Source organism: Carica papaya, chromosome 7, assembly GCF_054855325.1.
Source record: "Carica papaya isolate Zhongbai chromosome 7, ASM5485532v1, whole genome shotgun sequence".
NCBI classification, from domain to species: domain Eukaryota; kingdom Viridiplantae; phylum Streptophyta; class Magnoliopsida; order Brassicales; family Caricaceae; genus Carica; species Carica papaya.
Window position 1 is genome coordinate 19704778 of NC_142315.1, and position 117217 is coordinate 19821994.

A 117217-nucleotide genomic window follows, 5' to 3' on the forward strand; every position below is an offset into this window, starting at 1 on the left:
AATTAAACATTTTGATACTCATATAAAATTCAATTTTATAGTAGTTATAAAGATTAATTTTAATCGCTAAAAATTATAATTGAAGTATTAAAATAGTACTACGATACATTAACTTAAAAGATAATTAATTATGAATAATATTTAATTTAATAGATATGCTCATTCTGCAACCCCATCTTTCTTTTTCTCAGAAAGGTATATTGGGTTCGGATCCGAACTAACCCGAATTATCACGTCCCAGTGACCCTATCCACGCGAAATCGCGCATTCCTCCTACCCTTCAAACTTATAGGCAAGGGAACAAGAGGATCGATCACATCGTATTTATCAATCTTCTGTTTATCCTTATTAAGAAAAATTAAGAACAGAGAAAAAGATGGATAGGGGCAAAGCAGTAATGGGATCAGGTCGTAGATGGGCTGTTGATTTTAACGACCATTCAGTCACTCCCTCGTCTCGCGATATCCCTGACCCTCCTGGCTTTACTCGCGCTTCTCAAGATCAGGTTTTTCTTTTCCTGCAGAATTTATTTTCATAGTATTTTACGTACTTGGATTTACATATATGTGTTCTTATTAATTAGGTCAGGTCTTCGATTTGATTGTCTCTAATTGTTTAATTTTTTTGAGCATCTTGTAGGATGACTCGTCGTTGAGTCGTCAAAAGAAGGATGCAGAAGCTAATTGGAAAGCCCAGGTAATTTCTAAAAGTTTATTAATTTATGGGTTATTTTATTTTTGTTCGTTCTTTAGATCTCTAATATTTTGTTTTTCGTTTATAAGATATCTTTGCTTGTTACTATTATGTCCGTGTATTTGAATTAGATTACCTGCGATGGAGGCGGTCAAGTTTAAAAAACGAAGAATTTGATTAATTTTAAATCTTAATTGGCATAAGAAATTTCAGTTCTATAATCTATATAACAAATAGAGGTGCTTATACCTTGAAGGCTTCAACTTTACGTCTATGTTAAAGGAGAGTTGTTTTTGTTCCTCAAGGCTTCAACCTTACGTTTTCTGTTTGCTAAATATTTGAACAATATAAATCAAAATATCTATTTTGACTGATCTAACGATGTACAGAACACAAGTTAACATGGTTTGTGACAGTACCATGTCAATTTAAATTGTGTGTGTTAATAGGAAAGAATTGTTAATTAGAGCATGGTGATTTCATGAGTGAACAGAAAGCTTGGGAAGTGGCACAAGCTCCATTCAGGAATTTGCTGATGATGGGGTTCATGATGTGGATGGCTGGAAGTACGGTGCATCTTTTCAGCATTGGCATTACATTTTCGGCTCTTTGGCAGCCAATAAGTGCGCTTCAAGGTGTTGGGAAGGGTAAGTATGATTTCTATTCTTAGTCTTGTTATTGAATTGGGGCGTTCTGTATCAAGCTTTTGGTTTGTCCTGCCTAATGATTGACTTACTGTTTATTTTGATTTGTTGATTCCTCTGTGATTCATCACCTGTTTCTGAATGGACTGTGCTTTTGACTTGATATTTTATATGTGCAGCTCTCTTGGCTCCTTTAATTGAGGCTTTGTAAATTCTCTTGACATGCTTATCTGTCATCATTTTTTTTTTTGCAGTGTTTGAGCCATACAAAGATAATAAAGTTGATCTTCTTGCACCTAAGTTGCTCTTCATTGCCCTTAATTTGGGCGGTTTAGCTCTGGGGGTTTGGAAGGTGAGATAGATCTTCATTGAATTTGCAAGTTCTTGTTCTCTGGCCCTACTACTGTTTCTCCCTCCACCATCGTTCCTTGTATCCAGAATTTTGTTATTTATATTCAGCCGTTTCTATTTTGACAGCTTAACACTTTGGGCCTTCTTCCAACACATGCATCAGACTGGGTGTCGTCCTTATCCCCTGCTCAGGTTTGCTGTTCTTCCTTTTTCTGTCACTCTGAAGATATTGAGACATAAGCATTGGAAGTCACAGAATAGTTTATCTGATATTTAAGATTGAAGTGAATAAATGCTAACTAGTCGGGATGAGGCCCGGCTAATTCAACTCCTATAGTTTGCAGGATTTCCCTTGCAGTTTTTAGAAGGAAAATGATAATTATTTTATTTACTGCATCATGATTGTGTCCAGAAGATAATTGTAATGAATGAAGGATGCAAGATACCGTTATTTGATTTTTTTCCCCCTAAAGAAACAGGGCAGAAATAAAACAAGATCATAGGTTTGGCAGGTAGGCCGTTGTCACACATACGATTCTTAAGAAAATTCCTACTAAGACTTTTTTGATTTGTTAACTCAAAGAAGTTGTTTTTACTTAAGAAAAATTACTAACATATGCCCTGCTATGGTATGCCGAAGGGGCCATGTTGATTCGTGCCTTATTGTGTCATATTGATTCATGCCATTTAGTCTATTTGATATCCTCTTGTGCCATTGCCTTTTTGCTTCTTTTTATTTGATTAGAGTTACGTAATATGCAGTTAGGTTAGTTTATATATAGATAATTTTCTTTTGAACCTCTCATGCTCGTATAGTTCTTTGAATTCAGCATAAAGTTAGTATAAACACTACCAGAAAAGTAAAATGCTACCATGGTGCGTGTTTCTCATGCTGCGCAAAAATGACCCGTGCATGTTTATAATTCGGAAGATTAGGAAATGTGAGAAAATGCTACTGGCATGGTGCACAATAGGGAATCCTAGCCAGCAAGTTAAGACACAAAATGACATGGAAACGATATACAAGAAAACATGTCATGTAGGTTAGCATGGCATTCACTGTGCTGTACTGAGACAGCAAGAGACAAAACATTTTTTCTCTGGTTACTACTAAAAATGACACAAAGCACAGTCCTTAAACAGGCTATCCTAGCACAAAAATGGCTTGTTAGACATCTCTAATGCAAGTCATTCTAAAAGACATGGTTCTCTCAGTGAGATTGATTTCTTTATCAGGATGAAACTGCACAGAAAAGTTAAAATCTTATTATAGGTTTTCGGATCTGTCTTCCATGCTGACAAACTGCTCTGCTTCATTGTCCGTGTCAATGAGCTTCTTAAAACTTGATTGTACTTTGGACATGATTACTGTAAGAAAAGTAGTGATCCTGCATGATTTGAAATAGTTTTACTGTCTGTTTCTAATCTATACTCATGGTTTGTCAAAATTTCAGGAGGTGGAATATTCAGGTGGGGGAATTCCTCTACATTAGTTAGGTTGCTTAATGTTGTCTGAAGGCCTTTGAAGCTGAAGGTAATTATAGAGCTAGATGGAACTTGCTTTTCTTGTCTGATTGGATTGTTATATTATATTGTGGGGTTTTAGGCATGTAACTATGCACCAGTAGATTTTATTTTTTTCTTTTTGATCTCATGAACCCTGTAGCATGTGAGTAAAATCTACATGGGCATTAGTACCTCACGTTACCTACTTTTGAGGTTAACAATGATTTTGTGAATTCCTATATTTCTCTCCTTTGTCAAAAGCATGCCTATGTTTATCCTGGTAACTGCAAATTGTGAGCTGTGAACCTAGAGAGAGCCTGGATGATTGTGCATTTTGGAGTCCTTGGTTATAAGTTAATGGCAAAATTTGAATTTTTGGTGTGGAGTGTCATGGAATCGGGTTTATAAAGAAGGGAAGATTATTGGATTTGGATCATATGGAATGGTGTAGTGACAAAATTACCCCTTATCATTTTCCGCAGTATAGCATGGAGGAGAAGGATTGAAGGTGTGGAGAAAGGCAGTCTTTGGTTTATGTTTGAGGGGAAAAAGAAGAAGGAAGAAAATCCTTAATTGAAGTGGTGTCTGTTTACTGTTTGTGTGAGAAGAGTGAGTAGAAGAAAGAAGAAAAGTTACATTTCATGATTTGAGCACAGGGTAATTGATAAAAAAGAAAGTCTATATCTCTAAACTACACCTATAAAAAGTCAAAAGTTGGTAAAAAAATGTTTTTTTAATAAGAATTTTCAAGTTTTGCATAAATTAAATATGTTACTATTTATATATATATATATATATTTTGCAGGGAGAATTAAAATTTAGTATTTTCTTTTTATAAAAATTACAATATAAGCCCATATAAGAAGAAAATTAATTTCATTCTTTACTTGAAAGTTCATTGGAAATTTTTTTATAGAGATTTTTCTGTTGGTAATCAAATCAAGCCACCAAATCCCATGTAGCAGTCTGATTAAGTGTTTCCAATAAAATAGAAATTACAAATAAACTTGTGACCCAATAAATTAAACTGTTTTAAGTTTGTTTTTTTTTTTTTTTTTTAATAAAAAAAATGTTTGGATCGAAACATGCAAATGCAACTGGATTAGATTGAATTTGAAAGTACAAAATTCACGTGGTTCAATCCAACCATGTTATATATTTCTATTATAAAAAATAATATAAACTAACTCTACTTAGTTATTGAAACATACAAACAAAAAAATAATAAATGGTCAGATGGAGTTGTATTAATTTAAATTTTATGGTTTAAAATTTTTTAAAATTATTACAATAATTGGGGATTCAGAATTAATCTCAGATTTTAGTATTTAAATTACGGGTGATTTCTTCTAAATCCAATTAAATTTCTTTTTCCATACAATAAAAGCGAGATTCAACGGTGGGATCGTTCCTCATCTCTCGTCTCTGATCTCTCCCGCACTCTCCTTGCATCTTCCCCACCAACCAAACCAAACGATCCATGGAGTTCACTGCCCAGCAACTCGGCCAATATAATGGCTCTGACCCATCAAAGCCGATATACGTTGCACTTAAGGGCCGCGTCTTCGATGTCACCACCGGTTCATCCTTCTACGGCCCGGGCGGTGCGTACACCATGTTTGCCGGCAAAGACGCCAGCCGAGCTCTGGCCAAGATGAGCAAGAACGAAGAGGACATTATTTCCTCCCTTGATGGCCTCTCCGAGAAGGAGATTGGGGTTCTTAATGACTGGGAGAAGAAGTTCGAAGCTAAGTACCCTGTTGTTGGCCGCGTCGTCTCTTAAATCTCTTTGCTCTTATACGCTTATCTATGCGCGTTTATGCTTTTTTATAGGTTACGATGTCGTTTCCGGTCTTGATTTCTAATGGGTATGATGGAAAATGGGACCTTTCCCGTTGCTGCCTTTGTGTTGGGGTCGTTGACGATTATGTGTGATGTACAAATTACCAGTAATAAATGTGGTTGTGCACTTCTTTGATTGGAGAATACTTTTGTTGTCCCTTTTACTCGTTCTTGGTCGCTAATTTTCTGGGCAATTGATTAGGAAGCTAATAGATGTTTCAGGGTTGTCGGGTTACTCGGGCATTTGGGATTGTGTTTATTTATAGGGTATAATCGATGCATAATATGTTTATATGATGAAAATTTTGGTTTTTTATGCCTCCAAGTTACTGTTTCCTCCCGGCGGAAACATCCCACGGGAAAAAGTTGATAAAATTAGACAGAGATGAAGTACTGTCTTACTTAGGGGACTCCAGTGGTGCAGGATGTCATCCTACTGTAGAAGGTGCATCTTCAGTTTCCTATAGTGTCTCAAAGCATGCTTTTTGCAGAATTCTGTATCTTGTGACAAGCTGATTCATTTTTCTAGCGTGCATCTTTTAACTTTTCTGGCACCTCTCTTTATCTATCTTATCATTATCAGGCAGTCATGAAAAGTATATGTGTCTCTATGAGGAAAAAACGTTGCTAGAAATGTTCTTGGGGATAATGAATGGTTACGTCTGGCAACAGAATGTAGAATTGTTTGTGGATTTGATTATTGTTAGTATTAATGGTACTATTGGACAAATTGTCTCCTAGCATGTTGCCGCTTGAGATCTATCTTATGTTTGCAAGAAGATATAAATGTCTTAGTCTGTATTTTTATCATTAGAATTGACCTTCACTCACTCAATTTGGTCGTTCAGTTATGCTTGTAAAGCCATATACTTATGTGTAACTTGTCTGCTCATTGGCTTTTTAATTGACTAGGCCTTTGCTGCTTGCTTTGAAATACTCCCATGGGTAGGAAGTAACTATTGAATGGATAGAAGCTTCTGGTCATCACTTGTTTCTGTCCTTTGAGTTTATAGAGCTAACTCCTTGTAAGTTTGATCATTGTGGTTGTGGGGAAGTACAGTGTGGTCAGTTTGGGAAAAAATAATAGTAAATATGTATATCTTTCTATAACATCACGAAATGAGTTAAGAACATAATGACACATGGCTGGAAAGGATATTGTTCAAGTTTTATCTAGTGATGTAATTGTTTTGTCTAGTCATGTGATAAACTCCGAAGAGCAGAGAATTTAGGATGATTTTAATTTTCAGTTCATGTAGATGAGAATTCAGTTGCTTCCAAACAAGTGGAAACTGTTTCCTTAGGAGCAGTTATTAGTAGTTGTATTCTCTTGTATAAAGATCAACCACTACTGATTAAGACTCGGCAAGAACCCTAGTACTTGGTCAGGTTTATTTTCATGGAGACCCATATCATAAAAATCAACTTCTTGAAGGTTAGGTTTACGGGGAGCAGTGTAGCACCAAGTGTTGTTGAGTTTAGACTAGAGGGGACTTCTGTGTTTGACTCTTTATCTTTTGAGAAATTAACATGGTAAGTTGGGTCCTAGGGATGCTTGGCCTATATTATCATGGTAGAGGATTTTGAATGAATCCTTTTGTTCGTTGCAGTATTGACCAACACACTTGTCATGATTTGAGCTAATATTAGTCAACAATATTTATGATTGTAAGCACATTGTAATTATATGTAAACATACTTCCTAAGATGTATGAAGGTGTGGAGAGTGGAGAATCATTTCAAGGATATCTTGCAGATGTTGGTTCATGTGGTATTTTATATGAGCTTATTGATTCGATTCGCAAGGTTTCTAAGGATTGTTTAGGAGGCATCATTGATGAAGTTTGAAGACAATCCTTTATAAACAATATTTTGCTTTAATAGTTAATACTTTTATGTTATATTTGAAAGTTACAAATTTGAATTTCATTCAGAAAATAGATGTCGTTATTTTATGTGTATAATGAGTTGACAATAATCGACAAAATTTATTTTATTAGTGTATTAGTGAAGTTGTAATAATCAAACTGGGTTTAATCTTAGCGATTTTATTATATTTTTCGATAAAAGAAACATCATGAGATTACTAGATTCTCTTAGTTTGGGTAAATACAATAAATTAAAATTCGATTTAATCTTTAATTATCAAGAAAGAACAAGATAATCATTTTGAAAGTGTACTTGCTTAAATTGTTTTTTCTTACATGACTTGGGTGATACCATGTTGTTCATATCCATATAATTAAGATTATCTATTTCGATATAAATTTCATATACAAAATTTTTTATAGACACAAGAATTTGTATAATTTCGGTTACAATTAAATGAGTTATAAATTTTGAAATATTTAAAATTCTTTATATTTTAGCTATCTTTAAATTACCAAAATTTCGTCTTCTAATGACTTCTTTTATTTAAATTAAATTTTGGTGTGTTATCATTTCTAAATATAACTTTTCTTGAGAATCGAATTTCTTGTAAGTAATTTCGCACTTCTAAGTTCAAATCTAAAAAATTTGAACTTCAAAAGTGATTGATAATTTTAAGTTACTCATAAATATTATGTATTCATGATTGAAGGAGTTGTAAAATAAATTAGATATAAGTAACATGAGTAGTTTGATTATATACATACAAATTGGAGATTAATTAGCAATTAATGCGACAACTTTTCTATTTGAATTTATAAGTATATATTGAATAATTTAAATAAATAAATAAATTTCAAAGGAGGATTTATATATTTGGTGAATATTCTTGATTTTACATCTCAACTGAGTGATTTTTCTATTCTAATGTCTTGTGATGTTTAAAATAATTTTAAATTTTATTAAAATACTTCAGATAACAAGCTAATGAATTTTGTAAATTTCATCTTCATTAGGTTAAAAAAAAATTAAAATAATTCAGTAGTGAGATTCAAATTAAAAAGAAAAAACCATCGTAAAAAAATGATTCCTTCAAGAAACGTCGGGAAATCATTTACACATTTCTCTGGAGATTGCTGGCATCTTCCTTTCACTTCAACGGTTCGGATCCATTTATCAGTTTCGATGAACAGTAATGGTTGATGCAATGATCCAATGGCGGTCGGTTGGTTGGGGCTGTCAAAATGGAGAGCCCACTATTCAGGCCATTTAGAAAAAGAAACCCAGGAAGAACCCTAGAAATAATGAGCTCAGCAATGCACCCATTTGTCCCAATCAATAGAATGATATGGTTTTTTTTGCTTTATTATAATCTACAACTAATCACGGGCGCCTTCTTCTTCCCTTCGTTTGGAAGCGATTACCGTAAAGTTTTCCATCTGCTTTTTCTCCTTGTTCTTGTCGGATCAGTGAAAAACAACACACCAAATTCGTCTCTTTTTATGCTCTGGAACCTCTACATCCAACTCTTATCCTTCCTTAAATCTATCGTTTTCCATGTTTTATTGAGGAACAAAAAATGATTACGGCTTTATTGGTCGTACCGTAATCATTTTCTGCTTTTATAACCATTTTATTCCAACAATCTTCTTGTTTTTTAATCGAAGATCATTCAATCCTTTTAAAAGTATGTGTGCAAGAGACTCTGTGGACACTAGCCCAAAACCCTGCCAGCACCTTGCAGATTACAAGTTAATCCATGGACTCAATGGCTACAACTCCCTCCAAAATTGCCTGAAAACTATCCCAACTGGAAAACCAAGTATAAAGAAACAGGAGACAGTGATACCCAGCTGCGGTTTCTGTAATGGGTATAAAGGTAGACTCTATATCTGTTTGATTTGCTCTTCAATCTCATGTTCAAGCCATACCCTTTCTCATAGCCAGTCAAGCAGCGGCCATAATATAGCTGTCGACCTGGAAAGAGCGGAGCTTTTTTGCTGTTCTTGCTCTGATCAGGTCTACGACCCTGATTTTGATAAGGTTGTTGTCTCTAAACAAATCATGGACTTGCCTGGAGAAGCAAAAAATGTTGCTAATGATGCCGTAGGGAGATCAAACAAGAGAAGGAGATTGGATCCTGAGAAAGAATTGGATTTGAAGAAATCCAAGCAGTTGGTTTCTTTGGGAGACCGTAGAGCAAAGTCGTGTTATCCATTGGGATTAAGGGGCTTGAACAATCTGGGCAGTACTTGTTTCATGAATTCTGTGTTGCAAGCTTTGCTTCACACTCCTCTTCTAAGAAATTACTTCATTAGGGGTTTGCATAACCGTAATCAATGTAAAAGTAGATTTGGGAATCGACTTTGTCTGCTATGTGATCTGGATGTGATCTTCACAGCTATGTTTTCTGGTGATCGGACTCCGTATAGTCCAGCTCAGTTTCTTTACAGGTCTGCCAATGCTCAGTGGCGTGCATGTGAATCATCTGATTTGGTCTATTTAGTTTAACGGTTCCTTATCTTACTTGAAAAATCAGCCATTGATTGTTTGGTTTGTTAATATGAATGTATATCTAGGTTGTAATTTCTGAAGTTCTTGTTAATGCTAGCTGCTAACATGGGCTGCGCTGCTGGGTAAGTTGAGCGATTTAGGGCTTTTTAGTTCAAAATCAAGCATACATTATGTGCATGTTTAGCAGACAGTCTCATCTGAAGGGTGCTAGCAAATTGTTAGTTGCTTTGTTTGGTGAGTTAATAAATTAGACATACTGTCATTTCAGTGCATGGTTGGAGTTGGTTGTTTTATAGATGCATCTTAAGGAATTTTCTTTTGTGGATCTCATTTTGAATAATTAATTTATGAATCTTAGGCCAAAATTTTCTGTAATTTCCTCAATTTCTTTTGGTACTGTTGCGGTAATGAGTTTTTTCTGCATTTCAAGCTGGTGGCAGCATTCAGCAAATCTAGCCTGTTATGAGCAGCAGGATGCTCATGAGTTCTTCATTTCATTGTTGGATGGCATTCATGAGAAAGAGGGAAAATCAAGGGGTCCTCACAAAGGTAAGTACGCGTGAATGTAGGAAGCTTTTCTGGTTTATTCTCATGTCATATGAGTGAGCATAGCAAATTAGCAATATGGTGGGAAGAAATTGGGAACTAAGTACTGGCTTTTGCTGGTATGCCTACGAGGCAATAATGACTTCAAATATATTGAAGATTGTGGACTGTAGCCATTAGTCACAATTGGTAACGTCACATGTATGATTTTGGAAGTTTTGAATAATTTAGCTTTATATACCCAATAAGCCGTGCTGTTCTTAATTACTGTGTCTTCTTGGGGAGTGGGGTGGGGGGCTGAGGCTCTATTAGAAATTTGAATCTTATCGTGGATACAGATTATGTTTTTTTGTCTTTTTGTGTACGTGTAATCCATCTTACTTCTTGAAGAGAAAATGTTACTCATATTCTTCTGTTATACAGATTATGGGGATTGCCAGTGTATTGCTCATAGGGCATTCTCTGGTCTGTTAAGATCGGATGTCACCTGTATGACCTGTGGATTTACTTCCACAACTTATGATCCATGTATGGACATTTCACTCAACTTGGACTTGAGCACAATCTATCCATTGGATGTGGCTAACAGGTCTGTCAAACCTAACGAGAAGACAGGAATATCAACTCTTTGGAGCTGTTTAAACTTGTTTACCAGATCAGAGAAACTGGGTTCTGATCAGAAACTACACTGTCAGAACTGTCAAGAGAAACGAGAATCATTGAAGCAAATGTCTATCAAAAGGCTTCCATTGGTGTTATGTTTACATATCAAACGATTTGAACACTCTCTATCAAGAAATATGTCAAAAAAAGTTGACCATTGCTTGCAGTTTCCCTACTTATTAGACATGACCCCGTATTTATCATCATCAGTTCTTAGAAGCAAGTTTGGGAATAGAATTTTTGACTTTGGGGGCGATGACTATGATGCTTCTGCTGAGTTTGAGATATTTGCTGTAGTTACTCATTCAGGGATGCTAGAATCTGGTCATTACGTGACTTACCTTCGGATAAATAACCAGTGGTACAAATCTGATGATGCTTGGATCACAGAGGTTGATGAGGAGGTAGTGAGAGCATCACAGTGTTATATGCTTTTCTATGTGCAAAAGAAGCTTTTCTATTAAATGAACAAGAACTTGAATTGCCTTCCACTGGGCTGGCGAAGGGATTTGTTTCCTTCCAATTGATGGTTGTTGCTAACGTCAAAGTTGTGTGTGGGAGAAGATGGAGATCACAAAGTGGCTTCTACTTACTGATCTATCATTTAAAATGCTGAGAGATAATGGGATTCATCCGCTATCTTGATTACTATAATTTTTTCTGGATCAAGTTCCATGAATAAATCATCCTCCATTGAAAAAATGAAGCTTGGGGAGATGGAACAGATCCATGAAGACTGTTGATTATAACAGAGAAGGCTGGACATCTCCAAATTTTTTTGCAGTGAGAGACTGCAAGAGGTGCTGGCCAAAATGATCAGATTCAGATTAAAGATTAATCATATTGGGATTAGAACACTCTTATACAAGTTTTGACTGGATGTTCAATCATGTTCAACCGCAGAGGAGACCGATGATTCAAACAGCTAAATTGATTTTTTTTTTTTTTTTGGAAATTTGAAGTCAATCGATCGGGCTCTGAAGATTATAAAGCTGTCAAAAGTTTATTGGTTTACTTTGGTGGTGGAGGCTTGAGAAGGAAATGCTGTAAGTTGTGGTGGACCATTATCATTTTAAGGATTAATGAAAATATAATTAGACCAGGTTTCACTTTATATATTTTAAATCTTGTAGACTTGGGGTATATTTATAAAGGAAGTTAAAAAAGTAAAGAAACCAGACAGATTTTGTAACTCATTGTTTGGTTTTTATGGTATCCTAAATGTTAAGCCAAGACAAAAGAGTGGAATATTTCCCATTTGCATCTTATTTAATTTTAAGCAAGTAGGTTTTTTTGGTCAAGTTTTTCTTTTTATTTTTATTTATTTATTTTTTCTTGAAGATATATAAAAAACCATATTTTTTTTTTTGATTTTTTTTTTCAAATTTAAGGTTGATTAATACTATTCTACCAAATGAAAAATTACTTACCAGTTAAAACTGATGTGGTAACATAAATTTAACTTCACATTAAATAAAGTATCAAATTTCATTATCTATACTAGTTAATGTCTTTACCTTTGATATTAAATTAGCTAAAAATTTGGCAGTCCAAAAGCACTTGTAAACGAAATTTAATTTAAAGCAATGAATAATAAAAGAAATAAATTTGATTTTATTTAATTAAATGACTCCAAACTCCAAATTATGTATAAATATAATAATAACCATGGACTTTAAAAAACGTGTCAATTACGTCAAGTTTAATATTACTCGGACTAATCGACTCCACACAAATATTTGCCACACGAATTTATATTCAAAAATGCAAATTTTCTCGTAAAAAATAAAAATTCATATGCTGTTAAATTACTTGTACGTTTCCGTGACAGACAGTGACGCTATTTTTACTCTGCGTGTATGCATATAGATATATATATATATATATATGTGTGTGTGTGTATGTATTGGACATCCATCCACAAACGTTGGACTTGACGCCATTTTCGCGCACGGCCTTCTCTCTTACATCACAGGAACAAGAAGTGGTGAGAAGATCTTCACGATGTTTACCTGTTTCGAGGTATTAAATACCAATCATATTTTGCCACGTGTTGACGAAGGGGTATCAAATTAGCATATTAATTGGTACGAGTTTGAGCTATATATATATACAGTCTTAGCTTGTAGATTCTAATTGAGAAATATGTTGTAAATTTATTTAATTTTAATGAGACTAAATTATGAATTTTAATAACATAGAAATTTTGTTAACTCGGTAGTTTTAAACAGAATTAATAATAAAATAACAAAGATTAACAACAACTTGCTTCTCTTAGTCAACTTCAATGACTTATCAACCTGATCAGGTAGAAAAAAAAAAAAAGAGCCCCTTAAAGATGAAATCTGTATGTGCGGTCAAGATGTCAATCCAAACATGGGCATTGCTTTAATGGCGCTGGGGCTTCCCTTAGAGGATTAAATCTAATGGAAATGAAGGAAGGTAGCCGGTCCATGGGAACTTAGCAATCTAGTTGTCAACTCTTTTTGTATTTAGTTTGATCCTTCTATAGAAGGGAGGAGCTACCTCCCTTTTCTCCCTTTTTCTACCTTGAATCCAGGAGATATTTCTGCGCCATAAATATAGGTCTCGTTGGAAGATCTCCCACTGAAAAGTTTGCAAGGAAGTCCAACCAATATCCATATATAACCCTCAGCCTCAGAATATTTGAAGCTTTTTGGTATACAAGTTTTGATTTCAATCATTTTCAAGATACCCATTAAGGAAATTCTTGGTTTCTTGATGGGATTCTTCTCTTTATCGTCAAACCCGTATTAGAAATCTCCATTTTTTCTTTTTTATTTTTCTACTCTGGTGTCCTCAATCCATTTACATGACAACCCATTGAAAAAAGAACCAAGAAATATTGACCACATTCTTGGGTACTTGAGCTGCAGTTCCTCATTGTTCAAGAACGAAAAAATTCCACAAGATTTGATCTGTAAACTGGAAGGTTGCAATTGATTTCTTATAGAAAGGTATATAATGGTTGAAAATGGAAATCTTGAAGCCTCTGGTACTGAGGTTTTGGAGGAGGGAAATGAGCATAGAAGAAGAGGGTTCTTTGATTTCGTCTGTGCCCCGGTTTGCTGGTTCAAGATGCTCGCCAAGGAAACGCATTGGAGTTTTGTGTTTGGTGTGGTTGTGATTTATGGAATAAGCCAGGGATTGGGCGGAGCTTTATGTCGTGTTGGCACATCTTACTACATGAAGGATGTACAAAAGTTGCAACCCTCTGAATCACAAATCTACGGAGGAATCACTTCCATTCCATGGATTGTCAAGCCTCTTTGGGGTCTTCTTACTGATGTTCTCCCCATTTGGGGGTACAGAAGACGGCCTTATTTCATCTTAGCTGGTAAATGTTATGCCCTACAAGCTTTTGTTTGTCTCTATTTTGTTACCAGATTCTGTTTTTAATGTTCATACATTATCATCTCATTGCATCCAAAGAATTTTCGCATGATTTTTTGCCAGATTGTGGCCGTGGCTAAGTACAATTCTTTTGATCTGTCTTCATCTTCTATAAACATTTCATAAATTGGGTGCTCAAATTTTGATTGCTCAAAGTTACATCCTGAAAAGAAAGGCTTTTGCTAGGAAAAGGATGTTTTGGAATGATGTACGCCCACCACTTTTGTAATGTTATTACCATCTAATTACAGAAGACAATTGTATTTGGTTAAAATCTTGTTGAAACCTATGGGTGCTAGCTAGATGAACAAGATTACTGCATATGTTGCAAGAGAACTTAAACTAGGACTGAATCTTGTTTGTAATCTAATTGAGAGATTATGAAAGAGAAAATTTGATAATCCATTAACGTGAATTGGTCCATTATTATGATTTTTTGAGCCATTAAAACATGGCCTTACGTATCTATAATAATTTGATACCACTTTGTTTGCAATTAAAGGATGATGAAACGAGTTCTTGTCCTTCTGGTAATGTTAATTTCAGGTTTACTTGGTCTTTAATGAAAATCCAGGGTTACTTGGTGTTGTTTCCATGCTGGTTATATCATTGCATAGTAAGCTGCTTCTTGCATTAGCTGTGATGTCATTGACTGCCAGTAGTGCTGGGGTAGCAATTGCGGATGTGACAATAGACGCTTGCGTGGCGCAGAATAGTATAAACGCACCTTCTCTTGCACCTGACATGCAAAGCTTGTGTGCTTTCTGCTCCTCAATTGGAGCTTTAGTGGGATTCTTTCTCAGTGGAATCTTTCTGCACTGGATTGGCCCTATGGTTAGTTGCCCCTGAATTTCCTTCTCCAAATTCTGCTGCTTTTTCTTGTCTTGCCTAGAATAGAGTTTTTACTCATCAAGATTTTTTTTCTCTTCTTCCCTGATAGGGGGTGTTTGGCTTGCTGACAATCCCAGCTGGACTTATACTTTCTGTTGGCATTCTGCTTCATGAGTCTGACTACATGCCTGATTTTGCTTACAAGCAGGTACCTTTGGGCTTCTGTTTGCTCTTGATTACTTTTGTCTTTGTATTCAAACATGGTTTTTCTGTCTCAGGTGAGCCAGAAATTTATTGATGCCACCAGAGCCATGTGGACAACATTGAAATGCTGTGATGTGTGGAGACCATGTTTATACATGTATATGTCCCTTGCATTGAGTTTTAACATTCATGAAGGATTGTTTTATTGGTATACAGATGCAAAAGGTGGCCCTTCTTTCTCCCAGGTACTTTGATTCTGCTCTCATTTTTCCTAACTCTGAAGGTAGCTAAGCCCCAAGGAAAATATTAGCCAAAAGCCTATAGAATTCAAATTTATTAGCCTACAATAGTAATACATTTCTAGTGAATCAGCAAAGTTCCTGTTTTTGCTCTTGTCTACTTTGAATATTTGACCAGTAGAGTAGAAATTAGATTTTGTGTTAAACTGCTAAAAGTTCTCATCATGCTGGGGATGATTTTAGAGTTCTCAAAGCATCATCTACTCATTGTGCTTGATTGTACACTTTATATGTATCACCTGAGATTTCTGATTTTCTTGTTGGTATTGCAAATGCAGGAGACTGTTGGTTTTATATTCTCAATTGGTTCATTTGGCTCCCTTTTAGGGGCAATTCTATACCAAAATGCTCTGAAAGATCACCCTTTTCGTGACTTGCTTTTGTGGACCCAGTTGCTTCATGGTTTGTCAGGAATGTTAGATCTGATTCTTGTGCTGAGATTAAACCTGAAATTCGGCATACCAGATTATTTTTTCATCGTGATTGATCAAAGTATGTCCCAGATGATAGGGAGGCTGAAATGGATGCCTCTTCTTGTTTTGAGTACAAAGCTTTGTCCCTCAGGTATTGAAGGCACTTTCTTTGCTTTGCTCATGTCAATTGATAACACTGGAGTGCTTTCATCCTCGTGGGGAGGAGGTTTCCTACTTCATGTACTGAATGTAACTAGGACAAAATTTGATAACCTCTGGCTTGCCATATTGATCCGAAACATACTGAGAGTCTCTCCACTCTGTCTTCTGTTTTTGATACCCAAAGGAGATCCCAATTCCTTCGTTCTTCCTCCTGAAATTTTGAATGCAAAAGAGGATACCGCTACTGCAGGAACTGAGAATTTGGAATTAGTCTCCCTTGTTAACAATGTCGATGGTAGATAGCCCAAACAAGCATAATTAACATCAGATCAAATTTATTTGAGATTTCCTAGAGAAAATATGTCTGGAGCAGGGAAACCTTACCACGTTGAGATTGCATTGACTTTTTCTCATTAGCTTTAAGATTGTTCCTATTAAGGAAAATTCTATACAAAAAATTTCTCAAACCCAGATCACTTTTTGTTAGTTCCCATCTTCGTCCTGCAAATTCTCGGACAATGAGGTTCATTGGAGAATGCGGGAGCAGAAGAGAAATTTTTCTAGTATTGTGCACAAGTTACAGTCATCCATTAGCCATACTAGTGACTGAGGCTTCTGGTACAAGTGATATCCATGCTGTATTCTGCTGTGATATGTGTTTTCTGAGACCATACCCTCTATGGTATTACCTAAAGAAGCATATTTGTGTATTATACCATCTGTAATGTATCCAGTTGAGTGAGTAGTAAAACTACTATTCCCAGATCAGGAAATGTTGTGCACTACTCGCATTCTGCCTTTTTTTTTTGAGGTGCTTACTCGGGTATGTTTCAAACAAATGGATTACTGTTATTACTTTTACTTTTTTAATATAAAATTTGTTTGTAAATTTCAGTTTATACATACGCAGTTCACACATTCAAATAATAAATTTTTATAGAAAAAAAGAAGTATTTATCTAAAGAATAGTTAGATAATTTTTGTAAAGTTCCAATTTTGTCGTTGAATCTTTTTTTTCTAAAATTTGTGTAATTTGAATACACAACCGAACTAAATATAAAATTAAAACTTTATTAAAATAAAAAATACATAAGGTAACAACTATAAGCCAATAAATTAACTTAGGGAAAAAAATGTTTATACTTGGTTTGAAACTAAAAGAGTTAATTTGTAAATAAATTATAATCTAAATCGGATTGGGATTAAATGGGTCTATAACCCAATTTAAATGGACCCTAGAAATTAAAAATAAAAGCGCAAAAGCAGAAGATGACAAAGAGAAAAGGGAAAGTAAGAGAAGGAACAAGGGCTGCCTCTGTAACCAAACAGGAAGGAGCAATTTTAGCCCTTATTCGGATTAGGGTTAACTCTTCACCTCTCAGATTTCTTTAGGCGCCAAACTCTGCGAATTCAGCTTCTCTCTCCAGATTACTCAAACGGGTAAAATAACCTTTATGACTTTTTCACTGTATTTTATATGACTCGGACGGTCTTCAAAGATACTCTTACCTCCCGCTTCTGTGTCAGTGTAATTTGTTTGTGTTCCTCATTTCTGTGTACCTAGAATTAAATTCTACTATGGCGTAGATGGTGGTGTCGTCGTCTTTGAGTATCTCTTCGAATTTGGGTTCAGTTAATTGTTCACTTTTGATATACATTTCAGGGTAGGCCGTGAGGGTGTTTCTGCTGACAGTTTTACATCTTTAGGAGTCAAAACTAGAGAGTATTTGAGTCAGCTTTTATGGAAGTGCTTGTTTATCTTCTCTAAAAGTATTCTTTTTCCTGTTTTCATTTAGGCTGTCATCAATTTTACTTCAGGTGGGCGTGTGCTTGAAAGACTTTCATCTTCGTTTTACTTTCTGGGGCGTGAATGTTTCCTTTGGTTACGAGCTTCAGTATGATATATTAACATGGAATGGACTACTATAACATTCAGTTTGGATTACATTTAGAGGTCCCTACTTCAATGTTGGAATTTAGGGAGAAACTGAAATTTTTGTATATTAAGAACGAGAATATACTTAGGTATATATAGCTTTTACAAAGAGAAAAATAATAAACTAATTATAGCAGATCAAATTAAATCAAATAAAATCAAATCTCCATATTTGAGTTTTCCTAACTGGTATCTTATTATTTTAGGAGGATTTATTTCTTAACGTTAAGATAAAAGATTGGAAGTGTTTCAACATTCACCCTCAACCTGGTGAATATGCATCTTCCATACCTAGTTCGAAGAGAAGTCCTTGGAACCTTGCCCTACCTAGTTTTTTTATTAGACATATGCATATTGAGCATTAGTTGAGATGATTTGTACAAATTATCACAATATCTAACTTTTCTTTTATGAAGTGTCTATCTACTTCAATATATTTTTTGTTATTATGTTGCACAAAATTGTGAGTAATGTTAATGATAGATTTGTTGTTAGAAAAAAAATTTACTGGCCTTTCCTATTCGATTGTTAAATCTTTCAAGATTATCTGGATTCATAATAATTGAGACACTACTTGTGCCACTGCTTTGAAGTCTTCCTCTTCACCTGATCGAACAATCAGATTCAGCTTTTTACTCATCCAATCACAAAATTGCCTTCAAGGGAAGTACAATAACTCATACTAGGCTATCTATCAATTGGTGAACCTGCATAACCATAAGGACTAGTGAATTGTTTTTTTAATGGATTCCTTTTTCCAGGATTAGCCTTTTAGGTAATGTAATATTCATGTTGGACAAATTCTGATTTGGAGAATTTGGGTATAGGACTCTTTTAAGTCTGGCACCAAATTGATGTAGGACAAATTAAGGTTAATTTGCCTATTAAGAATTTGGATTAAAACCTAGCTGTCATACCTAAGGTTCTTAGGCATCACACATAAGAGTTAATTGAGTCACACAATTAATTATGAGAAATTCTCGAAACTATTGTTGAATACTTGAATAATTAATAAGTGAAATTACAAAACTGTTTAAAGTAGTATCTAAGTAACTTTTCCTAATTAGAATTAAACTAAACTAGTAGAATTAAGATTACTAATCATAATACAAAGAAAATAATATTAATAAGCTAATAAGACTCTTAGATAATAATTTGAAAAATAATTCAACTGTAAATAAATTCCTATTATGGCTATGCGCCATCAAGTATCCTGTAGACTACATGAAATTAAACCTCTCTTAGGCTATGCATAAATTGGCTAACTACGCTCACGGCATATGCAATGTCTTACCTTTTATTAGTAAGAATTTCTCTATTTATAGTTTGAATTTTGCTCAACTTGTGTGGAGACAAATTTACATGCTAACTTTTTTGTCTCCCTTAGGAGATGAGTTCACATGCTAACTTTTTTGTCTCCCTTAGGAGATGAGTTCACATGCTTCTACTATGATTCATGAGCTCTATATAAAGATTTAAGTCATACACTATCAATAACTTGAGTTTTAATTTATGAAAACTAGTAGTTTGGTTCCGAAAATTTATTAAATTGATTGTTTTTGGGCCCAGAGCATTAAAACAACATCAACAGTTGTGGTAACTCAAAATTTGAATGTGTATGCCTAACACTATAAATTCATTTAGTATGCATTGGGAAGTCTATATAAGTCTAGGCGTCTGCCTTTGTTTAATTCAAAAAAATGTACTATTTATTTTGTCACATCATGTGGAACTTATATACATTAGGTTGTTCTTGCAGAGCTTACGGGTGCAAATGCAGGCATGTGGATATGTGCATAGATATTATTTTGTCTGGGGAAAAATTTGTAAAAGGAACATGATTATGCTTTAGAAATTCTACTTAAATTCAGCTAATTTTGTCCTACTAAATTACTGGCTCTAGGAGGTCCATTTTATTGAAAGTGTTAAGAGTTAAGGAAGGAAAAAAATACTGAATAATACTCTTATTATTTATAGAATCGAGAATAGGGATATATATACATGTAGATGAATTCATATAAAGTAATCAATATAAATTACCCTTTAACTTTCTTCCTAATCATACTATTATATTTGGAAATATAATCATACTATTATGTACATATAGTATTTTATAATATTTTAACAGTCCCCTTTAAGGTGCAGCATAGATATTAATCACGCTCAGTTTGTTCTAAATATACTCAATTCGTATTTCATTTAAATGTTTTGTGAATATATTACTAAGTTGTTCTCCTATTTTCACATAACTAGTAGATATAAAGTTTTTTTGAATTTTTTCTTGAATGAAGTGACAATCAACCTTAATATGTTTGGTTCTCTCATAATACATAGAATTTGGGGTAATATGAAGGGCAACTTGATTATTGCACTAGAGTTTTGCAGAAGATGAGGGTCTCAAACCCATTTCATCTAAAAGATGATGTATCCATTAGATTTTGCATGTGGACTGGGTCATAGCTCTATATTCGAACTCTGCGCTTGAGTGAGATACAACTGTTTGCTTCTTACTTTTTTATGATACGAGATTTTTTTTAAAAAAAACACAATAACCCGTAGTAGACCTTCTATCAATTTTAGATTCAGCCCAATTAGTATCTGTAAAACATTTAATGTGAGTATGCTCATGATTTCTAAACATTATGTCGAGTCCCGGACACCTTTTAAATAGTACAAAATTTGTTCCAAAGTCTCCCAATGTTTGACTGTAGGTGCAGACATAAACTGACTAACAATACTGATAGAGTATGCAATATTTTGACGAGTCACAGTGAGATAATTTAATTTCCCAAATAGTCGCTTGTATTTTTCTGGATCATTAAGGGGATCACCATCATCTTTTATAAGATGTACATTTGGTATCATTGGTGTATTGCATGACTTAGCTCCCAGCTTTTCTGTTTCTGCAAATAAATCAAGTACATACTTTTTATGAGATAACAGAATCCCTTTCTTACTTTTTGTTACTCAAACTCACAAGAAATATTTTAATTGTCACAAGTCTTTGGTATTAAATTTCATATGCAAGAATGACTTGAGAGAAGATATTCCTGCATGATCATTTCCTGTAATCACAATATCATCAATATAAATAAGAAAAAATATAATATCAGCTGTTGATTGTTTATAAAAGACTAAATGATCACACTTGCTCTTCTTTAATCCAAACTCACAGACTAACTCACTAAACTTGCCAAATTACGCACAAGAACTCTGTTTTTAAAGCATACAATTTTTTTTTCAAAGAACAGATTTTTCCGTACTCCCATTAAGTAATAAATTCAGGCGGTTGCTTCATATACATTTCTTTTAAGAGATCATCATGAAGAAATACATTTTTAATGTCCAACTAGTGTAAGACCCAATCTTGTGAGACTGCAATAGATATGAATAGACGGACAGAGGTAAATTTGGCCATTGGAGAGAATGTATCAAAATAGTTCACCCCATAAGTCTGAGCATAATTTTTTGCTACCAGTCGAGTTTTAAGTCTCGGCACTGAGTCATCTGGATTTATTTTGACTGCAAATATCCATTTGAACCCTACAACTTTTTTTCCTTTGGGTAAATCCACCAAATCCCAGGTATGATTTTCATTAAAAGTATTTACTTCCTCAAGCATTGCATTATGCCAACCAAAGTGATTCAAAAACTCCTTAACTGTCTGGGGTATAAAAGTTGAATATATAGAAACAATTAAAGAAGTAGACGAAGGAGACAGATGGTCATATGAGATAAAATTAGCAATGGAATACGTTGATGTAGGAATGGTGCACTGACATTTACTTTTACGTACACAAATGGAAAGATCAAGATCCTGTGAGACAGAATCAGATGACAACGGCTCTGGTGCAGGACATGTAACACTAGTCTGTGATCTTCTAGAATAAACATGAACAACTGGTGGTAGTACTTGGGTTAGAGGTACACTAACACTATCATCAACTTGTTTAAGTAGGGCTGGAGGCACATTATCTGGAGAAGCATTATTATTTGTCTGCTTAGTAGAAGCACATGATATAAAACTATAGAGGAACCGCTTGTTGTCTACCCCCCTAACTTGTAGACTTTGACAATGAGGAGAAGAACGGTGTATTTTTTGAAAAGATCACATTAGTTGATACCAAATATTTATTAAGATATGAAGAGTAACACCGGTATCCTTTTTGAAGTCGAGAATATCCCAAACATACACACCTCAAGACCATTGGGTCCAATTTTGTAACAGTAGGTTGTACATTTCGAACATAACTGGTACTACCAAATATCTTAGGTTGTACTTGAAATAAAGACTTGTTTGGAATAAGAAGACAATAAGGAACATTTCTATCAAATACTATATATGTTATACGATTAATCAAGAAACAAGTCGTGAAAACAGTATCGACCCAAAATTGCTTCGGAACTTGCGTTTGAAATAAAATGACTCAAGTTATTTCAAGTCAATGTTTGTTCTTCCTCTCAGCGACTCCATTTTGATATGGTGTATCAACACACGTTGATTGGTGAAGGATCTTGTATTGAGTCATATAATTCTGAAATGACTCTGACATATATTTCTTGACATTATCACTTTTTAATACATGCACTGAAACATTGAATTGTGTTTTGACTTCAGTATAAAAAGTACAAAAGTAATAAAATACTTCAAAATGATTTTTCACAAAATATATCCAAATCATTCAAGAAAAATCATCCACAAAAGTAACGAAATATTTAAACTTTGTTTTGGACGGAACAGGACAGGGCCCCAAACATCAGAATGAACTAATTCAAAAGCAGACTCAGCTCGTCTATTGACTCTTGAACTTGACGGATTACGGTGATATTTTGCAAACTGACATGACTCACAATCTAATGAAGATACATCATGAAATTGAATGTATAACTTATTCAACACAAGTAGAGGCGAATGTACTAATTGACAATGTGCTTCAAATGGAGTGATAACACTAGAACAGACAATTGATCGAGGCACCCAAGTATCTAGAATGTAGAGACCATCTGATGTATTTCCTTTACTAATAATCTGATTCGTCATAAGATTTTGAAAGATACAGTGATTAGGAAAAAATGTAATACAACAATTCAAATATTTAGTTACCTTACTCACAAAAATCAAATTGAACACGAATTTGGGTAGATTTAATACAGATGTCAAAATAATAGATGAAGTTGGTTTTGTGGTCTCGAAATCCACAATGTTATAAGTTGAGCCATTAGCAATGGTTATAAGAAAATGTATTTTATGTGGTCGAAAGTTAGAAAGAATATTAGAGTTACCTGTCATGTGATCTGTAACATCAGAATCAATCACCCATCTGTTCGAGAATGAGATAAAATATTTTTTCTCTAATTCAGCAAAACCAGAAAATTTATTTAAAAATTCCTGATACTAAGAGAATTTAGCATATTCGTCAGTTGAAATTATAACAGTTCTTTCATAAGATGAGTTAGCAGTAGCAACAACAATATTAGCTGTTTGTGTCATCCGATTGCAATTCTGCAATTTTTCACAATATCACTTTATATGTTCTTGCTCACGACAGTAATAACAGACAATATTATCACTCATTTTGATTCATAAATAATGAAAAAATGTCACTCAAAATACCAAAATACAACAATTAGAGATACACCAAAAATATTGCAAATATACCAGAAAATCTTAGAAGACAGAGTAGCTCTTCACGTACGGCTGTCAACAACCTTAACAGAAGCTCACTGCCAATCACCAGAGTTTCTGTGCTGCCGCACGCGCTGCTGCCGAAGAGGCACGCACCACCGCCGGAAAACCATCTGCCGTCACCAAAAAACGCCAAACACCCTCCTTTTGGCCGGAAATCACCACAAAACCAGAATACATATCCAAATCCGGAATGTAGCTCCCAACGTCGCAGCAAATCGCGCTGGAGAACTGGAAAAACTTGCTGTCGCGCGATCTGCTCAGCCTCGAGTTTCTCTGCTCTGGCCTTCTGGTTTCGTGCTCAAAACTGGCTGGCTGAGCTTCCCTTCACCTTCTGACTTCGCACGGGACAGGCACAACGCCGGGATTTCAAGCAGCCGCACAAACGGTCGGCAGACCCGATACCATATTAAGAGTTAGAGAATGAAAAAAATATTGAATAATACTCTTATTATTTATTGAATAGAGAATAGGGATATATATACATGTAGATGGATTCATATATGGTAACCAATATAAACCACCCTATTAACTTTCTTCCTAATCATACTAATATATATGGAAATATAATCATACTATGTACATAGAATATTTTATAATATTCTAACAGAAAGTAATAATTATTTAATTGAATTATACATATTATCATTGAAGTTTCAGATAGAATGTTTATTTGTTGTTTCCCCTTGAAATTTGTCTGCTTACTCTGTCCTCATTTTGCTATTTGGTGTTCCGTTGGTATTTATGATGGTACACAGTGAGTATCATGAACTTGCTGTTGAATTTTGCATTTGAGAATTGATATATTTTTATTTTTATTTTACCAGGACTTTTATCCTCTTAAAGACAGTTAGTCGAAGATTTCATATGTACACTCGTAGAAGTATAACCTATTCTTTGTAACACTATTTCGTGGGAGAGGAATGGGTACCCAGATTACTTCAGCTAATGATCGTTCAAGGACATATTGGACTCCAACAATGGAACGCTATTTTATTGATCTTATGTTAGAGCAGATGCATAGAGGAAACAGGATTGGCCATACCTTCAACAAGCAGGCTTGGACCGACATGCTCACAGTATTCAATGCCAAATTTGGTTCTCAATATGACAAAGATGTCTTAAAAAGTCGTTATACAAATTTGTGGAAGCAATTTAATGATGTGAGGAATCTCCTTAGTCAGAGTGGGTTTTCTTGGGATGAAGCTCGACAAATGGTGATAGCTGATGAATATATCTGGAATGCATACATAAAGGTGCCTTACCTGCTCTATTCTTTCACGTTATAACCTGTATTGCTTTTCTGAGTAACATGGTTTGTTCATTAGTATAATAAAAGTTGTGATGCTATATTTGTAAAGGACATGGATTTGTGCAGGCACATCCTGATGCGCGTGCCTACAAGACAAAACAAGTGCTAAATTTTGATGATTTATGTCTAATATATGGACATACTGCTGCAGATGGGAGATATAGTCGATCAAGTCATGATTTAGACTTTGAGGACGAAACCCAAGGAGTAAATATGGGTGTGTACAGTTTTCTTTAACCTTAGGCTAAGTCTTTACTGCAGCTGAAAGCTTTTTTTTTGTTTTATTTTTATTTTTATCAGTGCTGTTCTCTATTTCGTAGTGTTTAGAATGTAAAGAAACAAAAAGATGTGGCTTTCTTCTCCATGTAGGATTTTGTCAAGAGGGGGACTCACATTTTGCATGCTGGAACCTCCAAACCCAACCCCACCCCCAACCCCAAAACGAAAAAAAAGAAAAGAAAAAAAAAGCAGCTGCAAATTTCTCTGTGAAGTCTTTTTTCTTCTCTCTTAAAATAATTTGACCACCATTGGGTACTGGCAATCAGGTTGTGACTTTATAAGTTGACTATTTTTATGCAGCTGTAAATTTCTTTTTGGAGTTTTTCATCTCTCTTAAAATAATTTGCCACCATTGGATACCTGATAATCAGATTGTGACTTTATAAGTTGACTATTTTTATTATGTTTGACTTTCAAATGATGGTTTCATAGGTGAGTAAGTTTGGATTTATCACTCTGTTTGAGGTAAATAATTCACTAATTGGCTAATCAAGTTTTAGGTGATGGAGCTGTTACTCCTGCTTTCTCAAGTAACGAGCGTCCGAGGACTGACTGGACCACTGCTATGGACCAATATTTCATTGAGCTTATGCTGCACCAAATAGGAAGAGGCAATAAGACTGGTAATACTTTCAACAAACAGGCTTGGACAGATATGCTTTCTCTGTTCAATGCAAAATTTGGTCCTCAACATGGGAAAAGGGTTTTAAGACATCGACACAAGAAATTGTGGAAATACTATAGTGATATGATGGTTATTCTGAAACAAGATGGCTTTTCTTGGGATGAAAAGCAACAAATGATTGCAGCAGATGATGGTGTTTGGGATGCTTATATCAAGGTTCATGAAGTTCAGTTTCATATTTAATTGTCTTACCTTCTTAGTATTATTGAGGTAAATATATTTCTTGCAGGCACATCCAAACTCACGGACATATAGAATGAAAACCTTGCCAAGCTACAACGACTTGGTCCTAATATATGCGGGTGATGAAGGAGCTTCAGGTTGTTTATCTCAAGACAAAGAACCCCAAGATGAGATTTCAGGGGTAAAAGCTGGTGAGTTACAAGCTTTATCATTGAATTAGTTTATTCTACTTCCTGGTGGATCATAGTGTACGATAATTTGATTAAAGTTGGTTTCACATTTTTTATTTAAGATTTGGGGGAAAGATTAGAGAAATGGAATCTGAGCAGCATTTTGGTTCCTTATCTAAAATATTCAAGAGATCTCGTACATGACAAATTATGAACCAATCATTGTAGCCAAATCTATAATGAAATTCTTCATATTATTGGTTCCCAAACTTATCATATACCATGTTGTCCTTATTATAACCTATAATCAATAAAGGCACAGTACTGCTTGATAGATGACTTGTTGCTTCTACAAGTAGATCTTTGTGAATGTAGGTGAAAGAAGGATAAGCCAAATTCCTTCTGGTGGTGATCGTACGCGGACATATTGGACTCCACCAATGGATCGTTATCTTGTCGACTTGCTACTAGATCAGGTGCATAGAGGAAATAAACTTGGACAAACCTTCATAGCCCAGGCTTGGGTTGACATGGTCATATTATTTAACACAAAATTTGGATCAAATCATGACAAAGATGTTCTAAAGAATCGCTACAAACATTTGAGGAGGCAGTACAATGATATAAAGTTTCTTCTTGAGCAAAGTGGGTTTTCATGGAATGAAGCAAGAGATATGGTAACAGCTGAAGATAGTGTTTGGGATGCTTATATCAAGGTAATTGCCTGCCTTTTGTCTTGTTTAATTCACTGTCTTTGTTCTGTTGCTTATCCAAACTTTATGTAGGAACGTCCTGATGCTCGCTCATATAGAGTTAAAACTGTTCCAAGCTATCACAAATTGGGTATCATATTTGGAGAAGATATATATGATGGAAGATACACGCACCTGGCCCTAAATCTGGAAGTCAATGATGAAACACCTGTGCTAATGACAGGTAGGGATCTTTTATTACCGATGATAATATTTATAAGAATATTATATGCAGGCCATATCAATAGATGAATTTGGTCCAATATCTGCAGGTTTTATTTTCTATTTTTAGATGTGTCTATTGAAATACACAATCACTAGGCAATGATCCGAAGTGGGAAATTGCTTGAAAAGGGGTGGCAAACATTAGTTGATACGTGTCTTTAGTTTTTCTTTTTCTGAAGCAAATAATGCCTAACTGATGTGCAAAGGATTTATATAATGCTATGTTGGATGTTGAATTATATGAAGCATTTTTTCTTCTTGCATCTCCTGCATTCATGCTTTTCTACCGGTCTGCAGGTACGGAGAAAAATGACCACCTAAACTCTAGCATAAATCCTCCAAGAATTGAATGGACATTACCAATGGACCGTTATCTTATTGATCTTATGCTACAGCATACACACAGAGGTAGTAAAATAAGTCAGACATTCACTGAGCAAGCATGGGCTGACATGGTTGTATCTTTCAATGAAAAGTTCACAGTGCAGTCTGACATATATATTTTAGAAAATCGGTATATTTGCTTGATGAAAGAGCATGATGACATCAACAATCTTCTCAGTCATGTTGGGTTCTTCTGGGATGAAAGCAAGCAAATGGTTACAGCGGAAGAGGTTGTCTGGGAAGCTTATATTAAGGTATGTATACCACTCATAACTTTTTAGAAAAAGATGTATCATTTTTTTTGTTAAGAGTATTGCAACTTATGCTGCATAGGCTAGGTTTAACACATTCCCTTCGCCATAGTGCTGCATGCTGAAATACCTTCTTATTGGGACAGTTGCTTTCCCCTAGTGATTCCCAGTTGCTACATGGTGTTGGATAGGAGATCTATACATCAGTTTTAGTCCAACCTAACATCTCACTTATCATTCCCCACCTCCTCCATCTAACAAAAGCTAAGAAGGAAAGAGGGAAAATGAACCACTCCTTTTCTTTCTTTTCTCATGAAGTACTCCCTCTTTGGGCAAGGGAGCTTTATCAGCCATAGATAATGAAGGCTAAGTTTATGTTTTTGTATTCATTCTCTCCAAAACTTATAGTTGTTTATACATGATATTTTGTAGGAGCATCCAGATTTTATCTTATACAGAGATAAGTTCTTAGGCAATTACAATGATTTGTCTAAGATATTTGCAAGTGAAGTACCAGATGGGAGAGTCAATTATGAAGCTGTGGGGATGGAGATGGAGAAGAAAGATGAGCTCGAAGCAATGGACATTGATGGAGTATCAGGGGACTTGGCATGCCAAGCTGCACATATTGAATTATGTGAGCAACGTAGGAAAAGACCTGCTTTGACTCCATCAAGTTCTGAACCTTTGAATAAAGCTTCAAAAACTGGTCAAATGCAAAAGTCTCTTTCTGAAATGGCAGGTGCTGTCACAACTTGGGTAAATAAGAAAGAGAACAAGAACTATGTAACAATTGAAAGTGCAGTTGGTGCTCTACAAGCTATACCAGACATTGACGATGAACTTCTGTTGGATGCTTGTGATCTATTGGAAGATGAAAGAAAAGCAAAGACATTTTTGGCATTGGATGTCACCCTAAGGAAGAAATGGTTACTTAGAAAGCTTCGTCTATAGTATTTGCAGCAGTTTATGCAGTTTTCGAGTTTTAGAAGATTGACCACAAGAAGCACGAATGAGAATAGATGTTCTCGGCAGTTTTGCAGGAGATTTTTAAAGACGATGTTTAACAGTAACATCTCCAGATTAATTTTGATCAATATAACTTGTATTTTCTCAAATTGGATAAATATTGCCATGATGGATTTGCTAAGGCACATAGATGATACTAATGAGTGTCATTTATATGGTGGTCTTTTTTTTTTCCTTTTTTTTTTCTTTTTTAACTTTTGGTAAATGGATTCTTGCATTGCATTATCCATCACTATTTTGTTTAAATTAAGGCATGTAGATTTACATTTTATCTAATATTCTTGGGAGTTATTTTTTAAATATACTTACCTTCTATTTAGATTGTATTAAATAATAAAATTTTAATGTATGATATTTTACGGGTATAAGAAAATTATGTTTATTTTAATTTTCAATTGTTACAAACGATATTTAACTGATAAATTTGAGATTAATTTTAAAACTACCGAATCGATGGTATATAAATAACAGTTTATTTTTTTTTCCTTTATAACTTCATATAATATATTTAATTCTATTTTTATTTTCACATTTTATTATTTATTTTATTAAATATAAAAATTTAATTTATAATAATTATTTATTTAAATACAAATATAATTATATTAATAAATAATTTAATTTTTTTTATTATATATTTATTATATACCATTTACCATTATATAAATAAATAAAAATAAATTAATAATTTAACTGAAAATACAACTATACCATCGTATCATCTAAATAAAAATATATCATTAACATATATTAATATACAATAATCTAATATAAAAAAAAATTTATCATCAACATTTTATGTTATTGTTCTCCAATTATTGTTATTATCATACATTAATTAACCATTATTATAATTTATCAAACTAGAATGTTAAGTGAACTAGGTATTTTTATACATTTGAACTTCATTAAATGTATGTTATATTTTCCAGATACAATTTCAATACCATGTGACTTTTTTTTCCACTGCTTAACATGAATTTACATATGAGAATAACTTTGTCAGGACAATAGAATGAAGCCAAGGCCTAAAAAGAGATTAAAAACCTCAGAAAGCATCTTATATACATCAATATAAAGGCTGATGAGGTGGAACTCTGTTAAATTTTCAGGCTTCTAAATCTATGGAATCAATACATCGACAAAGGTTTTAAATAACAAAATTTTAGAATTATATACACACATATAATACACATTAGGTTAAAAATCTCAAAAAACAAGAGCTAACACCTTGAAGTGATTGACAAGCTTGCAATGAGTGTCGTAATTTTATACCCCCACAAGGCCTTCTTAGCCTTGTGGTTCTGCATCGGAGAATTTCTCTAAATGCAAAAAGGATTTCAGAGAATTTATCAAAAAACACCGAAAATAAGTTGAGTGAACTTCGTTGACTACAACTCCTCCATGGGGGAATCTCTTCCATTGATCCTTCTTGAAGACCCTTCTTTCAGCTTTATTCTTGCAGAGCATTTCTCCTCCAGAGTTTTCATGTTTAAAATCACCAACTCTCCCCATTGTTGCTCTTTCTGCTTTTCACTCATCTTTTAAATTAAGAAAATATTTTCCTGGAACGCAGTCACATTTTACCCTCCCACTAAGAAAACAACTAGTTAACATCTCAGTTACATATAAGATCTTGTGGTTGTATACAAGGTTGCAAATAAATTTATGTTTAGAAATAGTAATGGCATCTAATTTTCCTATACAATGCAATTAGTTGCAAAATTTTGGCTCAAATGTTATTTGATGGGAAAATAGGAAAAATAAAATACTCTCATTTAAGTTCCAAAAAGCTGATATGATAACAAAATGCTACAAATGTTTTTTTCTTCTTATACCAGTTGGGACACCGTAACAAACTGGTGATGCCCCGATCAAAAAAGGGAGTGTGCAAGCTTCACGGGCTTGTGCCATGAAGGAGCCTATCTTTTTTCCATGATCACATGTATGATTATTACATGTAAAATTGTCATTATACCTCTCTGTTGCCTTCTTTCTTGAGACCTTCTTGGCCTTGCCTTTTACACTCAAGGCCTCAAATTCACTCACAACTGAATTACACTGGGCACAACTGATAGAAGAACTCAATCTTTCTTTCAACCAAGCATCAAGCATGGCCTTTGCAAATCGATTTATATCCTTGTCTGTTACTTCCCATAAATTTGCTATAGTGACTGGGGAACCTGCTAATAGGTAGGATAGAGAAGTACCTTGTGGAATGTAACAACCATTTAAAAACAATGAACCACTGCTGCATCCCATCAGGAGAGTAGCAGCACACTTTTCTAATTTCTGGATCTCGTGTTTGGAAATGTACTGTGCACCTGCAACCAGACACCAATCCAAATTAAAGATGGGGCAACGAGAAGTTCAAAAGCCAACAAAGATAAAATTTTTGTTTAGTGTACTCTGTCAAGCATACCACTTCCATGGCCAAAATATATAAATAGATCATGGCTTTTCAAGGCTGCAGCCAACTCTTGAGCTGTGGGTGCAGATCCAGCCTTCCCCTGCAAATTTATTCAGATAACATAGAAAATAAATGGTAATTAATTCTTCTACAAATGCAGTAATAATCATGATAAAATAACATAAAGATGATATTTATATATGTAAGAGAAAGACTAATGTTAATATCTTCAAAATCTTAAAGCATAAATGAGGGATCACCTCTAAGTTTTGATCTCTGAACCAAGTCTCAAACTCAAGTTGGGTACTACTTAAATCACCGCTAGGATTTAACAGATAAAAAGCATCCAAGGGATCTATTAAAGGGAATGAAGCAACAATCTGCGACAATTCTTCTTCATGGTGATGGCTTCTATTGAGAATAGCAGATATGCTACCCACAGATGGCATGCGATAGACTTCTTGGTTCCTTAATATTGGTATATTCTCCCAAGGAAGCATCTGCATATAATTACAAATCTGGTCAATTGATTAAGAGATATAAACTGCAAGAGGCAAACCATCTTCTATCTCTGAGGTTATGATTGGGAGTTAGAGGGAAAAGAAAAAGGAGTATTGGAATTTCTTCTTTTTCTGGATGACTAGAAAATAAAAAGAGAACTAAATAATTAACAGTTCTTTGGTTCTTGGACAGAAAAAAGTCTACTTTTTACGAAGTATCCAATCTAAGGAAGATAGTTATATCTTTTTATTAAGTTAATGTAATTTTCTTTCCATTTATTCTCAATTTGGAGGAATACAATATAAATAGAGTGACAGAAAATGGAGGGTTAATTTTTCTTCCCTCCCCTCCACTCCTGTCAAACCTCCATGCAAACACAACCTAAAAGATTCTAATAAAAGCTAAAGATCAGGTTTCAACCAAGTTTTAAAATGTTCAAATCACTGGCATCCAAAAGGAAAACATCATGTTTAAGGAGCAAAATTTTCCCAAATTTCTGAATCAATATATCATGGACCATATGTTGAAAGGTCAAAATCATACACAATCAGCTTCAAGTTTTCATTCAGATCAAAAAGTTAATAAGACACATCTGAGCAAATTCCAGCAGATTAATTATAGGTTGCGTCTACCAAACTGGAAACTTGGATTGATTGGTCTGAAATCAATTTCACTTACGACTCCGAATAACTCCATTTATATTTACCACTACAGTCAAAGCAAAAGGCACAACTTTAAGTAATTGACCTTCAACTTTGATGAACTAACGTAATGCTTTACCATATAAGACAGAGATATGTCTGGAATGAAGCTATTATATAACAGAGAACTGTTACACAGTTTGGTTTTTTGAATCAAGATTACTTTCAAATTGTGATTACTGAAAATTCTATCCTAATTCATATTCTGAGGTCATGAATCATGACAACAATCATATCAGTAATCACTAATTTTAGTTTCAAAAAAATGTATCCTAACTCATCAAGTTAGATTCTAATTGACTGATCAATTTTTAATTTTTTAAAATTGAATGTTATTTGAAAACTTTTAGTTATGGAATGTTATTCATTAATTAAAGCATTTTTAATTTTTAAAATTAATTTGAACGATTGAGAAATGTTATTATTTCGTGAAAAATTAAAATATTATGAAACTAAAGTCAAGTATCACATATATGATCACCCTCATGGTAATTTTGCGTTCTTTTTTCTTTTTTTTTTTTGGGGAGGGGGTTACACTCTTTCTTCAACCTTTAATCCTGTCAAACCCAACATTGTAATAAGGTTTTACTGGACAATTATTAATTGTGAAACAAATATTATAATGAAATTATAATTTCATTGTAACATCATTCTATTCCTGGTGAATAACTATTATACTTTAGCATTCCATTTAGTGAATCAAATGCTGTAAATAAATTCAATCACTAAACAAAGAAATTCCAAGATCTATGTTTTGATCTAAAATGAAAATCACTCCAAGAATGAAAATCATCACTAGAAAAACCTGTTGAATACGCAGCATAAAAAAATCTAAATTTACTAAGATAAAAAAAATTCTTGAAATATAACTTACAAGAATGAAGAAAAACACACCTGAACCTCACTATCCAACACAAGAATTATGGGCTCCCTGTTTCTGTTCTCTTCCCCTTGGAGTTCATTTACTGCTCCATGTATCAATCTTAAGGCCAAGCAAGGCTGATTTTCAGCTCCATTAGATGCGTTGGTGGGTGTCCTACAACTCTCTTCATCAGAATATCTGATTGCACCAATGTAGCAACCAGTCTTTGGACAAAGCTGTGTGATGGATGATTCTCCTTTCAAGCCATCTATGCCACCTCCAATAATAACTTTCAGAAGAGACTCATTTACATCAACATTACATTTGGATTTCAGATCATGCACTAACTTCTTATGTACAGAGTCAAGATGCTTGCAGTTTGACCATTCTCCCAGAAGCACATATCTCCAGCGACCCAACCATGAATCTTCTAGGTTCCTAATTCATGAAAGCATCACATTATGTTATTACAAGACTATGTCAATTCCCCAAACTGAGAATCCTAGAGAGATCTGGTAGACACTTGCACCCCAATGCATGGTATAGTTACCAAAAACTTAGGTAGGTTTTGGTTCTTAGTAAAGTTATGTGAGTGTGGTACATCAGTCACCCATTGCCACCGGTAACATTAGGAAGGAGTAAATAATCGCCTTGAAGAATCACATGCATATGAAGTTTCTACATACAGAAATCAAATAGGACAAAGTCTTTAAACCAGCAAAGTTAACAATCATAGTTTCAAACAACATAGTTCTAAAATAACCAACACAAGCTAGACGCCCTAAACAAGATAGTTCTAAAGTCTCCAGAATTGTGGTCTTTAAAATTGTTTAAGCTAAAGTTTTTTCTTTTGTGCATACTAAAAGAAATCTTAAACAAACAATTCTGGGAATACAGTGCATGACAGAATCAAAAAGGAATGTACGATACCTATCACAAATGGGCAAGGGCTGTATGAATCGTTGTAACTATGTGCTAGATGCAAATTATAAAATTTACTCGATTTAGAGCAAACCATTAAAACAATAGAGAATATAAAATGAAGACATCTCTAGCATGAATAATGAGATAGTTTTATTCTCTTTGTTATCTTACAAGTGTAAATTTACTAATATATTTTTAATAAAAAAACAACAATATTTTTACCTCAAGCGTGTCATCAATGAATAAGAGAGAGAAATACTCATCTAAGCAGTTTACATGGTATCAGTTTTGTTTTTGTTGATTTCTTCTACTTGTTTCTTTTTCTATGATTTTCTCCTTCATCACAAGTAAAAACCAGTCTCTAATTTTGTCATCCAATTCATTACGAAGTCTTAATTCTCACTTTTCCTCGGCTATGATTCAGCTAAACATAATTCTTTAGGTGTTTCTAACATTAAAAACAACATTGTTGCAACTTCTAAAGAAAGTGTACAATACATAAGGGTAAATTACACTTTATATAATTAATTGTCAATTATTTCCTTTTCTATTCTAAAAAATCTATGTACATAAAGTTATGATGTTCAACAAAAAATACACATTCCATCACAAACCGCAATCGATCTTTATTGCCAAAATAAAATACAAAACCCTAAGGGGCCAGCCTTCGTTACCGGCCACTACAGACTGGCGTCTAGTACTGAAGAAGACAGTCTTCATAGTTGGAATCAGACTCTACACACAGCCAGACCTGCACAGCACGCAACCGGCTGCGGCCCCTCCTGCAGCACACACCTCTGTACAGGGACCAGAACCTGCACACCACCTTCTGCTTAGCCGTGTGATGCCCTCCTGCTCAGCTGCTCTAGATGCGGTTGCATTGCCCAAAGGAGCACAGCCACGTGCAACTACCTCAACCAATTGCAAGTTGGTCCCTCTGGCACCCCAGCCACAGAGACCAACCACCCCACTGCTCTACGCATAGTCATCAGCCATGCAGCCTCCTGATAAAATCCTTCCTGTAATTTTTAATCCTATCTTAATTAACCTATAATTCTCAAAATATATTCGAGATTACATCCCAATTATTGGAACAAATTCACACATAGAAAATTCCACCTATAACAATAGCAAATTTCAACAAATCCAGGCTGCTTGTTGCTTCACTGGGAAGGACCACTTGAGTTAGTCACAATTAATTAGGATCACTCTCAAGGGAAAAAGAAAACTCAACCACCTTCTAGCCACCAGACTAAACCAGGAGATCCAACCTTTGAAACTTAGGATGAGGAAGAGTCAATGATCAGTCACAATTAATAAGCAGAACAATTATGTTCTTGTTTATAGCAAAAGCAGTACGACATGCAACTAGAGAAACCTATTTTAAAGCCAAAGATGTAGCCCAAATTTATGACTTGAACGTCAAGACATAATCCACAAAGCATGTTAAAGTATGGTGGCAGGAATTGGATCAACAACCTTACTATGGATTGCAGTAAAGATGAAGCTCGCCTAAAGCACTTTGTGGATAAAGATCGTGCCTATTAGTTTATGACATGACTCAACCAAGATTTTGATGAAGTAAAGGGAGAATGCCAATATGCTTTGCATTGTTTCTCTTCCTAAAGTGAAGTTAGTTGGATCCAAGGGGGAGTTGAAGGCAAAGAAAACAACTAATTGTACTTTAGCAATGGTAATTCTCATCTTGCTGCAAAGAGCAACAAGTGTTGGCAAGGAATCGTTATGATATTAGAGTCTAATTATAAAATCAACAAAACACAAACGATTCCCTCTTCTCATCTCTAAGTCACTTGAGCTAGGATATTCATCAAACACATGTTTTTTTCACAAAAAAAGAAAAGAAAATAAATCTTATTAGATAGAAAAAGAGGAATACAACAATGGAGGACCAGTGTTCCTCCCAAAGAAGGAAAAATAGAATAGGATAAAAACTGTCAACTCATTAATAAAGGATAGATTCTCAATAAACAATAGCTGACCACTATTTACGCAAAATTGGCAACTCTTAATAAAGGATAGCTTCTCAATAAAGGATAGCTGACCAATATCTACACAAAACAGATAATAAATAATGTTTAAAGTGGAAATGCACCTCAACCTAGAGAATTCATCTGCTAGTTGTTAAAAATACTTTTCTCAGTGAGAATCTCAAGGAGGATGTGTTTAAACATATGAAATAATTATGTGATTTTCAGCGTTCTAATCATTCAAGCTGGTTGGTAAAATGCATAAAGATTTTTTTTGGATGAAAAGTGCACAAGTATTGATGTGGCTCAACACTGACTTCCACTGCATGGTTTCATAGGGTTCTTCTATTGGTCCTGTTTGTAGCAAATAAGAGACTTTTGAATTTGTTCTATAGTCTAACAAGCAAAGGACACTATTCTTTTTACCTAATTTCAGTTTCTTTCAACAGTGTTATGAGAGCCTTCAATATCTAATATTTACTGAACTAGAGCTCTACTGGTTTGTTAACCAAGCATGTCAATACATGCATGACAGAATGAAGATCATTTTTAGCATTGAAATGCATCTTGACATATATCAGTGGCACCAAAGCCTATGATCTTTAGCAGTACACTTCTTTGTTTATTCTGTTTAGTTATTTGTTCTGTGCCTATTGGTGTTGCTGTCAAGATACTAGAATATTGACAACTGGATATCTTTTTTTGGGAGTTCCACCTTGATCTCTTGGAATGCAAAGAAGGAACCAACAGTATCCAGGTTGACTGCTACGACACAAGAATGGGTGATGGCTATTGCCATTTCTAGTATTTCCAGATAACCAATTTATTCAACTCCATTTCAAGAGTTCTAGTCCGCTGAGATTGTAGTGTGACAATATCAGTTCAACCAGTATGGCCCCGAATCCAGTTAACCATACTAAATCTAAGCATGTGGAACTTGAATTGAATTCTGACTGACAAAAGGTGTCTTCTAATTAGTTACTTTTTCACTGTTACTCCAGCCAAGAGCAGCTAGCAAATTTCTTCAGAAAATGGCTCCAATTTGCATTGAGTTTGATTTTTTATGGATCCTCCGACTCACAGCTTTATGGGATTATAAAATAGGTTTTCTGTTGGCTCCTCCCACACAATTAAGTATAAATTTATAAGAGTTCTAGTTGTTCATAGTGGATGTACATTTTGACTTTAATGCCATCATCAATGTGTGTGTGTGTGTGTGTGTGTGTGTGTGTGTGAGAGAGAGAGAGAGAGAGAGAGAGAGAGAGTATTCATCTCATAAAAGCTTCATATCAGCAGCGCCAAAGGAAATACTTAAAAACAGATATCACAAAATAGTTCCCTACCTTAGCAATTTAGCAAGACATTGATCAATCTTCTTTCTCCGCATCCACCATAAAGACCTATTCTCTTTTGTATCTGGCAAGGGAAAATTTGAAGATGATAGGAAATTCTCCTCCAGTATCAGCTTATATGCTGGAGCTACATCATCCACCACTGTGGAACCCCATGGACACTGCCATCTTTTACCAACATTCTCTATGTCTTCCCCAGCAACAGAATTCATATCATCAAAATTTTCTGGTTAAGTAGTAACCATTACTTATCATGTTATAATTTATCCATACAAGAAATAAAGCACATCTGCTGTTTTTTAGGAAATGAAGATCCACCAGCATTAAGCAACATACCTTCTAAAACAGAATCCACTGGCAGAAGCAAAACAATAGGTTGGCTCCTAGAACACAACCGTGACAACAGCATCCATGCACGGACAGATGAAGGATGCAGTAATAATTCGTTTAATAAACTAGCAGAAGCACCTCCAATCAAACTAATGCAGACCACAGGGGTAGAAGGAAGGCCTTTAAAAAACTCCGTTGCAAATTTTTCAAGTTCTTGAATAGACTCAGGAGCAAGCCTGCTGCTGAAAGAAAATGAAAAATATTCAATTAACTGTAACTTAGACAGTGGTATAAGTTAATTGGAAAAAGTGGCAGCTGAGACCTGGAAAAATCCGATTTTCCTGAACCTATGCAAGTTGGGCCAGTTACCTGCAAGCCCTGAAAATATAATTATCAAATTAAAAACAGAATCTTTCAGTTACCAAACAAAATTCATGAGGTAGAATAGAACTTATGGGTCAGCTTATTTGACACATTTAACCTATTACGGATAACCCCTCCTTTGAAATGCTTCATCAACTCAACATTAGTGGCCTAGAGGTAAGGGAGAAGGCAAAAACCACTGTCACAAGGAGCATTGTCAAAATTATCTAATATTTAACAATTGCTCTTTTCCAGACATGATTCTATAAGAAAATTTGATATTTTTGGCTTCCCTGTGGGCCAAGGGGCATGGCAAATACTCTTGTCATTTCTGTGTCCCTTGCTTTTTTACTTGTATGCTTTGATCTCCTTTTAATTCTTGTTCAGTTGGATATCTTATCTGCTGTATTTTTTGTAACATTCACTTCTCTTTCTCAATAATATTTTTTTTCTATTAAAAAATGTATATGCTATCCATTTGCTACCACAATAAAAGCACAAATGCATTTCTTGAAATATAGTGAGATATGTCTCACTTCCATCCACAAACCTGAAATGGGAAATAATCATTGCAAATAAACCTAGAAATCATGGTCAAAGAACAAATAAATCTATTTTTTTTTTTCCACCACAGAAAAATAAGTTTGAGTTTGTTTAAACTCAGCCAAGTATCTTCCAACTACTTCCCATAAGACAGAATAATTTAGGACCAAACAGGCATAGGCTATTTTTTTTTTTTAGAAAACCAATTGACAAGAAGCAAAAGCTTTGAAGATAAAGAAAATATTTTGGTCAACATCAAAAATAGATGGTTGCACTATTTTGGTTCTATTGTTTTAAGATACAACCTTAATAACATGTCTGACTTGGGTCTTATTGTTGATATATTAATTGACCTGTAAATCTTACGTACATTGGTGGTGCCCCCTTGGAATCAATACATTAATATATTCTACACTTTTATTTCAAAAAAAAAAAGAAGCAAAAGCTTTGAGAAAACCAAACATCAAGAAGATATTTGTTGTAATGTCTATATCTATACAAAGAAAACAATATTTTTAAAGAAGATTATGACAAGTGATATGTTATGGTAACTACAAATAATATAAATTTATGAATTAATTTCTCAAAAAGTTGTATCACTTGTCAATCAGTACTAACTATTTAAAAAATAATTAATTATGAATTTAAGAAGTGATACAAGATATTATTAATCGGTGAGCTTTTTAAAATAGATAATTCTTATATTAATTATGTACTCTTCTTAATTTTTCTTCTTAAGTAATGTATTATTTTACTTTTAGTCATATTTTATACAAAAATTATCTACAAAATAACAAGCATCATTTTAGAAGCAAACATAACAACAGGTGATATTTTAACATAATACATAACTAGTAAGTATAAAAATATATAATAATTTTCTTCATAAAAACAACTGCATCATCTGCCAATGCGTATTATGCAAAAATATTTAAGTTTTGTAAAATATATTTATATAGAATTGTTTTATCTCTCTCTAATTTTTTTCTATTATTTAAGTTGAAAAATTTCAAAAAAATATGAGTTATTAACAGAAATAAAATATTCTATGCTAGTAAAGTTAATATCTAAAATGAGAATAGAAATATTGAAACCATAAAAATTATAATTAACATATGTAAATTTTCAAAACTTACATATACCAATATACACAAATTTTATATGAAATATATATGTACATCTAAGTTTACAAAGATCTCTTCACTCATTAATATAGAACAGTCATATACTATAATGAACTTTAATCATATATAAAAAATTAAAAAATAATTTAAAAGTAAATTTAGAAAACTAGTAAAATGATATGATTAAAGCTACATAATTCACTAGTAACAAAAACAAAATGCAATCAGAAGCTACACCTCAAATACTTATTCAAAAAATTTCAGGAATCACCCCAAAAAACACAGGTAATGAGATTTAGAGCCTAATGACATGAAATAACATCTTATTGTTGTGATTTTATCAATAATGGCAATGAATGATAGAACCACGATGAACATGTCCTACATGCATATTCTACAGGTCATAAAATATTAGACATAACACATCAAATTTAGCTTTACATGTAAGCAACCAAAGTAGTTAGTAGTAATTTGAAAGATTGGCAAAGAAAAATGCATTAAAGAAATAATCGAAATGCATCTTAATGTACTATAAATTGAGTTATGCCTCAGCCATGGAAACAGATAAAAATGAAAAGAAAAATCAACAAGAGAGAGAGATACCGAAGACTCTAAACAAATTTTACTATTCACTGTAGATATGGTAAAGATGACCACAAAAAGACTGACCTCAGGATTCACGAGGTCTGGGGATTTACATCTCGCACTCATATTTGAAAAGAACTTGTAACTAATGTGAGTCCCAAGGGAAGCTTGATGAAAATAAGAAGCCCATTGACTTTGGGATGGTGCATTATCAGAAGATGGCAAGCAGGAATCTTTGTTTGAAGCCGACAGTAAAAATATAGTAGCAAGCAATCTCGAGACCTGTTGCATTTTAATAAAAAGAAACCATTTTTGTAAGCAAAAATGAAAGTATGATGATGTAAGAGTTATATATGTACAAACTAAACATTAAAAGAAAAGGCTTCTTCTTTTTGAACCTTCAAGATTTGTCTTGAATCCATTTCTGGGTTAATAGTGCCTGGATGTTTAAAGAATAGACCTTCTAAATCTAGTTGATCTTTTAAATTTAATTAAATAGCTTACACTCTCACATGCTTTGGCATGAATAGAGATGCTTGATGCCTTGTTTATGAGAATTAGGGTTTTAGAAGAAATATTATTACAAAGAGATTACTCCAACCCAAAACAAGAAAGTACACGTAGACACAAAATTCTTTAGGACAAAATAGCAACGTAAATCTCTTTGCAAAGCAATAAGAGAAACAATACCCATCCACTGGGAATGAAAGAGTGAGAATTCTTTTGCGAAATAAATTTCAAACAATGTTGCTTGGATATTTTTTTAATACCACCATCTCTTTTAAAATAAAAGAATTCTCGGAAATTTTCAGAAATTACAGTATATATTGCAATTGAGAATCAGAACTTATTTGAAGCTGAGTTCTGGAGGTTCAAAGTTTCATTTATGAGCACCTATCAAATCCATACTTTCCCAATAACAGCAGACAGCAAATTTGCCCAATATTTATGCACATGAAAAGTTGCTTCTAGAAGGAACTTTAAAAGAAAATTTAAGCAAAAGATAAATTCAACATAGCAGTAATTTTAGATCCACTATGAAACCATAAAACGATCCAATTTCATTTTAGCTCTTTGGATTAAGGTCTAACCAATTTAATATATAGACCTAAAATAACCAGTTTATGTGCAATTGATTAATAAAATGTGTCAGGTACCTCATTAATAAACAAGAGTCTGACTCATAAGTGCCTGTAGAATACAAATCCTATTAGATGTAATTATAGTCAAAAACACCATTCGTATAAGGTTAAATTACACATTTTGTAATTAATTGTCTGTTTCTTTTTTCCATCCTAGAAAATTTGTACATATAGGGTTCTACTAATCAGTGATTCGCGCATAAAAAATCATTCTTGATAGGTCTCAATATAAAGTTTGATAAAGTGAGGATTCAGATACTGAGAAAAGAAGAAAGAATCCTTGAATGAGGTAATCTTTATCATTATTACAAAAGAAAGTGGGAGGGGCAAGTGCAGAAATCTGGCTCCAACGAGCTCCATTACACTAACCAGTGCGTCGAAAGCACGCCAACAAAACAAAAAAGTAAAGTCAACACAACCAAGATATGTGAAGAAAATTGAGACAACTTGTGGTTGACCTTCTACAAAAAAACAAGGCATACCAAAGAAAGATGTTGGAAGCTACATAATAATTCTCCCACCAACAAAGAATGGACATGGGAAAAAACCCAAAAGAGACCCCGAGAGTAGGCTCACTTGACCAATCAACAAGCGGAAGAAAAAGCTCTAGAGTACAAAGAGTTTAAAGAAGAATTTGAAAGGCTAAAGTTTCTATTTGAGTTTCTAAAGTACCAATTTATTAGCATGCTCAAGTAAGTTTTCTACTAGGAACCATTGATCATAGGGCAAATTCCTCTTCCTACTTTGTGCATATGCTCCTTTTCTAAGTAGCAAGAAAATAGTCATTGTAGATGGTTCCTTAATCACAATAGCAAGAGTAGGCAAGTCCTAATTTTACCCTTGAGAGTGTGTTTCATGTCCCAAAACTGTGCACTAATATTTTACCAGTGACTAAATTATCTATGATTTAAATTGCAAAGTAATCTTTCTCCTCTTTCCTTGTGACTTTTAGAATCAGAACTCGGGAAAGATGATTGGGCATATGCTAACGTAAGGAACGGATTATACTTCTTAGATGCACCTAGGTTATATCTCTTCACTTTATCTACTATCAGTACCGTCAAGATTTGGCTCCAACATAAAAGACTTAGACACCTTTTTCTTTCTACCCTTAAGGTTATGTTCTCTCTTTATTTAAAGGCCTCACCAATTGATATTTATATTGTAATGTATGTAAACTAGTTAAACATAAGCGTGTAATATTTCCTATAAGTGGTAAAAGAAAGATTATTTATTTTTCATTAATTAACAATGTTCTCTCTTTATTTAAAGACCTCACCAATTGATATTTATATTGTAATGTATGGAAACTAGTTAAACATAAGCGTGTAATATTTCCTATAAGTGGTAAAAGAAAGATTATTTATTTTTCATTAATTTACAATGATATTTGGAAACCACCCCACATTTTTAATATCTGGAGTTTGATGGTTTTATTTTTTCATTGATTACATGACTTTTTTTTCTCAAGTCTAAATGAATTTGAAATGAAACAATTAAGGAAACTAAAAGATTTCCTTGATATCGAAGTAGCTGCTCAAAGTAAGGATCATTTTACAACAAATGTACATTATTGACCTTCTAAAAGATACAAGTAAGCTAACATGTAAATTTACTAGTACACCAATTTATCCCAACCATAAGTTGGGACTAGTGTAGGAAGACACGGTCATCAACAAAGACATGCTCTAGCAGCTAGTTATAAAATTTATCTATTTATCTCACACTTGACCAGATGTTACCTATACATGAAGAAGCAAGAAACAAAATAGTGTGGTGAGATAAAGTGTAAAACAAAAATTTGGAAAGAGTCTGTGAGTTATTATGGTTGAAAATTATCTTAAAAGATCTAAAAGTCAAGTAGGATAGAGCAATTAAACTCTATTTTAACAACAAATTAGCCATCAGCATCCTTTACCTTCATACCAACACTCAACTTGCAGATGTACCCACCAACTTGAACAATATAACATTTCAGAGAATAACTGTCAAATTGAGAATGAACAATGTTTATTTACCAGCCTGAGAAAGAGGGTATAATAGTGAAATATTCATATGTTTTAAGATTTTTTTCTATACTAAAATTGTGTATATATAGAAAAACTTTCAATTATGAAAGTCGACCATAATTCTTTAAAGATTTTAATTTGTGTAGGAATTAGACTTTAGTTTAGACTTCTTCAAGAAGTCTGATTCTCAAAAAGAAGTAAACATCAATCTCTTGTTTTGTAAAAATAATTCCAAACAGGATTGACATTGAATAGTAAGGGTACGATTCGTCTAAGTAGTTTGATAAGAATCAAGAATGTCAGTAACAAAGCAAGAATCTTATTGATAGTTATTTGCATATGGACGCCTTTGATAGAAACCACAGCCACGATCATGCGATTGGCCACAACTCCAGAATTCGTATTAGACTATCAATCAAACAATAAGTAAATCATAGTGTTAGAGAGGAAATAAATCAAATTAAATAGTATAAGGGTAAATCACATTCTTTGAAATTAATTATAATTGATTGTCTATTTCCCATTTTCCCTCCTAAAAAGCCTCGATATATAAAATTATAATATTCAACATAATACATATAAATAAAAATCATTCTTAATATGGTATTAAAGTATTAAGTTTTTCTTGCTATGTTTTTTTATCAACTTTTGCAATGATATGGACCTCTATATTATTGCACTTGACAGTACGATGGTATCCATAACGGTATCTATGACAATGCCTAAAACAAATTGATCACTATCCATCAGAGATCAGCAAGTGCATCTATAGTTAGGGGCTCAACACGTTGTCAAAAAAAGTAGGAAAGAAACTGGGTGCGTTAGGTATGTGTTCAGTCAATCGAGCAGGGATATGGGATGATAGCAAAGAGTAAGCAATATTTTATTGTTGACCAAAAATCTTTCGATGTACTTTGTAAGGGCAGAGAGGAAAATGGCATCCGTACAAGTGAGAATGGGAGGAAATTTCAGGTATCAATTTACCAAGAGGAAAAAGATGTTGGGTGGTTGGTGGACTCGTTAACCGACTTCTACTAAAGGAAAAGGGGGAAGATTTGGGGGAAGCATTTCACTAAAAAAAAAAACACACGTTATGGGTGGCGTTGGGATGGAACAGGTACGGTCATTTCTTGGTATTGACTGAGAAAAAAGCCAAGGAAAGGACGAGGATTTTCATCCTTGAAGGCCATGACGCAAGAGGGTGGAGAAAATTAATGAAAACTGTATCTGAACTAGCAAACCTGGACTGCTAACAAACCTAGACAAAGTGACAGATGAGGAGGGGGCAGGTGTGGCAATGATAGGTGAAGAAGCTAGGGTGAGAGTACAGAAAAAATAGATAATATCGTGTCCTCATTGCGTTGTAAATCTTATAATCACGGTGGAGGTGGTTGGGCGGCTGTTGCTTGCAGAGGCGGTAGGATGCAAATACGAGAAGCAGGTAAGGAAGACAACACCTAAAAACTCTTTGAGTCGGATCCATTTTGAATTTTTAAAATGGAGCCATGCGGGTCAGGTGAGAAGTGAGGGGGTGGTGAATAAATCTGAACTGAATGGAAGTGGGCCACAAAAAAGGAAAAAGTTACGGGCCAAATGGAGGAAAAAAAGTTACATGGATAGATAAGGGTAAGTGGGTGGATCAACCAGGCCCGAATAGAGAAGCGGGTCAAAAAACCTAAACTTTAAATGGGCCTAGAGACCCAAGAAATCGAGCCCTGTTCAGATCAAGCTGAAAGAAAAGAGAAAAAAAATGTTGATGAGGGAGATCGACCGATTGGTGGAGAGAAAAGCTAGGATGAACTGGAGATCGGTGAGAAGGAAGAGAAATTGGTTGAAGATGCATAGGAAGGGTCGTTTATGGGTAACAACAAGGTGAATATGCTATTTAAAAAAGGAGAAGAAAAGGAAATGGCATGCAACAGTGAAGAAGTGGCAGAATGCAAGGAGGAACAGGAGACTGAGAGGAAAGAAAATGACTTAGACAGGGGTGATGTACACGGATTGGCGATGGTGTTGGTTGATGTCAACATGTCCAATGGCCGCTGCTAGGGAGATGGCGATCATTGTTGTTCATGAAAGTGTGGGGATGCAGTGTACTGGTCTAGAGGGAGATGTAAGGAAGAAATGAATGTGACAGAACACTCCATATGGATTATGCAGAATATTCAAAGAATCAACAAGATTCTAAGAGTATCTTTTGAAGGGATTGAGAATAAAGTAACGAGTTTGTTTGAAGAAACTAAAATGAGAAAAAGGGAGAAAAAATCATAGGAAGTGGTGGCATCAGGGGTGAAAGGAAAAAGAAAACAAGAGTGGAGTTGTAGGAAATTAAAAAGACTACGATCATTTATTAATTATGATTATAGGAAGAAAAGCAACATGGGGGAGAAGAAGCACATCAAATACTTAAAATGGTAGAAAAAAGAATTTCTTGAAATGTACGGGGCTTGAACGATAGGACAAAAAAAAAAGAAATGTGATTATAGGGTGCTTGAATAGGTGAAAATATGATATTCTATGTATCCAATAAATAGAATTGGAGACGGTAGAGGCGAAGGAAATTAAAAGCATGTAGAGTTGTAGGGATGTCGAGTGGAAAGCTTTACTGGCGGAAGAGGTGGCAGGGAACATCTTAATTTTATAGAGAGGGGAGAAGCTAAAGTGTAAAGAAGTGATTAGCGGTAAGGTTATCATATCTTAATTATTTGAGTAGATCGAGTGGTGGGAAATAAATTCTTATTCAGTATATTGTAGGGGCACAAATGAGGAGAAACACTATTATGGAAAGAGTTGGTAAGTGTGTAGTAATAGGTTGGTGGGAAAGTGGATTGTGGGAGGAGACTTTAATATGGTTCTTAGGAGATCGGAGAGATCGAGTGCCAACAACACTTGTGGGGGTAATAATAAATTAAACTAGTGCATAGGCTGAATTTGGTGGATTTACCGTTAATGGGAGGAAGGTAAACGTGGATGAATCAAAGAGACAACCCATCATGCTCAAGAATTGATCGCTTTCTTATATCTCATGATTTTTTTGTGTAGCTTGCAAGTATGTGCCAAAAAGTGTTACAAAGACCCATATCCGATTACTTCCTCATTTGTCTAGCTCCTGAAGACATTAGATGGGGTCCTGTTCCTTTTCATATCTGATAACAAATGGCTCAAGGCAAAGGGCTTTAGGGGTATGGTGGAGAGTTGGTGGAAGGATATGAAGGTGGAGGCCAATGCGAACTACAGAGTTGCCAATAATATTATATTTCTAAAGGCGAAATAAAAATGGACAAAGGAGGAGGAAGGAAAAACTGAGTAATGCATCCTTAGAATCCTGAAGGAGATTGAAGACACTGATAAGAAGGAAGAAGAGGGGCTTCTTTCATAGACTAATATGGGTAGAAGAGAGTTACTGAGGAGAGAGGTGGAAATTAATATTCATATAAAGGTAATTTTGTGGAAGTAAAAGGTGAGGGGGAGGTGGTTGAAAGAAGGTGACCGCAACACCAAATATTTCCACTGCATGGCAAGCCATAGAAAAATATGTAATCATGTTGAGGAATAGTTATTGGGAATCACAGCATTAAGGGAAATAATGACATGAGAGAACAAATCCGTGGGTACTTTCGACAATTGCTTGAGGAAAAGGATAGGAAAAGGCCAAGACTTGATAATTTAAAATTTAGGAAAGTAAATGAGGCTAGTGGTGCTGAGGTAGAACAACAATTCACAGAAAAAGAGATATTAGATGGCTTCAAAGAGTGCAATGGTGACAAAGCTTCAGATCCAGATGATTTTAATATATAGTTTTTTCGAGAATTTGGTATATTATTACAGAAGGCTTACTTGCTGTTTTCAAGGAATTATGAGTTGGGCTCTTTCATGAAGTTGCTCAATTCTAACTTCCTAGTCCTCATTGCTAAGGGGGAGGGAGTAAAAGAAATAAAAGATTTTCAACCCATCAACTTAATGGGATGTGTATATAAACTTATTTCTAAGTCCTAGCTAGGCGTTTGTTGAAGGTACTAAGGGAGGTAACTGGGGAGAGTCAAGACATTTTTTTAGGAGAGGGATAGATTCTAGATGTTGTAACGGTAGCTAATAAGATGGTGGATGATGTGTTTAGTAGCAAGAGAGAAGATATTTTGTAAATTAGACATGGAGAAGACCTATGATCATGTGAACTGGGAGTTTGTGGATTACATGCTTAGAAGGTTCAGGTTTCAGGATAAATAAAGTGGATGAAAACATGTATCACCACAACGTCTTTTGATGTGATGGTGAATGGAGGGTCTTCCTCTTTCTTTATGGCAACTAGAGGCCTTCGTTGGGGAGATCCTCTTTCCCTTCTTATCTTTGTCATTGTTAGAGAGAGCTAGGTAAGTTAATTTGATCAAAGGGGTGCCTGTCGGCAGTGGTAATTCAAGGGTTGAGATATCACATTTGTTTTTTACTGATGATAATTTTATTTTCTACCAAGCAGAGGAAAAAATGATGTTTCATCTCTGATGCATTCTTTTGTATTTTTAGGTAGTATCTGGACTAAATATTAATCTAAAAAGATCGGAATTGATAAGAATTAGTGACATGAGTGATGACTTTAAACTTGCAGGGGCACTGGATGTAAAGCTTTTCATCTTCCTATAAAATATCTTGATACTTTTTTAGGTTCTAAATATAAAGAGGTGAAAACTTTGGATCTTGTGGTTGAGATGTTTCAAAGAAGACTTGCAAGGTGGAAGATGAATTACTTATCTAAAAGTGGTAGGTCAACATTGATTCAAAGTATAGTATCAAATATGCCAATTTACTTCTTATCTATATTGACTATTCTTGCTAAGGTCGCGAAGAAGTTAGAGAACATTAAGTTCTGATTTTTGTGGGGGGATGAAGATTTCACTTAGTGATGTGGGAGAAGGTGAAGAAGCCGCAGAGAAAGGGGGGTCTTAGGCTAAGAACTATTATTGAGATGAACATCACGCTTCAAGGTAAAATGACTGTGGAGATATGAGGTAAGATATGAGACTATGAAAAAGGATTGTAGAGACTTGTTGAGGTATAGGGGAAGTGGGTATGGAAGTCAGGGAGGTAACTAGTCCACATGGTAGGGGTTTATGGAAGAAAATTAGTATGGGAAAACACAAATTTATTGAATGTGGTGGAAGGTGGATAAGAGCAACAGAATTCGTTTTTGGCATGATGAATGGATTGGTAAAGGTAGACTTAAAGATCAATTTCCGAGGATCTTTGTTATTGTGTCATTAAAGAATATATGGTGGTGGAGGAGGCTTATTTATTGGACAATAGGAGTAGGAGATAAAATGTGAACGTTACAAGAAATCTCAATGACTGAGAAATTGAAGAATATGAAGCCTTGTTATCCTATTATCTCATATTCATCTTGAGGATTGCAGGGACATTGATGTGAAAATTGAGGAAACAAGGGGATTACCCTGTTAAGATCTTCTATAAGTATTTGACTATGGGCAACGATCATGATACTAACCATTTTCGATTAAACAGATTTGAAAGACAAAGGTGGCTCCTAGAATTGCCTTTTTTACTTGGGAAACGAATAGAGAATGTATTTGACTATTGACAGGTTGAGGAGAAAAGGCAAAATACTAGTTAATCATTGCTTTTTGTATAAGATGAACGCAGAATCTTGTAATCACATCTTACTTTGGTGCCTGATAGTATATACTGTTTGGACTATGGTGTACGATCTCTTTGGGATCAATTGGGTGATAGCAAGATCTGATAAATGAGTTGTGGCGTTGGGCGAGTTTATGTAAAAAACTTTTTTTTTTAATTCCTTCATTGATTTTTTGGATTGTGTGAAAGAAGAGAAATGATAGAGCTTTTCAAAGAATTGAAAGCAGCTTTGTTAATATTAAAAATAGATGATTTCACACTTTTACCTACTTGATTATGGGTCATGACATTAATAAACTGAATGATTTTACCAATGTCATTGACCTTCTAATTGACATATACATATTTTGTATACGGGTGATACTTCCTTGGTATTTTTGTTAATATCAATACTTTAACATCTTTATTTCAAAAAATGGTATCAAAGCACAAGGTTAAAAATTTTTTGACTTTTTTACGAACACTATTCGGCTTTCGTTACCGAAAATAGATAAGGAAAACTCTAGAAGGGCTAGGTCAGCATTCACAATTGCCCATTGTAGATCACCCATCATTGTCGGCTAACAGTAGAAGCCAAACCAATCTTCATCGTTGGCACCAAAACCCCTCATATGCTCTTTTAGTCACGGATGACCCATCTTTTAATCGTGTTCCTCTCTATCATGCAAAAACCTAACAAGACATGCTGCGACCATGACATCATCTACCGTAACCAAACATAGTCATAGCCCACTCGCAACCAGAAACCAAACAAGGACATGACACCATCTGTCCATCTCGTTTGCAGTATTCGTTGTCAGACGCGACACCATTGTCAAATGTGATCTATTGTACAACTTTAATGCCAAACACAATTACTAGAACTCTAGGTTGACTCTCTACGTATTGACTTGTGCATATTAGCTACTAGTCCAATCTTTTATATCTAATTTTGATCTGTTTGTCATGCCTCTATACTCAAAAAGTAAGGAATTACTAAGTTAAGTCAGGGAGTTTCAAGTCCAAGCTAACTCAGAAAGTTGACTCAATGAAGAACTAGTGTTTGTCTCACGCAGTCACGTGTTCTGAGTAAAACATTTTCAATAATTTTTTCCTTTTTGACATTAATTATCATTTAGTGTTTAAAGGATGTCAGAGAATATCTCAAAATAGTGGAGCATATTCCCAAATGAAAAATTCCACTTGCGAATTTCAGTCAATTCAAACTGTCTGCCGATACACAAGAAAAAACTATCTCAGAGAATATCTCAAAATAGTGGAGCATATTCCCAAATGAAAAATTCCACTTGCGAATTTCAGTCAATTCAAACTATCTGCCGATACACAAGAAAAAACTATCTGAGCTAGCATTAATTAATTCAAATCACTCTAAAGGAAAAGAGAAGGTTAACCACCTTTTAATTATTAGAGCAACACTTAGAGACCCTAAATTCTCAAATAAAAATGATTTTATTATCATAAAAAATCTCTAGAACTCATGCCTCCAGAAATAAGTAAAATTGTAATGTTCCTTTCCACAGTAATAGTTGTGCCTCTATTGTAGAATGCAATCGACAAAACATATTCCAAAATCAAAGACATCGCGCAAATTTATGACTTGATAGTGAAGACATAATCAATATGTCAGTAAACGAATAGTCTAATATGTCAAAAAAATTGGTTGCAAGAACTAGGCCAATACCACAGTCCAACCATAGATTACAACAAAGATGCAGTCCGTTTTAAAAAACTTGTAGGAAAATATTGTGCAAATCAATTTTTGGCTAGATTGAACCTGGAGTATAGTCAAGTAAGAATCCAAATGTTGGAAAAAAGTGAAAATGTCATAGCTTAATGAAGTAATTTATATTGTAACATTAGAAGAAAGCAAGAGATGGGTCATGCTAGAACCTCACTCCATTGATAGTTCAACCAGCAAACAAGGAAATGTATTGGACATTAGTTGGAAGGTTGATCTATCTATCCCACATAGTATCCGACATTGTCTATGCAGTAAGTGTTATATATCCATATATGCATAAGCTGAAAAGAGCAAAACTACAAGTAGCCAATTTCAAAATTTAAAAAGATCACCATAAAAAAGAACTATATTATGCAAGAATGATAAATTGCTCCTATAAGTCTATATTAACATAGATTAAGTAGGGTCAATTGTAGAGAAAAAATCTAGTACAAATTATTGTACCTTCCTTAAAGACAATCTAATTACTTAAAAAAGTAAAAAACGAAATCTAATTGTAAGATTAAATGTAGAATTAGAATTTCAAACAATGGTATTAAAGATATGTGAACTATTATGGACAAAAATAATTTTGGAAGATCTTAAAAATTAAATGAAAAAATTATGTGTTATATTATAATATGTTGGTCAAAAATATCATTTGCAATCCAATGCAACATAACCAAACGAAATATATTGAGATTGACAGATATTTTATTTAAGAAAAACTTAAACAGTAGTCTAATATGTACGCCATACATATCCACCAATTCTCAACTAGAATACGTGTAAACTAAAAGCATAAACAATCCAACATTCCAAACTCTCATTAACAAGTTGATAATGAACAACATCTATTCCCTCAACTTGAGGAGAGTCACAAAAAAAGTAAATAAGTGTTAAAAAAAAGTAAATCAGGTAAAAAGATATAATTGTTAAAAAGAAATAAATCAAGTCACAATAGAAGAGTCAATTACGCCTTTTTTCTTAGTTCAAATCTGGGTGTCGACTGATTAACAAAAGACTCAAAATCCTTTATTATGTTTGGTTGATATAAGTCACCAAATTTTTCCCAACAAAATCAAGCATGACATCGTTATGGATATAAAGTCTCAAAGTATGGAACCCAAGAAAGAGGTTGGCCCAACTTAAATTGGATATGATAACTTACTTATGATCTAACGTTATTGCAAATACATTATCTTCATTCTGTTTTGAATTGTAATCTTTAATAAAAAAAATATAACTCCATCAGCAAAAGCCCTTGTCATGATGAATCCTGCCATGTATTGGTGATGAGTATATAATGCAACTTGAGTAGTAAAGCAAGAAAAATGTGAATGAAAAATCCCACTGAATTGAATTGGGTTCATGAATCTAAGAAATACTGAGAATTCTTGATCTCTTTCAATATTTCTTTTAATTCAAAAATTCAAGAATTGAATTGATGTCTTTTCATTGATTTCTTATAAATTGCATTGATTTATTCTAAAGATTTCATTTATATTAAAATTTGGTTATTCACCATATATGAGGATCCCTGCTAAGCATTTATGGCTAAATGGTTAAAGCACTCAACTCATAATTGATGAATTCGCAGATTCAATCCCTACTAGATGCACACTAATGATACTTTCCAATAAGTCTATTAGAATTAGTTCTGTATCAATAGAATCTCATCATCTATACATAATGAATTAGCGTGATATATTCAAATCATAACATATGATATGAATATACATATGAACATGATGTACATTCTACAGTAGTAATATTCTCCATATTAGGGACTCTTTTCATACCAAGAAACATCAACGCTCCAAAGCTTTCTTGCAGATAACCCGAAGGGTGGTTCAATTTCCATTTGACATTGTTGCATCTGTTGTAAATTCAAGTTCCAGGTGGTTCCAACCAGCACGTGTCACTACTCCTTTCCTCCAAAGTGAGTTTTAACAAGTCCCTAACATCTTGGAACTCCCACAAGCTCCTTTGTTATGAGATAGTAAGGCAAAAGCAGAAGTTTTTACTCCCTTAAACATCTACTAATTTCTGACCCACCAAATTTCGGGTAAAATCATCACTGCCCAACTCCTAAATCTAAAACGGGATGCCAATATACAACAAGAGACAAAATGTCTCAAACATCCTTTTTTTTTCTTTTAAGATGTTGGCTTGGATATCTTGTCAATGAACACAAGTGTGCTATTTATAGCATGATATAAGAAATAGAGCACTAGTCCTGCCATTAATATGGAGTAAATATCCTAAATATTTATCTTTGCCTATTTTTCCTAAATTAAGGCAAACCACTAATACATTTGAGATGAACCATCATCAAGCATTTATAATCAAGCCTGTATGCAAGAACCTCTAAAGCTACAATATTCGTAATTGCAATAGACAAAATAAAAGATGAACCATCATCAAGCATTTATAATCAAGCTTGTATGTAGGAACCTCTAGAGCTACAATATTTTTTAAGAAATTAGTAATTGCAACAGACAAAGCAAAAGAAAGGTCTTACCTTTTGGAAAAGCATGGGAACTTCACGGCAAAGAACAAAGGCTAACATCAACCAACCTGCCACTTTTTCTAACTCAATATTAAATACATTACAGCATGTAGTCCTGGTGAAAAAAATAAAATGAAGAGAAAAGGGAGTTAGTTCACATGCCTGCAAATCAAATCCAAAATATTTTAGTTCCTTCTAAATTGTTCAGGATTATAATTCTTTGATTTAAGGAAAAGGAAAAACCAGTGTATAATTTCGCTTGAAAATAGTAGTATGACAAGTAGAGAACAATATACAAGAGCCAACCACTTGTAACATTAAAATACCTTATATTCTTGGAATGGTAACCCTTTAGGGATAACAAACAGATATTATAAAGCAGCGTTGCACGTTCAATGGTGAATACATCTCCAGTGAACTCCTTTTCAATCAAATCAAGCAATACCAAAGAAGAAGAGTAACTGTGATAGAAAGCATTTCTGCTGAACATTGTGGAAATACTTTGCAAGATAAAATCATGTGCCTGATGAGTTTGGCCACAACTTTCCAAGCATTTTCCTGAAAGTCCAGGAAGGAGGAACACCAAAACTATAATCACAAAAAAAGAAACTCAAATATACAATGGAGATAATCATGCAGCCAATGCAAATAAAAACCAGTAAGGAGTAAAATTCAATTTTTCAGTTGTTACTACTTTTCTTTTTCCAATTTACAACTATCCTTTAAAGGAGTCACAAGCTCAGTTTCCTCCTACTTCCATTATTACAGTTGAGACCCAATTACAAAGTAAGGAATAATGTTTAAATTTGGGATCCAATTATAGAGTTAGGAATAGATTTTAAATTAATTCCATAATGGCAAGGGGGGGCAATGATAGATAATTTTTAGAAATTCTAGTTCTTCATGGCATTACAATTTTGAAACGAGTTACCGAGAATTTTATTAGTACATACATATTTTACAAGAACATATCAGATGACAACTTAACTAGCTTAGTGTTTTTTATGCATGCATAAGCTATAACATGCTTTTTCATCCATACCTAGGCCATTGAGCACCCTCAAGGAAAGCCGCCTACGAACAATCTCCCATTTCAAACTAATGTAATTGCTTAGTAGACCAGATTCCATAACTTCTTTTCGAAGGCATAGCCAACACATCATTTTGTCGCAAATGCAAGCATCACTAGTTGGATTCTTTACTTCCAACGGTAACTCCCTTGAGGTAGATTTAACATAACTGCTAGAGATATTACTAGATGTCAATTGCTTTATGTTTTCAGTTTTCATGTTAAAAGAACTGTGTATATTTTGGTCCTTTGAGGATTGACGCGTGGAACGATTTACCAAACGTTGCTCCTTTATCAAAGTTTTTGATGCACCCCTAGTTTTCCTATGTCTTCTACCATCCATCTCTCTTTCTGGATCCTCTGCTGATTCTCTTCTATCTGACAGAATTCTTTCAAAATCGGAAGAGACCTCAGAACAGTTATCAACACTCTTGAAACAAGCTTTTCTAATGCCACCATCGCTCGCCTCTATAGGACAACTAACAGGGTTCTTCCATTCGGACTGATTTAGGTTGTGTAAGGCTGACTTATATAGGCTTTGGGCATATGATAATCTCTCTATTGTAGAACTCCTGTGAGTGCTATCAAAATGACTTCGATGTAGATCACCAAGCTGTTGATCAACAGTGACTTCGAGTATCAATCTACACTTCAGGCAAGAAAAATCTTTGCCGCTCTTTACCAATATTTGTTTGGCATTTAGGAGCTCTTTTTCTGCCAAATCCCAAAGATGTTCCTTACGGTACAGTCTCCCTAACGAATTTAAAAGTAAAGAACAAAGTTATCATCATCTCTTCTCAACCAACTAGAAAAATAACAACTAATGATGAGATAATTATGAAAATAAATAACAATTACGTATATTCAGACCTAAAACAGAAGAAAATGCAACTGTAAATAGTGATAAGCTTTGCAAGGATGAGATGGTTTTTCCCCATAGAAGAAGGGTTTCAGCCTCCTTGCCATTTCCAATCAATTCATTGATAACTCCCACCTGCCAATGATATAAGTAATAAAATATATCTTATAGTTCAATGTATTAATAGAAGGAAATGGATTTTGTAGGTAAAACTTTGATAAGAAGATTCAAGAGAAAAGAAAGATAACTCAACCTGAAGAGTGCTTTCCAGATAACATTGAAGCACATTCCAGGGACTAAGATAACAACCATTCACATCCCTCAAAACAGTCTCAAAGGACCACATTACACAAGCAACTGACTTGGACACTTGGAAATCTGTAAGATTGTACATATGCTTCTCAATATCGTTTCCAAAATCATTGCACTTTTCAACTTGCTGCTCGACAGAATACTTAAATTTCTCTTGAAAGAGCTGAGTACGCAACCGATGGGCATCTTTTGCATATGAAAGAGCCTAGAGAGTAGGAAAAATTCATAAGCAATTAACATTGTAATACAAAAGATGAGGACTTAAGGTTGTAAGTAATTTTTCATGCAAATTAATGGAAAAACAGAAATCTTTAACCAATCCTAATATAAATCAAAACCCCAAGCTAAAGCCTAATACATTGACCCCAAGGAAAAAATGTTTGCATGCTGCATTAAATCAATCCACACCAAAGGCTCAACAACAAGGCAGCCAGCTTATAACGAAAATATATGCACCTTCAACATGTCTCCTCTATGTCTCCCCCATAACTTCTTCAGACAAGTGGCCAATTATTAAACTATCCTTACGTTTACTTTGACTTGTCTACCAGTTTTAGGTGTGAATACCCACTCAAGTGTTGGATTAACCTTCTTCCTGCAGATTATAACCCTAAAAAAGTTCTGCAGCCAACCCTTTCTACAGTCAAATTCTGTCAACTTGGGTACTTTTGCTAAATTAAAGAATAATAAATATGGTCCCAAAATAATGAAGCTGTGTATTCTAACCAGTTGAGAGAAAGCTCAACTTGTCCAAATGGCAAGTAACCACAAGAAGTAAAATAAATAAACATATGGAGATCCTTTCAGTGCCGGTTGGTTTCATAAAAAAACATCTACCAAGTGCTTTCTAAGTTGCAGATTGCATAATAGCTTCAAAGAAGCTAAAATGTGCCACATGTTATATATATTGTCTGAAAGCTGCGTCCAATTTTTCAGGACAACAATAATTTTCTATCCCATAAATATGAAAGCAAAATCTAAGAAGATTTACCTCAGAGAGTCGACCCCATGAGATAAGTTTTTCACACAAATCATAGTAGAGATATCCCACAAGAAAAGCAGATTGATTGGATAGAGGAACCTTCAATGAGATTAGTAAAAAAATATATCATTTAATTTTTTAAATCAGAGAAATAATTATTTCTAATAAAAAACTAGGTTCTTACATTAGAAATGAGTTCAGAAGCTGCTTCTTTCACATCACCAACAGTGATCTCTGATCGAAGAGGATATTCATGATTTGATAAATTTTGGGAAAAGTTAAGAGGTAAAAGCGGTAGATTTTGTTTTAATCCAACTAGCAATGGACGGGATCCCTTTAGTAAATCAATCCAGAAATCAACAGACTTTAAATGTTCACCACAGTGCTCTGATAAGTTCAGAATCAATGCCTCATTTATGGGTGAAACACAAAGAGCATGAGTTAGCCTTCTGCATTCCCATAACATGGTCAGTCCATTCTGCAATTCAACATTCTTCCATTTGAATAATCTAAAGACCACCTTATAAATGTCATTGTGATGTTGAATGTCACCCTGAATAAAAGTAATGCCATTAATATAGAGCAATGGTTAAATTTTGGTGCAATATATTAAAATAGTACAAATAGATTATTTCAGAAAAAACATCAGTACAAATATATACCTTGATAGACAATAGATCAATTACATTGTAGAGTAACATTATTGTATGTTCATGCACAATTTTGCACTCGACATCTGAATAGCAATGCTCCGGCATGCTCAACCACAGATTTAAGGCAGAACTAATATCTTGAAGGACTTGCTGCTCGTAAGAGAAGAGATAATAAAAGGTCTAACAATTATCTGTTACAAAATATTGACAGAATAGCAAAAGAGCTAACAACTTGCTCATTTTTTACACTAGCTTTTAATACATTCTCACCTCTGAGTTGGGTTCAGCTTCCTGTAAACAGAATGCTCGTAGGCAATAGGCAGCAGCTAAATTATGATGAGATTTGGTTCCAATGCTATGAGTTGCACAATTAGCATCATTCTGTTTAATTGACTATTACAAGTTATGAAAGCCACTAAAAAAATGGAAAGAAACTTTGCAAGCAAATATTTATAAGCAGTGAAGGTGAAAAGATGCATGAGTAGAATCTAATTACCAATAGAGAAATTGCTTCAGATAAACACTGAATACAGCCCTTCAAATGTTCAATCCCTGAAGCCTTCAATGCTCTTCCTTTCTTAAGTAAAATTCTTAATTTGTCTAAGCAACAATCCTTTGTTGTATATACATCTTTCAAAAGAATATCACATATTTTTATTTGCATTAATTTACATAATTCTGGATCGAGAGAATAAATATCTTCATATGCAAGAAGCTCCTGCTCAACAAATTTCAATAAAAAATATAAGCAAATAGCTATTAATAATAAGCAAACTAGACAAATAAACTCACACATAAGTGTAATTGAATTTCATTCTAAGTAAAAATAAGAAAATTATTTGAAGTGGACAAACCTGTTCTAAAATTATTCCCATCTTCTTTGACACTTCAGTAGAAGATGACAGCAACGAATATAAACTCAAATCATCAACCCCCAAGTTTGAATCCTTATAAAGTTTGCCTACTATCTGACAATTAACAACAATTAGAAAGCAGAAACAAGGAAAAATAGGAAAGAAAAAACTTATACAAATGTTACCTTGATCCATTGTTTTACAATAGGCATGGGAGCAGGCACCCTAGTGAACAAGTTTCCAGCCATGCACCAATTTTCAAGACAGCCTACAATGACTTTTTTAATCTTATGATCACCACATTGGTGGAGAACATCCAAGAAAAATGCACACCGAGTACATGACTCAGTGACAAAGTTAGTAATAGCTTCTTCTGACAGATCCTCTTGGGACTCCTGTGATGTATGCTCAAACATCTTGCATAGAAGTACAACACAAGTCCATGATGCTCTATAGCATAATTTCAAAGCCAATGAAGCCTGTGAAAAGACTGAAATAACTTAAAAACCACAGTTCCAAATTCAGACATTTGAGAAATGAATAAATAATCCAACTGAAAGAGTTTGTTATCGTGATATGAGAGAACAAGATTACACGAATGAATTAGTTAGCTCTATTTTCCCAATCTGCACCCTGTTAATCATGATATGAAATTGCAAATTGTACCTATGCTTCTTCTTTTACGAATTCAAACCCACATTGCACTAGCTACTAACTGAATTTTAAGAAAATAGTACACTTTTAGTGTAAATCCTTATATTCCATCACATAACAAAGCAAGAATCTACCTTCATCTAATTCAATAAGAATTTGTGTTTTAAAAGAAGATGAATACTGGAATCATTACATTAGAACAACAGTTGGCTTTTTCATACATCTTTACCTTTAAATCCATCAAAAGAGCAACCAAAAAGCAGGTTCTTTTGGTCTTTCCAAGTGCTTAAGCTAACCATGGGACTTAAAAGGTATTCATGATGGCAGGAAAATATGCAAAAAGGACCACGTGCTTTAAATTATTTGAAGTAACGAGATTAGAACAGCAGTTGGCTTTTGCGTATATCTTTATCTTTAAATCCATCAAGACAACCACCAAAAGCAAGATCCTTTGGTCTTTCCAAGTGCTTAAGGTAACCGTAGGACTTAAAGGGTATTCGTGATAGCCGGAAAATGTGCAAAAAGGACCAGGTGCTATAAATTATTTGAAGTAATTAGGTATTTATTTAAATAAGCAATTGCTATGTTCGGTAAAAATGATCATATAAACAACTCTTACCTGAAAAATGCACTTATAGCAGCTTGTTTGGTAAAAAAACATCCCTTCATAAGTTGCAGGCACTGTCAAAATAACAAAAAAGAATACTGCATATTGCAATCTCCTCTTATACTTTTACTATTTGGAATTACTTTTTCCAACAAAAATTTAAAAAAATGTATATATTTTGTAATGCCTCAAACCCAAACACTCTCGGGCCAGCAACTTTTAAGCCCCAAACTAGTTACCCTCAATAACTCAAAGAGAAATTTGTTAGTAGCACGTGAATTGATCATTATTTGAAACTCAACATCACATATCTTTTCATTGTAGGATTGAAACACCATAATTTCCATCATGCAATCCTTAAAGTTCTCATTAAGGTCACGTTACAGTTATAAATCATAATACTATTTGTAACAAATCCAATGTCAAATATGTCCAAGATCACACTAAACCTGAGTCATCAAATTAGTATGTGCCTCAATATTATTTGTAACACCTCAGGCCTAAGAACCATTTGTCAGTTGACTATCACAATCTCTATCACTCAATCTCAATCACATTAGAAATATGTCTGATTGTTGAGTTAATGTAAATTCCTAAATCACACACTACTAATAACTTGAACTTGAGATTTGGAAAGTTAGCAATTGAGATCCAAAAAGTTATTGAGTTTACTTGAGCTCAGGGGCTTACAATCAGCGTCAATTCTAACTCACGCCATCTACTTAGTGGAGAAACTTTATAACACCGTACATCCCGCATCAATGGTGTTGAGGAAAACTGTGATATATATTTGTGATTTAAAGACCCAAAACCACCAATGTTTAGCACTTTTAAACAATAAACTATCTGTTGTGGGCTTGTGATCCTACATATTTTGGCTATGTTTAGAACAAGTGAAATTCATTCAAGAATAGCCTTATTGAAAATATTTTATGACTGATGATGAAGTATATATCTCTATAGTTTAAATGGATATGCTAATTCTTTTACAAATATTTTTTATTTCAATCAGGCAATTTACTTACACATATTTCTTATGCTTGCCAACAAACAAATTAAAAAACACTTATTTTCTTAACTGACAATGAAATAAATATCTAAGAATAGATGAAGAAAAGATTCTAAGAAGGCAGATGGACTAATTAATTTGATAGAAAAATAAGCACATCCAAAACATTGATAATTAGTACAAATCTACTCCTCTTAAAATTACTTTACATACATAATGAACACTGTTTATCAGGTTAACAAACAGATAAATTGGAACATACTAGTTAAAGTTACTTAGCACCAAGTAATCACAAATAACACTGAGAATCTTTATGAAAAGGGAAGAGTCTATTTAAGAAGTCTTCTGCACCCTATAACATTGCAGCCTCAATTGAAACAAAAACATTAATTTAATTCATTCTACAATTAGTTTCTCATTTGGGAAGCACATTTCACTGTTAGAATTTGCTTCTTATACATTAAAAAGGGAGAAAAAACACTAGTTATATTGATAGAAAGTCATGCTCATCCTTTGACAATATCAGCTAAAATTCATAGAGTGTGTCTGACACTCAAAAAGGTATAAAATTCTAAAATCTGGTGAACAAGAGTCTTGAAAGTCCACTTCAGCAAAACTACTGCTTCGGAAGAGAATGCATAAGTCATTGTTAAAAGTTTTTACAAAAACCAGTATCACTACATCTCTTTCATTGCTATGCTCCTATAACTTTTTATAATAAAACAATTGTGCAGTGGCTATTAACCACAATCTAGCAAGGTTGTGGTTATAATAAAACAACTGGGAACACAAAGAAAAATTAATGACCAATAATTTGATATTGACTCCAAGTTATGGGACAATTTAGTTATCCTAATAGGTCAAACAAATAAATAACAAGAAAGACATTGCAGTTAAGAAATCACAACATCCCATGTAAAGGTACCTGTTTCAGCTGCTTATTTCTGTATAGAACTACACCAATATTGTAAAAAGAGGTAAATAAATATTTGAGCTCTTGAGGTTGAAGCTGTGCACTGACAATAATACGCTTAGATAGCTGCACACTCTTCTGAAATAACAAAGAACAAACCCATTACCCAGAATGAAAGCTTAAAACCTATATGAAAACCTAGAAATCAAGAATGCATAATAAGTCCACTTCAAACCATTTTAATATTAAAAAAACAAGAAAGCGACCTTTATGCTAAGCTCTGTTTTGATAGAGAGAACAAATGCAGCCACAACAATAGTACATATTGTCTTGTTATCATCAAATTCAATTAGCCTCCCTTTGGACTTATTCCTGGCAAAAAGAAGAAAAAAATGTGCTTTAGAAACAGCTGCTTGACCCACATAACTAGGAAAGACAGGAATTTAGGTCAATAAGTTAGCAACATTAAGCAATAGTATAATTTCTCAAGTCACCTATAACTTGGCATGATGTTACAATCAGCTAGAGACTTTTTCCACTGATGCATTATGAAAATAAAATTAAAAAAAAATTAGAATAGAAAATTAACTTCAAAATTAAGCCTGGAAAAACAGATGAATTGTAGACTATCATGAGATGTCTATCTACAAGATTAGGAAAAAAAGCTATAATCAAATTTATAAATAATCAGGACTCTGTAGCCTCTAGAAGTAAAAGATAATATAAAAGTTAAGAGATAAAATGCAACATGGAAATAATAATCTTCTTCCCATCATAAGCAACTGATATGTTACAGCTACAGTAATGAATATAACATAAATATAATTGCTACTAACTCACTTGAGAAGAAAAAGATAGATATCACAAAATTGATGAAATGCATCCAGCATAACACTGAAATGAGTAGAAACGGAGGAAAGTTTAGTTCCATCTACTATCTGTTTTTTCTCCGAACTGATCAAATCAGCTAGTGGTTGGCACAAGAACTTCAGTGCATCTAAGTAAGACAACAGATAAGCCTTCAAACTCTTCTGACTACAACTCATAGAGGTCATATTTTTTTGTGCACAGTAATCTTTGCAAACAATATGACAGTGATCTTCCAATAAATGCAGCAAAGCAGCTAAATCCTGCCATTCATCCTTAGCGTCAAGCAAACTTATAATTGCAGACCCATCTTTTGTCCCCCCAGAGGATATGACGTCACTTATTTTTTGCTTAACATCACATCTGGTGAAATACAAGCCACTTGCATAAAGTCTAACAATAATATTGATAGGGGCTGTAACCTGCATATAGTGTCAGACAAATGTTACTTCCAGATCATATGGCAGACACATGTAATAGCAAACAAGTAAACTATATACCTCAAAAAGTTCACCCATTATGTCGTTTAGATGTCTTGCTACAGTACTACGAAAGCTAGTACCTGCTAATTGACATTTATTAGCACAGTAAGAGACTAGTACAACAAACTTAGTTTCTTCTTCATCCACGTCAACCTGCCAAAATTTGATATTTAATCAATGTTTAAATATATATAAGTAAAGCAATTCAGTTTTTTGAAATAAGAAGTAAAGCAAACCATATATCTTCATGAATAGGTTTATACCAATATATGTTGCTTGCTCCTAGAATATGGCACAAACTACTAAGAGAAAAATGTTAGAATATAGAGCATAATTTCCAGTATAATTTGTATTATCCTTTACAGTAGTATCGTGCATAGGTCTTCTCCATATACTGCTCCTAGTCCTTTTGTTCACTTGAAATAAGAATCCCTATAAATTTGCATATGTATTCTTTTGAACATGTAACAAGATTACAACAGTTTATTTAACATAATATTAGCGTGGAAGAATGTGTTTTACACATGTATAGATTAAATTAGGAAAGTCCAAATATAATAGTTAGTCTCCCTAGAATTAAATTAATTCGGTTAGTTCTTTCTTTTTGTGGGTTGATATCCCACAGATTATGGGATGGGAACATCCCGCAAATTATTGGATGAGAATATCCCACAGATTGTAGGATGTGATTCCGTTTCTATAAACTAGAGCTTCTATATATAAATCAATTGTAATTGTAATAACAAATATAATTTTCCCTCTCAAACTACAATATGGTATCAGAGCTTTAGGCTCTTTTTCTAGGAACTGAAACCCTAGCTTTCATAGCAGGGTTCTGCCTTCATAGTAGGGTTCCCTTTTTTTCTTTTTTTTTTGTCTTGTTGTCGAGGAGTTTTCTGAGACTCTACTTCATCACCAAGGTTCCATTGATTCGCCGCCGAAATTTTTTTGACCTGCCACTCTGTACGAAATTGTACGGAATTGCGAATTGCCCCGTGTTTCTGCCTTACCACCACTACTACCAGGAAGCTTTTATAAGAGAGTACCTGGATTGTATCAGGCTTCATCGCTAATATTTTACTTGACTCAAACCAGCCTTAATTGTCTTGGGACTACTTGGTTCGATTAAGAATGTCGGAGGTGGTAGAAATAACAAGTATGATATAGTTGGAGGATGCAGAAATCGTTAGACCTCAAGCCGGGGAATTATAGAACATTCAGGTTACATATAGGCTAAATGGAAAAAACTATCTTAAATGGTCCCAAATTGTCCGGACTGTGCTAAAAGGGAAAGAAAAAATTAGCAACATCTTAGGGACAGAGCCAAAACCGGAAAATCCACGATTTGAAACGTGAGATGAGGAGGATTCGATAATCATGGCATGGCTATGGAACTCCATGACTCCAGAGATTAGCGTCACATGTATGTTCTTAGCCACTTGCAAGAATGTATGGGATGTAATTCAAGAAACGTACTCCAAGGCAAAGGATGTTGCCCAAGTATACGAAGTCAAAGTTAAGACGATCACTACAAAATAAGGAGATAGGACTGTCACTGAATATGTCAATCAAAAGAAGGCCCTTTGGCAAGAACTTGATCATTATAGGGTTAAGATCAAGTATCCCGATGATGCAACAATTTTGAAGCAGTTTATAAAACAAGATAGAGTTTATGATTTTCTTGTTAGACCCAATTCAGAATTTGATTTATTTAGAATTCAGATTCTTAACAAACTGGAAGTTCCAAGTTTCAATGATGTGGTGGCACTCATCCAAGGAGAAAAAAGTAGAAGAGAATTGATGCTTGAACCGAAGGGGATTGATAGTTCGGCTTTAGTTACTAGTAACAGCAATAAGATAGCCACAAATGCAGAAAAAATGCCAACAGTCGAGAATGAAAGGACCAGCCAGCCAAATACTCAAAACTGTGACCACAAAGACACTCTATGGAGTACCTACTGCAAGAAGGCACGTCATACGCGTGAGGGGTGCTGGAAATTGCATGGAAAACCACCAAGCCACGAGTGGGAACAAAAATGAGAACAACCAAGGAACAATGGACGAGCCCATATTGTAGCAGTGCAACCGCACGAAGGGACATCATAAGAGATGGAAAATATCAGCCAAGAAGAAAATGAGAGGGTGAGATCACTTATTGGCAACATTAAAAAACAATCAGGTACTTGCTTAATAGCATATTCAAGTAAACTTTCCTTCTTCATTGGATTAAATATCTCGAATATAGTCTTTACCAACTCTTGGATTATTGATTCAGGAGTTACCGACCATATGACCCATTCCTCAAAAAAATTTTCCTCATATAATCCGTGTCCAAGTAATAGGAAAATAATCACAGTCCACGGATCATTAACTACTATGGCAAGTGTAGGTGATGTCAAGATAAGTCCATTATTGTTGTTAAAAAATGTTCTTCACGTCCCTATGCTAACAAAAATCTTATTTCCATCCAAAAGCTCACTAAAGATTTGCATTGTAAAGTGGTTTTTAATTAGAGTTATTATGTATTTTAGGACAAAGATTTAGGGAGGACGATTGGACATGCTAAATAATGGGATGGGCTCTACTATCTTGAAACATTAAATCATTTACCAAGTCAATCCAACACTACCAAGGGCATAACATCTCATTTTCCTGTCTCACAGTCTTTTTCATCTAATAAAGAATAAGTCTGGCTTCATCATCGCAGACTTGAACATCCATCATTTAGGATTATTAAACTTTTATTTCTTTCTTTATTTAAGGGTTTAGAGATTGAATATTTTCATTGTGAAGTGTGCGAACTTACTAAATACAAACGTATACCTTTTCCAATTAGTAATAAAAGGAGTTCCATTCCTTTTAATATCATTCAGAGTGATATTTAGGATCTTTCAACTCTTTCCAATGTAAATGGAGCAAATAGTTTGTATCGTTCATTAATGATTATACTCGAGTCACTTGAATTTTTTTACTTAAACAAAAATTCGATATTAACATTGTTCTTCTAAATTTTTATTCTATGATAAAGACTCAATTGGGGGTCAATATCAAAAGATTAACTAACTCATGTACAAAAGTATTTACAAATCAATCAATTTATTGATTAGGTCCCCAAAATCCTCCAATGAATTTAGAGTATGACCTAATAACCAAAAATCAATAGTTTGAAACCATCTATTCTTGAAAATGTCAAATCTATTCACATCATCGACCTCTTCAAAAGTCATTTTGTTCTTCTCCTTCCGCACTGTCCACATTATAGTAACCAATATTAAGTTTGTTTGTCTACTCCTCCCTTTGATGCCTCTCCATGCTCAAATCTCATCTCTTACCAATCCTGCCATCACCCAACTAATGCCTAATAACCCATACACCACAACCCACAACTAATATGCCACTGGGCACTGAAGCAAAACATGATTACAACTCTCCTCTGCCTTTTTGCAAAAGTAACAAACATTCACCAAAATCTTTTCCCGTTTCCTCAAATGGTTGATAGTTAAGATGCATTCTTTGCTTACCTCCCACCCTTCGACTATGAAATAGCTACTTGTCTTCCAAATTTGTCTGTCCGAGAATCTCATCCTATTACCACCATGTTTAAACTGCGACTTATAGACGTATTTGACCATGACAGACTCATTCATCGTAAGACTCCATTGGGGACTATCATTGTTACCATCCATCGACGCAAGGAAAAGTGTGTTCAACAACTGTCCATACTCCTCAATCTCCCAATAATTCAAATTTTCTAACACCAGAACTTGCCAAACCCTCTCACCCCCTTTTTTGGTCCATGAATGGATCACATATCTTTGCATCTTCTGTTGAGCTATAACAAAGATCTAAGAATATTGGTCTTTGAGAAGACTTTCTTCTATCCATTGATCCTTCCAAAATTTGGCTCTATTCTTCGAACCAACTTTCTATCTGATGAGCGCCCAAAATCATCTAAAAGATGATAATTTTATTAGAAAATTGTAAAAATACACCTCATAGAAAATCTGAAGTGATATTAAAATAATTCATCTCAAATTCTGTCAAATTGACGGTAACTAGGATGTATATTTTTCAATTCCACTTGAAATTCCTTTTTATCATTTTTTATCATTTTGGATGAGATTCTTATACTAAATGTGGTTTATAAATAAATTCTAAAATAAATATCATTTCTTCCTAAAATGTCCTTAATGAAAAGGAAATGCAAAATCTCGTTTGAAAAAAGATCTCCCGGTGCCAAAGCCTTTGGAGAGAGCAACTTAAGTTTGCACTTGCCTAAAACTTTTTCCCCTCATCCTCCCAAATCCAAAGTCACCAAGAGAGTGATTAATGGGCATGGGCCAAACCAACTGAGAGGTGGCCAAGTTAAGCCAAGCTTTTCACACTCAACATGCCTAACTTGGTAAAAAATAGTAAATTATCATTAGTTTTATTACAAAAGAATAAAGATTATTAAAAAAGCGGAGGAGAAAAAATCCTCGTAAAGCTTACTAAAAATATAGGCCCCTAATTTCTCTATTACAATGATAAAGATGTATCACTAAAACACCCATGTAGCCTTATTCCACATAGAAGCCAAGAAAATCATTTTGTCCAAAGAAACTAGGAAGGGAAGTAGCAGTCCCCAAAATTCTATAATTAGGCTCCAACCACAAAACCCACAAGCTAGCAAAGCGGGCTCCTTTCCGTGAGATATTCTAGCTTCTTCCTCCACTATGTCCCTCTAAGAGATGAATCAAAAAACATTGAAGAGAAATCAAAAACAACCCACACCAACAAAATACCAAATAATGTGGGACAATGTTTTTAAGCCAAATCATAGTGAAGGAATAAGTATCCATGTGATTTTTCCCTCCTAAAACACATAACAACGATGAAACATATTACCTTATAAAAAAACTAGCCCAACCCTAGCCAAGCCAAACCCAAATGGACAATCAAGCACAGCCAAGAAAGCCAGAGGTCGTGTCTGGCCACCCAAAATCTTTTACATACTGCATTAAAACCCATCCCTACCTAATTCTAGTAAATAAACCAAACAGACTAATCAAATGAATATTCAAGCCAAGATATTATAAGTCAACCAAGCAATTCGTTGAGTCTAGAGGTGAATGTTGAGCTAACTAACTATCGATGCGTCATCTGTCAACATTCCACATGTTGTTGGTCACAAATGTTTAAAAACACATGCCATCTACACTCATCATTGATGACCAAATGAAACATGGTTTAAGTCTATTCGATAAGCTCTTTCAATTTTGACAACATGGGTCTTGATTTATCTCATGATTGAGAGAGTTTTACGGTCCTCTTTTATTAGTAGCTTCCTCTCCTAAGTTATAGCAAGGTCTTGTTTTTTGTGATTCTGCAAGTCCACATTTGGAAATTCACAATTACTTTAATTTGTCGATGTGCTTCGTTTAGTAATTTTTAGGCTTTGCTTTTTGTTAGCATGTAAGAATATGGATGCTTAGGCTTGAAAGAGATGAAAGAAATTCCAGGGACCAGTCGTCGTCATTTATAATCCCTAGGGACAAGATATCAGGCACATGGGCACATTAAAGATTTATTTTTGTCTGTTTTATATAGAGATTGATTAGTTATTTTGTTCGAAAAACTACTTAACCTTCTTTTTTTTTCTTCTTATAAGATTTCTGGTCCTTTCTTCATACCTTCTTTCTTTATTTCTTAATATGATTCCTTTTTCTATCAAAAGAAAAGTTAGCTCGAGAGGATACTAAGGTGGAAGGTACAAAAATAGCAAAGATGAAGATAGTTATATGATAAAGGACCACATTACAGAATTTTTTATAACGAGGAAATAGACTATTTTTAAGGCTGAAAAGGATTTGTTGATAGAACAATTGAGGAGAAATCACACAAACAAACAGGAAGAGACACTATGAACAATCCTTGGGGGGACTCGAACTTTCATTATGCATAGAAAAATAAATGTACTTGAAGAACAGAAAAAAAAAAATGCAACCTGGGGGAGGATAAGTTTTTTTTTTCCTTTTGAGAAGAAAAAGAATGATATGGCAGAGTATAAGCTATAATCCAAAAAAGAGAGAACATACAAAAAATAACAAATAAAACAAAAGTGTAAGAAAAGATCACAACCCAATCCCTTCACAGTGTAGAAAGAGAAACAGCTCAAAAAAAAAACTGTGTTTTAGTTCAGAAAGAAGCTAAGCACACAATCCTATCCAGATAAGATTAGCAGAAAATGAGCATCAGTTGGATACTCGAGTTCCACTCCAATAAAAACACCAAATGTCTGAATAGTGTTCCTTATTCCTCTCAAAACAACCCAAATAAGTAGAAATGAAAATATCCATTTTGTTTTTTGGGGGGTGGAGGGAAAGGGAGGGAGTGGAATACTGATGCAGAGTAGGAAAATTCTAGAATGTATATATCTCAATAATGTAATAATTATTTAATTATAATCCTTATGTGTTATTGAGGGCACAGCTTATTTAAAAAAAAAGTCTTGTTATTGGTTTAGGAAATTTATTTCTTATGCGGTCAGAAATATTTTCTATCATATTAGAACAACCAGTTCAAAGAGCAGTCTAAGTCTGGGACTTTCCGCTAGTCAATGTTCATATTATTCATCCTTATCTTATGGGCCCAATAGAAAATCTGATGTCTCAGCAATAGCTATTTGTTAGCTCAAAGAGTCACAAGACCCAACGTCCAAACTCCAAATTGCATCTCACTGAATTCCTTTTTCTTTCTTCTTCTTTAAATCTTTATCTCTTTTTGGGAGAAAAATATGGCAGCAACTCTGAAGCAATAGTGCAGGAATACATTAATCCGAAATGCTTGAGCAATAACAAATTAGTGGTGCTTAATCTTGGATGAGATAAAATTGATAACCAAATAATTGAAAAGTTACTGATTAAAACTAGAATGGCCTTAACAATGAAAATCAAAGGAATATGCCCTGTTAAATCAAGAGAAGTTAAAGCATGATATTATAAACCAGATTATAGGAAATTTCATGCTAACCAAGTTGAATAATGGAACCATTCAGATACCCACACACAGAAAGGACCACAGACCAGGAAGACATCAGTCTTTCAATTTGTATCCAGCGAAACAAAATTGTCAAAGCTTGACTGCAATATCTTAATATCTATTACAAACCTAAAAAGGTATATTCTATATTGAACAAGTAATAACATTCCTAAGAGACAACTAATAGGTAATCCTGCTTAGTTATAATATGTGATATGACAAAAACAATGTTCCATATCAAATGTATACATAAGCACAAATACAGATATATGGTGAAAATAAGTGGACTGATATATGACTAACTTCATTTTTTTTACCTTGCATTTAGCGCCAAGAGTCTTCAACACACAAACTAACATGTCAACAACCAGTGAGGTTCCACCATCCACCGGTAAAAGCAAAGAGGAACATATACGGTGGGAAAACTGCAGAAAAAAGACATCAGAAAATTACTCGACAATGCAAGATTACATATGACAGAATGTCAATATTATTCACCTTGTAAATTTGGTCTTTCATTGATGAATTCTCATACTCAGTCAATGTTGCCACATAAAATTTGCTCACTAAATCCCCACCAAAATTCTTTAGTCCTCCAACTAAAAATATGGCACATTTAGACAAATAGGTGACAAGTAACCTATGAAACTTCTCGTACACATCGGCATCTAATTCCCTGAAAATTTCAAAATCCACAGGTTATCTCACTCCAAATGAAACTCATGGATATGGTCCACTTTCAATACAGTTAGCCAATGTAAAATTTTGCAACTAATATTTCAGTTATCACTATAGACTAATTTGCATGCTTTTGAGACTACAGTAAACCTGATGCACTTCCAAAAAAACAGCACACTTCCTGGATACCAAGCCAAAAAAAATACAGTAGAAATTTGAGATTTTGATGACTGCTTATAGCTCAAATAAGTTTAAATTATATGCTGTTTTCTGCTTTCACTTTCTGGTATGAAGAAAAACACAGCTCAACCAATGCAATTAGCAAGGATGTTGGACGATTCAGCTGAAATCAAGAATTTCAAACTTGAGACTTCAATTTCGAGAATATTCCTGCACCTTCTCACAACAGATTTGACCAATTTTACGTTCCAAGTAAAGTCTGTCTCATTTTTATCTTCTTTGCTTTTCTATATAGAAGAAAACAATCATTCAACCGTGAGCAATATCCCGTGGTTCTTTGGTTTCTACATTACCGAAAAGGAAAACAACTCAACTAAAACAATTAGCGACGGTTATAACAATGCACCGAAAGTTTCTCGTAAATTCCATGAATGAATTATTTTTTAAGTTGCTTACGTTCGCTCCGCTAGTTAACAGATTGCGATCCCTTAAACCAAAGGACTAAGCACGTAAATACAAATACAAACACTGAAACAATAGATAAGCACTAACCGGAACCAAGGTCTGACCTCCTCTACCAGCCCAAGCACCCTCTTATACTCCCCACAGTCCTTGCCCTGCCCCATTGCAACACACTTAATAATCACCACCACCACCTCCACTACCACCTTCACAAATTCCACATCACCGGCTTCCAATTTCGGCAATATCACCTTCTTCGAACTCCTTTTATTCGAACCACAATTAGTGCCTCTAAGCCTTTCCAAGACCCCGAGCCCTTGGCTTCCTGCATCTTCATACCTTTCCCACGCCACCAAACAATAAATCATCCTTACCCTCTGTATCTGAACCGTGTAGGGTTTGCACGACAACTGCGAAGAAACCACGTCCAAGCAATCCAAGCATAATTTGTACGTGTCAAACAATTCAAATGGGGTTTGTTGATTTTGTTGAGAATTTGATAGAAGTTTAGGGAGGATAGAAAGAGACTTATTGAGAAAGGGAAGGAACTGCTTGGCGAGTGATCGGATTGCTAAGGTTTGTTCTTGCTTCCGCTTGGATGTGAGCTTGGATTTCTGAGAGTTGATGAGATCTGATAATGGGCGAAGGTAATCGGAGAAGAGAGAATGGATGTTCTGAAGATTGGAGGATTCGAGTTTGGAGAGTAGAGTAGACTCCATGTCTGAGGTGTAAGAGATGAAGGAGAAGCTGGGCAGCAGAAAAATAAGAAGTGTAAATGCGGGAGATGGAAAATTGAGCGCCTTCAGCCCGCCTGATGCAAATTCAAAAGCCCGAGAAGATTGTCCGATAAGTTAATACTGAAAATTGTCTACATCTTAATATTGATTTCTTAAAAAATATTTCCTAATATTACATTATATTAATTCTTTACAATATCATTAAATTAGTTTTCTAATATTAAGATGTGTGTTTTTCTTTTTTTTTCTGAAAATATATTATTAACAAGAAGCAGATTAAATTATAGTTGTTTAATTTTATTTTTTAATTTCTGAAATAGATTTTGATAAATAAAAAATTTAGTAAAAATATAATATATATTTGTGTTATTGTTGTTGTTTATCATTTTTTTATCATATATATATTAAAAGAATATTAATTATAATTTGTAATAAAACAAAATTATATATTAACAATAATAAATTTGAACATTTTCTTCATTAATAATTTTGATATTATTTAATAAAATGTTAAAAAAAATTTAAAAAACTAACATTTAGAATTCTATTAATATAACTTTCATTAAATTTATTAACAAAAAAATAAATTATTAAAATACCAGTACTAATTTTATCTATTAAAAGATTAAAATTATACTTGACTAAGATTATTATAATTGAATAATATACAATAAATGAATATTTTGTCACTATAAACTATATAAATCTTTTCATATCCCTATGAAGTATTATTTTTACAACTAATTAATTTTATTTAAAGTAAATTTAATAAATTTAAATATAATGAGTTACTTCTATAAAATATAACTCATTTACAAAATTTAATCAATATATATATATTATTATTGGTATAATTAATTAGATATTTTCATATAAAAGTTTATTTTTTATATTTACATAAAATCCAAGTACATTCATATTATAATTAAATCCATATAAGCTAAATTTTTTTCAATTTCACAAGTAAAATATATTTAAAAAATTTATTATAATAAATTAATTTTTATAGTAAAGTTAAATTATATTAGTATTGTTATATATAAAATAAATATTTTTAATTTGATAAAAAAAAAATTATGTCCCTTAACTACACGATAATAAACATGGAAAATATTTATTAGAGACAATAAATTTGGTTGACGAGTTGAGATAAAAACCAAAATACCCTATAAAACATATTTTTAGAATTTTAAATAACTATTTAAAAGAAATTGAAGGCTAATAACTTCCATTGTTTATATTAACATTAAATTAAAGTTTAAATTGTAACACCCGGGAATATGAAGAAGAAGAAAAAAAAAGAAAAAAAAGAGGGGTCACGTCAGCAGCCACGTTGCAGACCCAGTCAGCAGTCCCGGCCAACCAGGATCTGCCACGTGACAAAACCACGTCGACCGGGGACGGGCCACGTTGGCAATCCGCGTACGCGCGATCAGACGGCCCAGATCAAGCGTGCGTACGGACGGCTCAGATGCAATCGCACGGACGACCCAGATTTAATCAAAAAACGGACGGCCCAGATTAAAACAAAATAGACGGCTGAGATCAAAAGGTAAAAGGGTATAAATAGAACCCCCACACCTGACCACAAAAACCCTAGCCGCCTGCCCTCGCCGGAGAAGACGAACCAGACGCCGGAGATGCCGGTCGCCGCCACCCGCCGCCGCACCGGAGAGATTTCTGACCGTCGATCGAGGAAAATTTCATACCCCCGACTCGTTTTTCCACGCTGATTTCCCCTGTGGCAAAATCGGAGCCAAAATCCCAGTGAAACGGCAGGAAAACACAGCCGAAACCCAGCGGTGCCGTCGCGCCCCTTCTCGGTTTTTGCCTCCGATGAGGCCCTTCCCGACCTCCGTTTGATGCAATTTTTATATCACCGTGATCACCATTCTTTTCTCTACAGATTGATCGGAGCCGAATCACCAAAACACGAACTTCACTGGAGAGCCACCGCACCCGAGAGCACCGCCGCCGGTAAGCTTCGGTTTTCTGTAATTTTTTGGCCCCCCGAGGGCCCTAGGGTTGTTTTATCGCAAGGATCGATGCAAGTGTGGCCAAATTCGGCAGAAAACGGCCAAACCGAGGCGAATCGCCGCCGCTTGCGGCGGCGCCGTCGCCGGAGTACGACAGAGCCGCCGTGCCGGAATTGCAATATTGGCCAAAAAGGGGCCCTGGGCCTAATTTGCAATTTTTTGGAACACGTGCAGGTACCAGTAGTGCGTTTCAGTTCCCCGGAAAAAATTCAGGAAAAATTAGGGACAGCCTGTAGGCGCACTGTGAAGCCGTGTTCGGACCCCGAAACGAGTAAGGACCCCTCACCCTATTTCCTATCACGGTATTAAAGTTCAACAATGATAAAACGGTATTTATTGAATCAACGAATGTGTGAAATTGCTTAAGGTCGCTAATGGAGCCCGAGTCTAGTGTGTTTGTCGGTTAACTGTTATTTGACCTATTTTACAGTTTAAAATGCAGTATGAGGTTTGATGTTTTCATTTTATAGTTTCGTGTGCATATTTTACTGTTTTATTGATTATGAATTGAATGACTGGGATATTGATGATGTATGTTATTTGTTTGGCATAAATTACCGTTTTGCTTGTTTGTATGTGGATTAATGATGTTGACTGAAGAAAAAGAGAATGAAAGATTATGTAAATGGGTAATTGTATAATGGGGTCAGCCTGACTAGATATCCTGGGAGATGGTGGACGGACCGGGTCCGTAGGGAACCCTACTGGGATTGTGGTCTCCCATACTGGACAGGGTATGAAGATCTTATGTGTTTTGGCGCCTATACCGGACGGGGTATGGGGACGGCCCGTTTCACCCTCATACCGGACGGAGTAATGAGGTTTATAGATTTGGCGCCCATACCGGACGGGGTATGGGGACGGCCCTGGAATCTGATTTCAAGTGTTAAGGGTTAACGGGTAGCGGGACCCCTATGGATCCCCATGGATACTAGTAGGCTGGTAAATGAGAAAAATATGTTGTGTAACGATTGAATTACAAAAGACTTGATAAGTATTATGTTATACAGTTTATATATGATTTCATGATGATGATAATGTTATTGCTTTCGTATACTGTTTTATGAATTTTACCGAGGTAAGTGGATGGTGAAGGATTTATTATTGATAAAAGAATTTGTTGTAAATTATGCTCCATTGGTCTTTTTGTGTTTTCTACCCACCTTTACCTCCGTGACGGTGAGATATCGTGATGTCTTTACTGGGCTAGTGTAGCTCATTCCTTATTTAATCATTTCAGATCAGGAAGACATTGTTCCCGAGTCGGTTCCTCAGGAGGACGACGAAGGGGACGCCTAAAGACTCCATAGTCATATTCGTAGCTTTTACTTTCAAGTTTTTCCTTTAGGTAGTTTGATTTTTTATATTTTGTGAGCACGTTTTTTGTTTTAGTGTAAGGGATGTTAATCGAATTTTTGACTTCGCTTCCGCATTTGATATTTTTAATATACATTTCATTTTAAATTTCCGGTGCCGTTACATAAATAGTGCACATAAAGGAATAATAAATTAATTTGAGAATAGTATTCTTTTATAGTGAATATATATTAAAAATTAATTAAATTGTCTTTTTCATATTCATAATAATTGAAAAGTTTAGTATCGTTATTTTCATTAATAATTTAAATTATCATTAATTTTTAAAATAATCCAAATAAGTTAAGGATAAAACAATGTTACGTGCATATATACACATACTAAGATACTTTTAAATTTGAAGTACATTTGAGTGCTGCTGTGGGGAGACTACATGAGGAATTTAACCAACTTCTTATTTATTTTTTGTTGATTAAATTTTAGAAATTTATTTTCTTATGATTGATTATAGTCACCATTATTTTATAATGACGATACTTGAATTAGTTAAAATTATTCTTATGCAAATTTTTTATATGATTAAATACACTGTTAATTTGATTATTATTATTATATTTATTATTATAAATCTGAGAATTATTTTATAGAATTGCAGTGGGCGCTGTAAATAATCTGTTCAGGGTCCATGCTAAAGAGTTTATCATATCCATAAACAGGGAATTGTGGTGATAAAGCAAATAAAATCATAAGTTAACTTGGAAAGTAAAACTTTGTTAGAGCAAATTTTTTGACTTTTAGGGAGGGATTTAGGTCATTTGGCAAAACCGCGTACATCTGCAAGTCATCCGCTCTTATAGATTTATTCATTGTAGGATTAACCATAGGAACACTAAGTGGCTTTTCACAATAATTTATGTTTAAGTCTTAATGAGAGACACCAGACGGTGTTGTGGTATGCCATTAAGGAGTTATCATATAACATTAGAGAACCGTGGGTTATAGTTAAGGACTTTAATGATATAACAACTTTAAAAGATCAATTTGGAGGCTTTACTGCTTATGTGTAGAGAACCCAAATATTTCATTCTCAGTTAGGTGCTTATGGGCTCATTTATTAGGGATTCAAAAGTCTCTACTTAACTCGGAGTAAAAGTTCTACTAAAGTTTGCTTGGATAAAACTTATTCTAACAACCTTAGATGTAAATTATTCTCTTATGGCGAGGTCCACAACCTTGTTAGATGTTATTGGGATAATGGTCCCATATGGATTACTCTTAATCAGGAGACCTATCCGTAATCTGGATCACCCGATTTGGTTTGAGGTCACTTAGGAAAATCAGTCTAATTTTAAAGATATTTTTATCAAGCTTGGGTTAATAATGATACCATTAGGACAACCATCACCAATTTCATAAAGAAGGCCAAAAAATGGAATAGGAAAATCTTATGACATATTTACAATACTAAAACTAATTTCAATTGTAAAATTCATGGGATACAAAAGGCTCTCCATATAAGGAGTCTAACTATCTAAGGAACCTAGAGTCCATCCTCAAGGATCAACTCTTTAGTGTCCTTATCCATGAGGGGATTTATTGGTTTCAAAAAGCTCGAAGCAAGTGGCTGAGCCAACGCGATCACAATATGTCTTATTACCACATGTGTAATGGCCCCGAAAATTAAAAAGAAATGTATATATATTTATTCCAAGTACGGAAGCGAAATAAAATAGATTATGATTAACATCCCTTACACAATAAGCAAAACGAATTAAAGTATGAAAGAATAAACTAACTTAAAGGAGATACTGTAATGCCCGAAAAATATAAAAAAAATTGATTATATTATTTTAAATAGGTTTAAAAAAAACAAAAAAAAATAAATGTCACGTCAGCAGCCACGTCAGCAGACCCAGTCAGCAGTCCTGGCCAACCAGGACCTGCCACGTGGTAAAACCACGTCGACCGGAGACGGACCACGTTGGCGATCCGCGTACGCGCGATCGGACGGCCCAGATCAAGCGTGCGTACGGACGACCCAGATGCAATCGCACGGACGGCCCAGATTCAATCAAAAACGGACGGCCCAGATTAAATCAAAATGGACGGCTGAGATCAAAAGGCAAAAGGGTATAAATAGAACCCCCACACCTGACCACAAAAACCCTAGCCGCCTGCCCTCGCCGGAGAAGACGCACCAGACGCCGAAGACGCCGACCGCCGCCACCCGCCGCCGCACCGGGGAGATTTCCGACCGCCGATCGAGGTAAATTTCATACCCCCGACTCGTTTTTCCACGCTGATTTCCCCTATGGCCAAATCGGAGCCAAAATCCCAGGCAAACGGTCGAAAAACACTGCCGAAATCCAGCGGCACCGCCACGCCCCTTCTCGGTTTTTGCCTCCGATGAGGCCCTTCCCGGCCTCCGTTTGATGCAATTTTTATATCACCGTGATCACCATTCTTTTCTCTACAGGTTGATCGGAGCCGAATCACCAAAACACGAACTTCACCGGAGAGCCGCCGCACCCAAGAGCACCGCCGCCGGTAAGCATCGGTTTTCTGTAATTTTTTGGCCCCCCGAGGGCCCTAGGATTGTTTTATCGCAAGGACCGATGCAAGTGTGGCCGAATTCGGCCGGAAACGGCCGAAAATGGCCAAACCGAGGCGAATCGCCGCCGTAAGCGGCGGCGCCGTGGCCGGAGCACGGCGGAGCCACCGTGCCGGAATTGCGATATTGGCCAAAAAGGGGCCCTGGGTCTAATTTGGGATTTTTTGGAACACGTGCAGGTACCAGTAGTGCGTTTCAGTTCCCCGGAAAAAATTCAGGAAAAATTAGGGACAGCCTGTAGGCGCACTGTGAAGCCGTGTTCGGACCCCGAAACGTGTAAGGACCCCTCACCCTATTTCCTATCACGGTATTAAAGTTCAATAATGATAAAACAGTATTTTCTTGAATCAACGAATGTGTGAAATTGCTTAAGGTCGCTAATGGAGCCCGAGTCTAGTGTGTTTGTCGGTTAACTGTCATTTGGCCTATTTTACAGTTTTAAATGCAGTATGAGGTTTGATATTTTCATTTTATAGTTTCGTGTGCATATTTACTGTTTTATTGATTATGGATTGAATGACTGGGACATTGATGCTGTATGTTGTCTGTTTGGCATAAATTACTGTTTTGCTTGTTTGTATGTGGATTAATGATGCTGACTGAGGAACAAGAGAATGAAAGATTATATAAATGGGTAATTGTATAATGTGGTCAGCCTGACTAGATATCCTGGGAGATAGTGGACGGACCGGGTCCGTAGGGAACCCTACCAGGATTGTGGTCTGCCATACCAGACGGGGTATGGAGATCTTATGTGTTTTGGCGCCCATACCAGACGGGGTATGGGGACGACCCGTTTCACCCTCACACCGGACGGGATAATGAGGTTTATAGTTTTGGCGCCCATACTGGACGGGGTATGGGGACGGCCCTGGAATCTGATTTCAAGTGTTAAGAGTTAACGGGTAGCGGGACCCCTATGGATCCCAATTGATACTAGTGGGCTGATAAATGAGGAAAATATGTTGTGTAATGATTGAATTACAAAAGGCGTGATAAGTGTTATGTTATACAGTTCATATATGATTTCATGATGATGATAATGTTATGGCTTTCGTATACTATTTTATGAATTTCACCGAGGTAAGTGGATGGCGAAGGATTTATTATTGATAAAAGAATTTGTTGTAAATTATGCTCCATTGGTCTTTTTGTGTTTTCTACCCACATTTACCTCCGTGACGGTGAGATATCGTGATGTTCTTACTGGGCTAGTGAAGCTCATTCATTATTTAATCATTTCAGATCAGGAAGACATTGTTCCCGAGCCCGTTCCGCAGGAGGACGACGAAGGGGACGCCTAAAGACTCCGTAGTCATATTCGTAGCTTTTACTTTCAAGTTTCTCCTTTAGGTAGTTTGATCTTTTATATTTTGTGAGCACGTTTTTAGTTTTAGTGTAAGGGATGTTAATCGAATTTTTGACTTCGCTTCCGCATTTAATATTTTTAATACACATTTCATTTTAAATTTCCGGGGCCGTTACAAATACTATGAATGAATGTTGTAAGGAAAACTAATAAATTCTTTGGCTTCTACTCGCCGTCTTCCTGCAGAACTAGCTCGGGAACCAAGTCATCCTAATCTGAAATGGTTAAGTAAAGAATGAGCTACATTAGCCCAGTAAAGACATCGCACTACCTCACTGTCACAGAAGTAAAGGTTGGTAGAAAACAAAAACGACCAATAGAGCATAATTTATAACAAACTCATTTATCAATAATAAAAACCTTTACTGTCCACTTACTTTGGTGAGATTCATGAAAACAATTACATCATAAATATCATAAGATCACGCACACTCTGTAACATAACACATATCATGTTTTTGTATTTCAATCATCAGACAATAAATTTCCTCTTTTATCAGTCTACTAGTATCCATGGGGATCCATAGGGGGTCCCCGCTGCACGTGAACCATTCACATTAATAACTTAATTCCAAGGTCGTCCCCATACTCCGTCCGGTATGGGCGCCAAAATTATAAACCTCAATACCCTGTCCGATACGAGGGTGAAACGGGTCGTCCCCATACCCCGTTCGATATGGGCACCAAAACACATAAAGTCTTCATACCCCGTCTGATATGAGAGACCACGTTCCTGGTAGGGTTCCCTATGGACTTGGTCCGTCCACCATCTCCTAGGATATCTAGTCAGGCTGTCGACATTATCCATTATCAATTCACATACCTTTTTTCATTTTTCTTAATCTCAATTATCCAATCAAATACAACACGTAAACCAGTAATAGATATCAAACAAGGCAACACAATATCAGGTTCACAATAATTCAAAGCATAATAAATGAAACCGAGATTTATGCATACGAAACTATAGAATAAACACATCAGGCACCATACTGCATTCAAAACTGCAAAATAAATCAAACAACACCTGACCGAAAATATATCAGATTCGGGCTCCATTAGCAACCTTAATCAATTACACATATCTATTAATTCATAAAATACCGTTTTATCATTTATTAGGCTTTAATGTCGTGATAGAAAATAGGATGAGAGATCCTTACTTGTTTCGGAGTCTAAAATTGGGTTCTCACTGCGCCTACGGGCAGTCCCTGGATTCCCTGAAATTTTCTCCAGAACCTGAAACACACTTCCAGTACCTGCACATGTCCCCAAAAAATCCCAAATCAGACCCAGGGATCTTTCAGCCAATTTCGGAATTCCGGCACGGCGGCTCCGCCGTGCTCCGGCGATGGCACCGCTGCCCACGGCGACGATCCACCTCGGATTGGCTGTTTTCGACCGAATTCGGCCAAACTTGCATTGGTTCCTGTGATAAAACACCCCTAGGGCACTCGGTGGGCCAAAAAATTTCAGAAAATCGAGACTTATCGGCGGTGAAGCTCTTGGGTATGGCTGTTCCTTCGACGCGAGTTGCGATTCGGTGTTTTGCTCCGGACAATTTGTAAAGAAAAGGACGGTGGTCACAGTGGTATAAAAATTATATCGAACGGAAAACGAGAAAGGCCTCATAAGAGGCAAAAATTGAAAAAATCCGCAACGGCACTACTGGACTTCAGCGGTGTTTTCCGGGCAATTGACTGGTGGTTTGGCTCTGATTTGGCCACAGAGAGGTTCGGCATAGAAAAACGAGCCAAGGGGAGAAATTTTACCTCGTTTGGCGGCTGAAAAGTCCTCCGGTGCGGCGGCCGGTTCCTCCGGTGGCTGGATCATCTTCTCCGACGAGGGTTCTGGCAGCTAGGGTTTGGGGTTGGGTGTGGATCCAATTATTTATAATCATCCCCTTTTAATATGAGTCATCCATCATGATTTAATATGGGTTGTCCGATCGTGATTAAATTAGAAATAAATCTGGGCCGTCTGTGCCCGCGAGAACAGATCTGGGCCGTCTGATCGCGCGCACGCAGATCGCCAACGTGTTCCCGTGTCAGTGTCCCTGTCACGCGGCGTGTCTTGGTTGGCTGAGGTTGTTGACCAGGCTGCTGCCGTGACGTGGTACTATTTTTCTAAATTACTTTTCGACCCCCGATTTTTTATTTTCTTTTCGAAAACACCATTAGAATCCAAATTTTCACCCATTTTTCTCAAAATCAATTTCAATTAAATCCAAAAAATAATTTTCTCCCATTTTATTATTATTATTATTTTTAGTTCTTTTAAATTAAATTAAAATCTTATAAATTAAAAATTAAAATAGAATAAAATTAAACAAAAATTCCAATAAAAATTGAAATAAAATAAAAATAAATAACAAAATTATAAAGGAAAATTTTAGGTGTTACAACATGGCTTGTAAAGTTAACAAGAGCAAAAATCAAATTTTTAGAATTTGTGACCAAGAAAGAGATTAGGTAGAGGACTTAAATAGTATAAAAAATATGTGTACATCACTGTCAATACTTTAATGAGCTTGACAATCTCATTTTAGATAAGGAGGTCATGGATGTGATTTTCTCGGTGAGATCATTCAAAGCCTTAGGGCATAACGATCTACATGCTTGTTTTTACCAAAAACATTAGGATAAGGTAGGTCCATGCATACAAAGATTTGTAAGAGACACGATTGAGGAGGATTAGGACATTAACAAAGTGAAAAACACCATGATAATCCTTATATCTAAAATGAGCTTCCCTTAAACATTCTTATAATTTTCGTCTATTAGCTTGCATAATGTGATTTATAAAATAGGCTTTTAAGTCCTAATAAACTACTTTAAAGCTATGATTAGCTCGATGGTTTATAAGAGCTAGGCAAACTTCATTCCAGAGCTTGACAACATTTTTATTACACAAAAATCAATTCATACCATAAATATGAAGAAATATATAATTGGATATATTGCAATTTAAGCTGATATGGAGAAAGAGGCTGAGTTGGGATTTTTTAAAGGGCACACTTTTGTCCAGGTTCTCTTTTTATCTAAATCACTTACTTCTTTCTTTATGAGTTTCGAGAATATCTTCATTCATAGATTTGAGATCCACATCTATGAATTGAAAAGTATAGACGATCAACTCTACAATCAATTATTAGGATTAATAGGTCTTCAAATTGTTTATTTAAAAAAATTGAAGCCTTTCTTATTGGATGGTCATAATACTTCTTAAATTCAAAATTTTTGATCAATTGATGAACAATATCACAATTTTTGTTCAATAAGATTTCAAAGTGGATGATTAACTCATTCCATACTAAAAGAATTATAAAAAAAAATTTTGATAACATAGATTTATATTTCTTTATGATATCCCACGATCAAGATAATTGGTTGAATTCCATAAAATCATTTCATAAAAGTTAATTGATATCCTCTTTTTATAAAATAAATCGATTTTGATTCTTGAATATGATAGGTCTCAATCAGAGTGTACACTCTTGGCTGGTTATTTCTGCTTTAAGTAAGAAACAAACCCAGAATTTCAGAATAAAATTGATCTGCTTTTTCATTCATGGTGGGTTCTTTAAATGCATAAGAGTTTAATAAAAATTTCCTACTTCTACGGACTGAATAAAAAGAAAATTACATGTGAATATAAATGTTACTAATGGATAAAGTAGTGGAGCAGATATGGTGGGTAGCTGAAGTGGAATAGATCATAGTAGCTAAAGATGGTTCTCGTTACTACTCGTGGATGTAGTTGTTGGAGGAAATCTCAAAGGAAGTTGGTCATACTGATGGAGGATCGATTCTTCAACTTGACATGATATCCTTAATCTCTATATCGTGGGTTGGGGAAAGGGATCTGTTAAGATTTTTGGGGGATCCTATCATCACCTACATCTTTCAAAGGAACCTTGTCCTTAAGGTTCAAGTAGTAGAATGTCTTTTGTCAGGCTTGCGAGCTTTCCCAGGTGGCATCATCTGTGGTCATTTGTTGCCATTTAACTAAGCTCTCTTCAATGAACTTCGACCCCTTTTTGACCCAACAGTGATCGAGGATTGCTGCTGGTTAGAGAATAACGACGTCCTCTTCTGTGGTGAAGGAAAGGTTTTGAGTAGGTAGGAGGGAATCACCAACTTCCTTCTTGAGGAGGGAGATATGGAAAACTGGATGAATGGGGGAGCCTTCCAAGAGTTTGAGCTTGTAAGCCACTGAGCTGATTTTTTTTTTCCATTTGATAAGGCCTAAAATACTTGCAAGCTAATTTCTGTAGGGCACATCAAAAGAGTGTGTGCTGGCAATAGGGTTGGAGTTGCAAAAATACCCAATCTCCTTCTTGGAGTTCCATATGGTGACACCCATAATTGGCAGTATGTTGCATGCATTGGTTAGCAGCGTGTAGCTTGGCCTTTAATTGAGCCAAGATCTCATTGCAAGCTATGAGCTGCTGATCAACCTCATGGATGGAAGTAGTCCCAAGGGTGTAATGAGGGATGGCAGGGGGCAGGCACTCGTAGAGAGCCTAGAATGGTGTTATGTTGATGGAGGAGTGGTAGGTGGTGTTATATCAGAACTCGGCCCATGGGAGTAGATAGTGCTGCCACTTGTTGGACCTCTAGTGGGCTAGCCATCGGAGACACTGCTCGATACAACGATTATCTACTTCAAATTAACCGTCAGTTTGCTAATGGTATGAGGAATTCATTTTCGACTGTGTACCTAAGAGTTTGAAAAATTCATTCCAAAAGTTACTGATGAAAATAGGATCTCGGTCACTTACAATCGAACGTGACATGCCATGTAGCTTAACGACTCCATCTACAAACTTCTCAACCACCTTTTTGGCTGTGTATGGTTGGGCGACCCCAAAGAAATGTGTTATCTTGCTAAAACGATCAACCACCACCAGTATAGTATTTCACCATTCAGACATAGGTAGACCTTCAATAAAATTCACAGTGATGTCATCTCATACTTGACAAGGGATCAGGAGAGACTGAAGGAGCCTTGCTGGAGATAAGGTCTCTAATTTGGCTCGTTGGCAGACTTCACAAACGGCCACGTATGCCTGAACTACTTTCTTCATGGAGGCCCAATAAAACTATTGGGCGAGCTGCTTATAAGTGCGGAGAACTCTTGAATGTCCGCCTAGTTGGGAGTCATGGTGGGCTTTGAGTGACTATAGGATGATGTTTGAATTTGAAGGAAGTACCACCCAGTTTTTATAAAAAAATAACCCATTCTGAAAATGATATTGCCCATTTGGTTGGTTGTGGGCTAATCGGTTCAGCTTCTTGAGATAAGGATGGTCTGCTTCTTTTCTGATTTGGTCTCATATGTCTGCTTGACAGATGGGAAGGCTTTTAGGGTGGGGCTGTTGATTTGTCGGGATAGGGCGTCTGAGACACTATTCTTTGTATCTAGCTTGTAGGTGATCTCATAGCCATAATCAAATACTTTAGATACCCATTCCTGTTGCTCGAGGGTGGCGATTCTCTTATCCATTAGATGCTTCAGACTGCGCTGATTGGTGGTAATAAAGAATTTCCGTCCCATAAGGTAGGGTCACTAAGTCTGTAACCAATATTTCCTTAGCATAGGTAGACCAACACTGTTTGAACACCCGTAAGACACGACTCACATAGGCAATGGGCTTCCCTTGCTGAGTTAAAACAGCTCTAATCCCTATTCCTGATGCATCGACTTCAATGGTGAATGGTTCAGAAAAATTAGGTAGTGTCAATGTTAGTGTAGATGTTATGGCTTATTTCAATTTGGCAAATGCTTCTTCTGCTGCTGAGTCCCATTTGAACATACCTTTTTTAAGGAGCTGAGTCATGGGCTTGGCCACAATCCCATAGTTTTGCACGAATTTGTGGTAATATCTAGTAAACCCAAGGAACCCACGGAGTTCAGTCCACGCCTTGGCTAATTTATCATGACCTTTATTTTTCTTTAGTCAACCTTAACTCTTGCCGGTGTAATGATGTGTCACATATACTCTAACTCTTAATACCCAAAGACACACTTCTTCTGCTTAACAAATAACTCATGTTTCTGCAAAATCTCAAATACTTACCTAATATGCCCTAGATGTGAGTTTCAATTAGGGTTTTAGATCAGTATGTCATCGAAAAAAACTAATATAAACTTGCAAAAATATGGTCTAAAAATAGTATTCATAACAGCTTGAAATTTAGAGGGGGCATTGCATAGACCAAAGGGCATTACCAAATATTCGTAGTGACCATTGTAGGTCCCAAAGATGGTCTTGTGAATGTCATCTTGATGTACTTAAATATGATGGTATCTAGTTGTGAGGTCCAATTTGGTGAAGTAGACTGCTTTGTATAACTCATCTAACATGTCTTCTATCGTGGGTATGGGAAACCAGTCCTTCACTGTCACTGTATCGAGGATCCGATAATCAGTACAGAAACAATATGTACCATCTTTCTTGTAGACTAGGAGAATCGGTAAAGAGAATAGGCTGGTACTTGGGCGGATAAGACCCGAACATAGCATATCATTCTCCTGTTTCTCAATTTTAGTTTTTAAAAAATATGCATACTAGTAAGGTCCAACATTCACCAGTTTGATGTCGTTTTTGAGAAGAATTCGGTGGTCAACCTCCCTGGGCAGTAGCTAGCAGTCAAGCTCAGCTAGAATTCTTCCACCAGTTGTTGCATTTCTGGGAATAGGGTGTCTCAATCAGTGTTGGATTAAGAAAGGCAACATACCGCATACAGGGAGTATGGGCTGGCTAGAGAGCGGCTGAGATCCTCCAATGAAGCAGACTGGATTGTAGGGGTGCTTAGGACGTGAAGCTTATGTGGTCGACGCTGCCACTGGAATGCCATCGTCATGGCCTTCCAATCACACTCCAACGCACCTAGTTCTTCCAACCACTGAATGTCTAAGACCAAGTCAAGTCTAATCAGTGGTAAAGAGTAGAATATAAGAGAAAAGGGATACTTTTTGGTGGCTAAGCAATTTATTCTCGGCGGAGTCATATTGCTCCTCTAAATTCATTAAAATTTGAACGATGTCTAAACTGTTTCATTACTCCGTCAGGTTTTTATGAAGTCATGTAAAACTTATATGGTGAGTTATGGGATGCATCTTTATTACTAAAAACCGTTAAGAGTCTTTGTTAGATGAGTCTATTAATAGCCTGACTAACATGGGTTACACTCTCCACCAATCTAAATCCTTCCCTAATTGGATACTATATAGTTTTCAAAAGTTTCAAACAACTATTTTTAGGTATGGTCGTAAGAGATGGTTCGTGTGTTTGACATATTATTAATTATTCATTTGTTGGTTTAGAAAGCATTCTTTTATATGTTATGGGTTATGGATCCCCCATGCTTTCGTTGTGCTACTCTAATATTGTTTACTTTGGAGATTTATCTTGGATGAAATTCGTTATTCTCTTAGGTATAAGAGAATCATTTTATTGGGTTATCACGTTACTATTTTAACGATAAAATCATGCTTCCCGAATATTCTATTTCTTTAGGAATTTAACTTACAAGAAAGATAATCATTTTAATAAGGGTTTTTTTTATCGTGCATACATATTTTTTCTGAGGTTTGGTTATGTTGGAGAACATGTTGTTACATCTAATTCGTTTTACTAGATCTATATGGACTATTGAAGTTTTGATTAGGCTAAGTTGGATCATCTAAATTTATTAATTGTCGTACTATGTTGTTTTCTCAAGAAGGTTGGTTCGTGGTATCTTGATCAAAAATTGATATTGGAGGATATTTAGTTTTTGAGTGCTCTTTCCTTGTTATACACGGTTGGATTTTGGTTTCTCTTTTATTTTAAATCCACAACTCTCTTAGTTCCCATTTATGTCTTTACTTGCCTCTGTGTCTTAATAATAAAGCATTAGCTGTGTATAATTTACGATAAAGGTTACTCAACATCTCGGGTTCTTCGACTTTGACTTCTTCTTCTTCCTCTTCTGTACCGGCACATTCGATAAGTAAAAGTTGGGCCTTACGGCAGCAGTGATCGGGAGTAAACCATTCGTCACAACTAAAGCAGAGCCCTTGGGAGCGCCGTCGCTAAATTTTTTCTCAAGAGAGGTGCTTGAAGGAGTTTAGGGTCACTAGGGTTTGCATGGAGGAGACAACTTGAAGACCCTAGTTTGACTTGGTCTGAATTTGATTTGAATGATTCCCCCGACATTGGCGGTCCACCTATTCTTCTCTCATTCGAGCCAACCCGATTGCATCCTTTAAGGTACTAGGTCGAAACATGCAGATTCCCTCTGCTAAATCAGGTTTGAGCTCACTGATGAAGGCCCTGATCAGTGCCTTCTGGTCCATCCGCGGACCCAATTTCCCAGCCTTTCGAACTTTTTTTGATATTTGCGCAGTGGGCTCGTCTGCTAATATTGATGAGGACTTCATATGCGTCTTTAAAATCTGTAGGCCCGAAACGAGCTTAGAGCTCTTTTTCGAACCCGATCCAACAAATGAGCCGACCCTCCTCTTTGTACACTCTACTTAGCCACTGCCATCTGTAGTTAGCTTCTCCCTTTAGATAGAAAGATACTAAGGTGACTTGGTGTTGCTAGGCGGTTGCTTGGAATTCAAAGAATTGGCCGACTCTATTCAACCATTTGGTGGGATCTCCACCTGCAAAAGAATGAAAAATCAAATTTGGTTACCTTTAAAATTACAAGTGGCCTTCAATCCTCCCATTTGAGATCTTCCTCTCTGACAACCCACGGCGGGCTCGGTCAATTCAGTTGGTTGATGCTGGAGGCACTGTGGTGAGAGGCAAGCGTCTCGGTTAAGCATTGGATATTTTCCTCCATCGCCCGCATCTTGTTGGTCAAGCTAATTTCCATGCGGTTAAGGCTATACTATAGTCCCCCGAGCCCAACCTCCATATTTTCAATCATCTCTTTGTTGGATGCCATGATGTCCAGGCTCTGATACCACTGATAGGTCCCAATCAGAGTGTACACTCTTGGCTAGTTATTTCTATTTTAGTGAGAAACAAATCCAGAATTTCAAAATAAAGTTGATCTATTTTTGCATTCATGGTGGGTTCTTTAAATACATAAGAGTTTAACAGAAATTTCCTACTTCTACAGACTGGATAAAAAGAAAATTACATGTGAATGTAAATGCTGCTAATGGATAAAGTAGTGGAGTAGATCATGGTGGGTAGCTGAAGTGGAACATATCGTGGTAGCTGAAGTTGGTTCCCGTTGCTGCTCGTGGATGTAGTTATTGGAGGAAATCTCGGAGGAAGCTGGTCATGCTGATGGAGGACCGATTCTTCAGCTTGGCATAATATCCTTAATCCCCATACCGTAGATTGGGGATAAGGATCCGTTGAGATCTTCGAGGGATCCTGTCAGAATAATCTACATCACTTCTGCTTTTATTGTAACAAATTTTATATGGAAAAGGTCCATATAAATAATTATAATTTTATACAGGGACAATTCTTCAATACCTTGTCCATTCGTAATAAAATATTTTCTTCATACAGTGGTAAGAAAAACATATTTTTTTGAAAAGAGATACTATTTCACATTCATCAATCGAGTAGTAGGTATCTAACATATTCATATTTAACAATTTTCTACAAAGTGGTGATAAAAGATATAACTTATACAAATATTTTCATTTTACAACCCGATCTGATTCATTAGTTCGTGGAACTATTTCACTCGATTGCAGATATTTTTAAAACACCTCTAATAGAGGGATAAATAGTCAATTTTGAAAGAATCTATTGTCAACCTATTTCAAATATAAATTTGAACATAAGACTTCTTCCAAAATGGATTAAATCCATAATGCAATTGTATCAAAATTACATCCACACATATTATAGTGAACGATAGTGTCACGGATCCCTTGATGCCTTTTCATGGGCTTAGACAAAGTGGCCCCTCTCCCTTTATTTGTTTATCCTCTGTATGGAAAGATTAAATGATATGATTCATGAAAGGTAGATCAGAATGTCCAGGGACCTATGAAGATGGGTCGACATGGCCCCTCATATCTCACCTCTTCATTGTTGATGATCTTATCATTTTTACAGAAGCCTTTAGAATTTAAATGAATGTTACTAGGAGTTGCTGTAATTCTTTTCTTTCAAGGTCGCGCCAGAGAATAAACCTTTTCAAATTAAGGATCTTCTTCTCCAAAAATATGAGGTGTGGTAGAAGAAAAGAATCAAGTATATTAATACTATTATAAAAACTTATGATTTAAGGAAGTACCTAGGAGTGACATTAGAAAAATCTATCTTATCCACCTATTAACCTATTGATGCAAACTATTTTCCTCATTGTTTATGTCCTTAACTAACTTAACAAGTTTATTAGAGAGTTTATTTGGGGGCAGAGGCTTGTGGTTGGCAAGGTCAACCTAGTCAAGTGGGACACCATATATACTCCTAGGAGTCTTAGGAAGTTGGGATTGTATGATATGACTACCCAAAACAATGTGTTCCTTATGAAGTTGGGTTGAAGATTTTTAACTAAATGTGAGAGCTTATGGGCTTAAAATTCTTAAAGCAAAATACTTTCCTAACAAGAACATTTTTAATCTTGAGGAGCCTCCCTCCTCCCTCATATGGTTCCTGAATGTGGAGGAATTTTAAAAGCATATCATCCTCATTTAGCTACGAATAAATAAAATGTGAGCAAAGATGCTTGGGTTAGGTAACGATTGTTGATCTCCATCATTAGGAACCAAGAGACAATTGATAATTTAGAAAGAGTACTTGAGTCCTACGTGAACTACAATGGCTCTTAAAAATTGGAGGAGTTTTCTATAACCTTCTCCAAAAATATTACTTCTTAAAAATATTATATAGAATACATCATGCAAATAAATTAATTCAAACATTAATGTCTGACCTCAATCCTACATAAAATAATAGCTTTGGATTTTATTTTTATTTTTTAAAATTATAACATTTTAATTTAAAAAATAATTGTTTATTTTATTTCTTATTTTTTTACTTCAAAATATATTTTGTTTGTTGCTTGTGGGCAACTTAAATTATTTATTCAGTTTTGATCAGTATTGTGATTGATATAAAATTTGATATGTAACCCATATTGACAGTATTATTCTCCTAATTTTAATGTCAAATACATTCCGTTCGTCAAGCCGACTACATAATCCTAGAAAGAAATATATGTATACATATTCCCATATTTTGAGCAAAATTTAAGGATTAAAACAAATTAACTAATGATAAATTTTTTAAAGTAAGATAAATGTTTTCCAATCAGAAAAACAATTAATAAAGACTGTACACAACCAACAGCAAATTTTAAAAATATTTTATCCATATAGAGTTTAGATGGTATGACAGTTCTTTGGTAGTGTTCAATAATTCAAATTCCTCTTTTATCTCCACTTTGTATCAAAAGAAAACTAGCCCCAAGGTTGGATTGAATGAGTCAATAAACAAAAGATAAAATAAAAGCAGATTCAAAAAATTTTAACTGTAACTAAAATACAATTTGACAAATACAGTTTGATATGACTTAGATCCCCTCTCACATGTCACTAGAAGTATCTTCTTCCAGACATAATTTCAAACAGGACAGAGACTCATGCTTTGGCGTCCATACAAAATCTAGGTCAGATTTTCTCCACAGGCCACGCCACCCATATATTCAAATAATGGTTCCCACGTAGAACATTTCATTTAGAGATGTCTTGAAGAAATCCTTGAATCAATTTAGAGAGAACTACAGCCTCATTTTGCTCGTCTCCTCCTATCCCTGTCCCTCTCTCTGCCTCTGTCCCTGTCATGATCATCTCTCTCCCGGCTTCCACTCTTTTCACGATGATCCCTGCCCTTTTCACCCTCCAAATCTTGACTTCTAGATCTATCCCTATCCCTGTGCCTTTCTCGATCCCTGTCTGAATCAGTTTCCCTCTCTCGTTCTCTGTTCGATGATTTCCTTGGAGGACTTTCACTTCTACTCTGGCTGCGGTGTCTCTTTCTTGAAGATTCACGAGCATCATCTCGCCTGTCCCTTCTCCCTATAAAAGTTTACAAGCATTAAAAACAAATAAAACACAATAATAATAATAATAATAATAATAATAATAACCAATAATAATAGTAATAATAATAATTAAATGATTAAGTAAGCATGAAATAGAACAAAAGATCCAGACAGCACGGTGGATAGGAACGTGCATCACTACATAAAATGCTCGTGTCAGAACTCGTAAGGGTGATTACTCTCAGCAAAATGAATTAATAAATAAAAATTTTCTCGATGATGATCAAGAAGACGGCAGCAAGAGATTCAACCCTGCTCTCACTGGCAGCACATACCATCAGTCATCATGCAAACAGTCATCAATTACCAAAACACAAATTTAAAACAATGAAGGAAATCCTAGGAGGCAAATATCAAGTAAACTGGACACACAACTTGAGCAAGGATCAGACCAGTTAGTTATGCTTAAATAAAAGCCATCATAAATCAGTTCTTCCTGAAATCCTAATGTAGAGAACCTACATAGCCTTTAGTTCAAATCCAACCGATTCCTATTAAATTCTTAGATTTTAGTTACCTGATAAATAGAGTTAATCATAATATTAAAAACATAATGAATCAGTTTCACTTATCCTTCAGTCCCAGAACTATAAATTTTTATTCCAACTGCCAATAAAGAATAACAAAAATACTTTATGTGAATTGGACAAGGAAATACTTGGAACTAAAATACCATTCTACTTCTATTTGTATTCCTGTTTCCAATCCATAAAATTAGAATTTGGACCAAACTTAACTTAAGGATTATGCTCCACATGGACCCGCTAAATAATCTTACGAATAAAGTCTAAGTGAAATAGGAAATCTTCTTTAATTCAAAATAAACAATAAACCCCAACAATAAAATGAAATTTAGATTTAGTTCAAAGAAAAGTATGTTTGGTTCAAAGAGTTCTAATTTCAGGGAATAAATATTCAATTTGTTTTTGAAATAAAGGGAATAAATATTCAAATAAAGAAGAAAAATTGAAATGTTTGAATGAAAATAATACTCGCTGTCAGTTTTCAATTCAAGCAAGGTGGACTCCGATTTCTACTTAGCCAAGTAAAAAATAAAAGATCCATCCATAAGGAATTCAAGATAGGAGCAGAACTAGAGAAAAAAGAATAAATTAACAAGGTACAGAGGCAGGCATAACTGGATCACTGTAAATCATATGCGACAATTATGATCCAATTCTGTATATCAAATTATTTTAGTAATTAAGGTAAATGAATGAAATAAGAATAAGAATTGAACCAATCATAAAAAAGGGGATCTTCAATTTTCCATGCATTAAAATTAAAGCTTGAATAGAATGAACTAAACAATGTATGCTAGCAGCACCTAAACAAATGTTTAAAAAGTGATAATGTAAAATTTAAATCATATGTTAGCCTCTAAAAAGAGTACTTACTGCTTCCTGTATCATCATTGGAATCAGATAAGCCATATTCAGATTGTAGCCGTTTCCGATGGGCTGCAACTTTCCTCTCTATTTCCTCTGAACTTCTGATCCCTCGCTCTTCAAGAGATTCTCGATATTCTATCAGAGCAACCTCCAAACGTCTCAATTTCTGTCTGCAGTACCATAAGCAAAGTCAAACACATTTGAAAATCAACTACAAGACAATATATATGCTACCTATATTACTGAATGCATGGAAATCAGGCAATATATACTTATGTACATAGACGTAGATCTATTTTTCCTCAATCTACTAAAGAAAGACATAGATCGCATACTAAAAAGAAACAATGAATCGGAGAATTAGAATCAGAAGATAAGTTTGACTTACGCTAATGTTGTTTCAATATTAAACTACTAGAGCAACCCGACATTTTTAATTTAACAAAGTTAAAATCTTTATTTTGCAAATGGAGTTTTAAATCCAAAAAACCAGATTTTATTAGAACAAGGAAGCTAGGACAGCTACGCTTGGTGGGAGAATGATCCAACCTCTGCTCTTCATTTATTCCACTATCAGGTTGTGCTGGAACGCTTGCATCAGCCACAACTTCAGTATCATCTACCTTATTGGCGCCATCACCCACATTCTCACTTCCAGAAGATGAGTAGCTCAATCCCAAACCCGCATTGCTTCTTTTTTGTTCATCATCACTTTCATCATCATCCTCTCGAGCCCACTTAGAGGCTGGCAAAACAGGATCAGCTTTCTCTTTCCTTGTGAACACTTTTAGTTCAGGCTGTGGGATGGTAAGGGTTGTTGTGGCCAAAGTTACAGGCTCTTTATTCTGTAGCTGTATCTCATCCTCACCATAATGATTCCATCCGGATAATCCCACTGGCTCTGCCTCGGTGCTTATTTCTCTCCGAGCAGCTAGATGCCTACCAGAACTCTGTGCTAATTTCAAATCATCATCCAGGTCATAACCCCTCTGCTTCTCTGCCTCTTCCAGACTTAGCAATCGTGCAACCATCATTTCTCTACCACCAACAAGAGAGAGTCCATTGTGTCTGCAACGTCTTTCCAGCTCACCAAGGGGTAGACTCATTAACTCCTTCGTAGCTGCTCCTTTGCCCATTGCTAAAGCAGCATCCTGATTTGACTTACTTCCATCACCTGTATCTTCTGAATTAGACTTTTTTTCTATTTCAGGGGCATCACCACATATGGAATGAAAAGGGATCACTCCAGAGTTTCCAGATCGAAGAAAAGTAGCTCGTAATCCATTTACATATGCATCTGAAAACAGAAACCAATCTGACCATACTTGCAATACTTTTAGAACTCGTTCCTACAGAGAATCAAACAAACATGATATGAGGATCATGAGAAACAAACAAAACAAAAAGAGGACATCAAGAAGATACTTCTAATCAAAGCTTACCTTGAGAGCCTCAGCTGTGATTCTTCCAGTTATACTGCGATACAAATCATTAAAGCTCTCCATGATGTCAGGTAATGTTGCCTCAAATTTGGTGCGGTATGCGGATGCATTTTTCACAGGTGCACTGCTATTGTGAAGAATGTCAGAAACAAGCATGAGCCTAGCAACTTTAGTTGGAATAGGTGTTTCCTTGAGTGTCAAAGATTCCGTCAATACTTCAACTATCTGTAAAAGAAAAGAAATCACATGAAGACAAACCCTTTCTTTTTCATTTCATTTCTAGTAACTAAATATCATTGTAAGTCTTGTTAGGTTGACCATAATCTATTATTATGTCATTAAAAAGTGTAAGTAGCACTAACTGCATCTTAAAAAAAAATGGTCCTTGTTACGTCAAAATATATCAGGAATAAAAAATATAGCCGGATGCCCAGGCAACATCATTTCTGATTTTGAAAGGAAAACTTTGCAATGTGCCCACAAATGTAAGAGTATGAAAATGTTCTAATACTCCCTACCTCTCCTGCTGCATCAGCATTATCCAGTGCAAAACCCATTGCTTCTTTTATCTGGCTCCTTTCTAAAGTTAAAGCACGCAGCATGTCCTCAAATTCATCCCTCTGTGGATCAGTTAGAGTTCTTTCCTGCTCTACTCGCTGTACAAGGAACCATAGGTGATTTAGAATCAATAAACTGCAAAAAAATTTAATCCTGCCAGTAAAATGTGAAGTACCCTGCTTCTTCCTGCAGCATAGGTAGTGCCAGAATCCTTTTCATGCTCTGGGCTTTTAGCAGTTGGCAAAGGTGGTGGTATCCATCTACAATGAACAACAACAAGTATCCTATTATTTTTCTGTCAAGAAGTTTGTTATTAAGTTCTAGCAATCTTAGAAATGAAGTTAAGATTTTTGAACTTGAATTACCTTCCACTGCCAGTTATCATGATAAATGGCTCAGTTCGCCACCTTTGAAGAGTATCACCCTATATTCCACAAACATGGAAATGTTAACATGCAACCAAAGATTTGTAATGATTCAATTTACAATATTTTACAGTTAAAGATATGATATTACAAAAGGGAAAAGAAGGGTTGTGTTTTCCATGTCCATGGCACTGCCACTTGGTAGAAGGAAAATAACAGATGATCACAAAGCATATTCAGGCTAGTTACCTCATGCAAATAGGAAGATCTACCTGAGCAAAAGAATAGAGCCTCCAGACATAGTATGTATGTTCCTTAGATCCAAGTTCAAACAGGAAGTTGAAAAGAGGATTTCCACGGCCCCTCTCCATTATAGCTTGTTCAAATGCGCATCCTCCATCCAAAACATAAAGAGCCATCGTATCGATCACATGGTGGAGGTGGTCATCCTCAGGAGGAACAACCGTAATATCAGGAACATTTGGCGTAAGAACCTGGAGATAAAATTGGTTATAACAATAATTAGGAGTAAGAATAACAAAATGATATCTCCTAAAGATAAAGATCCATGAATCAAGAACAAAAATTTTACTGCAAAGCTACCTACATTAACTAAATGCCTAAGTCAATAGACAATATAACAAGAATATCCCTTCTCCTAAAAGATAACCCAAGAAAAAGCACAATGCATGTATTAAAAGAAACAGTGAGCTTTGAGATAAGAAAGAAAATATAACCTACCAATTCAGAATTCTGATTTGGAACAGACGTGACAGGTGGGCCTGATGGACCAGACAAGATTACTGTGGCACCCTGTTAGCAAGAACATAGATACGCCTTTGTATCAGAGTGTAGAGAAACAGGAAGAAGCTTTCAGCAGTTGTTTAAAATTTAAAAATGCTGCAAACTTGGTGCTTACGCATCAAAATTGTCTCTAAAAATGGATGTTAATGAAAGCACTAAAAGAACAGAACTTCAACAGACCTCCTTACTCCTTATCGCCATGTGCCCGGGTGGGGGAGCAGGAAGTGCCTGTGATGGTAGAGCAACAGATTTACCCCATCCAATTTTCAGCTCATACTCATAAACAACTACTCCTGTCAAAAGAAAACAAAAATAATTCATTTCATTCTTGGTTATCACACTCATTTCATTTATCTTGCAGCACGCAAGTAAACAATAGTTAGCAAAAATGGTTACTTTCAGCACTATCATGTTATGGGAACTAAATTAGATCTATGCATCATGAACATGTTTTCCTGTTTGTTACTTCAATAGGATTTCATTAGACAACTCGATGCAAAACAAGATCTTATTTGAAATAAATTTTCTATTAGAGAAATTTTTTGCAATAACTATTATTATTTATATTTTTAAGTTATTTAGTTTGTTTATGTTTATTCATTGCATTAAAATACTTTAGTTTTTTTTAAGTAGATTTTAGATATTATAGAAATTAAAATCTATAGATTTCCTTTTTCACAATAGTAGCTACGGCGAAAAGAATTGCACTATTAGATGATGAATTAAGAAATTCTTTGCTAGGGTTTTATTCTCTATTATCTCTCTCTCTATGTTCATTCTTCTTAGTATTGTTCTATTTACCAATCTTATTCTGTTAATTTCTTCTTCTATTTCTTCAGATTGATCTCTAATTTATGCTGACTCTTTTAATTCTAATGTTTCTCATCTAAATGTTCTCTATTACTGAACTACCTGCAGGACAAGTTAGTTTATCAGCTACTCATTTTGCATCACAACTTCATAAAGATATGTACTCCCTATTTATACCTTCTGCTAAGATATTCAAGTCCTCCTTGAAGAACTTGAAGCTGCAATAATGAGGTCAGTAATAATAATAGGCCTCTCAAGATGGTAAATAAAGCAAGAACCGCGAACCAAAATTGACTTCTATAAATATGGGGTGCGCTCACTTCATGTGGGTTATACAGCCTGGCCTATGAGGAAGACCCATGCTCTTTAATAATTCAGTTGATAATTTGAAATCAGAAATAAAGGAGATATCTATGATGAGGTGCAACTATCTCTAGGTACTTCACCAAAGAAGTTGCTTGTTTTCATTAAAAATGTTACCACCCTTATGGAGTTCTAACCAGGAATCAAGGTGCAAAGCAGCCAATAAATAGTTAGCAAGAAATCTCTAACAAGGACAATAACGCAAGTGGTCTACAACTGAAAAGGCTGGAAGAAGCAAACCTTGCATTTCATCTTTTGCAGCCTGTCCATCAACTCTATTCATAAAAGCAACAAAACCACAATTTCTCTGTCGTCTTCGCTCTTCTTCTGTCCTGGGCCACATAATTTTCACACTAGCAATGGGCCCAAATCTTCCAAAAGTACGAAGAAGGAAATTCTCATCAACCTAGATTAATGAGAAGAGCAACCGACAAAAAAATCAATGTCTTAATCACATAATAAATGGGGAATTAAAGATAATGAATGAAATCAATAGAAATAACCTGTGGCGAAAGATTTCCAACGTAGAGATTAGTAGTCTGTGGATCACCATCATCAAATGATCCTGGTAATTTTCCACTGGGATCAAAGTCATCAGGTAGCTCATCGAATCGACTAGAAGGCTGAACAAAGAACAACTTCAGTAAAGGGTAATGCAAATATTCAAGATGGGCAGTAAGAATAGAGATTTCATGACTATATAATGAATATTCGAAATATTAGAAAGAATGTGAAAGCACAAGTCTTGAAGTATGGGATGAACTTACGGCAGAACTTTCACAATGACGCCCTTCACGCCAATGTTCACGTTCTTGATTTCTTCTCTCCCTCATCTCCTGCTCATGCTTCAATTCCTCCATAAAATGATCTATGTTTCGAGACTTCCCCTTTTCTTTTTCCTTTGGCCTTTCCTCCTCCTTCTAAACAGCAAGAACAGAAACTGAGAAATAAAACACACAGTACAGGATCATAAAACTCACTTGCGCCAATAACAAACAAAAGGTATCATGACTTCAATCTGACCTTCTTCTCAGATTCTTTTCCCTTGGATAGCAGTGGAGGTGGAATAAAAGATGGGACATACCTGCATAAATAATGTGCAATAAACTTCCACACCAGAAATCGTGTCTGCGTCTAATAGTTTGAGCATATTTATTAAAAATCAAAGCACAGTTTCTGTAGGATAGACTCCATGCTAATGCTTGATCTAGTTCTTTAGATGTTTTTTTTTTTTAAATAAGTTTTTTAGATGTTTGTATAAAGTCAAGGTCAGAAAGAAATTGATTTTTAACCTTTTTATAGTAAGAAATGTCACTCGATTTTATTTTTGGGACTAAAAAAATCTAAATCCTAAGAAAATAGACTTAACAAAAGAATGGTGCCATCCATGTATTATGGACATGCTTTCTTACAACTAAAATTTACTAGAGAGGATAAAAAGTATTGACATTGTCCAACAAAGGGAAAAACATCAGAGAATCAAAAGAACTGAGAGTGGAGATTATCAATGAAAACTAAATAGAACTGCATATAAGCATGCGCTATGAAACCGAAATGTGTAAACTGATGCTCTAGGAGTATTTTACCATCTCGTTGCTCAGACTCTTTGATTGTAGTGTCATATAAACATTAGATACAGTACAAGTTGGTATAAGTATGTGATATGCATTCAACATTGCATGTCAAACACTTGATGATCCAAAATGTTATTATAATATATGATAATATAAAGGCAATAACAAAAACTCTTAGGTTAGAAGTTGAAAGGAGCACAAAAATGGAAATACTGGATCTTGGAATTCTAAGCGTCACTTTGAGACTTTGGCATCCGTTATTTGACATTTGCATTGGTTTTCGGTTTGAGTGCTTATTTTAAGAGAAGTTAATAAGATATCATTGCGTTCAAGTCAAACTTATTCTACTAACATCTGTAGAACTTGATCATTCGATATGTAAAGACTAATCATAAATTATGCTTTTGATGCATAAACAAATTAACACATTCATCTATTCAATTTTAAAATAATGGATTTTTTATTCTCACATGCCAATGAATAAATCACAAAGACATCCAATTTGAATTGGATTTTGAGTTGACTTGGAACTGTTTTCGTTCAAGTTACTATTTTATTTATATTGTATTCTCATTCTCTTTTTGAGATAAAAATATTGTATTCTCTTCTTCTTTTTATTGGTGGATGCCTTAGTCCTGTAACTTCTTCCTCTTCTCCTCTAATAATATTTCTTCTTTTATTAAAGGATCACCTTAATGTTCCTCCTCCTGTTCAACCTGATCGGGCTGATGGACCAGTGTGAAAGCCCACAAAAGATGGCATTTTGACAGTTATGACATCTTACATCAATAAGTGCCCAATGCTCATATTTACAATTTCTCATAGATACACATTTGAAAAACATGGCCACTCCCATGATTGCTTTTTTTTTTTTTCTCGTGGGAGGTTGCTAGGGGCAGATTTTAACTCCTGACAGAATAAAGAGCAGTAAAATCTTGATGAACCAATGCGTTATGGAAATCAACTCTCAGCCTCCTCAACCTTTCTTGGGTGGTTACCGCCTCAATCAAAGATGAACGATGGGCATGAAGTGGCGTCCATTCCCCTAAGCATTAGGAAAAGTTTCTTTCTAATTCCTCTTTCTATCTTCTGAGTCATTTTGGAAAGGTAGGAATTAACTCTTCTGTCTCTTTTGCATCTATCAAATATCATTAATTTAGAACTCTTCCAGAGAACTCTTTGGTGGATGACACAAATATTATCAATCTTTTTTATCTTTTCTCTTTGTAATTTTGTATACGAGTTGCATCCTTTCGGTGGCCGTTAACCTTATTTTGTTTTTCCTCTCCAAAAAAAAAAAATTGTTCTTCTATAAACCTCGAAAATTTGTGCATGATAAATACTTAATGAGATATATATTACTAATTAATATCCTCTTTTCTTATTTTCACTTGAAACCAATATCTATTTTGTACCAAAAAATTTATTTTATTAGGTAACAATGTCTTAGCTTCTTATACCCTTACATTAGTTCTATTATCAAAGAAATCTAAGTACACAATACCAATTTCTGTATTCTTATTGCCTGAGTCCCTATATTTTTCACTGTAAAAATCATCTAGTCTGACACTAACTTACATCAGAACTTGCACGTAAATCCAAGCAACTTAGTTTATCAATAATACTACAGACTACAGATCATGGTCAAAACTGGGGGGTTGAGGGGTCTAGAGAGTTAAGGAGACTGCAGATCACGGTCAATTATGATGTTCCAAGAAAGGGGAACAGGAGGAGTGAAGGGGGATGAAGTGCTAATTAAAAGATGTTTGGCCGTATTATCTCTTGTAATTTGCAAGGAACAAAATGACTATAATAAGAGACAGGTAACCAGTGGATGTATGAGCAAATGAAATCCCGATGTTATCTGTTTGCAGGAAATGAAGATGGAGACTAAGGATGCGGATACCATCCGAATCCTGTAGAAGATCCAGGATGTTGGCTGGAAGGAATTACCATCAAGTGGTAATTTTAGGGGCATTCTCTTGTTATGGAAGAATGGGTTTACAGATTGTGCGGAAACCCTGTTGGGAGAGTGTATCATTTCTTGCCTTCTTAAAGATCGTAAAAGTGGACCGAGTTGGATTTTCACAAGGGTTTCATAATAGAGGGGAGGGAGGGAGAGAACAATCTTATAAAAAGACCTGGAAGATTGTAAACGCAAGTGCGAGTGGTCTTAGGTGACAGGATGTGACTTCAATATGGTGCTACATAGAAATGAGAGATCTAGGGAGCACATAGCTCCGCTAATGACTTCAAGGATACTACGGACAAGCTGGAGTTGGAAGAACTTCTTGTTGTTGGGTGGTAAATGAACATGGTCCAACCAGAGGAGCAATTTGACGTGCTCCTTAATTGATAGATTTTTGTCTCGGTTTCTTGTAAGGTACAAGTCTCAAATTTGTGCAAAAAATGCATGCAAAGGATCACATTTCAGATCATTATTTTATTTGTCTGTATCAGATGGGACCAAGTGGAGCCCATGTCCGTTCAAATTTGAATATAAGTTGCCGAAAATCAATGTGTTATGGACGCATTTGTAGGGCAAAAAAATGGAAGGCAAGACAAGAACTGAATAGGATGTTGAAGTTCAATTAAACATGGAATTCTAATTAGTATTTGATTTCTAAATAGTAGAAAATTCTAATTAGTATTATATTTCTAAATAATATATAATTTTCCATTCGTATTGGATTCCTAAATGGTATAGGATTTTCAATATTTTAGTAAACTATTCCTAATTACATTTAGATTTCTAATTAAATTAAGATTTTTAAATAAAAATTATAACATTTATATAAAGGAGTATGGCTTTTATTAATAAAAAGAAATTAGAATATTATTTTAAACAACGAGATTGGAACTCTCTCTAACAAAATCCAAGGTAACAGCTCTCTTTGATAAGCTGCAATCTATTTTCACAAAATAATTCGTTCTCGCAATAAGAACAAGGATGTTAACCATTTGTTAGAAGATAACTTTATTGTTAACTGTCCAGTGACAAGATTCCGATCCCGCAATCATAACAAATTGATATCAGATCCAAACATCATGGGCGAGCAAAGATTGCATGAGAAATTGAAAATTCTGGTAGGTGAATCAGAGGCCCGAATGGGTGCTAAACTACGACAATTGTCTCAGCAAATGGAAACTCTTCTTCAGATAGCCACCCAGTCGCACGGCAAAGATTTGAGGGCGAAACAAAACCCGACAATAGCAATACAATCCAATCCAATCCAATCATATTGACAACCAGCTAGAATTGCGCACTACAAACACAGAGCTAAGAAACAAAGGAATTATCACATGCTACACCAAGCTGGACTTTCTTACCTACGACGAAATAGAAGATCTTATAATATGATTCCATCAATGCAAGCAATTTTTTGCTAATCAGCGGATCGCCGCCTCCGACAAGGTTAATTTAGCAGCTTTTCACATGTTAGGAGAAGTCTAACTTTGGTACTATAAACTAAAACAGGAAGAGCCGAACATGGTGTGAGAAACATTCGTGGAGTATTGCACCCTGCGTTTTGGATCGCCCTTGCAAAGCAACCCATTAGGCAAATTGGTCAACCTTAAGCAAACGGATTCAGTTGAGGAGTATAAACGACAATTTCAAAGGTTGTTGACACAAACCTCTACGATACACCGTGATCAGCAAGTCAATTTTTTCACAGCAAGATTGATCGATTCTCTCCATTTAGAGGTCGAGATTCAATCATCCACCACTCTTATGCACGCAATGAGCATGACCAGAACTTTTGAAAGAAAATAACATTGTGAGTTATGAACAAACACAATTATAGTGACTCTTCTCAATCTATAACAAAGTCTAATAATTTAGTTCAGAAAACACCGATTCTACATGGTAACAACATCATGACACAATCTAGTAACGCTTCTTCTCCAGTTATAAAGAAACTAACAAGAGCAGAGAACAAAAAAATAAAATTAAAGGGCTTGTGTTATAACTGCAATGAGTTATTAGTTTCGGGTCACCAATGTAAAAAAACTATTTTGCCTAGGGATTGGATGCGATACTGGACAACAAGAAAATACTAATGAGTCAGCTATATTCACACTTCAAGCTTGAAAACCACGAGGGAAGTGATGTTATGAATGCATTTGTAAGACATAAATATGGAAGACAAGACAAGAACTAAATAGGAGGTTGAAGTTCTATTAAACATGGAATTTTAATTAGTATTAAGTTTCTAAATAATTGAAAATTCTAATTAATATTATATTCTTAAATAATATGTAATTTCTCATTACTATTGGATTCCTAAATAGTATAAGATTTTCAATATTTTAATAAAATATTTCTAATTAAATTTATATTCCTAATTAATTAAGATTTCTAAATAAGAATTGTAACTTTTATATAAAATGGTACGTTTGTTATTAATAAAAAGACGTCAGAATATTATTTTAAACAACGAGATTGGAGCTCTTTCTAACGAGATCAAAGGTAACAGCTCCCTTTAATGAGTTGTAATCTATTTTCACAAAATATGTCGCTCTTGCAATAAGAACAAGGGTGTTAACCCTTTATTTGAAAAGGACTTTATTGTTAACCGCCCAGTAACAAAATCCTGGTTCCAGAATCATAACACAATGGCTCAGACAAGGTTTGGAATTGGTGAGATGCTACAAGTATAGAAGGTAAGGCAAGTTTCAAAGTCGTGCAAAAATTAAAGTACATGAAAAACTTAGATTAAGAAGCAGAGCAAGGAGGAAGAGAAGAGGTATAACTTGCACACTATACTGCTGTTTGAGGAGATGGAGGCCTTTAACAGAAGGGAGGAGGATGAGTGTTTGTCAAATGTTAATCACACTTGTAGGGAGTCTCTAAAGCTTGATCTAGTTATCAGAATCCAAATGGAGGAGCCTTCTTGGAGATGAAAATCTAGAACCTGATTGATTGAGAAGAGGGACCGAAACACACACTACTTTCATTATACAATCAATCATAATAAGAGAAACAATTATGTCGAGATAATGAAAATAGGAGATAGGATAGTGGAAGGGAATGAGCAACTGAAGAAGGAGAGTCGAGATTATTTCAAAAGATTATACCATGAAGAGCATGGATGGAGACCCAAACTAGATTACATCAATTTCAGGACGCTGGATGAGTCAAGCAAGCTAGCTTTGGAAAGAAAATTCTCAAAAGAAGAGATTCTTGAAAGTCTTGTGTTGTGCAAAAGAGACAAGATATCAGGCACAAAAGGTTTTAATATGGATTTCCTTCAGGAGTTTTGGCACATCATAAAGAAGGATATCCTTTAACTTTTCAAGGAGTTGCATGAATCTTGGTCTTTCATTAAATTCCTTAACTCCTTTCCTTGTGCTCATTGCTAAAGTTGGAGGGGCACATAACATCAAGGACTTTAGGTCGATAAGCTAAGTTGGAAGCGTTTACAAGCTCATTGCCTAGTCCTGACTAGGAGAATAGCCAAGATCATGCATAAAGTGATCAGCAAATGCCAACATGTTTTTGTTGAAGGCAGACAAATTCTAGATGTTGTTCTAATAGCAAATGAGGTTGTGGATGAGTTGGTGCATGGAAAGAAGGATGTTATGTAAGCTTGATATGAAGAAAGCATATGATCATGTAAATTGGAATTTTGTAGATTATATACTAACAAAGACATAATTTGGGACAACTAGCACATATGGATAAAGTCTAGCATCACCACCATGCCCTTTGCAATAATAGTTAATGGAGGTCCATCATCTTTCTTTCAGGCATCTAGGGGACTCAGACAGGGTGATCATTTATCACTGATGCTTTCCATTGTGGCAACGGAAGTACTGAATAAAATGCTAAATAAGAGCCAGAGAAATAGATTTATTTAGACGTCTTAAAGTGGGTGTAAGGGAACACGCTAAGGAGGTTACCTATTTATTTTTGTAGATGATGCTATGATACTCTATGAGCCACATAACAGACCTATGCTCAATCTCAGAGGTGTGTGTGCGTGTCGATGGGTTTCCAGATGGTTTTAGGACTTAGCACTAATATTGTCAAATCTAAGTTGGTGAGATTGGGAGATGAGAGGGAATCTCATAGTTTGGCAAGGGTCATCGGCTGCAAGGTAGTCAAGTTGCCAATAAAGTATTTGAGACTTCTTTTCGAGGCTAATTTTAAAGAGGTGAGGACGTAAGACCCGGTGGTAAATAGATTTGAGCAGCGATTAGCAGGGTGAAAAAGAACACTACTTTCTAAAGTGTGGAGACTTACGCTTATCAAAAGTATACTGAGTAATTTACCCATTTACTATATGTCCCTTGCGACTATACCTGTGAGCATGGCCAAGAAACTAGAAGGTATTCAAGGTAAATACCTATGGGGTTATTCGAAGGAAAAAAGAAGATCCCATTTGGTGGCATTAGAGGAAATCAAGAAGCCACTATCACTTAGTGGTTTGGGGTTATGATTCTTGGTGGAAATCAATGTGACCTTACAGGGCAAGTGGTTGTGGAGCTTTATGAAAGAAGATGTGCTTTGGTGAATGGTTATAGTAGCAAAATAGTACAGATGAGAGATGGTGGTCTACAAGAGCTATGTCATTATTGCATGTTAAAGGTTTATAAATGAGAATTGGTATTGGCCAAGCCAAATTCCAAGTATGTATTAGGTGGAATATAGGCAAGGTATGACAGAGTCAGATTGTGGGAGGACCCGTTGTTGAAAGGTGGATCCCTCAGACTTTTACCATAATACAACAAAAAGACATCTCAATCAGTAATTTCTCCACGGAAGTTGGGGGGGAGGGGTGGTGTATGGCAGGTTATAATACAGAGAACCTTATCTCTTATGACCATGGACGGTAGCAACGACAATCCTATGTAGTGTCTCAATATTATAGGTCCTTCTCAATCAAATCTTATAAGCATTTGAGCAAGTTTGAAGATGCGGGCACAAGGTTCCCGTTTAGATAGATTTGGAAGGTTAAAGTTCTGCCATGTGTATCATTTTTCACGTGAAAGGCTAGTAGAGGAGTACATCCTAACCATAAATAAATTAATGAGACGAGACAAGATAACGGTGAGTGCATGCTATCTCTATAAAAGGGTCGAGAAGACTTGTAACCATGTGCTTCTTTGGTGTCTGGTATACTACAAGCTTTGAGCTATAGTGCACAAGCTTTTAAGAATCAATTAGGTAATGGTTGGCTCGGTAAAAAATGAAATATGGGCATGGAAGAGTCTTAGTGGGAAGAGAAAACAAGGGGATCTCATTTCGCTGACCATCTTTTGGGTGTTCTGGAAGGGAATCGAAGAGCTTTTGAAAAGGTAGACGTTGTTAATAATTTTGACTTGATTAGGAGAAGATGATTCTAAACCCTTACATTTTTGTTATTCGGTGATCCTCTATACTCTATGGAGGATTTAGGAGACTTCATTGATATTTTAATAGATATGTAAATACTTTGTATACAGGTTGGCACTTCCTTAGTATTAGTTATTAATATACTTTTCACATTTTATAGTTCAAAAAAAAAATAATAATACTATAAACTACAGGATAATCTAAATAGGGTCAAACAAATAAAAAAGTATTAAACCGTGCATAGTGCCATAGAATTGACATCAATATAACTCAACATGGTCAACAAAAATATATAGTGCATTACAGTCCAAAGGACAAAATAATAAAAATTTGACAGTCGTGAAAACTATGCATGAATAAATTACAGCAGATAGACCTAGGAAAATATATCTAGATGAAAAGGGGGGAGCAACAAAAGGCAGCTTCCCATTTCTAGAGTCACTAACTCAAACTTCCAAGCCTCAAGTAACAAATTGATTGACATAAGGATGCTAAGTAAATGGAAACTGAAGAAAAGAACAAAAAGTAATGACTCCAGACATAAATTTAGATTGAAGATGAGTGATATTTTCAGTTTTCTGAACTTCAACCACCACCATGAAAAATCCACAGTCCTAAGTTCCTCAAAGACAAAAACAACAATAAACTCCTATCCTAAACTCTAACATCTTGAGACCCAAATAAGAGTGGGATGAGATCTGGAAAATGATTATCATCATCATGTAATTCTCCTATTTATGATGCCTTCATCGAAAGAGCGTCAGCATTGTAATATGGCTAATTAAAAGCATTTGTTTACCTACTTCCCTTCTTTGGAACAGATACCCCATCTTTGGACTTTTCACCTGCCATCCGCGAATGAATAAAAAAGGTCCATCCTTTTATTAATGTGTCCCCAAAATAATAGAAAAATTACTCTATTAATCGATAGTGTGAACAATTAAGATGAATGAAAATTTATAAATGAAACTATCATATTAAGATTATTAGTTAAAGAAAATATAAATTGAAGGTTCCCGGAGCCAAAAAGCTGACCTTCAGAATCAGGCTTGTATCTGTCATTGGGATTGATGGTTCCACCTCGAACAAAAGTCTTTGAACCTGGCGCATTATCCCCTTGAAAGGACTCCACAAACTCCTGGTATAAACGAGCAGTTTCATCCTCCGCTCTCTGACAAATACAAAGTGTCATTATTAAGCAGATCTCTCCAGCTACAACAACCCAAGAAAACCACAGTTGGCATAATAAGGGTGCCAATAAAATGTTCTCGGGGCATCAAACTTCAGTTCAACTAACTTAGAGAAACATTTCAGCTCAATTGAGAGAAACGCAAAGGAACCGATGAAGGCAACAGATCACTGAAAACAGGAAAATTAAGCTTTTGGGTTGCTTATTCAGTTGGAAAGTAGAGAAAAATCGAAGTTACCTTTTTCTTGGCTTCCTCCTCCTCCCTGTGCTTCTGGAAAGGGGTTTTCTTCCTGGTAAGTGAGAAGGAACTCATCTTCGCCCACCAAACTTCTCAAATCCAATTTTCCAAGCAAACTAAGCCTTTCATACTTGAATCTCGAAAGCAAAAGCACATAAAAAAACAAAATAAATTCCCTTCGCACCTATCCTAATTACATATAGAGGGGGGGAAAAAAGCAGAAAAAAGAAGAAAACCACTACTTTACCAAAAATGAGTTTTTGATTGGCCGTATCTGGCCCTTCTGAGTTCTGATAGACACCAGAGTTACCGAAGATCGGAGAGAAGAGAATAGGGTAGAGAGCAATCCCGGTGCTAGGGTAAAGGAGAGGTTAAAGACTGGAAAAGAGGAATTGATTTTACTTTTCTGGAAATCGTCGTCGCTTTTATAATATTTAATCTTAAGCCATAAATATATGAGTTTCTATGTAATTATAAAGTTACACAGACGAGGAACGGGACTGTGAAGAGGCATTCCTGCTTTAACGACGACGTTTTGAGCTTATCAACCACGTGATGTATGAAAAGCTCTAGTTACCCATTGAGGTTTGGGTCGGGATGGAGAGTTGGTATTAGTTTTGATTTATTATTGTCATAAATTTAATAATTAATGTTAAAATTTCAACCCAAAAAAAATATATATATATATACATAATAATAGAAATCTAAGTATTTAAATCATTTAAAATATTTATTTAAATTTAGCAATTTTATATCTTTTATACAATAATATGTATTATTTTTAAATTATTAATTTAATATTATTTTTATTTTAAAAAATTAAATTAAAAATTAAAAAATCATGTAAATTAATAAATATATTTATTAAAAATATTATTCACTCTTACAGCACAAATATTTTATGATTCAATTTTTAAATCTACATTCATCTGTTATTAAATATTTTGTCAAATTTTTATTTTTCAACTATATAATTAAAATAATCAAATAAAATCCGAAATATAATATGTATATTTATATGTGTACAAATATCTAAATATAACTAGTTAACAAAAATGTGATAAAGTAAATATAAAAAATAATAATTAAAATTTATATTTAAAAAAATTTATAATAGATCGCATTAAATTTGAATACGTTCACAAATATTTTTTATGTTTTCATTTGTAAATAATATAGAATTATGCCATGGAAAACTAAATTAGTGATTAAATTCAAATGATATAATAATTAAATAAATTATTTTGTAATTATTTTTAATATATAAATATTAAAGAAAAATTAAAGTTTCTTTATAAAATAGGCAATAAGATTATTGTGTTTTAACTTCCTAACATATCCACCTAATCTTATTAATAATTTTCTAAAATCTTAAAATGTCATTTAAAAACCTGAAGGAAAGAGAGGGAATTTCATACCAAAAAATGCACAACATATAAAATTGTAAGCACTAATTATTTCTAAAAACCAATAAATCGCTAATATAAATATATATATATATATATACATTTATGTATGTATGTATGTATGTATGTATAAAGCTGAATGAGAAAGCACGTCATCAAGCAACATTAATTTATTATACAATTAATACACGTTTTTATTAAGCCACATTACAAACAAAATTAGTTTAATATATAATCAGTTATTTAATAGTTAGATTGCATATATGTAATTATTATGATATTGGCTATTATTTATCAATTTCAACAAAATTAAAATAAATTTTGTGTAAACTAATGTACATTATATAATTTTCTGACTACATTACAGAAATTATTATGTTATATTATTATTTGAATATGAGTAGTTGTTTACCAAAACCCGTGAGACAAAATTTTACTTTTATCAAACATACTATTGTTTAAAAAATATTATATATAAAGTGAGATATTAGTGTTACATCATTTAGTCATATGAATACATTGTAGTTAGTATATTTATATACTATAATGTAGAATCCGGGATCAACAATGTAATCTAAAACTCACATAATACTCATTAAGACACCAAACACTTAAATCTTGTAAAAAAAAAATTATTTCTACTTAACCCACTATTAATAGAGTGATAAGAATTAAAATCATTAAGAGATTAAAACAGTAAGAATAGAAAAAATGCCATAACAAATATTTTGATAAATTAATTTAACTTCTTATTCAATAAGAATGATAAAGACAACTTACTAGTTGAAAGAAACTTTTATAATTTTATTGATTAAAACTTCAATAGTTATAACTAAAAATTGAAGAGTTATTTATAAAGTAGATTATGTACAATACAAAAAAAAAATAAATCTCCTAAATTAATTGTAAAAAATTATGTAGGAAATTAAATATAAATTTAAATAAAAAACATACTAAGAACAGAAAGGATTATAATAAAAATAAAGTATATATGATATGTACTTTTTTAAATGGGAAAGATGTTAATTAATTATAAAGATGATTGAGGGAAGAATTAAGAAGGATTTTGACCAATTTAGGAAAGGATTAATTGCTCCCATAATCTCCCCAAAATTCATGAGATTTCAATCTCCCATTAAGGCATGAGGTTTGATTTCCTCCTCTTAATTTTTTATATAGTTTATGAATGAAATCCCTCCCTTAGTCGACTCTCTCTTAAGGGAAAAGATTGTTGGCAGGTTTGGGAGAAAAAATCCCTTATGGGATCTTTCTCTTTCGCTTGGATTGAGGTGTATGTACCATAACGCCCCTTGGTTAATGTATTTATTTTCTTTTTGTTTTAGGTTTCTTTAAATGATCTAAATTCATTCCCTTCATTGATCCATTATTGGATGAATAGTTAAAAAACTTGTTGTAATATTTTTACTCTTCCTTTTGTAGTGAGCCCACTTGATATTATAATATTTTCATAGTTCATGCTCACATCTTCTCCTCTTTCTTTAAAAATACTTGTCATTGAATATGGTTATATATAAAAAAAAGGAAATGTTAGCGATATTGAATGTCATAGAAGCACCACACTCACCTAAAAGATTTATTTTATAGGTGTTATCATTGATACATTCTAAGACCTGGAAATGATCATCTCCCATGGGATCCAATTTTGATTTCCTCTATTTAAGAAATCTTTCTTTCCTCATATGTAGGCTATACCCAATCTTCTGGTTGAAATATAACTTGTTTCTTTCCTTTATTGGCGTTACGGGCATATGACTCATTTTTTTTCTCCAAGTGTTGTCTTATTTTTTCATGTATGGTCTCAACTAATTTTGCCTTTTACTATCTATCAATATTAGTGAGTTCCGATAAAGGCAAAGGCGTTAAGTCAAAAGGATTTAGTGAATTGAATCCATACACAATATTAAATGGTGAAAAACCTATGGAATAGTGAATACTCCTATAATAAGCAAACTTTACTAATGGTAAACAATCCTCCCACGTTTTTAAGTTCTTCCCAACAACAATATGTAATAAAGATCCTAAAGTCATATTTACCACTTCGGTTTGTCCATCTCTTTATGGGTGACAAACAGTAGAAAATAATAGTTTAGTTCTTAACTTATTCCATAAAATACACCAAAAGTGACTTAAAAATTCAACATCCCTATTACTAACAATAATGTTGGAAACACCATATAAACGTATGACATCTTTAAAGAATAATTTTACTATATTTGTTGTGTCGTCTATTTTATGACACATTATGAAGTGTACCATCTTGTTAAATATATCTACCACAACAAATACGTTATCACTTTCTCGTCTAGACCTTGACAAGTTTAAAATAAAGTCCATAGAAATATTAGTCCAAGGTGCAGACGAAATGAGTAGATGAGCATACAATTCATGAGGTAAAGATCGAGATTTTTCTTGCCTATATGCAATGCATATTTCACAAACTTTATCCACATCTTTGCGCATGTTAGGCCTTTAAAAGTGCTCATGTAAGATGTTTAAGGTCTTGGCTATCCTAAAGTACCCCATAAGTCCTTAACTATGTGACTCACGTACTAACAATTCCCTTAATGAACATACAGGTACACATAATTTCCCATCTTTAAGTAGAAACACATCATGTATACAAAAATTTTGGAATGCATAATTTTCACAAGCCTTATAAACATTTACAAAATCTTTATCTTCAACATACAATTCTTTAATATACTCAAAACCCAACAACTTAGAACTAAGAGTTAAAAGTAAAACGTACCTTCATGATAAAGTATCTGCCACAATATTATCATTACCTTGCTTGCATTTGATGACATAGGAAAAAGATTCGATGAACTCCACCCATTTACCATGTGTGCGATTGAGTTTACCTTGTCCCTTTAAGTGTTTTAAGGATTTATAATCTATATGTATCACAAACTCCTTTGACAAGAGATAATGTTACCACACTTCTAAAGTTCTAACCAAGGTGTATAACTCCTTATCATAGGTAGAATAGTTTAGTGGCACTCCATTAAGCTTCTTACTAAAATAAGCAATTGGATGCCTTCCTGTATTAGTATTGCACCAATACCTATACATGAGACATCACATTCAACCTCAGAAGTTTTGTCAAAGTTAAGTAATGTTAGAATATGAGCTGTATACAATTTCTCTTTCAATGAAGTAAAAACATTTTCTTGTTTGCCAGTCCATATAAATTTGACATCTTTTTTTATAAGTTCATTTAAAGGTGTAGTTATGAAATTGAAATCTTTTACAAACTATTTGTAGAAACTAGTCAACCCATGGAAACTTCTAACATCACTTGTTGTCTTAGACGTGGGCCAATCCCTAATGGCTTTTACTTTTTTTTTTTATCTACTTCAATACCTTATATAATAACAACAAACCCTAAAAATATTAGTTTATTATTGCAAAAAGTATACTTTTCAAGATTATTTATAGTCTTTCTTTTTTTTAAATTCTCAAGGACAGTTTTAGTATGCTCAAGATGATCATTTAATGATTTTCTATATATCAGAATATCATCAAAGTAAACAACTACAACCTTACCAAGATACGATCGTAGAACATGAGTCATTAATAACATAAAAGTACTAGGAGCATTAGTCGACCAAAGAGGCATAGTTAGTCACTCATACAAATCGTATTTAGTCTTGAAGGCAGTTTTTCACTCATCACTATGCTTCATTTGAATTTGATGGTAGTCAATCTTTAAATCTATCTTGGTAAAGTTATTGGACCCACTCAACTTATCGAACATATCGTCTAGTTTAAGAATGGGGTGTATATACTTTACCATTATTTTATTAACATTTTGACAATCTACACACATCCTCAATGACTTGTCCTTTTTTGGTGCTAATAAGATCGGAACAACATAAAGACTCAAGTTTTTACGAAGATAACCCTTCTTTAACAACTCCTCCACTTGCCTTTGAAGCTCTTTTATTTCCTCATGATTGCTTCGGTAGGCTAGTTAATTGGGAATTGAGGAACTAGGAACAAAGTCGATCTAATGCTCAATGCTTTCTAATGGTGGTAACCCATCTGGTATCTCCTCTAGGAACACGTCCTCGAACTCCTGTAAAAGAAATATCACAACATTAGCTAAAGAGGTGTTAAGGTCAATCAAATTTAAATAAGCCTTTGTGTACCTAAGTATAATTAAACTTATTTTCTCACAACAAGCACTCCTTAACTCTCTCTCCCTTGCAGATATACATGTTTTTTTTCTCTCTCTCATTTTTTCTCTCGTTGGACTTTCTTTTTTTTTTGAGCCTCTTTCTCTCTCATTGAGTCTTCATTTTTTCATTTGGCCTCATTATCACTTATTGAGCCTTATCTTTTTGTTTTGGCCTCTTTTATTTATTTTTCTTCTTCTTTTCGAATACATGAGTATGAAGTTTCTTCTAAAGATCTTTTAATTTTATGTTGATCCCGGCATACTTTTTTAGGTGTCAATAGGATAAGAGTGTTATTTCTCCCATTGAAACTAAAAAAGTTACGATTCTTGAAATTATCATTTGCAACTTGTTTATCGTACTACTATGGTCGTTCAAGTAGAATATAGTTGGCATGACATCACAGCTAACTTAATATACCTTTCTATGGTGAAAGATACCATTAGTTGCTTGTTTACCCTGACTTCTCCATATTCATGCCATTGTAACCTATAAAAGTTAGGGTGTTTGGTACAGGTCAACCCGAACCTTTCAATAAGTGTGGTGCTACCTACATTAGTACAACTCCCTCTATCAGTGATCATGTTGCACACTTTCTTATTCACGAGGCACTGTGTATGGAATATGTTTTTCTTCTGACCATTTTCTTCTTTGGTTTGGATATTGAGGGCTTTACTAATGACTAAATATTCTCCTTATACAACACACCCATGCTCTTCATCTACATCTTCTAGTCATGGCATATTATCATTATCATCACTCTCATAGTCGCTAACATTATCGATTCTGCCATTATCTCTAAATAAAATGATTTTCTTATTTGGGCATTGAGAGATGATGTGTCCAATTCCTATAAACCTGAAATATTTAACGATATTATGTCTTTGAGATGTGTTAAGTGTCTTACCTTTAGGTTCAGATGTGGCTGACTTCTCCCACTTCATGTCAACTTCATTCTTTTCCTCATTTCTTGGCTATTTGAGCTGTAAGTAGGGGTGGCATTGGATGTACCATTTCTCTTAGATTTGAGTTGTCTCTCGATTTTCATGGCCATGTGCACTATGTCCTCTAACTCCATGTAGTGTTGCAGCTCCATAATGTTGACAATTTCCTTATTAAGACCTCCCAAGAATTTTGTCATGGTTACTTCAAGGTCTTCTTTTAAATTGACCTAATCATGACCATCTCCATATTCTTGTGATAATCCTTAACGAACATAGAGCCTACATTAAACGTTGTAATTTCTAGTGCATTTCTCTATGATAATAAAAGAGTACAAACCTTTTTCGCATAATGGTCTTCATCTTTCTTCAGGTGGAGACTAGTTGTTTCTCATTACAATGTCTAGTGAAGATTAATTGATCCCACCACACTAGGACATAATTAATAAATTCTATAGCTGCAAGTTTGATCTTCTTTTTTTCGCTATATTTGTGACAGTTAAAGACTAATTCTACTTTTCTTTTCCACTCAAGGTAAGCTTTGACATTATTTCTACCTTTGAAGGATGGCATCTTCATTTTGATGGAGCCGATATTATTGTCCCTCATATTTTCTCTCCATCCACGACTTTCCTCTCTGTAATCATTACAAGAATCGGCCTCCTCTTCGAGAATCCAGTTTCTAGGTTGTCTTGTGTTAGGAGTCCCATGTCTTGCTTCACTTTGTTCACTTCTCATGTCTTCTACTACTTTACTAAGTTGTGCTAATTCAACATGCATAGCCTCCATAAGGAACCTCACATCGGCAGGTTCATGATTCTCACTAGATATTTTTTTTTTGAAAAATCTCTGTAAGAAAAAGATTAGGAAAAAAAAAAACACTTCCTTACTAAATCCCTCGTGTTTCACTTACTTGGCTTTTACCCCTGATGATCTCACCCGTTCCATTTTTGCCTTTTACCACTCAATCTTCCGCCCACAAGTTGAGCGTTGAATAAAGTCATATTGAATCAAGATATTCCAGTATTGTTTTAGACACTGCAAGGAACCCTATGGAAGAAAAAAGTATTGCACAAATATTAGAATCAAGGTTTTAACCAGAGAAAAAAAAAAGAGTTATATATATATATATATTAAGCACTAGAATGCAAATTAGATGTTTAGATACGTATTGGACTAGAGCTTAAAGAAGAAAAAAAACTGAGAATGCAAAAAAGAAAATTATAGAGAATGATGTATGGATTCGATTTTGGCCATAAAGAGGAAAATCGAAGATGCCCCTAAAATTCTACTCCTGATGTACACTACACTCTATAGTGAAGATGAAGCCTTATGCTTAATGAGATTTGTAATTAATGGATGCATGTTGATTTTTTTTTTTGGTGAAAAAAATGAAGCTTTGTTTTATGGTGATGCAGAGATTGGTCTTGCATTGTTGTAAAGAATGATAATTGAGCACAAAAGGTAAGTACTTTCTTAATTAGTGTATTGAGTGATCGAGATTTCTTTCCTTTGTTTCCTTTTTTTCTTTCTCTTTCTCTTTCTTTCTTTTCTTTTTTTTTTAATTAAATAGGAAATATAATCTCTAAAAGAAAGAAATTCACATATGGTGATGACGATATTTATGTTCAATAGGAAAGTAAAAAGCAAAGAAAGCGTCAAGTTGTTGCTTGTTGCTTGGGTCGATGTATGCATAAAGATTCTTTTTTTTTTGTATGAATGATGAAAAAAAAAATAAATTGTGCAAGAAAATAAAGACAATTGCAAAGGATAGTAAGGTTTAGAAGGAACCTGACTCTAATATCAAATGATGCAGAGCCCAGGATCAATGATATAATCTAGAACTCACACAATACTTGTTAAGGCACCAAATGCTTAAATTCTACAAAAAAAAACTCTCTCTCTAATTAATCCACTATCAATAGAGTGATAAAAATTAAGATTATTGGGAAATTAAAAGACTAGGAATAGGAAAAACGTCACAAGGGTTACCTTGATAAGTTAATCTAACTTCTTATTCAACAAGATGAATGAAGACACCTTACTAGTTGAAAGAAACGTTATAATTTCATTGATTGAAACTTCAATAGTTACAACTAGAAATTGAAGACTTTTTTATAGAGTATGTCATGTACAATACAAAGGAAAAAAATAAATCTCCTAAATTAATTGTAGGAAATTACATAGAAAATTAAATATAAACTTAAATAAAAAAATACTAAGAATCAAAAGGATTGCAGTCAAAATAAGGAAGATACGATCTTCCCTCTTTTAAATAGGAATGATCTTAATTAATTATGAAGACTGATTGAGGAAAATCTTTCTCTCCCCCCTCCTTTCATTTTTTTCGCTGTGCGCACACCTCGCACCTCTGCTTCTAATTCTAATATCAAGCGAAATGCTCTAGCGGCTCGACTCGCGCCCAGATGAATGAACTGTTCGCCGTACCTCGTTTTTTATTATTCTACTATGTAAGCTACTCGTAATGATACTCTTATCACGTGGTATATTATAAATGAATGCACGAAAAATATTAAGCAAAATGTCATGGTGCCAAGACTTACGCCGGCGAATGAATCGGTAGACCATGTCTCTAGTCGCGCGTAATGTTTAACGCTCCATCCGAAAAAAGACGGTGCAACACGAGGATTCAGTGGGATTCTAATGACACTTAACTGCAGAGTTCTTATGGGATTCAGTGCATTAGTGCTGGACTAATCGAGCGCGTCCCATTCCCTACTACAAATGCATGTGCCACTTTGGTTTCCCTCCCTCCCTCCGATCATTTGTATCACTGTACACGCACACCTCACATATGTTTTTAGTTTAAGAAAGATTTTGACCAATTTAGGAAAGGATTAATTGTTTCCTCTCACCAAAATCCATGAGATTTCAATCTCCCATTAAGACATGAGATTTTATTTCCTCCTCTTGATTTCCTATGTAGTTTAAGAAGGAAGTCTCCCCCTTGGCTGACTCTCTCTTTACGATAGAAGATTGCTGGCAGGTTTGGGAGAAGAAATCCGTTATGGGATCTTCCTCTTCCACTTGGATTGAAGTGTATGTACCATAATGCCCTTTGGTTGATAGACTTATTTTTTTCTTCTTTTGGGCTTCTTTAAATGATCTAAATCTATATTCTTTATTGATCTATTTTTAGATGAAAAGTTAAAAAACTTTTTGTAATTTTTTTACTGTCTCTCTTGTAACGGGCCCATTTGATATTATAATAATTTTATGGTTCATGCTCAAATCATAACATAATGCACCCAAATTATAATCACTAATATGTTTC

The 117217-nt window shown here is 34.7% G+C and overlaps 7 protein-coding genes and 1 long non-coding RNA gene across 20 annotated transcripts; 5 read left to right on the forward strand and 3 right to left on the reverse strand.

Moving 5' to 3' along the window:
- The first annotated feature begins 169 nt into the window (after positions 1 to 169).
- LOC110808244 (ER membrane protein complex subunit-like protein) lies at positions 170 to 3454 on the forward strand. The gene is made up of 6 exons (XM_022033668.2): positions 170 to 505; positions 640 to 696; positions 1187 to 1340; positions 1592 to 1689; positions 1815 to 1880; positions 3143 to 3454. Exons 1-6 carry the CDS (start codon positions 377 to 379, stop codon positions 3179 to 3181), a joined length of 543 nt encoding a protein of 180 aa, XP_021889360.2. The 5' UTR covers positions 170 to 376; the 3' UTR covers positions 3182 to 3454.
- A 1102-nt stretch (positions 3455 to 4556) lies between these two features.
- On the forward strand, positions 4557 to 5182 carry MAPR2 (membrane-associated progesterone binding protein 2). Its single transcript, XM_022033667.2, has one exon. The coding sequence runs from the start codon at positions 4675 to 4677 to the stop codon at positions 4975 to 4977; it is 303 nt and encodes a 100-aa protein (XP_021889359.1). The 5' UTR covers positions 4557 to 4674; the 3' UTR covers positions 4978 to 5182.
- A 2835-nt stretch (positions 5183 to 8017) lies between these two features.
- UBP22 (ubiquitin-specific protease 22) lies at positions 8018 to 11744 on the forward strand. Its single transcript, XM_088208587.1, has 3 exons — positions 8018 to 9358; positions 9850 to 9968; positions 10389 to 11744. The coding sequence occupies exons 1-3, from the start codon at positions 8595 to 8597 to the stop codon at positions 11090 to 11092; spliced, it is 1587 nt and encodes a 528-aa protein (XP_088064713.1). The 5' UTR covers positions 8018 to 8594; the 3' UTR covers positions 11093 to 11744.
- An 826-nt stretch (positions 11745 to 12570) lies between these two features.
- Positions 12571 to 16840, forward strand: LOC110808242 (Major facilitator superfamily protein). Its single transcript, XM_022033665.2, has 5 exons — positions 12571 to 13986; positions 14617 to 14876; positions 14983 to 15081; positions 15152 to 15322; positions 15655 to 16840. Exons 1-5 carry the CDS (start codon positions 13614 to 13616, stop codon positions 16252 to 16254), a joined length of 1503 nt encoding a protein of 500 aa, XP_021889357.1. The 5' UTR covers positions 12571 to 13613; the 3' UTR covers positions 16255 to 16840.
- A 384-nt stretch (positions 16841 to 17224) lies between these two features.
- On the forward strand, positions 17225 to 29162 carry LOC110808246 (Myb/SANT-like DNA-binding domain protein). Of its 7 annotated transcripts, XM_088207426.1 has the most exons (10): positions 17225 to 17391; positions 17748 to 17769; positions 24401 to 24829; positions 24952 to 25102; positions 25659 to 26005; positions 26079 to 26223; positions 26578 to 26918; positions 26988 to 27138; positions 27477 to 27817; positions 28247 to 29162. In XM_088207426.1, exons 3-10 carry the CDS (start codon positions 24497 to 24499, stop codon positions 28766 to 28768), a joined length of 2331 nt encoding a protein of 776 aa, XP_088063552.1. In that variant the 5' UTR covers positions 17225 to 17391; positions 17748 to 17769; positions 24401 to 24496; the 3' UTR covers positions 28769 to 29162. The 7 variants fall into 7 exon arrangements, with proteins under 7 accessions (XP_088063552.1, XP_021889364.1, XP_021889367.1 ...); XM_022033672.2 differs by lacking the exon at positions 17748 to 17769; XM_022033675.2 differs by lacking the exon at positions 17748 to 17769 and having other exon boundaries at positions 25665 to 26005.
- Positions 29163 to 29928: 766 nt separating this feature from the next.
- Positions 29929 to 71996, reverse strand: ESP (separase). Of its 6 annotated transcripts, none has more exons than XM_088208573.1 (27): positions 71247 to 71990; positions 70335 to 70512; positions 70154 to 70261; positions 62835 to 62969; positions 62308 to 62756; positions 61734 to 61839; positions 61480 to 61605; positions 58470 to 58763; positions 58285 to 58398; positions 57927 to 58148; positions 57701 to 57811; positions 57440 to 57580; positions 56962 to 57330; positions 56787 to 56876; positions 55737 to 56000; positions 55495 to 55618; positions 54598 to 55377; positions 53882 to 54113; positions 53568 to 53670; positions 40611 to 40808; positions 38234 to 38280; positions 37918 to 38150; positions 37573 to 37807; positions 33350 to 33755; positions 31514 to 31753; positions 31266 to 31353; positions 29929 to 31167 (listed from the first exon to the last, which is right to left on the reverse strand). In XM_088208573.1, exons 1-27 carry the CDS (start codon positions 71873 to 71875, stop codon positions 30656 to 30658), a joined length of 6534 nt encoding a protein of 2177 aa, XP_088064699.1. In that variant the 5' UTR covers positions 71876 to 71990; the 3' UTR covers positions 29929 to 30655. The 6 variants fall into 6 exon arrangements, with proteins under 6 accessions (XP_088064699.1, XP_088064698.1, XP_088064697.1 ...); XM_088208572.1 differs by having other exon boundaries at positions 37918 to 38153; XM_088208571.1 differs by having other exon boundaries at positions 38234 to 38289; positions 71247 to 71989.
- Positions 71997 to 82764: 10768 nt separating this feature from the next.
- LOC148253043 (uncharacterized) lies at positions 82765 to 85403 on the reverse strand. Its single transcript, XR_015813519.1, has 2 exons — positions 84010 to 85403; positions 82765 to 83888 (listed from the first exon to the last, which is right to left on the reverse strand). It is a non-coding gene; the product is annotated as an uncharacterized LOC148253043 (long non-coding RNA).
- A 5278-nt stretch (positions 85404 to 90681) lies between these two features.
- On the reverse strand, positions 90682 to 107808 carry LOC110808247 (protein RRC1-like). 2 transcript variants are annotated; one of them, XM_088208672.1, is made up of 18 exons: positions 107624 to 107808; positions 107377 to 107506; positions 106985 to 107120; positions 106749 to 106827; positions 98060 to 98120; positions 97804 to 97956; positions 97540 to 97659; positions 97277 to 97442; positions 96044 to 96156; positions 95801 to 95872; positions 95332 to 95553; positions 95060 to 95118; positions 94870 to 94954; positions 94655 to 94792; positions 94137 to 94361; positions 93244 to 94043; positions 92701 to 92864; positions 90682 to 91277 (listed from the first exon to the last, which is right to left on the reverse strand). In XM_088208672.1, the coding sequence occupies exons 2-18, from the start codon at positions 107449 to 107451 to the stop codon at positions 90988 to 90990; spliced, it is 2958 nt and encodes a 985-aa protein (XP_088064798.1). In that variant the 5' UTR covers positions 107452 to 107506; positions 107624 to 107808; the 3' UTR covers positions 90682 to 90987. The 2 variants fall into 2 exon arrangements, with proteins under 2 accessions (XP_088064798.1, XP_021889368.1); XM_022033676.2 differs by having other exon boundaries at positions 106749 to 106794; positions 107624 to 107807.
- Between the last annotated feature and the right edge of the window lie 9409 nt (positions 107809 to 117217).

What these genes read in the sequence shown, in the direction of transcription:
- UBP22 (XM_088208587.1), top strand. Translation starts at nt 8,595, where the DNA reads ATGTGTGCAAGAGACTCTGTGGACACTAGCCCAAAACCCTGCCAGCAC. An exon ending in CCAGCTCAGTTTCTTTACAG is followed by an intron (nt 9,359 to 9,849) that starts GTCTGCCAATGC and finishes CTGCATTTCAAG; the next exon opens with CTGGTGGCAGCATTCAGCAA. An exon ending in ATCAAGGGGTCCTCACAAAG is followed by an intron (nt 9,969 to 10,388) that starts GTAAGTACGCGT and finishes TCTGTTATACAG; the next exon opens with ATTATGGGGATTGCCAGTGT.
- ESP (XM_022033679.2), bottom strand. Translation starts at nt 71,875, where the DNA reads ATGGAGTCTACTCTACTCTCCAAACTCGAATCCTCCAATCTTCAGAAC. An exon ending in TGAAAGACCAAATTTACAAG is followed by an intron (nt 70,262 to 70,334) that starts GTGAATAATATT and finishes TTTTTTCTGCAG; the next exon opens with TTTTCCCACCGTATATGTTC. An exon ending in TAATGGGTGAACTTTTTGAG is followed by an intron (nt 62,757 to 62,834) that starts GTATATAGTTTA and finishes CACTATATGCAG; the next exon opens with GTTACAGCCCCTATCAATAT.
- MAPR2 (XM_022033667.2), top strand. Translation starts at nt 4,675, where the DNA reads ATGGAGTTCACTGCCCAGCAACTCGGCCAATATAATGGCTCTGACCCA.
- LOC110808242 (XM_022033665.2), top strand. Translation starts at nt 13,614, where the DNA reads ATGGTTGAAAATGGAAATCTTGAAGCCTCTGGTACTGAGGTTTTGGAG. An exon ending in CTGATTTTGCTTACAAGCAG is followed by an intron (nt 15,082 to 15,151) that starts GTACCTTTGGGC and finishes TTTCTGTCTCAG; the next exon opens with GTGAGCCAGAAATTTATTGA. An exon ending in GTGGCCCTTCTTTCTCCCAG is followed by an intron (nt 15,323 to 15,654) that starts GTACTTTGATTC and finishes TTGCAAATGCAG; the next exon opens with GAGACTGTTGGTTTTATATT.
- LOC110808244 (XM_022033668.2), top strand. Translation starts at nt 377, where the DNA reads ATGGATAGGGGCAAAGCAGTAATGGGATCAGGTCGTAGATGGGCTGTT. An exon ending in AAGCTAATTGGAAAGCCCAG is followed by an intron (nt 697 to 1,186) that starts GTAATTTCTAAA and finishes ATGAGTGAACAG; the next exon opens with AAAGCTTGGGAAGTGGCACA. An exon ending in CGTCCTTATCCCCTGCTCAG is followed by an intron (nt 1,881 to 3,142) that starts GTTTGCTGTTCT and finishes TCAAAATTTCAG; the next exon opens with GAGGTGGAATATTCAGGTGG.
- LOC110808246 (XM_088207426.1), top strand. Translation starts at nt 24,497, where the DNA reads ATGGGTACCCAGATTACTTCAGCTAATGATCGTTCAAGGACATATTGG. An exon ending in AACCCAAGGAGTAAATATGG is followed by an intron (nt 25,103 to 25,658) that starts GTGTGTACAGTT and finishes TGGCTAATCAAG; the next exon opens with TTTTAGGTGATGGAGCTGTT. An exon ending in AACACCTGTGCTAATGACAG is followed by an intron (nt 27,139 to 27,476) that starts GTAGGGATCTTT and finishes ACCGGTCTGCAG; the next exon opens with GTACGGAGAAAAATGACCAC.
- LOC110808247 (XM_088208672.1), bottom strand. Translation starts at nt 107,451, where the DNA reads ATGAGTTCCTTCTCACTTACCAGGAAGAAAACCCCTTTCCAGAAGCAC. An exon ending in GAAAAGAATCTGAGAAGAAG is followed by an intron (nt 97,957 to 98,059) that starts GTCAGATTGAAG and finishes CTTGCTGTTTAG; the next exon opens with AAGGAGGAGGAAAGGCCAAA. An exon ending in CAATGATGATACAGGAAGCA is followed by an intron (nt 91,278 to 92,700) that starts GTAAGTACTCTT and finishes AAACTTTTATAG; the next exon opens with GGAGAAGGGACAGGCGAGAT.